Below are 144179 nucleotides of genomic sequence, written 5' to 3' on the forward strand. Positions count from 1 at the left end.
TGCTGTCTTTATTTATTCTATACAAATTCAGCAACTTTTCCAAACCCTCCAAGCGGGACCAAGCAGAAGGCCATCCCTTGAATTCCTGTTTGTGTTATTACCATCTAATGAATTTGGTCCTACAGCAGGTGTCAAATCATATCCGTTGTTTTGCAATCGACTCTGAATAGAAGATGTATGACTCCTGCAAATGAATCTAATATGAATCTAATGAGCAGTAATGAGCAACTGTTTTGTCATTATTGAGGCAACCACTGTGATACTAATAAACTCTCATTTTTGCTCTTTAGAAGAAAGCACTGGCCAGGATTTATAACATGGCCTTAATGTCCCCAAAGCCTGAGGCAAAACAGCAAAGTGAAACCCCTAAACTGAGCATAATTTAGTCATTTTCGATCTGGCAGGCCTCTTATTTTGTCTTATTAAAATGAAGCCAGTTTTATGCCTTTTGAACATCCTTTGGCTTGAAGGGGAAAGATGAAGAATGATTGTCCATTAAAGGAGCATAAAGTTAAAGAGGTGGGCATTCTGCCTTAATTTCATTTAATGTAAATATAATCATTGTCTGCCTCTGTATTCAATGGCCCTTTCAGAGCCATAAAAAGAATAGTGTGAACACACTTAGAAGGGAACATTTGGGGTCCTGTGCTTGCCTGGGCATCTTGATATGTTACTCACTGACGGGACCAGAAGAATCAATGATAGACATCAAAGATGGATATCTGTCTCTCTCTACCACTAAATAACTATGCAGAATAGATTTAGTTGAATTATTCTGAAGAAAGAAATCAGTATGACCAGTAAAATCTTGGTGTCACTGGTCAGAGGTTCAAGGAATCAGCCCATGTAATCCAGGATGGAGTACCAGTACTGCATCACACGATATTATCAACATGAACTTTTCTCATACTTATGTCAGATGAAAGGTTTGTAGACAAATTGCAAAATATTTGGAAGCTAACAATGTACTTGAAGAAAACTTCAATGTTTACTTAATTTTGGCGGGGAGGAGAGGGAATATGTTTAAAAATCCCATAAAGTAGCTTGGTAGCCAAAAATGCTGCATGTCAATGAGGAAGGAAAGAAAGAAAAAAGAATATGGCCATAACGTCCTGCTTGATCTTATTTCAAGGAAGTGTTGAAGGTTTCTGGGGATCATGAATGAAAGCAGTGAGTTAGCTGTGATGTGTGGACACTGCAGTATTTTGTTGCAAATATATATTTTAAATATATGCATTTATATGGTCACCCTATTTGCATAAATATGACTATATATATATATATATATATATATATATATATATATATATATATATATATATATATATATATATATAATAAAATCAAAGAAAAAACAAAATTATTCTTAAACCAACAATATAAACAGGAACCCCAAAATTGACATAACACCATACAGTTAGGGCTCCATCTCCCAAACAACCAGGCTCCTGGCACACTGCCTTAAGGGAAAACTATGTGTTTAGATCTTTTTTGAAGAGTAACAGAGTTTGGAATAAACACATTTCAGTCTGTTCCAGAGAGAGAGCCCATCACAGCAGAAAAGGAAGTGAGAAAAAAGTAGAAAAAAAATTACATAAATAAATAAATCGGAAGTGCTGACCTATCTTTTTGGAAATGAAAATAAGGTAGGGATGGTGGGTACATTTTGAATGTTAACAGTATATAATGGATACTCACAAAAATGTCCAGGCATAATGTACCATTTACCACACTATAAAATAGATGAGATTGTTCTCTGTTTCTAATCAGGATGCTCTCCTCTATCCCGTATATTTGTTGTAGGCATACTTCAATGATAGTACTGAGGTATAGCTATCCACTCTTTTATTTTCTATGAATGAATTTGGACTTTTTAAATCAAACTAATAGGCCTGTACTTTGCTTAGTTTATTACATTTTAAAAAAACCTTCAACAAACAAGCATTTAAGTAAAATATTGCAGATATACAGTAAATGCTTATATAGAATACATATCAGAATCTTTACTGGCTCTTAAATCAGTCTAAAAGAAGGAGGAAGCCTCCAAATTTCATAGAAAAAGAATTTGAGTGGATATTGCCTTGCACTGATAATTTTTCTAATCTGGAAGAACTTTTCCATATTTTTGTGAAAACAAAAATAGAAAGCTGCTTATTGCTAACATCCTATTTTATTTTCAAAGATGAAGAAAACTTTTGTTATAAATTATATTCACCTCAGAAGATATTAAATGCTCAGGAAAATTATATTCTCAGCCAAGTTATTAGAAATTGTAAGTCTCTATTACATTGTATTATATTAATTATATTAATAACAATTATTAAACATATTTAAAAATTGGATGGTCCTCGAAGCACTTAGTATACTTATCCTACCCGAAGAAATGTTTGCATATTTATATGTGCAAAGTAAACCTGTGTGCTCATTTGCAAGGTAAGGCAAAAGCTGTTGGGCATACACATTAACTCTGTGGAGAAAGCTTTCCAGGTTTAGGGCATAAACACGGTCTCTTATGGCCACAACCCTCTTTACTGAAAAGATGGCCAACATCCAGATTCCATTACTTTTCTGCTTATCTTGCTTCCAAGTATAAATTACATACATGATAATACAATAATGCCATGTTTTTAAAAAGAAAAGACAGCTGGGTACCCACCATTATAGCCCACAAGTAATGTCCTCAAAATGCAGTTCCAATGGTTTCCCAAAAGCTAAGTGCTAGCCCTCCATCAAAAAAATAATGCTTGTGGATGGTGCAGAGCATTCTCCCTATGCAATAAAATGAGACTTACTGTAGAGATTTGTTCAGAAGGTTGAATGATTCCACACAGGGTACAGCTGTTTGTTTTACTGCATGATGCACTATATACACATTGAACTACTGAATGCAGAACATATTGCTGGCATTTAAGATATTATTATAGACACAGTGGTGTAATTATATGAGTGGAAGAGCCAAAAGAAGGGGGAACAGGAGGAGGTATTGCAATAACTACTTTCCAATATTGTGAATTAGAGATGTGTGAATACCAAAAGCCTTATTTGTAGCAGACATTCAGAAGTAGTGAAATTCCAGGGTAATTCCGGGGTGTTCTTCATTCTCTAGATGTTAGCTTTTGTAGTCTAGAGTGAGAAAAATTATAGGATAAAGATAAAACATCATGATAAACTTGAGGTGTTGCTTAAACAACAAATGTCTCACATATAAAGAGGCATTTGAGCATTTACAGAATTCACAACCTGAAGCTCCCTGAAATTGGAGAGACTTTTAGAGTTAAGTATCTGGGTAAAACCAATCTACTTACTGCTTTCTCTTCCTTTGCACTCTTTATCCTCTACCCACAATGAAAGGGCATTTTTTACAAAAGGATAATCAAAGCTGACACAAATATATTGCACCAATTGCCCCTTGATGGCAAGGAATCATGGGGTTTGTAGTCCTCTTCAAGGAACATGAAATGAGTCATCTCATTCTCAGCCCTCCTGGAATTAGATGACACCACATTATTTGATTTTTGGGAAAGCCATTACCATGTGGCTATTCCAGAAAACCTTAGAAATAAGTTTGTTCATAAGTGACCTCTCCCCTGATGGATTTCTGTATGCTTTTACCTTTTGAGTGCTGTGATTGTAGCTGTTTCTGAAGTGTTGACTATTTTAATTTCCTTATTGACATATGTAAGCCATTCAGAGTCACCCACTGAAGTGACATATAAATAGTAAACAAACAACAAAGATTTCCAGGAGGGAAAAGAGCACAAACCAAATATTCTTTGTAGGGTTTGCGTGAGGTGATGGTGGTGGTATTTGAATTGCCCACTCTGCTATTTTAATGTGATTTTAACCAACTGTTTTTATGATATTTATGATATAGTTTTACATGAGCTCACCAGAGTCTGTGGAATTGGGATATAAATGTTGAATTTAAAAAACAGTATTGTTTCTAAGAATATTGTTTTTCAGAATTATTTTCAATATGAATAACAGCAATAGCAGACTTATATATCGCTTCACTGTGCTTTACATCACTCTCTGAATGTCAACATATTTTCCCCAACAATCTGGGCCCTCATTTTGCCAACCTCAGAAGGGTGGAAGGCTGAGACAACCTTGAGCTGGGCAGGATTGAACTCCCTGCAATGGGCAGATTTAAGCCTGCAATAAAGCATTCTAACATGTGCATTACCATGATGTTATGCATTTTTAAAACGTTATTAAGGCATTCTTTTAAACAATGCCTTTGAATAAGAACTATATTTTTTCAGAATATAGTGAGCCAAATTAAAACTTTATTTTTATTTTTAAGTGAGACTCTTCTTTCCTTCTGCTTTCCTCCTTCTATGAAAGAGGCCCAACTACACAGGAAACCTCTATTCCCTGTTAGCCCTCTGGGTTCCTCAGAGTGAAGGCTTTATGGAAAAGATGAGGATGGAACATATGAAATGAAGAGACAGAAGCAGTCAAGCTGATGTGTATTGTTAACTACTATAGAAATTGGGGGAATATCCACTAGTACTAGAGCCTTTCTAACGGAACAAGAGTGTTTATCTTTTCCAGCCCTTCTCCTTCAGAGAGGTAGTCCAGAGAAGTAGTTTGTAAGACATTTTACGGAAAGGATGCCAATTGTTGAGAAGAATATCAAGTCTGAGCAAAGCATGATCGGAGCTACCGTCCCTCTATAAATACTGGTGGGGGTGTGTGGAGTGCTGGCTCTGTTGCTGCAAGCAGATTGGTTGGCTGTGTTGTAACATCAACTCCATCAACTAATCAAGATGTTACAACACAGCCAACCAATCTGCTTTCAGCAACAGAGCCAGCACTCCACACACCCTCACCAGTATTTATAGCGGGAAGGAAGCTCTGATCACGCTTTGCTCGCACAGGCACGTGGCCGAAGACACCAGCCTGAAGATGATGAGTGGGACCTCGTCAAAACGTCGCCAAGATACTCTCAATCTTACATGGGAAAAGACCCGAATAAACCAAAACCTGCATATATGTATGTATGTATGTATGTATGTATGTATGCATGCACAGTATTGTGTCACAACCCCTGGTATGCCTATGCCCAAATATGGGAGGGAGCATACCGCTTCCCTTTTCTGTCTATCGGATCACTCTGGGAGCCATCCAGACAGAAAGACATTTTTTTATGTTCCCTTGTTACATTTGTGTTGCAATTGTGCCTTTATTTATTTATTTATCAACATAATTGCAATACATACATACATACATACATACATACATACATACATACATATCTGTAATCAACATTTTCATAGTTTTTCTTTTTTTTAAAAAAATACTAGAGTATGATCAAAAGAGCAGATTCCTATGCAATGCTCTTGTTTCAGAAATGGTGCGATATGGCAATGGCTAGGTTGCTGCATTCTACGTTAATATTCCATATTGGGTTTGCATGGAGGTCTAGGATTTAAATTTGAAATACAAAAGAGAATCAGGAGGCAAATCACTCTCTGGACTACCTAGAACTCCTTAGATATGGCTCCTGTGGGCCTCCTCATTTTTAAAGACATGGTATGTATTTTTAAATAAATGACTGAAGAGACATTCTTTTAATTAGATTTAATTTAGTAACATGTAAATTACAATGAAATGAAATCAAATTTTGTTTTTCCCTGGCATAGGCAGATAGTATTTAGAACAGAGCCCCTGTTATACCAATTATGACCAACCCACCCAGGGGAGTCACTGCCAGTAAGAGGAGAACCTTGACTGAGGAGAACCTTAACTGGATCAAATGGTCTGATCTGGAATACAAAGCAGTTATGTGTTTTCTTCCTAAAGTAGATATACTTTTTCTGAAATGTTACATTGTTATGTGCACATTATTTAGACATACAAAAGGCATGGCTGAACATTTTCACAATTATCTTTTGGGTTGTCTGCAGATTTATTCATAGTTAATTGATCAGCCAGCTAAGGTTTTTTTTTAAAAGAATCAATTGACCAAGTCCTTTCTAGTCTCAATCCCTTTCTTCTGTTTTACATAAATAATCAGAGTCACATACACAATTATATTTAGAATTCTGAATGCATAACACATCAGAGAATCAAAATAATTGTCCATTTAGGATAGGGGAAAAGAATGGTGCAAGGAGGAAAAAGAAACTCTTTATAAGGCATAACATTGGCAAATTACTCCAGTGTGCCATCCATATTTAGTACACATTCTCCAAGACATAGTACATTAATTGACTCATTAGCTATTTCCAACCATATGGACTTCAGTTTAGATGGGTCACTTTCATAATATTCTGAGGTGAAGGTCCTTAATTATTGTAATTGCATGATCTCAATCATGAGACCAGACATATGAAATTCTGCCAGAGCTTTTCAAATGGGTGTCAGTGCATCCCAGACATTGACAGAAAAGCAGGGCATACTCCTTGGACATTAAAGCCCCCTTGGTACTAGGGAAGTAATTACCTGAAAAGTTTTAGAAAACTTGGTGGAAGCAAGTGAAAAACACACCAATCAATGAAACCAAACTGCCAACCAACCAGCATCGTATATGGACAAGGAAAAAAAAATCTCTTGTGATTGCCATTTTGAAGGAACGCACTCCAGGCTTCCCTTGTTGCAATGCTGATGTTCTTTGTACCAAGCAGTGATGTCCCTTGGTGTAATTTTAGCAATGGTATTTTAAGCACTCTGGGGCTAAAGGGAAAAAAGGATGAATAGAGAAAGTGCTGAAATGTCAGTGTTAAATACCACAAGGTGTCACGCTAGGCAACAGTGTGAGAAGTTACACGTCGCTTGCAACTACTGTTCCAAGTGTAGGTGTGAAACGGTAAGGTTTCAAGATAATTGCACCATTCGTTGTTATCCACAGCTCCAGTCTGAAGTGAGTAGCTAAAAAGCAAAACAAGATATAGATATAGATATAGATATAGATATAGATATGTAATGAAAAATATGAAATGAGAAACAGCTTAGGCTTCAATATGCTATGCTTTTAATACTGAATAATAAAATGTGTTAAATCAAAGTAACATCCATGATATTATCTATTACTTACTATCACCGTTTGAAGCATTTTAAAAATAAGTTATATTCTGTCTAAACATCAGTGTTAGCCAAAGTTCATATACCTGCCAATTACAGAAACATCTGGTGAAAAGAAACCTCCCAGCAGCTGTAGTGGTCACCAATCCCTAAGGCAATTACAGGCAGCGCTACCTTGAAGCTCCCTTCTAATCTTCTCTTCAGTATCTGCTTTAGGGAAGGACAGAGCTGCTGTTGCTTACTGACCCTCATGGCAGTTCAGAGTCGACTGGAAATGAACAGAAATTTCTATATTCCCCATAGCAAGATGATATTAGAAGGTTGCTGTGTGACCAATATGCAATGGTAGCTTTCTCTTCGTGCCATATACCATTTTTCTTTCTATAGATTCTGGATTGCCTTGGGACAAAATGCCCATGCATTAAGTCTCCCATGGTTTTTTTATTCTGTTTAATGTTAGCCACTTTGAAAAAAAAATCATTTTCTAAAGATGAAATCTAAATGTACGAAGTGCAACTATTTAAATAAATAAATTTACTTCTAAAATGAGAGCATTTACCCCCAATCTGTAATCCTGAATGCTATGGGAACCAACACATCATGTTAAGAATTATATGGCTTATCATGTAAATAAAATGTGGTTTGTTAATCCAGGTATATGATGGAATATATTGAGCAAATACGAAGAGTACATCATTTATGGAGATTCTCACTCACACAGCTCATGATTGTCTCAAAGGTGCTGTTCAAAAGTCACCTTTTGCTTCTCATCCAAGAAGCTTCTTCAATTCTGGAGAACTAAAGAAACTTCTTGATGAGAAGCGAAATGTTTTCTTTTTTTTTTATTAAACATTTTTGGAAAAAAAACACACACAAACTTTTACAAATGTTTAGTTCCCACACCCCACACTCCCCCCCAAATCCCCCCAACCTCCCCCCCCCCGACTTCCCAGAACCAATACAGGGTATAAATCTTTAACAAAAAGAATCTAAGGTACAATTTAAGGAAAAAAAACAAAAAAGATGGTGAACAACATATTTCCATTGAACTCTAGCTCCTCCTTGCTGGACTAACTCTAGATAATTTATAATTCCTGATCTCTAATCATAAGCTATCTGAAGTTTCTTAGCCCCATATTTGTTTTGAGTATAATCAATCCATCTTTTCCACTCCAGTTTGTATCTCTCGTTTGAATGATCCTTAAGATATGCAGATATTTTGGGCATCTCTGTAGGTTTGTTACTTTCAATGTCCATTCTTGAATAGTAGGCAAATCTTCCTTCTTCCAGTATTGCGCCACCACCAATCTAGCTGCAGTTATTGAATGCAATATCAGATTAGTCTCTACAACTGTACAATCAGTAATTATGCCTAACAAAATAACTAAGGGGTAAACTTTATCCTTTTTTTAAGAACATTTTGCATAATCCACCATATTTTATCCAAAATGCTTTAACCTTATTGCAAATCCACCATATATGAAAATATATAGCGTCCATACAATCACATCTCCGGTTCCACCACAAAACCGCAGTAGACTAAAGCACGCTCGACGAAAGTGCGTACGTGACGTCATTACAGCGCGACGAAAACAGCACGCTGTGAGCGGAAAACTTAAAAATAACACGAAAACCTTACCCTAACCCCCCCAAACCTAACCCTAAACCTAACCCTAAGCCTAACCCTTAACCTAACCCTTAACCTAACCTTATACCTAATGCTAAACCTAATGCTAACCCTTAACCTAACCCTAACCCTAACCCTAATGCTTAACGTAACCCTAAACCTAACCCTAACCCTAACCCTTAACCTAACCCTTACCCTAACCCTAAACCTAACCCTTACCTTTATGTGAATCGGCTTGCTGTAAAAGCGCTTTTTAAAGTGCCCTTTTTTCCCCGCGGTCGTATTTGTCGTGCTGCTGATGACGTCACGTATGCGCTTTAATCGGGCGCGCTTTAGTGGACCGCGGTTTTGATGGGTCACGCAATCTCCAGCATTTAGGTTGTAAGTTCAGATACATAGAAGCCATTTTTTTAGGATCTAAATGCCATCTATAAAACATCTTAGAAGTGAAATGTTTTCAAGGGAAAAAGAAACCCAAGAAAGACCAATTGCCTTTTGAACAGTATCTTTGGACAAAGAATACATTATTAGTTATTAATCCCATTCCTTCTTCAAAGATTGTTACTGGTTCAATCCTAGCCTAACATTCTAAGCCTGCCTTTCAACCTGTCATAACTCAGTTGTCTTGGGTCTCCGGTTTCAACATTTACCTGCTGGAATTTCAGAATTTATAGTTACAAAATAGGGCATATTTTCTGAGAGGAAAAAAGAAACTTCTAGATTTGCAGCAGTTTTTGTTTTCTGTGTTTATCTTTTTACACATATGAATGAATCCCAGGTACATTTATAAAATAGCAGACTCAGAACTGATTTGACTGCTTTTGTTCTTGAGCTTCAGACAGCATATATAGCACTCCTATTTCCAATTGTCTTCACAGGTACAGCATTATGAGATACGTTGAACTAAGAGGCAGTGACTGAAGCTACCCATTCATTTACATCATTGAGAAGAGGAACTTGGACCTCCAGCATCTTAATCATGAGCTAGGGGGGGGAGAAAATAGACACATTCAGAGACAACAGGTTTTTTACCCATAGTCTATATATAACCTTGTCAACTAGAAGCACCGTTATATATTATGTTAGGGTTTTAAAAGAAACACAGGGGGAAAAGAAAGAAAAAATATTTTAGCCTGAGTGGTTAATATCATTTTAGGAAATCAAAATATCTGGATTTATGAAAAACACTGAGGTCTTTTTTTTTTGCCTTCTCTCCTCTGCAGGGAGATAATGTAACTCAGTGTAAGCAGTTGCAGCTCTGCCATCCATTCCGTACAGCCCTGTGAGATCTGCAGCTGACATTAGTGATGACCCAAAAGCCACCATACTTCATTGATGACTATGGATTGTCATAAAGGCATAAGCTGTGCTGGAGGTCAGAGCAATTCTTCAACAGCAAAAAAAAGGGGGCTCTTTAGAGAAGTGAAAGTCTACAATACAAAAATGGCCATGCTGCACATTGGAAACACACTGGGTACTGCGAGTAGCAAAAATAGGAATTTCCCTTTTTTTCAAGTAACTGATCGTGAAAGTGATCTTGCACAAATAAATTATAAAAATGAATTATCTCATACATCATTTAGAAGAAATCCACTGTGGCATTAAGATGGCCTCAAGCTAAGATAGCTTTAGGATTAGACACATTCAAGGGAGATGAACCTAAAGTACTAGATACATTGGCTGCACCAAGTTCAGAAGCTTTATACTTCTGTGTATTTGCTGTTAAGGGAAACAGGGCAGATAACAACAGATTTCTTGATGTTCTTAAAATGAGTGACACTGAACTACAAAGTTCTATCCATGCCTGTGTCAAAGCCAACTGCACTGAATTTGGCAGATTGCAGCAATATTTTCAAGCGATCAACAAACCCCCATCTGACCATCATAATATATTGGCTTTCCCTGATTTCCTCTATTTTCTTCCAAATAATTGTATGCAATACATGGAATTAAAGTATGAAAAGTATCATTTAGTCTCTTACATTCAGCTCCCAATTGGTGAAAAATCCAAATGAAAGTAACCCTGGTAGCTGATTTCCCATTTCTGTTTGAACAAATCCAGTGAAATTCGGTAGCTCTCAATAATTAGTCCCACCGTTGACTTGTTCTTTTTATTAGAGAGCCGAGGTGGCGCAGTGATTAGGGTGCAGTACTGCAGGCCACTTCAGCTGACTGTTATCTGCAGTTCAGCGGTTCTAATCTCACCGGCTCAAGGTTGACTCAGCCTTCCATCCTTCCAAGGTGGGTGAAATGAGGACCCAGACTGTGGGGGCGATATGCTGACTCTGTAAACCGCTTAGAGAGGGCTGAAAGCCCTATGAAGTGGTATATAAGTCTAACTGCTATTGCTATTGCTATTGCTATTAGTTCTTACTTTAATTTTTAACCTGTATCTTTTTTTAACCTATAACTGTAGTCTTAAAATCAAAGTAACAGATCATGGCATGCTCCTCAGTAATAGTCCTCTAGGTTTTTGATTTCCCTTTTCTTGACTAAACATATCCTCAGTTCCTTTAGTCTCTCTTTATAGCATTTAGTTGCTTCCCCCAATTGTAATTTCTTGCAACTTTTTCACATTTTACATTACTTTGAAATGCAATGCCCAGAAATGGGCACAGAACCTGAAAAGGGCATAAAAATAATGGAACCCATAGTTATATGTACCATGATACATAAATAGCACTTCCATTGATGCAGCTTGTCATAGATTCTTTTTTTAAATTGTATCAAATTAGATTGACTCAAGAGAGGCAGTTTTGTCTAGTGGTTAAGGCCTCAGGCTAGAAACTAAGAGACTGTGAGTTCTGGTCTCGCCATAGGCATGAAAATCAGTTGGGTGATTTTAGGCCTCTCTCTCTCTCTGCCCATGAATTCAGGCTCAGGCAACAAGCCAGTCCATCGATTCCTGTTGCAACAATGGATTAACACTCAATTGATTAAAAGAGAGAGTGAGAGAGGCTGCATTTGCAAGAAAATGCTAGGAAGAAAAAAATATTAGACTGATCCAAAATCAAGAGAGACAGAAAAGTGTTGGCAGCTTCTTTATAGATCCCTGTAAAAAAGAGACTTTTGTTTTATAAAAATAAACTTATAAAAGTGTTGCCAGTGCTTTTATTGCCACTTCTATACTAATATTATAGTATAATTGCTCTTACAATATACCAATCATCTTTAGTTACTGATATTATGACAATGTTGGTATTACTCTATACTATTAATATTAATAGTATATTAATATTATATTATTAATATTATATATTACTCTACTGCCTATTAAAATCCCTTATATACTATGCTCTATATTATTACTGGCATGCATCAATATTATTTTTCTTAAATCTGCCTGCCTTAAGTCCCCTGTCTTTGAGATTTATTTCTTTTTCTATTACCAGCCAGTATGTAGAGCTCTTCCACCTTTTTTAACATTGTGCTTTGTCTTGCTGTGTTGCTATACTTTTCCTCTCTTTTGGGCTGCCCACTCCTTCTGAAGGAAAATGCTTTCTTCCTTTGGCTTTTCTTTCTTTCTTTTGCTGGCTGCTGTGGAGCTATGAAACACGTCTCCTTCCATAGCTGTGTCAAAGTTGCAGCTTTATTAGCAACTCTGCTTGTGCTGATGCTGGAAGGCTAAAATGGGAGGGAAATAAGCAGAAGTCCTGGAATTTGGTTAAACAGCCTGCTCTTCCACACAACCTAAATTGCATTTGGCTTTATTGTCGAATATACATGTCACTCTACAACAGCTTGTTTCACTTAAGCTTAGACAAATTAATTTCAACTTATTTCCAATTTTCCTGTTCCTTTTGCTTTACTGTATTTGTGGATATCAATCCTACTTGGGTCTGGCTTCTACAAAGTTATGAGGGTTATAACTTCTCCTGCTGTTCACTTCTTGAAAATTGTCTCTGCACTGGGTTAATTAAAAAAGCTTGCAAGGGGTGATTGTAATATGCACATTTTTTAGCAATAGCAGTAGACTTATATACCGCTTCATAGGGCTTTCAGCCCTCTCTAAGCGGTTTACAGAGAGTCAGCATATTGCCCCCAACAATCTGGGTCCTCATTTTACCCACCTCGGAAGGATGGAAGGCTGAGTCAACCCTGAGCCGGTGAGATTTGAACCACTGAACTGCTGATCTAGCAGTAGCCTGCAATGCTGCATTTAACCACTGCGCCACCTTGGCTCTTACATTTATGGGGGTAGGTAGGGATAAACTTTTCTGCTAGTACTACTCCAAAGTTCAATCCTCCAAACAGGATTCTATATCTATATATGGACTTTCAAAGAAAGAAAAAGTAAGATCATTGCATATTTATCTTTCATAAATTGACCATAATAGTCACATTCAACATTTTAAAATATTTAGCAATGTACAGCATAATATTATGTAAACAAATCCAGGGAGTAAGTATTTCTACTGCCAGCTTGTTCTATGGTAATTGGGCCACAACAGAGAAATCTTGTTCTCTGGAAAGGCCCCATCACTTTATAAAGGGATGGACTCCTGTCAGTCAGACTCATTTAGGATCCTATTTTTGCTGTCATACAACGGTATACACTTTCTGGGTTGCAAAGTCCAAGATGGCCAAAAATATCACCAAGATCACCATGAACGGTATTTTATATCCCATGCGCATAATTCTGCCTTTTTAATCCTCACTCTGTGATGTCAATCTAGCTGAGAGATAGCCATCTCTCTTATGCTACAAAATCTCTGTGAAGCGGGATATACACAGGCAAATGGTTCAATTTAACATGCTGCAGGGATTAAAAAAAATACTAGAAAGAATTTATATGTAGGAATCACATATTAAAATATTTCCATGATAGGCAAAAGGATCAGTAAAACTCTTGAGAAGTACAAAGTTTGATTACAGCAATTCATTCTATCTGGGGCTGCTCATGAAGACCACCTGGAAACTTCAACTGGTCCAGAATGCAGTGTAACCGGCAGTGATGAGTATGCCTTGGCTCCCACCTTTGATTTCTGCGCTGCACTGTTGCCATGTTGCTCCCATGTGCTGGTTGTTACCTTTAAAAGCCTAACTGAATAAGTCCTGGTTATCAGAGGGATCATCCATTTCCTATCTATAGCATCTGCCCCACCAATTCTATCCTTCAGGGTTGGCTTGTTCAAGTCCTGACAATTAAACAATGTCATCTATTGAAATCCTGGAAAAGTGTCTTCTCTATAGCAGTGGGTACTCTCTGAAGTGAAGTTTCCCTCCACCCCAGCTCTAGATAACCACCTGTGTGCGGTTGCTTAGAATTGCTAAGAAGACCTGATTCTTCAACTAGGCTTTTGGCCAGTGATTGTGTGGCCCTTCCACTCGATCTCCATCTTACACTTGCCATCTTTGATTTATTAATTTGACTGTCATTTGATTGTTGTGAGTGGCCCAAAGTCACTGAGAGCCAGGTGGCATACAAGTTTAATAAATTATTAAAGCAATACCCGTAGGTTTGGTTGGTTTCTCTCTTCTGCACTCTCAACCCGCATCTCTTATTTATTTGTAAATTGTTTAAAGGATAATAAGTGTAAGAATAAACATGAGTATGAATGAAATGGGGATGAATAAATGGGGACAGTAGGACAAGGACGGTAGGCACGCTGGTGTGCTTATGCCTACAGACCTGTTAGGAAAGGGGTGAGGTCAATAGTAGACAGTTTAAGGTTAGTTATGGGGATTTGAAGATGTAACAACGGAGTCAGATAGAACATTCCAGGCGTTGACCACTCTCTTGCTGAAGTCGTATATTCTGCAATTAAGTTTGGAGCGGTTTACATTGAGTTTGTATCTGGTGTGTGGTCTGTATTATTCCGGCCAAAACTGAAGTAGCCATTGACCAGTAGGAGGTTGTTCTCTTCCCAACTCCTTTCAATGAAAGAAGACGGATTGTGTTCCGCTTTTTTCCGATTGCCTTGGTCTTGGGCTAGAGGAGAAGCGCAACTAATCGCCTCGCTGACCGGCTTCGCACTTTCACGACGCCGTTCCTTTATTCACGGACTAGTAACTTTCGGTGCTGTGTCACGTGACTGGGCGCCGAACGGCGGTGTACGCTTTTCTTCGGATAGGCTGCCAGCTGCTAAGGATTGCCTTGAGAACGCCCAGCGTCAGAGGAACGGCGGGGAGAAGAGGAAAAAGAGAAGTACCGCCGAGCGCGTGCGGGAGAGGCGGGGGCGTGGCCTTACTTCTCCAGGGGGTAGGTGGCAGTATGGCTCTTCCCCCAAGGGAATTGGGGAGGAGGGCGGGGCGAAGGAGATAAATGGTTTCCTTTGTGCCGTTGTGGGCCCGAAAAGGACTGTTCTTCCCCTTAGGAAGTGTTTATGTGTGGGTTGCCTTTCCTCAACTCCTCCTGTTTCCGAAGGGAAGAGCTTTCCGCGCGTTCTACCCTTGTCTGACTTTTGCAAATTTTGGCCTCCAGAGTAATGGGGTCAGTAAACATCAAGGAAAAGGGCAACGGGCCGCTGTCCTATGGGCAGCTCCATGGTCAACTCTGCTCCATTTGTGGTTTCTTGGTCACCTACTCAGTCATTCTGTCTTGCCTACTCACTGCTTCAGGCTTAATGGGGGTGAGTCATCCGTACTCGCTGAGAGAGAGGGAGGGAAGGAAGGAGAGAAAGATGGGAGGCCATATAAAGTGTCTTAAATGAGTAAACGTTTTTAATGTGTCCCGTCCCATATAGTCCTCCGTCCTGTTTAGAAATCTATAACAAGCGGAGTGATTACAAAGTTCTTGGTACTTTCTTCATATGTGTAGCCCTTCAAGGCTGCTGCTGGGAGTAGCCTATCGTACATGTAGCCTCCACAAAGATAGGTCTTGAGAGGGCACCCACGGAGTTGCTGCATGTGTCATCCTGCTTTTGTTGGAGTTGATAGGAAGGGCACAATGCCTCCCACCCGTTTTTTCCGGATGCTCTGTAGGAATAATGTAGTCTATTCCCTCATGGAGGACAGAGTTGTAAGGAAAGCGTGACTTACATGTTATTTCCAGGGAATCCTTCAAACTCAAAAGCCATGTCTTCTTGCACTGTTAGCATAGAATAGAATAACAGAGTTGGAAGGGACCGTAGAGATCTTCTAGTCCAACCGCCTGCCTAGGCAGGAAACCCTATACCATTTCAGACAAATGGTATGCTTTATCCGGGCTGTTTCCTTTCTTGGTCGATGGGAATGTAGGTGAATATTGAGATATTATTGTATATTGAGAGCTATATGAATACATACAAACATAATATATCTTGTATTTATATTTTATCTGTGGAGGCAAAGCACATTACTTTTTAAATAAAAAGTAATAAAATGCAAGTAATTTATAGCAATATATTGTTTATTTTTAATTTCAAAACTTTATATTCAAACAATATAAATCATATGTGGATATAAAGTACTCTCAGTTCTCACTTATGTAAAATTGCTAGTCCAACTGACCTGGAGTCACAGTTGCCTTTAGATTTATAGGGAAGCTCAGAGTTTTGGAAAAAAACAGTTAACAATTCCTGAAACAATAATCATATTGCCTTGGGACTATAGAAGCTGTGGTCTATTATTCCTGAGAAACGCTATGTTGCAGCACATATTTTTAGTCAATTATTTTTGCTTTTAAATATTGTCTTGTCCTAGTTTGAATGACAGAAGCATAGAGTTGTTTCGCTTTCTAGAATTTTTTGAATTGTCTTTACCTTTTGTGAACTTGGTCTTACGAGTTTATTTTCAATTCCTATCACACAGAAATTAAGCAAATGAGTTTTCTTCTATTTATTTCGGTGCAGGAAAATGCCTCCCCGCTCTTTATAAAAATATGTTATGATATAACTAACAAAAAGACTAAAATATTCACCTTTTTTTTCCCAAGAAAAGAAATTTTTTTCCAAGATAAGTAAAAAACTTGGGTTTGGGATTTTGATAGCAGTCTTGGAAACAGAACCTCATCGTTGCTATAGTGTGGGATTAATGAAAGTAGAAGGAAATGTATCTCCTCACCTTTGTTAACAGATCCCTTTTCTTCCTGTATCTTAAGAAGAGGAGAGAATCCAAGCATACAAAGGTATTAAAGATGCTTTTTTGCTGTGAGCTTATTTTAAGTCTTGACAATGTGCTGCCTAGTCAACATGGGTTTAGAGCACTGAAACTAACCATGTATTGTATCAAAATCATTCCAGGTTTTATCTGACATGCTTTAGTTACAACTAAAGTATAAGCAAGCAGTTGTGTACATAAAGACAGCTAAAAATATAATAAATTGATAAAACTGCCCAAAACATGAGCAATATTGCATGATGCTGAGTTTCAATTATCTTAAGGGGTTTTCAGTCTTTGTCTCAAGAAGAAAAGACTGTTTATTATTCATAAGAAACAAAGTTAGACAAAGATACACTGAAACGGACAGGTACTTGCTACCAAATGTATCTAACAAGTGAAAATCCATCCAAACATCATTGCTAGAATCAAGCCAATGCTTGTAGTTTACAAGGGAAGAGGTGTTATTTACTAAAGACATATTCTTTAGGGCATATTCACTCTGAACAGCTGAAGTGACAAGGCAAATTATCACTCTTATATATTTATTATAATATTCTTTCCTTGTATTTCTGACAACTCAAGGTGATTTTTATTATGGCCATATCTGCCCTTTTCAATTATATTCAGCAAGGACTTCTTATATCATCAACTGAATCACTTTAAGGGTAACAAAGAGGCTAAGCTGCTGATGTATGTATTATAGTGGTTTCAAGAAAACTATTTTAAGAAGTTTGAAGAATAGCATGTGCTGCTTTTCTAAGAATTGTCTTTGATTTCTTATGTTCAGGCATAATGCCTCCCAAAAAAGCATATAAAAAACAGCCTCCCAGATCCTCTTCAAGAAGGAATAATATGGACGGATACCCAAAAAACGTAAATGGAGGTTGGGTCCTATGATTGCTTATGGAGGATTTGGCTTGGTCTATCTAGGTAAGACATGTAGTATGAAATTTTGTATGGGAGAGTTACTACTTGGAATCATCCTTCAATGTAACTAGGAAGTGGATATGCTCTTTGTCCTCCCCCATTTTGGGGGGATGGGGGGGAATCCTAGAAGTCTATTATGACATCTTAGACACTTCAGATGTGAATGTTTATATTTTGTTTGCAAAAGAGATTTAATACTTATAAAAAGGACCCCACTTCATAAAAGGAGGAAAACTATACGTTTCCTGAATAATTAGGATTTAAAGGGCCTGCTTCCCAAAAACTTTGCAGGTGAATCATGAAATTAGACATTTCCCATTTTAAGGGTCTACTTTTGTTTGCAACCTCAAATAGCTGAAAGTTCTTTTTTTTTAAAGTTGCAGTACTTTATCATATCTTGATAAAGGAATTTTGAATCCTTGATTTGAATATGAAATTGAGTCATGTCATTTTTCTGATTCGGTATATGTTAAATTGTGCTATTTTAAAATTGCTATCCAAACCAAATATTGTAATAAATAAAAACCACATAATTTCTGAAATTTCATTCTTATTAATTTATTAATTTAATTCAGTATGAAAACTAGCAAGAACTAATATTTAGAATAAAAGAGAGGAAAAAGAAAAAGAAAGAGCAAAGACAATGATGTAAAAATCAAAGAAAAGAAAAAAATAGTGACTTCTGATTTTCATTTACAACCATTATAAGTATAGATATAAATCTCTAACTCTACTTCTGCCTGCTAGCTGCCTGCAATTTGGTGGTTCAAATCTCACCAGGGTCAAAGTTGACTCAGCTTTCCATCCATCTGATTGTTGTAAATTAGGACCAAATTGTTGGGGGCAATATGCTGACACACTAAGCTGCTTAGAAAGGGGCTGTAAAGCACTGTAAAGTGATATATAGATCTAAGTGCTATTCCTATTATGTAACGTTTTCTCAATATTTTAATTCTAATCTTCAAAATCTTATAACATTTTTTCTGTTTCTTGCAAAGAGTCAATAAGGGGATTTCAATCATCATTAAATTTTGACAATGTCGTATGTATTTCTAATTAAAGGAGTCAATTTGGCCATCTCAGCAAGTTCCAAGATCTTCATTATCCATTTCTTCCATTGTGGGTAGTTTTCAAACACTTCTTTATATAATTGTACTTCATGATGCAAAAGAATCCAGTGTTGGATTTATTCTGTTGTTTCTACTTTCCTCAAAACCCTGCTTTCCAGACTGAGAGTTGTGGAGAATTGATGGGGAATGAATCCAGGATTGGTTTCAACATGGTTACTTCTCTCAGTTGCACTTGAGGAAGAAACCAGGCATGTATCACATAAGAATAAATAACTTTAAACCTTAAAAGCCAGATGTATAGTTTACTAGGATTAGTACCCAGGCAGAAGCTAGCAAATGTTTTACTTTCCTTGCTTAAAATAATTTTATATTATATAAATACTCTTGCCTTCCCTTAGTTTGCAGCACTCAAAATTGTTAAAGTGATGTTTCCTCGGTCTGTAGTTGAGTACTAAATAGTTTCATGCCCATTTAACTTCATTGCTGGTTTGAGTACAAGTGGAAGATTAGGAAATGAGAAATATGTGACTAAGATTTCCTTGACCAGAGGATTTTCAAATTCATTTAGTTTATCTAAATCTTTGCTTATCAGATGGGAAGTTTTTCTAACACATCTGGAGGGCTTCTGGCTAGTGAAGGGTGATACAAAAGATGAAGGAAAACATAAAAATAAATCCTGTCTTCCTAGCTTTTGCAAAGTAGAAAAGAACTTTGAAAAAAAATATCACCAGAATTGGTACTTTCTGATCTTGGAATGTCTAGCGATTGTAGATATTGTGAAGTTAGCATATAAGTAAAACCCATAGGAAATTATTACTCTTCAAATTTTTATAACCACAGCATGCTCGCACACAAACCCCCACTTTCTTGAGGCCATCCATATTTGCAAAATGAGTATTTGTTGCCAGAGCTCCAGCAGTGGCAATGAGATCAGCTGTGGACAGGAGTTGGGAATTCTGTTTAATTGCCAATAGGCACTGCTTCCTCTTCCCTCTGTGTAAACTTGCCTGCAAAACTGACTCCACAAGATGTACTGCAGGCACTTTTTCCATTATTCCAGGAGATGATTGCTGCACAAATAAACTGTTGTACATGGAAATTTGTAGATTCCAGCTGGCAAGCAAAACCAGCAAGTTACTTTGTCGGACTTCTGGGTGCCATGGTGCCAGGTTATCATTGTGTGGGGAGAAAAAAAAAAGCAATATTCTCCAGAAGTGTGCTCTGATGTTACTTTTGCATGTGAAACTAACAAATGCTATGGGGAACAGCCATGGCTTAATGGCAGAACTAATGCTGTGCAGGCAGAGGAGCTTACTTTTTTTTTCTTATCACAGAGAAAGACCATTTTCAGTGGTTAATACTGGTTAGCTGTAAAAGGATGACTTACTCTGTATAAAATGGATGCATTGGCTATCTTTTTATTAAAGGTGTTTGCACAAATTAAGAAAATGTTGTATTTATATTGGTATAGCCAAACTAATATTGGGTTTATTTATAAAGTAAGTACGTGTATAAAATGAAAGAGAAGTATAAACAAAAGATTAAAACTTTTGATTTGAACAGCTAGACATTATTATTACATCCCCTCGTCATATCCTGCAAGTACACCTATCATCTTTTCCAATGAATGTGGTCAAAATGAATGAATAGCATGGTAGGGCAACGATAGCCAATTTCTTCCCCTTTCAATTATTCTGTATTTTGATTTGGATTTCAACTGCTTATATTAATATATTGTTTATTCAAAGTTTACTAAATTACTTGGCCAGAACTTAGAAATTGTGTGAGGTTGTGTACAGGTTAGGAGAAGTTTGTATAGAAAGACAATTGTAACTTGATTAGAAGTAATAGTTGAGTTCCTAAGAGGTGAAACTGAAGAAGATCCACTTGGAATGTGCCTGCCATTAATTATGTCAATTACAATAATGCAATAGCAGAGTTGGAAAGGACCTTGGAGGTCTTCTAGTCCAATCCCCTGCCTAGGCCAGAAACCCTATACTGTTTCAGATAAATGGCTATCCAACATCTTCTTAAAGACTTCCAGTGTTGGGGCATTCACAATTTGTGGAGGCAAGCTGTTCCACTGATTGTTCTAACTGTCAGGAAATTTCTCCTCAGTTCTAAGTTGCTTCTCTCGATTAGTTTCCACCCATTGCTTCTTGTTCTACACTCAGGTGCCTTGGAGAATAGTTTGACTCCCTCTTCTTTGTAGCAACCCCTGAGATATTGGAACCCTGCTATCATGTCTCCCCTAGCCCTTCTTTTCATTAAACTAGACATACCCAGTTCCTGCAACTGTTCTTCATATGTCCCCTAATCATCTTTGTTGATCTTCTCTGCACTCTTTCTAGAGTCTCCACATCTTTCTACATCATGGTGACCAAAACTGAATGCAGTATTCCAAGTGTGGCCTTACAAAGGCATTATAAAGTGGTATTAACTCTTCACATGCTCTTGATTCTACCCCCCCTGTTTATGTAGCCTAGCACTGTGTTGGCTTTTTTGGCAGCTGCTGCAGACTGCTGGCTCATATTTAAATGGTTGTCCACTAGGACTCCAAGATCCCTCTAACAGTTACTACTATTGAGCAAGGTACCACCTATACTGTACCTGTGCATTTCGTTTTTCTTGCATAAATGTAGAACCTTACTCTTTTCACCATTGATTTTCATTTTATTCGATAATGCCCAATGTTCAAGTTTGTCAGGATCCTTCTGTATCTTAAGCCTATCTGAAGATGACTAGTGCTTCTTCATTGGACAATATTTTCATGAAGCATGGGACAGAAGTTATGCAAAAGGACTAATTAGACTTGGGGTGAATTTCAGTGTCCCATTGGAAGTTTCCTATTGTAAGATAAAGAAAGGAAAATATGGATATAGCTAATATGGGGTTGAGAAATACTTACTTCTACTCAGAAGGCTTAACATATAGGAGTTCTGGATTCTAAATCAAGATTCTTAATTTTTTTTTCTAGATCTGTGGTGTTCAACTCCCAGAATTATCCAGCCAGCATAATCTTGGTTGAAAGTGGTGGGAAGTGAACTCCATGTATCTAATCACATCCATCTTAGGAAAAGCTGTCTTAAATTATGTGCGTGGGGAAGTCTGCAGTTCCAAGTTTGTTCTAGTCCATTCACTGAATAAATTGAAGTCAAACTGGTGACTTCCTGGCATGTTACTTTAAATCTTGTAAAAACAAGAATAATATTGATAGAACTTTATCACATATTATGAAGAAAACAATAAAAAATTACATTATTTCATTTATAGTCAAATTCTTGTTAAATAAATTTTTTCCAGTTTTTAATATTTGTGCAGGAATATAATTGCATCATATCTTGTTGAATTGAAATTCAGTTCTAGACAAAGTGGCTCAAGTCTTCCATAACTTTCTCTGCCTTAATTTTATCTTGCAGCTTCCCCTTATCTTGATGTTCCTGTAGAAAACAATGCTGTGTATGTCATTAAAGTGGTAATTATTACAATTTTAAAAATATTGCCTTTTTATTGTTTCTAATCCAATGGAATTGCATGATTTCCTTACATTTTTATTTGTTTATTTGAAATGAGTGTATTCTTTTAGACAAAAGATTCACAGATCATCTTAGGGCAAGACAATCCTTGCTCTATCAATCACAGTCTTAAGAAATGATCAAAGGAAGGAAAAAGAAAATTAGAAAAGTTAGCTTGAGATATTACCCTGATTTGAATTCTTTCCAAACTTGACTAACAGTTATTATAGGAGGTATCAGTATTGTTTTGTTGGTGATCTTGCCTTTTGATGAGGACTTTTGTGTTTTAGCTGTCTTCTTGTGTTACATCTGTATATGTTTTGTGGGTCAGGTGCCAAAAACAAGAAAGACACAGTAATTCTTCCAACAATTTCTTTATTGTTCCTCACCTATAGATAGCATCTTGCCAAACTAAGGCAGACTACTACCTACATGAACATTTACTTTGGGAACTGTTAGGAAAAGGCCATCTTCACCCTTTTCCTCTCACACAAACTATCTGAACTGAGTTGGTCTCTTGTTCCTCTGGAATGCAGACCTTTCCTCCTGGGAATCCATCCTACCACATCTCATCACATGATGTGTGGATTGGAAAGCATACAGTGAGCTTTGTATGCTCTGTTCTGAATCTTGTGACCAGAAAAAAACAACACTTAGAATGGAGTACTCTGTAATATTCCAATCCACTTCCCAACTAGAGATGGAGATAGTTTTTTTAAAATAACTATAGCCTCCAGCTTGTTCCACCCATTTGTGCATTCCGTCTTTCTTTTGCTAGCTTCTACCGAATCTGGCTCTGCCGTGTTTAGGTTTTGGAGTTACTGTGCAATAGATAGACAGGCAGAGTGAGCAACTTTACTTAGTGTCTTTCCAATTTTGTTTGGATTGGGGGAAAAATAATGGTATATTTAATTAAAATAGTCTTTTAAAAATTACATTGGAAGTTTATCTTAATCTCCTTAGTACAATACTGAAATCTTTCCTATTGATTATTAAGAAGTCAGGAATACCTGACTCATTATGCTTTTCTCCATGTCCTGAAAGTTAACACAACAGAAATTACGAATTTCCTAGAAGGACCATTCAGGGCAAAATCACTCTCTCAAAAGATGTTTGTTATCAAAGTCTCCCATACCAGTGATTTCATTCCTTTTTGAAAATTCTGTAATGTATAATTGGAAGGTATTATCTGCACATGGGTTACTCAGAAAACATAGAAAATATATATTTTTTATGATCCAGACAAAAGGTCTGCTTTACAAAATTCTGACAGACTGTTTCAAGCCAAGCATAGTTAAGCAGAATTGGAGCCTGGGATGCCTTGGTGGTTCTGGATTTCAAATCAAACAAAATCTAGATGGGGTGACTAGACAAAGCTGATGTGTGTTGTCCTTTCTTCTCATCATATTTAATCAAGCTCCTCCTCTTAGCATTTTCCCTATTTATGTGTAAGACTCAATTATGTGTGACACATAATTACATTGAAACTTTGTGTTTTTTTACATATATCTGTTTAGGAATATCTTGAAAATGGGCCTTTATTTTCAGAACTGAAATTCTACCAACGTGCTGCAAAAGAAGAACATAGTAAGTCAGGCAACAGAAGTGTCCTATTTCAAGTAATAATATTTTTTCAGGAATAATAGTTTGGGAATAATCACTTATGAAAATTTAATTTTATTTCAGTGTTACTTTTAGAAAATATACCTAATGTGTATATACAATTTCATAACATTGTATTCTGATATTTCCAAAAAAGTTATGTTTTATTTAAAAAAAGAAGAAGCTGGACAGTTTTAAAGAACCTGCTTTCCCCTCATGTTTTGTCAGTCAAAAAATGGATGAAGATGAAACAACTAACATTTTTAGGCATTCCTGTTTTCTTTGGATCAGGCCAAATCAAACATCTTGGTAAAAGGTAAGGAAGACATTACAATACAGCAGAGCTGAACAGGAATTCTAAGGTAGGGAATTTTAATAGTAACACTTCAGGATAATGTGAAAGAAGGATATGCTTTGGGTAACATCTTGGAAACTGCTGCCACATTAGGTGGATTAATATCTAATCCAATAAAATGAATCAGTTTATTTCACTCATTTACATTTGATTTTGTTGTTGACTTTTTATGTAAGGGCAGTATGTTCTCACTGTATTTCTTTGTGGACATCCATAGTTACAGATTTATGGTGATGGAAAGATTAGGAGAAGATCTTCAAACTGTCTTTGAAAGAGAAGGGAGAAAATTTGACAAGGAAACTGTTCTGCAGATTGGGATGCAGGTGGTAGGTATAAAACAGAGTAAACTTTGGATGGGGATCAATGGACTTTTTGAGTCTTGCATATGCATTTTTAAATGTTTAATTTTGCTTGAACGAATGACTACAATGAAGAAGGACTTTCTCCATCCTTCCTCTGGTGTAATAATTTGAAGCTAATTAAAACTTGAGCTGAGTGCCTGCATTTCATATTTAAAATATTTTTTTAGTCTATCATGCCTTACATATTTTTTTATTACTTGAAATCTAAAAATTGGCTATTAGTCTCTACTCGTTCCTTTTAAGTGATTATTCAAAGTATACTACCAAAGTATTATGCATTTTCATAAGCTTGACAATTGACACAGTTATGATCATAGCAGTATCCTGGGGTCATTTGATCTCCTTTTGCAATCTTCTGACAAGCCAAATCAATTGGTAAACCAGATTCACTTAACTGAACTACTAACTTAAAAACTGCAATGATTAACTGTTGCAAGAAAAGTCATAAAATGGGGCAAAATTCACTTAACAAATAATTTAGTTTAGCAACAGAAATTTTGAGCTCAATGGTCAATTGTAAGTTGAAGAATACCTGTAATATTTCCCTTCATGTATTCAATAAAACTTGTTAAGTCTTTAAATAATATTGTGGGGATGATTGTAATATAAATGCAATTACTGGTTTCCTTTGTAATACAGTCTTTTCTTGCCCACTAGCTAGATGTCTTGGAATATATTCATGAAAATGAATATGTGCATGGGGATATTAAAGCAGCAAATTTACTTTTGGACTACAAAAATTCATATGAGGTAAATAAATTGTTAAATGTTCTTCAATTTTTCAAAAAATCAGGATGGTTGCTTAAACTGCATGCATTGTTGCTAAGGAGAAGAAAGCATGAGAGGTTTGTGTTCTTATTCGGATGAAATTGACAGTCGTTTAAAAACTTATTTTGTGTAGTAGCTCATTGAAGTGATTTGTTACCCAAACTTTACAAAACATCTGAATCTTTCATGGCTTTAAGAATTAGATGTTTATATATGTGAAGGAAATTGCTCTATGTGCTCATTTTTTTCCATATACAGGTGAAACTTGAAAAATTAGAATATCGTGCAAAAATTCATTTATTTCAGTAATGCAACTTAAAAAGTGAAACTAATATATAAGATAGACTCATTACATACAAAGCAAGATAGTTCAAGCCATGATTTGTCATAATTGTGATGATTATGACTTACAGCTCATGAAAACCCCAAATCCACAATCTCAGAAAATTAGAATATTGGGAAAAAGTGCAATATTCTAGGCTCAAAAGTGTCTCACTCTAATCAGCTATTTAAGCCATAACATCTGCAAAGGGTTCCTGCACCTTTAAATGGTCTCTCAGTCCGGTTCAGTAGGAATCACAATCATGGGAAAGACTGATGACCTGACAGTTGTGCAGAAAACAATCATTGACACCCTCCATAAGGAGGGAAAGCCTCAAAAGGTAATTGCAAAAGAAGTTGGATGTTCCCAAAGTGCTGTATCAAAGCACATTAATAGAAAGTTATGTGGAAGGGAAAAGTGTAGAAGAAAAAGGTGCACAAGCAGCAGAGATGACCGCAGCCTGGAGAGGATTGTCAGGAAAAGGCAATTCAAAAGTGTTGGGGACTTTCACAAGGAGTGGATTGAGGCTGGAGTCAGTGCATCAAGAGACACCACACACAGACGGATCCTGGACATGGGCTTCAAATGTCGTATTCCTCTTGTCAAGCTGCTCCTGAGCAACAAACAACGTCAGAAGCGTCTTACCTGGGCTAAAGAAAAACAGACCTGGTCTTTGCTTAGTGGTCCAAAGTCCTCTTTTCTGATGAGAGCAACTTTTGCAAGGACCCAGAGTATAGAGGAAGAATGGAAAGGCACACACTGCAAGATGCTTGAAGTCCAGTGTGAAGTTTCCAGTCTGTGTTAATTTAGGGAGCCATGTCATCTGCTGGTGTTGGTGCACTGTGCTTCATTAAGTCCAAGGTCAACACAGTCATCTACCAGGAGATTTTGGAGCACTTCATGCTTCCTTCCACAGACGAGCTTTTTGGGGATGCTTCATTTTCCAGCAAGACTTGGCACCTGCCCACACTGCCAAAAGCACCAAAACCTGGCTCAATGACAGTGAGATTACTGTGCTTGATTGGCATGCAAACTTGCCTAACAAATCCATAGAGAATCTATGGGCCATTGCCAAGAGAAAGATGAGAGACATGAGACTGAACAATGCAGAAGAGCTGAAGGCCGCTATTGAAGCATCCTGGTCTTCCATAACATTTCAGCAGTGCCGCAGGCTGATAGCTTCCATGCCATGCCACATTGAGGCAGCAATTGCTGCAAAAGGGGCCCAAACCAAGTACTGAGTACATATGCATGCTTATACTTTTCAGAGGTCCGATATTTTTCTATGTACAAAACTTGCTTTATTGATTGCATGTGATATTATAATTTTTTGAGTTTGTGGATTTCGGGTTTTCATGAGCTGTAAGCCATATCACAATTATGGCAAATCACATCTTGAATTATCTTGCCTCACATGTAATGAGTCTATCTCATATATTAGTTTCACCTTTTAAGTTGCATTACTGAAATAAATGAACTTTTGCACGATATTCTAATTTTTCGAGTTTCACCTGTAGATGCATTGAAATCAACATGAGACAATGCATGCAGAGGTAATTAGCATGCTGAAAATGCATATTTTACCAGTTAAAAAAGTATTTCACTTCTAATTACCTCTTTCATAGTTGACAAATTGAGAGGCTGCTGCCTGTTGCCAAATCTAGTGTTAAAGGCATCCATGGTTGCAGGGTACTTTGCTTGTGGCAGATTTACTGAATAACTTGACTTGCCAAAGTAAATCACTGTTATAGATTCAGGAAATTCCTGCCTTAAAAGAAAGTATTTTTTTTCATTGGAAACTTTTAAGATCGGAATCTATAAATTCAAAGTTCTCAAACTTCATTAATTTCTGTAGCCTCTAGTGAGCCACGGTGACTGACTCAGATTCAACCATGTTATTCCTAGTTCTGATTGCAGCATAGTGTTTAATGACTATTTTCAAAATGATGGTCTTGACAAACTCTGTGGAACTACTGCCTTTGAGATACTGACATTGGGGGCTTTTTTTGTATTTTAGTCTTATTGGATAAAATTCATTTATACTTTAAAGTAGGAGACAACCTCTTGGGCATTCATATGCACTTTTAAATATAGGATATATAGTGGCTGCTTTTATTTTGCTTTAAGATAATGCAAATTATTTTATAGAACTTCACAGAAAATAGTGACAGAACAAACATAGTTAAATTTTGAAGTCTACAATTAGGCACTTAAGTATGTTTTGCAATGTAAAAAAATTATGCGATACAGCTGTGAGACTTGTGTGCTGAGTAATCCCTGCAACTTCAACAGAGAATGATTTTGTCTCTGCATGGGACAGCTGGATCAGGCTCCCTGCTAACAAATGCCCCAGAAGTCAATCAGAACTCCTTGCCCCCAGGGATAAATGCTTTGGGAAGATCAAGTTTTACATCTTGTGCTGCAGTTGATTGCCGTTTTTACTGCTAATAACACTGTCATTGAGTTCTGTGGCCTAATTAAGTTGGCCTCCTAATACACTGGTGATCCAAATTTATTACTGTGCTAACAAAGCAATATATCTCATCAGGTTTATATGGCAACTCCGTTGACTAAAAAAAAATGGAAGTGAAATACTTCCCATGTTTTTGTTATGTTTTTCTCCAAACTGTGTTCTACTACTCTGTGGATACTTTGCCTTTAAATATGATGAATAAAAAACTTGAACATGGATAATTGAGGCATGTATGTGAATATTTAAAAACACATTTTTGGTTTCCTGGAGATCATTGCAGAGCTTTTATTTAGAACATGTTGTTTGGAATGCTTTTGTATAAACAGGTAAGCAAAAGGATATTTTTTAGTCTTTTGTGTATGAATATTCCCAGTACTGCATTTACCTTCTAATGGATTTGAAGACAGTTGTTCGTATTTATATTTATAAATATAAATTAATAGTAATTTATTGCAATAATACAAAAAAGTTATTATAATTCTCATACTACTTAGTGCTATGCAATAAAACTAAGCATATATTGTTTTATAATAAAGAATTTTTATCTGATAAAGTTGGTGTTTGTGAATTCTAAAGATTTAAGTTGGATTGTCTGGGCATCTGTAAAATTCTCATTCATGAAGAGTCTTCTCCTTTTTTCTTTTTTCTATTGAATATTCAGAATACATAATAGAATAACAGAGTTGGAAGGGATCTTGGAGGTCTTCTAGTCCAACCCCTTGCTCAAGTAGGACATTCTATACCATTTCAGACAAATGGATGTCCAATCTCTTCTTTAAAAACTTTAAAACAGTGATGGAGCATTCACAACTTCTGAAGGCAAGCTTTTCCACAGATTAATTGTTCTCACTGTCAAGAAATTCCTCCTTATTTCTAGGTTGCTTCTCTCCTTGATTAGTTTCTATCCATTGCTTTGAAGAATAGGTTTACCTCCCCCACCCCACCCTGTCATCTTTGTGACAGCCTCTGTGATATTGGAACATTGTTATCATGTCACCCCCAGTCCTTTTTTCCAGAGAATATGTGGAGAGACATCCACTGTTTTCTTGGCTATTAAGCTCAACTCAATTCTTGTGCATTCCACAAAACACAGCAATGCAATATGAGAAGCATTCCTCCCCTTTATGAAAGAAAGTATAATGCAGAGGACTACTAATGAATGAGAACGTTTTGACAATTTCTAGCAATGTTATCCTGTAGCAGAGGGGAATCAACACTGGACAAACTGTTTTCAAAGAAGCTTGTTTTTCATTACTAATTTTCTTGTTAAGGCACTCTTAATATCTGAACCAATTCCAGTTTTTGTTATTAAGCTTGAGTATTATGTAACTGTGTTCTATTGGGGTAAGTTGATGGATAATTGCTTTGTATGCCAAAATTCCAGATTCAATCCCTCATAGGGGCTAAAAAAGAACCTAGACTGAAAACTCAAAGAACTACTGTTTTTACAGCACTTTCAGACAAAGCCTCAAAATGACTATAGTGTGTTGAATTCGTCACAATTGACTGGGTTCACATAATATGCTATATGATCAATAGACAACAATGACTGGATTTACACAATACACTAAACCAAATTAAAATTAGCCACATTATGGCTTAGGATAATACATGAATTCAATATCAAGAATAATGAATTTGTGGGGCCCTTGCTCTAATCTGGTATAGATCTGCATCACTTAACTACTTCCCTTGAACATCAAAATATGTCATTCTGCTGTTTCCCAGACTGCTGATTTGCTTATCTACACAGCTGCAGCAGTGATGTCATCATCATCTTTTATTTAGCCCAAGGGTGTCAAACTCGTGTTGTCAAGGCGGAATCACATGACGTATCGTGACTTTTTTCCACTTCACTAAACTGGGTCTGCGCATGGCCAGCATGTGACGTATCCAGTCCACAGGCCGGGAATTTGACAGCCCTGCTTTAGCCTTAATGCACTGACTTCCTCTCCTATTCTTTGTAGATTAGATTAAATAATTACTCCCTTATACATGATATAATTAAATGGAATCCTTTTGTTCTATGTTTTACATTGCTTGTTATTTAAATAAATTTAAATTATGGGTGGAGTTTGCATGGGCTTGGATGCAATATATAACAAAATCTTCTTTGTGTCAACATTGCACTGAAATTAGGCTACATCTTAAATTGATAGGCTCAGTAGTATAGTTGCTTCAGTCAATTCCACTAAGTTGTACTTTCCATCACATTGATTTGATGCATTATTGTCTTCTGGCTTGGCTAGATTGAATACTAAGGAAAGTGAATCCACCAGAAAATGCAACAGCAAATAGAAGCAGACAATCAGCCTGATAAAGCTTTTTGTCTTTTCTGAGAATTCCAGATGCTGCCTCCAGTCTTCAGTCTTTGTATCATAATCTCTATAGGTCTGTTGGATGAGACAGTACTGGTGAAATCTGAAAAGAATGATCCCATGAAATAAGAGCACTGTGTTCCTAGTGCCACATTCTCAATATGCATAGAAGATGCTGCAACAAGAAATTGTATTTTAAAACATGCTACTTCAGCCCCCCCAGGACTGCAAAACTTGCCTGAAGCCCAGAGAGGAGCTAATCGTTTTAACGGAATTGGTTACAGGATAACTTGCTTATTTCCCTTTGGCTTTAAAAAAAAAGATCAGAGGAAGAGCATCAAGAGCAACATAATTAAGAGCAAGTTCATTTCTTGAGATGGTCATATTTTTTAGGACAGGAGCCTACATCCAAGGAAGAACAAAAATAGTTAAGGAGTGATATAAAAAGTAGTTTCTCTAGCATAGTAGACAGTAAATTAGAACTTTCCCACTTTCCTCTTTCCCAACTCACAGCACTCATATGCTGGCTGGGTTTGAAAACAGTTATTTCCAAACTCTGTTGGGTATGTACAGTATAAGGATAGTCTGTCAAGTTCTGCTACATCAGGGCTTAAAACTCGCAGCCCGTGGGCTAGATGTGCTGGCCCTGCCCCGTCTGGTTTAGCGAAGGGAAAAAAAAGTCCAGATACGTCACGTGACGATGCCATAACAATGTTAGTTTGACACCCCTGTACTAAATAGTTTCTCATTAAGGTGCAAAAGTCATTTAAAAAGTTCTAATAATCATTTTGAATTTTGAATAGTTAAAATATTTCCTTCATCATGTGGATTTGTAAATGTGTTCTTGTTCGGCACCATTTTTGCCCTTCATTAAGAGCCATATAATATTTATTAAATTTATATTTTGCCAGCTTCATTCTTCTACTATCCATTAATGCTTTGAAACACTTCATTGAATGAAGTACAGCAGGGGTGTCAAACTCGATTTCATTGAGGGCTGCATCAGGGTTGTGTTTGATCTTGGGGTGGCAGTGTGGGTGTGGATGGGGTGGGTGTGGCCTGATCAATGTCACTTATGTCGGGGGCACCTGAGATGGCCAAGTGCCAAGGCAGGACTTCCCTTAGACCCTCCCTTACTCTCATTATAATCTTCCTTCCTTCCTTTCCCTTCCCTTCCCTTCTTTTTCCTTCCCTCTTCATTCTCCTTTCTTCTTCCTTCCCCTCTTTCCTTATTTTTCCTTCCTTGCTCTCTTTCCATCTTCCCATGTTTTTCTTTGTCTTTCCCTTTCTCCTTTCATGTCCCTTCTTGCATGCTCAAATGCAAAAGGGGAAACATTTCTCCTTTTTTATTTTTAGTTTCTTTTGCTAGCTCTCTACCAGTGAAACAGAGCTCCATTTTCGCTGGCAGAGGCACCACAGGCCAGTTCTTCATTGTTTCCAGATCAGTCCAGTGGGCCAATATCTAAGCACCCTGTGCTACAGATCCAGTCTATGAGCCTTAAGTTTGACATCCCTGAAGTACAGCAAAAGTGTAAAATTAGAGGGACATATGTAGGCCACAAAAGCTTTAAGTGCAATACTCTGACATTCCCAGAAGTTGCATCTAATTGTTACTTTTACTATGACAGAAATATAAAATTATCAAATACAAGAATATATTTAACAAGACATACCTACATAGACATCATGTTCTTTTTGAGGCAAGTAGAGTTATACAGTAGCATGGAAAAACTGCAAAAATAGTAAACAGAACAAATCAAAAGCAAGAGATAAGAAAGAAAAGAAAATCTTAATAAGGTTCATATTGACACCATTCAGTATATCCCTTATACCTTGCAGCTAAACATACATCAATTACTGAACACTTTTTTTCTTATCTTTCTTTTTTGAGGATCTCAACACTATTCAACCCTGAATTTCTTTATACTTTTCAGCATACTTTTTCATGCTTGGTAACTAACTTTGGTGTTCAATTTTTTTTACTACTACCACTACCACTACCACTACTACTACTACTACTACTACTACTACTACTACAACAACAACAACAACAACAACAACAACAACATATCTCTTAGGTGACATGTTCATACCAGTATGCTTTTCTAAACATACTCAACTCTTTGAGTGTGTCTGTACATTGTATGCATCTGCTAATTGATGGGCTGCAGGCAATAGTGGACTGTCGTCGTTATTGTTTTGATGCTTTTGGGTCAGCATTGACTCCTTGACAAGTCCTGTAGTTTTCTTGGCAAGATTTCAGAAGTGGTTTGCCTTGCCTCCTTCCTAGGGCTGGCCCAAGATCATTTAGCTGACTACAAGCCTAAGGCAGGAATAGAATTCAATTTCTTGAGTTTTAATCATATGCCTTACTCCTTATCTACTGTACCAAAGTCCTCTCAGTGCATTGGTTTGCAAGGTATTATTTAGAGATCCTTGCTTGTATGAAAGAGTGTCAATTCTGGGCTTTGGTTGCACATGCAACAGGCAGCCCAAGTTTTGTCATAACTGATCATACTGTCTATATCAGTCACAAGAAATGATGTATGCTGTGCAGGCAGCTATGACTAAGGTAATCTAATGTACTTTTCTCTTAATTGGTTATATTGTCTTGTATTAATTTAATGTTGAATGAAAGGAAATTAAATTACATTTTTATCCTGGTTCTTCATCTTTGCACTGTTATTTAAAGAATAACCTTTAAAACACCATTATAGCTTAGCCTGGTTAGAGATGCACGTCTGTGATTTAAAGGAGCATACATTTTATTTACGTATTTATGTATGTATTTATTTATTAGTTTGTGAAACATGTACAAAATAGCAGGTATAAGTATGAATATGGACATGGACAAAGGAAATGAATACAAGTAAATGGGGACAGTAGGACACGAATGGTAGCCATGCTGGTGCGCTTATGCATGCCCCCTTTACGGACCTCTTAGAAATGGGGGTGAGGTCCATGGTAGACACTTTAAGGTTGAAGCTGTGGGAGTTTGAGGATGTAACAATGGAGTCAGGTAGAGTATTCTAGGCATTTACCACTCTGTTCCTGAAGTCGTATTTTCTGCAATCGAGTTTGGAGCGGTTTACCTTGAGTTTGTATCACTTGTTTACCCGTTATTATTGTAGTTGAAACTGAAATAGTCATTGACAGGTAGGCTGTTGTAGCAGACAATTGTGTGTACTATGCTTAAGTCGGACCGCAGGCGGCTGTGAAGTTCCCAGAAGATGACCCAATTAATTTATGAGCCTCGAGACAAAGTTCAAAAGAAATCCATTCATTTATTAGGATCAACATTCTGGTGTGTACTCCTGCGGAGCCAAAACTGGCTGCCGCTTAATTGCATTTGAACTTTACCCTTCTATCTCCTTTCTGTCATGCGTCATAGATCATATTCACAAACTAGGTTGTAGAAATATGAGATCCAACTCTGGCCGAAGGTATGCATGGAGTCCTCCCTCAAATGCCAACCTGATAATAGTCCTGGCAATGCTTTACAAGTTGACATCTGGCTTCCCTCACTTCCTAAAGCGACCTGTGTGACACAAAGACAATTTGAGTACAGTATATAATTTAGGGATGTGTTCCTCCCCCAGGCTTGCCTGAATTTTCTGCATGGAATTTTGCTATAAGGTGATCAGCCTGGATATTCCTACTTTTTACCCAAGATAACTCTGATAAGGGGTAGCCCTTCCACTTGATTAAGTATTGGAGTTGTCTCCTGTGCCACCTCGAATCAAGGACTCATTGAACTTCATAATGGGTTTGGCCCCCTATGATCACAGGGCCTGGGGGCTCCCAGGCTAGTGGTCTCAGAGTGGATCCGATCATGGGTTTTAAGAGGCTACTATGAAATGCCGGGTGTACCTTCCCCAGCAATTGAAGCATTTTCAATTGCACTGTGACTGAGTTGATCTTTACTATGGGGAATGGTCCCATAAACTTTGGCTCCAGTTTCTTGCTAGGCAGTTTTAATCTCAGATATTTTGTGGAGAGGTAAATCGTCTCTCCCACCCGGAATGGCCATTGCAGAGTCCGGTGTTTATCTGCCTTTTTTATAGGTTTTATAGGTGCTGCTTTAGCCAGCACCTTTTTGACATTTCCCAGGTGCTGCTTTAGCCAGCACCTTTTTGACATTTTCCCAGGTTGGTTTCAGCATCGACATCCAATCAGTCAAGCTGACTGAGGAGGGGGGGTCCCTTAGATACTCAGGCATTGGGACGAAGTCCATGCTGCTCACTACTTTGAACGGCGTGAGTCCTGTGCTACTGTAAACAGCATTATTGTACGCAATCTCAGCAAACGATAAAAGGTCAGCCCAATTGGACTGCTGATAGTTCACCTAGCACCTCAGATACTGTTCTACCTTGCTGTTCAGTCTCTCTGCTACCCCATTGGTGCTCGGATGAAAAGCTGAACTAAGACCCTGCAATGACCCAATGGATTGCAGGAACTCCCTCCAGAATTTAGCCATGAACTCTGTCTGAAATAATTCTTTGAGGTACTCCATGCAGTCGGTAGATATGCTTCACGAACAGTTTAGCCAGCTTGTGAGCCGAGGGTAGTCCGCTACAGAGTATAAAGTGTGCCTGTTTGGAGAACAGGTCTATTACAGTCCAAATTACCATGTTTTCCCCACTTTTTGGCAACTCTACTATAAATCCACTGAGATCTCCTCCCATGACCTCATTGGCTCTGCTACTGTTTTCAGCAATCCGGGAGGGTTTCCCGGCCGTCTCTTCATTGTGGCACATGATGCAACTTTTCATGTAACTATCCACATCTTTCTTTATGCCAGGCCACCAGAATTGTCTCCGGGCTAAGTGTAAAGTCTTTAGGAATCCAAAGTGGCCTGCCGGTTTGGTGTCGTGGCTCCTCTGGAGAATTAGGATGCATAGGGATTCTGAGACGTAGAGTTTCATCCCCTTCCATGCAAGGTCATGTGTTGGTTGTTTTGGAACCAGGGGTCTGTTAGCAGTTCGGTTTTTAGCCTCATGGTTAGGTAGCTTGCAGGTTGGTTTTTCTGGTCATGGCGTTGCCGCCTGGTGGTCACTTGAGCACCAGTTTGAGTAGAGGGAATGATGGCATTCACTATGTGCTCCCGTTCGCATTTATACTGGGGCATGTGGGATAGGGCGTCAGCTAGAAAGTTCCTCCCCCCCTGGAATGTGCTTTAAAACAAAATCAAAATGGTTGAAGTATTGAGCCCATCTGACTTGTTTGGGTGATAGTTTCCGTGGGGTCCTAAGTGCCTCCAGATTTTTGTGGTCAGTTCAGACTTTGAACAGTTTCCGCCCCCCTTCCAACAGATGTCTCTGGTTAGCAGTGCCCCTCTCACTGCGAGAGCCTCCTTTTTCCACACGGCCTGTCATCTCTCTGTGTCTGTGAGCTTGCAGGAGGTGAGGGCAAAGTTTCCTTGGTTGTTTCTTTGGCGTAGCATCACTCCCACTGCCATAACACTGGCGTTTGCCTGGATCATGAAGGGTTGCTCGGGGTCAGGATGCTTCAGCACTGGCCACTTTGCAAACATTTCTTTTAGTGTTTCGAACACCTCTTGGGAGGTTAGGTCCCCACTTGTCTAGCCAGGAAAGTCACAGTATAGCTGTGTCTGTCACTTTGGGGGCCATTATGAATCAAATTACTTTCCACTGATCCGCTAGCTCTAGCCTTACTGGTTCAGTCAGGTGGGTAGCATAGGCTCCCCCCATTAGGGACCCGTTGACCTGCTAGAACCAAATTGGGTGGGCCAGTCCTTTTGCTCTGATCCCCAGTTTCAGGACTGTGGTTACGTTGACCAAGCACCTCGTGCAGCCTGAGTCTATGAGGTCTTAAAAATCCCCCTGGTTTCCTCTTTTTGGGGCTGTGAGGCGTATTGGAAAAAGGAAAGGTGAATTGGTTCACGTTGGGTCATTTTCTCCCTCATCCTTGCTGTCATATGATTCGGGTGACTGGTTGTCATTGCCTGGGGTTCCACCACTTTCACCTGAGGGGGAAGGGGCCTCTACAGCCTGGAGGGCTTTACCGGACATGTTGATGGTCTGTTTGGGGCCTCGTTCTGGTCCTGCCCTGGGCGGTGGGTCTGACCTTGGTTTTGGGGCTGAGGTTGGACATGCAGCTGCCATGTGGCTTATCTGCCCGCATATGTAGCATTTCAGCAAACTTCAGCAAAGTTCTTGCAGCCTGCCTGCTGCGTGGGAGAGGCACTGATTGCCATTTTGGGCTTCTTCTCCTTCTATCGGGTGGGGGAGGGGGGCTGCGCTCCAGTCTTCATCTTCTCCCTTCAACAGGATCAGATGTCCCTCCCCTCTCTTTTGGGCGACATGATGGCCCCTCATGAAGGGTGGCCCGGTCAAAATCCTCCCTCAGTTGCTCTATTGCACTCCCCAGGGATTCCATCTGGCTTGTTTCCAGTCCCACCTCCAGTCCACCCTTGCCAGCTTGCTTGATGTTAGGAATGTAACCTAACGGTTGGGTTGGCAATATATAAATCATGTAACAATACTGTACCTGTTTCTTTAAATCATGCTGTAAATGTGATTGGTTGCTGTATCCTCAATCGGCCATAAGATGGAGCCAGAATTACTGTTAGATGCTGATCTGATCTGAGTGTTTGGAAGCTGGCTGTTAGAAATGCCGTATAGTGATCAGCGTGAGCTATTGTAAGTTTTGCAACTGCTAGCAAACTGTGTACTGGACTGTTTGTATGAGTTTGAGTTTGAGTTTTATTTCATTTGTATGCCGCCCTTTTCCCTAAGGGGACTCAGGGCAGCTCACAGCTCAAAAAGGGAAGGGGGGATACAAACAGTTTAACAAGAACACAAAACAAGACATAGTTAAAAAGCACAACAATCATACCATTCGGGATAGGGGCAGCGAATCTTTAGCCCCAGGCCTGTCGGAACAGCCAGGTCTTAAGGGCTGTGCGGAAGGCCTGGAGGGTGGTGAGGGTACGAATCTCCACGGGGAGTTCGTTCCAGAGGGTCGGAGCAGCCACAGAGAAGGCTCTCCTCCGGGTAGTCGCCAGTCGACACTGGCCGGCGGATGGAATTCGGAGGAGGCCTAGTCTGTGGGATCTAATTGGTCTAGTGGAAGTAATTGGTATGATTATGAACTATGTTATTTGGATTATCCCTTAACTGAAAGACGTTGATGACTGACTGTATTAACTGTGTATGACTTGGACCGTTTGATGGACTCTGATACCTCTATTTCTATGAAAGTAAAAACCTATTTAAACTGCAGTGTCTCTGTATGCTGGTTTGTGTGTTCTCCAACACCACTCTCACAACGCTTCTCTGAATGCACTCTCCCAACGGGGAGCTTACTTAACACTGGTTATGGGCCCAGGTTATACCAGAGAGAGTTGGTTTTGATACGCAATACCACATACAGACAGCTGTTTTGTTAGTGATTGTTACTATCCTGGAGAAGATGGCGAGTGAACCATCAACAAGCCTATCGATGATAACCCGGTTGGATGGAACAAACAATATTTTCTGGTCTATGAAGTGCAGTCTACTCCTGAGTAGGGAAGATTTATGGAATGCTGTACAGAATCCACTGGATGTAACTGCTTGGAATCCAGGTAACGATGATGATGCCAAGAAGATAGCAGATTTTCAGCGATGCAACGAATGGGCATTGTGTATAATTGGTCTAACACTGAATGACCAACAATTAGTACATATTCGTGGAGGAAATTCTGCTGCAAGATGTTGGGAGAATTTGAAGAGAATTTATGTACGTGACACTGTAGGTGCACACATCTTACACGCAAACTGTTTAGGGCACGTCTTCTGAAAGGTGGAGGTATGTTAGCTCATTTAAACTTTATGAAAGGGGTTTTCCAGGAGCTACATGAAAAAAGAACTAATTTTTTCTGAACTACATCAAGTTTATATCATACTCTCCTCCCTGGATAAGAGTTATGATGTTTTTGTATCTTCTCTTGAAGTCCTAACCCGAAATGAACTAACATTGACTAACTTTACTACATGACTGTTGGAAGAGTCAAGAAGAAGGATGGAAAGAGAACAACTGAGGGAGAAACCACCACAACATGAGGAGTCACTTTCTACTGCCTATACTGTTCGAAAATGTTTTTTTGTGGGGCTAAGGGACATAAAGCTAGATTCTGTAAAAAGGCAAAACAACAGAATGCCGGAAGAGCTAGAAAAATGCTAATGTCAACTTAGCTATGTCTACTTTGGCTATGTCTAGCAATGCACCTGTAAACCATGATTTGTGGGTTGTTGATAGTGGAGCATCACAGTGCATTGCTAGAGATAGAAAAAGGTTTGTAAAAATGACCATGAGCAAGGAATATGTATTTTTGGCTAATGAATGGAAGGTGAGGGAGAAGTAGGTGAAGAATATGCCAAAACAGAACTTTTCTCTTTCCACACTTGGCCATCTTTTCCTTCTTTCAAAATTGCTCAAGAAAGAAAATGTTTAAAATAGAGGTCTTGCATTATGTGATCGTTTATAGGTTTAAATTGTTTTAATTTTGTAATTCCATGTTTATATGTTAACATTAACAGGTTTTTCTATTAAATATGAAAAGTTAAACTAATTAAGAAAGAAAATTCCCCCGGCATCTCAGTACCAGCCGAGATGCCGGGGGAAGGTCTTGATTGGATTTTGTGGAGCGAGTTTCAACTTGTCGCTCCTGAGGAAGTGGACAAGGCCATCGGAGCGGTGAGTGCCTCCAGCTGTTTACTGGACCCATGTCCCTCCTGGCTGGTCTCGACCAGCAGGGAGGTGACACGTGGCTGGCTCCAGAGGATTGTTAACACTTCTCTTCAGGACGGATCCTTCCCGCACCCTCTAAAGGATGCGGTGGTGAGACCCCTCCTTAAGAAACCTTCCCTGGATCCAGCCATCTTAAACAACTATCGCCCAGTCTCCAACCTCCCATTCGTAGGGAAGGTTGTTGAGAAGGTGGTGGCCTTTCAACTCCGACGGACCTTGGATGAAGCAGATTATTTGGATCCCTTTCAGTCGGGTTTCAGGCCTGGTTACGGCACCGAAACTGCTTTGGTCATGCTGATCGATGATCTCTGGCGGGCCAAGGATAGAGGATATTCCTCTATCCTAGTGCTTCTTGACCTCTCAGCGGCATTCGATACCATCGGCCATGATATCCTTCTGTGACGGTTATGGGAGGTGGGAGTGGGAGGCACTGTCTTAAGGTGGTTCTCCTCCTACCTCTCGGACAAGTCGCAATCGGTGTTGGTTGGAGGACAGAGATCGACCCCTAGGCCCCTCAAATATGGGGTGCCACAGGGTTTGGTCCTGTCCCCCCTCCTATTTAATATCTACATGAAGCCGCCGGGTGAGATCATATGCCGGCAAGGGATTAAATATCATCAATATGCGGACGATACTCAATTGTATCTGTCTGCCCCGTGCCAACTCAGCGAAGCGGTGGAAGTGATATGCCAGTGCCTGGAGGCTGTGAGGGTCTGGATGGGAGCGAACAAGCTTGCACTCAACCCAGACAAGACCGAGTGGCTATTGATGCTGCCTCCCAAGGATAGTCCAGACATTCCACCTCTTAGCCTGGAGGGTGAAATTATACACCCCTCAGAGAGGGCCCGCAATTTGGGTGTCCTCCTGGACCCGCAGCTGACGTTAGAACACCACTTGTCAGCTGTGACCAGGGGGCCTTTGCCCAGGTTTGCCTGGTGCACCAGTTGCGACCCTACCTGGACTGGGAGGCACTTCGAATGGTCACTCATGCCCTCGTCACCTCAAGACTGGATTACTGTAACGCGCTCTACATGGGGCTGCCCCTGAAGAGTGTTCGAAGACTGCAGTTGGTCCAGAATGCAGCTGCACGAGCGATATTGGGTGTACCTAGATACACCCATGTTACACCCATCCTCCGCGAGCTGCACTGGATCTCCATTGGTCTCCGGACGTGCTTCAAGGTCCTAGTCGTTACTTTTAAAGCCCTACATGGTTTAGGACCTGGCTACCTGAGAGACCGCCTCCTGCCACTTACCTCCCAATGACCAATAAGATTGCACAGGTTGGACAATGCCGGCTGGTGGCTCCCCGGGGGAGGGCCTTCTCTGTAGCTGCGCCGGTCCTGTGGAACGATCTACCCGTAGAGATCCGGACCCTTACCACTCTCCCGGTCTTCCCTAAAGCCACCAAGACCTGGCTGTTCCGGCAGGCCTGGGGCTGTTGATCAATATCCAGCCCCACTTAGACAGAATGAATGATGTGTAATTTTAATAATTATATCTTTTATCTTAAATTTTAAATATTTTTTTATCTTGCCTGTAAGCCGCCCAGAGTCCCAAGGGAGTGGGCGGCATACAAATTTTATTAAATTTAAATTGAAATTGAAAATCCTATCATAAATGTATGAAGTTGATTTTTCTCATTGTATGTAAGTGGCATAAGATACAAATAAGATATTAAGAGGTCAGTTGGTATAGCTTAAGTTTTTGTCCTTGGACTACTGTTTTGCTGTAATTTTGCTTCCCCCCCCCCCCCTCCGTTTAATTATGTCCAATAGTTGGAGAATTTACCTGGACAAGTTCCTGTGGTTTTCTTGGCAAGGTTTTTCAGAAGTGGTTTGCATTGCCTTCTTCCTAGGGCTGAGAGAAAGTGACTTGGTCAAGGTCACCTAGTTGGCTTTGTGCCCAAGGCAGGACTAGAACTCACTTTGTCCTGATTTTTAATGTTGGAAATTAAAACCCTAGAGAACCCTAGATTTCTCCTAGAGAAATGAAATATTTTGTGAAATATTAAAAAGGCAGAATATATCCCCTAAAAAGAGAAGTAGAAACTCAAGAGAGGCAGAAACTCAGCTGCCCCCATCTTTGTGAATGAGCCATTAAGTCCTGAGTCAGTCTATTCTACATAACAAAGATCTACCCCCTTCAGCTCCAGAGTGATGGGATGAAGGCATGGGCCTCAGAACATGATAGTATTAGCCATTTACCCATCTCACCACAAGCCTGAGAGACAGCCAACAAAGTTGTCCCTGCACCTCCCCCTGGGAATCTGACCACCAATCAGAATGCATTTCTTACACAGGAACAGGAAGCTCTGGGGTAGGGCCCAGAGATGGCATAAAACCAGGGACTTTCAGCATCTCTTCCATTTTCTGCTCAGGATCTCAAGCCATGTGATCCTATCCACCATTAAACCATCTTTCCAAACAACCTCCATTTTTCCAGTGTCTTTTTCCCCACTTGGAACTGAATCCAGATGGACATTTCTTCCAACACTATCCTGATGCCAAACTGGCACTCTGTTTTGTTAATCTCTGCCAAACTTAGGTATTGCAGAATCCATCTTTTCTGGAATGATACTGTTCACTTTATGATGATAAGTGTTCACTTAGGGGGATGGTAGTGCCTTAGAAAAGTTCTGAAAAATCAGCTGTTCAAATGTAAAGAGATGCATTCCTTTAGAATGCTTTCTGGGGAGGAAATTGGTATGTTAACGCAATGGGTATTTATGAAACTTTTCCTTGTGTTCTTGCCTGTAACGGAACCTATTTTGAACTTGTTGCAGGGCTGGTTGTTGAAAGGTGGGATATGTATGTGAGTGTGTTTTGTGACAAGGAAGGCTGCCATAAGCAGCATGAAGAAAGATAAAAGTCATATTGCATTTTATGATGTCTGGATGCCCACCTGGAGAGAAGGGAGCCTAAGAACAAAATGTGATTTTATTCTGTATTGCTTGGAAATAAGGCAGCGCGTAGAAGGCACACAACTTAGAAGGGGAAAGTAGCTGTTAATAGCCCCCAGATGTACATATTTTATCCTGAGGTGCAATTTGGCTTAATAAAATGCAGATCTAACAGTGTCCTTAAGCCACCATTTTCTTCTGGCTTAATTAGAAAGGTTATACTTTTTCAGAGGACAAAAGCATCATTCATGTCTCTGCTCATGTCTTCCAGGTTTATCTTGCTGATTATGGACTCGCCTACAGATATTGTCCCAGTGGGAACCACAAAGAATATCAGGAAAATCCTAAAAGGGGCCATAATGGTACAATGGAATTTACCAGCATAGATGCACACAAGGGAGTAGGTTAGTGTCTTTCATCTCTTTTCCTCCACTCCCCCTTCCTCCTCCCCACTTTCAAACACTTCAGAAATTACTCACTGAATTTGTGAAACGTGGGAGCAATGGTGACCAAAACTAAAGTGGCTTTTGTATGTGATAACTTTCTGTCCTATTAAGATGAATGTAACTATTTGTGGTATTGTGAAAAGTGAACTTTTTTTTTTTTTTTGCAAGCATAGGTCCTGAGAATATTTCTGGAACCTTTCACTATGGAGTTTGTACTATATGCTTCTTAGGCTAGAAGCCAGATCCATGCTTCGCCTGGGCTGCTGATTTGTAAAAAGAACAATTAGTGAGAAGTACTGAACCATACAACTACACGTAGTCCTTGACTTACGACCATGATTGAGCCTAGAATTTATGTTGCTAAATGAGAAATTTCTTAAAGGAGATTTGCCCCATTTTATGACTTTTTTGCCACATTTATTAAGTGAATCACTGCAATTGTTAAATTAGTAACATGGTTGTTAAGTGAATCTGGCTTCCTCATTGAATTTGCTTGTCAGAAGGTCTCAAAAGGGGATCACTTGACTCCAGGACATTGCAACTGTGATAAATATGAACCGGTTGTCAAGTATCCAAATCATATGACCATGGGGATGTGCAAAGCTCATAAGTGTGAAAAGTGGTCATAGGTCACTTTTTTCAGTGGCATTGTAACTTTGAATGGTCACTAAATGAATTGTTGTAAGTCAAGGGCTGCTTGTAGAAGTCTCTAATATTCTTTTTTTATTCAATATATTTGCCTCCCATTTTTTCTCCAGAAGCTCAAGGCAGTAGTAAATACTCTCTCCAATCTTTATCCCATAGCTACATCCCCTAGATTAGTCTGAGAGAGAGTGATTTGCTGTCAGGTATTAATAACTATACCCAGATATATAGAGATCAAACTAGCTACTTTTTTGTGCTATGCCTATTTCACAGGAATCTGCCCAAACTGGCAGTTTCTGCCTGGGAAGCCTACCTAAGACTCAAAGGCATTGATCTCTTTATGTTTATGTAATGAGTCCAGAATAATTCCCCACTTGAATCCTCATCCCAATTCAGGTGGTTTCTTTCCAACATTGGCCTGAAGTTCTCTGATATCTTCAACTTGGGTCTTCCCACTTCAGCAAAAGAGATTTTATGTGGTGCCAATTATTGTGGCCATGCTGATTGGGGACTGTGAGATTTTAGTCAACTACAATTGACCCTTACATACATGAAAGCCCAGATTAAGTTGATCCTTAGGTCTCCTGTCTCTTATTTTTCAAGTACTCAGTGACTAAATTCCTATCTTTCTGAAATCTCTTGGTACAGTAAGTCTCATGCCTAGCTATGAGAAGAAAGAAGAAATATGTTTCTTACATATTTAAAACAAATTAATTAAAAATTGGAAACTGACGTATTGAAAAGCAATACTCTCTCATAACATTTTTTCACACTTGGAGGACTGCTAAACTTCCTTAGAAAACCAAATGGGCTACTAGAACATATAAATAAGGATGGCTGCATCCTACTGATTTATTGGTTATTTATTTACAAGACTTATGCACCACTTATCTCATACAGTGACTTTAGTCAGCTCGTGACAATCCCCAAAAATATGTTTATAAACAAAAGTACTCTTTTCTGCCAGATCAAACATCCTTGTAGCTCAATCCCCATCCTATCCCAATGATTAGGGGAAGAGCCAACTCTTTAAAGCCCCCCCCCCCACTTTTCGAGGGCTAATTAAGGGTAAGGATCCCTCTGATCTCTGGTGGGAGGCTGTTCCAATGAGTTGGGGCTGTCATGTAGCAGGCATGCCCCCAAAGTTGCATCAGGTGGGAACATTTAGGGAAGAGGACCTGGAGTTGAAAATCCACCCATTTACCCTGGAAAACAAAAATAGATAAGGAAGGGGTAGGAAGGAATGCTAGACAGAAGTGTCTGATAGCATGCTGTACTTGGTCATGGCAACCTCTTTTGAATGAATAATCTCTCCTCCCCCAGAGCCATTTTGTGCAAGAATCCGCAATATGCTTTCAAAAATTTAAAAGTATTTTATGAGATCAAAAATGTGGGGGATTCCAAGTATGGTTTGATTGATTGCATTTGTTTCAATTCACATAATATACTACATTGTTGTTGTCAATGAACTCTTGTCAAGTACATAATGGATTGATATTATCTGTGAACCTAGACATTGTCTCATCAGCAGTTGTGGAGGAGGACTGGTTTCCTGATATCCATACTGTTTCGGTTGCTCTTGTCAATGGATTTGAATTCTAAGGCAACCAACAATATAATAAATTTAAAACTTTAAATACAGTTCAGCCTCATTTAACGATGGTATTTGCAAACAGAATTTCTGTTGCTGAGTAAAGCAATCGTAAAATGTAATATCACATGACTGTGTCATTTAGCAATGGAAGTTGCAGCATTTCCAGTTGCTGTCATTAAGCGAATCTTGCAATGTTATTAAATGTGATGTCACTACTTGTGACCGCCTACTGGCTTCCCCACTGACTTTGCTTGTAGGAAGTTGGCAAACAAAATCACCAATGGGACCAGGTGACCTTGCAATGTCATGATTATGCATTGTTCACCAAACACCCAGATTGTGATCACCTGGTTGTGGGTTGTGGGATGCATTTTAAGTATGAGGAGCAGTTGTAGTTGCCACTTGTTTAGCATCATCTTAAGTTCAAATGTTCACTGAGTGAACAGTCATTAAGCAAAGACTATCTGTATATGTATGTGGACTAGCTGAAAATGCACAATATCACTTCTGAAATATATCTTAAAAGACCACAAATCTTCCAGAAAGTTAGAATTTAGTCATGCTTCAAGAGAAACACACTGGAGAAATAAGCTTCCCTACTGGAGATTATTTGGATACTTAGAGCCTAAAAATAAGGCTGTTCCCAAACCAAAGGTAACTGGTTTGATATAAAGCTTCTCAGTGTGTCGTGATAGCGAATCTATGACACGCATGCGAGAGGTGACACACAGAGCCCTCTCTGTGGGCACACGGGCCGTTGCCAGCTGCTTTTCTGGTTCCCATCGCGCACATGAGCCTTGGAGTAGCTGCTCTTTGTGGGCACCAGAGAGCCAGAAAACAGCCAAAAAATAAACCATTTTTGGGCCAAACATGGCCTGAAACAGCCCGAAAAGCACCTCCCCTAAGGGCATATTTCAGGCTTTTTTCAGGCTGTTTATCAGCCACTTTTGGTCTGAAAAACAGCCTGAAAATGTTCCGAAACCAGTCCAGAAAATGGTCCAAAAACAGCCTGAAAATGGTCCAAAAATGGCCTGAAAAATGGCCAAAAACAGGCATGCAGCTGGCCAGCTGGTCTTTGGGTTTCTGTCGCTCCGGCAAGTGCACATGCACACACGTTCCAGTTTGGGCACATGGTGCTGAAAAGGTTCGCCATCACTGCAATAGAAGAATGCATTACTTTCAGATGCTCTCTCTTCTCTGACTAGTTTACTACCTCCTCATACCAAACATTCAACCACAAAGCTTCCTAATCTTGCAGTCCATCATTTTGCTGTTATTAGACTTCGTGATTGTTTCATTTACTTCTCTTGAACTGAGTCTGTGGGCAAGATTGGTCTTCTTTCATATTAAACTAGTTCTATTACTCTCATTGTTCTATAAGCTATGTGAAGTGTTAACTTTAAAAAAAACTTTTTTTCTGGTAGACTTTCATATATCTTACTTATTTAAACTCACTTTGATGATATTGGAAACACATTTGCAGGTAAATTACATACATAGTCCTTTTATTGGGTATTGATTGTACTGCCTTGCATTCCAAGGCAGACTTAATTCAACAATTCCCTAATTAGTTAAAGTCATAACCTGTGTCTTGTATTCATTTACCATTAATTAAACCTCAGCTGTTTATTACACTGCAGTCCAAATTCAATAGCCAGCCCAAAGAGCCATACAAAAGGAATGGAAGGTCAATATTGAAAATATATGGTATGGCGTAGGTGTCCCCCTCCCCCCCAGCTTGCATTGCTTGCAATCAATAATGGTCAATGCAACACGACTTTCTTAGTTGCTATGTCAGCAAGACACAAAGTCAATTCTCATGTTATGCTAGTATGAAAAAATAAAAGTGATTTATGGCAAAGTTGACTTTTGTTTGAGATCTTGGTCTCTTTCAATTCTACTAGAAATACTTCCTGCTGGGCTATATGACATTATCTGTTTCTTTCTTCATTGTCAACCTCTGTATGATTTCCTTTAACCGTCTTATAGTCCATATTTCAGCTTACGACAGCGTAACTCAGTATTCTTCAAATTTATTGAACTTTAACAACACATTTCCAGCTAACAAGTCACTTATGGTATAAAATGCAGCCTTTTTTATTTCATCTCCCTTATCTTCAGCAGCTCATTTGAAGGGAGGAGGGAGGAGGAGTGGTTTCTGCAAACATTTGTAGCTGTTAATCCCTCCTGAACTGTTATTCTTTAAACTAATACTTTTAAAGAGTTTTGCTTGGTGCAAACAACTATATATTATTGCTTTTTCTATTAAAAAGGACCATTGACCATGTAATGTAGAAGGCCTTGATAATTTGCCAGCACTGTTAAGCCCTGTAGTCATTTAAGCTGGTTAATTAGGAAAATGAAATGGGACTCTTGTGCCACCTCTGATGCTGGAATACAATTGTACTGTTTGACCTACCAAAAGCATTTTGGACTAAAGAAGCTATAATGGCTAAGCAGTTCCTGACCCGGACAATGGGGATAAGGAGAATGAGAATCTGTTATGTCTACTGATGCTGTGCCTTTTTTTTTTTACTGTTTGTTTTTTTTAGAGCTGGGGAATCCTTATTTGCTGAAAAGGAACTCTAATATTTTATGCAGAATTATTGGATGAAAAATAGGGATTTGTAGCACTGATTGGGTGCCTATCCCTGTGGTACTCTATTGCTTAGTAGTTCTCGGACCAAGTTACATGCATTTGCATTATAGCTTTTTAGTTCTCGCTGGTCTGTTCATGTTTACGGGATTGTGTTAGTTTTGCACACAAATAGTAAATGTATCATTCCAGGGTCTATAAATTTTGAGAGCCTAAAAATTGTTTGGGCAAGTAGATTTTCATTTTGCAAAACAATAGCATTCTCAAAATATCACAAAATGGTGTGATACTTAACATTTTGAAATTTCATGGAAGGGTGTTTTGTGAGTTGTTTGTTCCCAAATTTTTCTATTGAAAATGCTTTAAGTGAGAAACCATTCTTTTGTACGTGGAATTGGGTTTCTGCAGAATAAAATAGGATGACAAAAGGGTTAAACGGCCTTGTAGAATCACAACCGGCATATTTATTTTGTTATAGTTTAAGTCCCTACAGAAAAGTTGTTCTATATTTTAAGGAAAATTGTGTATGTATTCTGACAAGAGAACATTCCCACGGTGAATGGGAATGTTACTTCTTTAGTGCAGAAGTCATTTTCTTTCTGCTTCTGTAGTTGTAAGCAGTTGAAGCTATAGGGAAGATGATGTATTTTAAACACCAGCAATTTGGAGATAGTTTCTAATTTTAGCTTCTCAGGGGATAAAACTGTTTCTCCATACATTTTTTCTCTGTGGCAGTAGATATTAATATAAATATTGACTACTTCCAGATTCTATCTAATTTTTGGATAACTGGGGGGGAGGGGAGATGGCTCAGCAATTAAGACACATATCAGCTGGAAATCGGACAGCCCAGGCTCAAGAACTGAGCACCATGCAATGGGGTGAGCTCCCATTCCTACCCCAGCTCCTGCCCACCTGGCAGTTCAAAGCATGCAAATGCAAGTAGATAAATAGGTACCACTTCAGTGGGAAGGTAACAGTGTTCCATGGCCTTTGGCATATAATCATGCTGGTCACATGACCATGGACACAACACTGGCTCCCTTAGCTAAGAAACAGAGATGAGCACTGCCCTTTAAACTCGGGACCCGACTCGACAGGGAAAACCTTTACCTTTACTTAGGATAACTAAAGTAGTTAAAAAAAGTAGTAAAAGTAGTCTGTGTGTACATGTGTACATGTATACACTATAACCATCCACATGCCATGAAAGAAATCCTATAACATGAAGTTTCTTGATCAGTTAATTTAGAGCCAACTTTCTGGCTTTTCTCCTTCCACCCAATCTTTTCCTATACTGAATCAAACATACAAAGCACAGGAACTCTTGTGGCCTGTTGGCCGCTTCACCCTCTGGCAGCCGAATCAGATGAAGAGGGAGCAGGCATCAAGGCAATCTGAGAGCTCCGAGAGGGAAGAGGAAATGGAGCTGTCAGAGATAGAGAGGCAGAGCCTGGACCATCCATGGCCCCCAGATGGAAAGTCAACAGTTCCTCAGGTCCAGAAGTGGCTGATGAGGAAGAGAAGGAACAGTTGGGGCCCGTGTCTGATGCGCGGATTGCACAGAAGATAGAGGAGAGGAGAGCAGTGAGACTCTCTGGGCCAGTCCTTGGGACGGAAGAGCCACTGCTGCTTGCTAAGCCCACTCTAGTTCTGGGGATAAAGTCAGGGGGTGGAGATGAATAGGTTGTGGCAGGCAACTATTTCTCTTCCTGTTGGTCAGCCATCGATAATCCGAACTTCTGAATCCTGTCTGGAACTTTATTGGAATTCTTTCTTGGAATCTGCAGCGCTGAGACTTGGGCATGCTTTCAGAGCATATGTGTGTGTGTCCACTGCTGGAAAAAGGGTAAGCGCACCTTCCAGAACTTCCATTACAAGTGTGGTGAGAGAGAGAGACCTGGTAAGTTGGGAATCATTTCAGGGGAAAAAGGAATGAGCTTCGTTTGCCAACTGCATTTAGATCTTGCTGTGCCAGAGAGCGAGACTCTTTGCCGAGGTTGCTGGTGCTCCTAAATAAGGGAACATTTAGTTAAAAACAGGCTGCTTGTTGTGTTTTAGGAGATGGGTCAGAACAGGAACTCTCATTCCTGACTGTACAATTCAAGAATCCCATGTTTCAGAAGAGGAGCCATAACCAGTCCTACCATAGCCACAAATAACAACCACTTTGGGAGGTGAATGAAGTCTCAAATACAATCTCCTTAGTCTGAAGTAGTGCCTGGTTCCTACTGGTTGAGATGGGTTTGGCCGATTAGGTAGTAACTTGGCCTGCCCCAAACTGGTTCTCTTGTTTTTTTTAGTACTGTGCATGCACCCTAGCACGTCCCTGAGCAAAACCGGCAGTAGTAGCAGCTGGAACCCATCCCTGGCCTGCAGCAGTAACTTCCTGGAGCTCTACTTCCCCCAGTTCTCAGGAAGGTTTCTGCCATTTCAGTTGGCTACTCTGTAGGAATCTCTCTGGAGGGGTGGGAATAGCAGGAAAAGAAAGGCTGTGGAGGGAATGGCAGGTGTTATTTAGACTGTTCCTCTACAGTGCAAACAGAACACAGGCTTTTTATACAAAGAATCCCAGTCCAATCACTGGTTTACCTAAGTAACAGTCCTGTATGAATAATGCTGGGCTGTATGCATTAGCAGATCAGCTTATTATATGATACCCGCCTGTGTTCCTAAAATGAGAATAAAGAAATATTTCGGTTCTGCATGCATAACTAAGGGTTTGTTTGGCCTTTAAAGCAGAATTATGACTACCTTGCGACAAATACAGTAAAAACAGCTGAAAACTCATAAAAATGCTGTTTAAGTAATAAACATTTAGCATTTCTTGCTCCTGTTCCTCCAGATTAAATTTCTTGTCCTTAAGACCATAGCTCTAAGCAACTATACAATTGCCTTATTTTTATCATGGAACCTGACTGCATTTTATTGAGCATTCATTTTTTGAAATGTTGCTCTGTGAAAATAGTGTTGCTTTTTCCTGCTTGTTTCTTGATAATTAAAGAGAATTATCCCTGTATCAAGCATGCCTCTTAAAATTTGTTACATAGTTAGTAGTGTTAAAAAGTAATATTTGGGTCAATACTGTGTATGGATTTTTGTAGATTTTCTACTCAGTGAGGCATACAGTCAATACCTAATTTCTCAGGAGATATACTGCACTCAACGTATCGAGCTTCTTTTAAATACTCTAGGCTCTGCGTACCAAGTGCATAAGACTGGTTTTAATTTGCCATCATTGATGGACATCAGAGGAGTATGAACTGTCTGAATTAAATTTGTTCCAGCATGTGTATATCAGGGCAGAATGGAAGGTGAGACAATTCAGGTGCCGTCTGTCCTAGTCTGTTAACAAATGAATTACAGAACTGATGTTAGCAGCTTTACTCTTTCTCTAAAAGAGCTGCAAATCAACATCTCATTATGCTTTATTAATTTGGGAAAACAGCACCGAAGCAGGCTCGTTCGTAGCTTAAAATACGAGTATGGCAGTTCCATATATGGAGTTTAATATGAAATTCAGACTTGTATTCAAAACCACATTCGGTCGTGAAACAGCCAAGATGGAGATGCCTTTGGTACAGTCTCATGTAGTTTGAGATAAATTTATTATGAGAATTTTTTTTCTTTGTATTATTTCTTTTATGAAAAATGTACAGCGCAGCTTACAAAATTAAGACAATAAATAAAATGCAGATTATACACAGGTTTTGGAATGCAGAACAAAAGCAAAAAGCAGATTAGAACTGGCACAGCTGTTTTTTTTAAAGCATATTGACTAGATTACTACATTGACTATACTAGTAAATCAAAGTAGAAGCACACTGAATAAATAGCTTTGTTAAAATATTTAAATGCTGCTTTTTCTGGGGCAAGGACTGAAAAGCAGTATACATACAAACTATAAAATAACTAATATAATATCAAGATGACAAAAGCTACATAAGGTACTATTAAAATTAGTATCATAAGTAAAAAAAATGTATGAAATTTGAAGAGAAAAAGAATGTGGATTTATCCATGCAAATTGAACTCATACTGAGAGTTCAAATGTCATGAAACCATTCCTTAGATGGCCATAGCCAAAATTTATGGATCTATCTGGTTACTTTTATGTTGTTATCTTGAGGTTAAAAGATTAAAATTTATTTATAGAAGAAGCTGTGAAAGAAATTTGCTTAGCTAAATTAACTAACCATTGCATTTATTGCCTAGTAATATGGTTGGTTAAAAATATATATTTAATTTAATTGGTCTTTTTATTTATTACTAAATTTATTTGACCTCAATGCCAGGAAAGATTCTAGAAAAGATAATCAAGCAGCGAGTTAGCGAACACCTAGAAACAAACAAAGTAATAGACAAAAGCCAACATGGGTTTGTCAAAAACAGATCATGCCAGACTAATCTTATTGCATTCTTTGACAAAGTGACAAAATTAGTGGACCAGAGGAATGCCGTAGATATAATTTACTTGGACTTCAGTAACACATTTGATAAGGTAGACCATAACCTACTACTAGATAAAGTAGAAGAATGTGGGTTAGACAGCATCACCACCAGATGGATTTGTAACTGGCTGACCAACTGCACTCAACGTGTAGTCCTCAATGGAACTGCATCTTAATGGAGGGAAGTATGCAGTGGAGTACCCAAGGCTCTGTTTTGGGCCCAGTACTCTTCAACATCTTCATCAATGATTTGGATAAGGGAATAAATGGGGAACTCATCAAACTTGCAGATGACACCAAGCTGGCAGGAATAGCCAATACTCCAGAAGACAGGCTTAAGATACAGAAGGATCTTGACAAACTTGAACATTGGCCACTATCTAATAAAATGAAATTCAATGGTGAAAAGAGTAAGATTCTACATTTATGCAAGAAAAATGAAATGCACAGGTACAGTATAGGTAGTACCTTGCTCAACAGTAGTAACTGTGAAAGGGATCTTGGAGTGCTAGTGGACAACCATTTAAATATGAGCCAGCAGTGTGCAGCAGCTGCCAAAAAAGCCAACACAGTTCTAGGCTGCATAAACAGATGGTTAGAATCAAAATCATGTGAAGTGTTAATACCACTTTATAATGCCTTGGTAAGGCCACACTTGGAATACTGCATTCAGTTTTGGTCACCACGATGTAGAAAAGATGTGGAGAGTCTAGAAAGAGTGCAGAGAAGAACAACAAAGATGATTAGGGATCTGGAGACTAAAACATATGAAGAATGGTTGCAGGAACTGGGTATGTCTCTAGTTTAATAGAAAGAGGGACTAGGGGAGACATGATAACAGTGTTCCAATATCTCAGGGGTTGCCACAAAGAAGAGGGAGTCAAACTATTTTCCAAGGCACCTGAGGGTAGAACAAGAAGCAATGGGTGGAAACTAATCAAGGAGAGAAGCAATTTAGAACGGAGGAGAAATTTCCTGACAGTTAGAACAATTAATCAGTGGAACAGCTTGCCTCCAGAAGTTGTGAATGTCCCAACACTGGAAGTCTTTAAGAAGATGTTGGATAGCCATTTGTCTGGAACGGTATAGGGTTTCCTTCCTAGGCAAGGGGTTGGACTAGAAGGCCTCCAAGGTCCTTTCCAACTCTGCTATTGTATTGTATTGTATTGTATTGTATTGTATTGTATTGTATTGTATTGTATTGTATCTTGCCTTTTTGTTATTTTAAGGCCAATATTTCTCTATCTCAGCAATTAGTATCTTGGTGTATTTGAAGTACACAGATCTTAATGTTGCTGTGGTTGAGAAACACTGCTTTTGGAGGACTTGAGCAATTAAAAAATACTGAGAATAAAACACAATAAGGTTAACAATGAAAAACAAAGTCAAAAAATTTGTGAAAGATGTATTTTAACATATTCCTAAGCAGCGAGAGAATGAAGGCCAAGCAGTGAATGTACTGTGTGATTTAGTGGTGAGATGAAAAACTTCTTTTCTAAAGTACTTAATGAGGTTCTGGTAGGAGAAGGGTCTTAAGAAGATCCTCTTCTACTGATTTGAGTAACAGGGCAAGTTCATAGTAAAAAAGATGGTGCCAGCACCTTAAAATAATGACCAGTAGTACAGATCTTCTAATACAGGCATCATAGTTTCTCTTCCACCAATATGTAGCCTGGCCTATTGCTCCAGTTTGCAATTTTCCAATGTATTTCAATGACAGGTTCACAGAAAGTACACTGAAGTACTCCAATGGTAATATACCTTTATTGATTAGTCAATTGACCATATCAAAAATATTGAAGTAGTGTGTGTGTCTGTGTCTGTGTCTGTGTGTGTCTTTTTGTATTCATAAAGTAACAAAAGTTGTTATTGGGGATAGTGAGGTAAGAGTGAGAAAACATTTTCAGAACAGTCAATCGCTTGAGATGTAATATTTGCTCTGCCATTCACCAACAGAGAACCTGTTTTGTCCAGCCTCCCTGATTTTAAAGTAAACGGATCCTTGACAGCAAGAGACATCCAGTATGATTAAAAAATGTTTTTTAATTGAAAGTTGGGAGGGCACATTTTTCTCTTGACTTAATTGTACACTGAAGCTATGATTTAAGTGAATTTATGATTCTGTGAACACAATGCAGTGAACATAATGCAGAGATAGGGAGATCATTTAGGTGATTTTCATAGTGATGATGCAACATATTTTTGGAGAAGATATCACCAGTCTACTCACAGACTGCATTAATATCTCATCCAGAGGTGGTATTCAGCAGCTTCTGACCAGTTCTGAAGAACCCGTAGCGGAAATGTTGAATAGTTCGGAGAACTGGTAAATACCACCTCTGACTGGCCCCGCCACATCTATTCTCTGCCTCCCAAGTACCCGCTCATTGGGACGGAATGGGGATTTTGCAGTAACCTTCCCCTGGAGTGCGGAGGGAATGGAGATTTTACAGTATCCTTCTCCTGCAATGCCCACCAAGCCATGCCCATCAAACCACGCCCACAGAACCGGTAGTAAAAAAAAAAATGAATCCCACCACTGTTCTGTTGTTGCAATAGAGAAACTGGCTGTGAGGGAATAGCATCTGCCAGCATTGCACTGTAAATTGGGTATGGAAGAGGGTTTCTTTGGGGGGAGGGGCTTATTGTGGAGAGTTGCTGAACCTCTTACAAGGACCCAATCTTGTACATGAGCAGCCTGATGAGTGAATCTTCCTTGGAATTCACTTCCTTTTTTTGCATCTCTATGCAAGTGTGGACATGATTTTCTAGCTGTGATATCAGAAGTTTGATGTGCTTTCAATGCCAAGGAAATATTAAAATAAGCATACCTTTCTTTTTGTATTAAGCTTGTTTGCTTAGGTTTTTTCTATAGTTTTAAATTATTTATTTTTCTTTAATTTGCTCTTTTGCTCAAGTAAGCAAAATGAACTTTAAAATATATATATAGTCTGTTTTTTTTTAATATAATCTTTAGAGAACTGATTTCTACTGACTATAAAGATAATTCTGTCTCATCGAGAAATATATTGTAAAATATTTCATATTTTATGCCCCTTGCAGATAAGGAAACTTCATACTTAATAGCAGCGACTAATCACAGTTGTATCTGCTTAGTCACAGACCAAAACCAAGGCAGAATTATAAGAAGTAGAATACCCTTCCTCTTTCTTGGCCAAATTTTGATCCATGTAAATAAAAATGCTTACGAACTGATGTCATCAGAAGGATTGCTGGGCATTTTATAACTATTGCCAAGTTCATTTTCTTCATTCCTATGCAAGGTTGCACCATATTCCATGCCAGGATTACACTATTTCTGAAACTGTTGCCAACAATAGATTGTTGGAGATTGGAACTCCCAGCTCTATACCTGACACCTAAGTTGAAAGCAAAATGGGACTGAAGTGTCATCTGTTGAATGCATTGTAGGGTTGTTGTTACTAGTAGATTAAATGAAGTGGTGGTCTGGAGGCTTCCACCCTTCTTTTTTTTCTTTTCTTCCCACCTTGTGATCTAGGATAGTTCATGGGGTGAGTGGTAAAAATCCCACCTCTTGAGCGGTGTGTATTTCATGTTTCTGAATGGGTAGAATAAATTGAATGCGATTTTTATCCATAAAGCATTTTAAGCATATTTCCTTTTAGAAACTTGTAGAAAATCATTATGAAGAAGCAACTAATGTCCGTGCATGGTACTGAAGCTTTACTTTCTTTCTATTTTCTTAATTTAACCCTTCCTACAAAGTGAGCATGTTAGCCATACTACCTCTGAGACATAGTCAGTAAACAGAAACAACAACATTCCTGACCGATTTTTCTCTCTATCACCAATCAGGTCAATGTTTTCATAAGGGCAGTTTACAAATTAACACCTAATTGAGGTGGAGGCATCTAGCAGACTTGGTAGTGATTGCAGTCCACATAAGTATGAGGAGTGGATACTTCTTATCACTATACACCTTCCCAAGCATCATTCCAAAGCCAAATGTTGACTTCCATAATTTAATCAAATACCCTACAGATTGGACAAGCCTGTACACACTAAACACTGGACAATCATTTGTCCAAAATGTTATAGTGATGGTATAGTAATGAAATACTCATTCAGGGATTGGAGTAGGTCCTTTCCAACTGTATTATTCTATGTTCTATTCTACATTTGAAGCAGAAGTTCTCAATTTGCTGAATTAATTGCCACTTTTTGGGATAAGGTAAAAGTGGATTGTAACACATAGAAATTGTAGAAAAGTGTTAAATGGCTACCACACAACAATATTTATTTGGCTTAGAATTATTTAGGAAAACACTCCCCAAAGGAAAAGTTAAACAGTCAAAAATAGACATTCTACACTTTTAATTTCACCCATTTTAAAAATAAATTATTTGGGGAAAACTATTGATCTATATAGAAAATACAGTATCTATTTTTCATAGTTCCAGTTGAAAAAGCCTATTTGCTTACAGAAAATGACCATAACCTGATTCTAAATGAAAGTTGGCTTTTTGTTAGCAAAATATAGGCTTGCAAAAGTGTTAGATTATAGAGGGACATTTTTCAGACATGAAATTATTCAAATTGTCACTTTGTTTATGACATCTTAAAATGATGTAACATGTTATTTTCTCCTCTTACATACATAGATTTATCTTTTCTTAAGAATAAAAATTGGGAACTCCACAATTCTGTTTCTGTTCCTTATCTTTGACAGTAATATTTAGTATGTATATTTTATGTACTAAAATATCTTTAGAGTTATATTGAATATAAGAAATACAAACCTTTTTCTTTTTCCAAAAGATTGAAGAATTTAGAAACCATGCTAATTTCCAAAATATTGTGACTCTATAGGTTAACCTGAATTTAAAATAACAAAGAAAAATGGACTTGTAGATCTAAAATTTTGAAAATCAATAATACTTTTTGCATTGTTGCCTACTTACAAAATTGGGCAAATTGAAATTATTTAATGTTTCACTTTTGAAGCTACAGACCACTAAGTGACTGAATATTTACTATGAATTAATTATAATATGACACTTTCCTTACGTAATAGATAAGAAGTACAATTTCTATAACTGTGACAACTCTTGTATAAGAAATTAGCTATGATTTCTCCACATTGTGATATGTTTTTATTAATATTTTGAGAATTGTGAAGTGATTGTGTTAGAACAGCACATAGACATAGATGGGAATACAGTAATTTGTTAAATTTTTATTATTGGAATTCACCTAAAATGCTACAATGGCATTGTATATGTGGAAGATCGATTTTGTTTATTTTAATATCACAAGCAATGCTTTTGGGTTTGGACAGAATGAAAGCTAATTTAGAATAAAAGAGACCCTCAAGACAATAGGATAGTGCCCTGCTAGATTGAAGGGACTTTCATAGTCCAGGAGTTGAACAGCAGTTAATATAGACAGAACACGTAAGAATTTATGTGTTTTCATCATAAAAGTTGTGCATATGCACAGGAATGGATTTAGTTCTATTGGACTAGGCTTCCATATTTTATAATCAAGTGTTGTGTTCCGTAGTCACCTGAAAATGTTGGTAATGAAATACAGAACTTGTGATGGGAACATCCTCGCTGGGACATCAGGTTTTTTATTTTTGCAGCTTCTTGCATTCCATCCTGGATCTAAATGCTCAGTTTCCTAGTACAGAACTACGAATTTGGAAAAAAAAACAGGCTTTCCTGATACAGAGACTTTCAGATATCTTGGATTATAAATATTATCATCTCTACCAGGCATGAATTTTCTGATTTCTGTAGTGTTATCCTTTCCCCATTTGTTATTGCAAAGTTGAAAACAATGTTTTGAATATATGACAATGCATATATTCATGCAAGTACAGCATTCTGTCTTTTGTTTAGAAAAAAATTAGAAAAAAAATTGTTACCTGTTGGTGTGTGTGTGTTGCTTCTCTTGCAACCTAGCTAACTAGTCTAACTAATGTCTCCTTAATTCTTACTTTATCTTTAGTAAAGTGTTTAGATGCATGTTGCTAGAAAGAGCCATTGAGAAACTTACATATCGTTTAAGGCGGCTTGTGGCTTATAGTAGCTCTGCTATTAAATTCTACCTACCATAAATGGTTTGATTTTAATAATTTGGAAATAAAGCTAGATTTAAATTGAATGAACACTTCAGTCAAAAATAGCCAAGGGATTTATGTTTTCAAGATATGCGAAAACATTCCTGTCTCTTTGTGCAAATATTTTTGCTGCTCAAGTTGTAAGCCCACTAGAGGGCAATGTTGTCATGCTGTCGCCATCAAGCATCTCTGGTTTAGTGGAGCAGGAAAGGCCATCACTGTTTAGTCTGCTCTCGAAGGGTCTCGGCATGACCAATGTGGACCCCATGGACTTCCTGGAACATGTGTTAGCAATTTAGGAGCAGACATTTATTTCTTTGTTTTACTGCCTGGCTCTTGGAAAAAAGTGTTGGTGCCGGGTTATGGGCTGTCTGGATCATGTCAGAGGCCATGGGGATCAAGTTCATGTGACAGGGCAAGCAAAGGGATGGAGGAGGTGAGGAAGCTGCCCCTCCCCAGGAGCAACAAATCGCTGCCTGTCTGTGGACTGCAGCCAAAAGACAGGCCTTGCGGAGTTCCTGGGACAGCTGAAAAAACACGGCATAATTCTGCCCGATTCCCTCTTTTGCTTAACTAGTGCATTAAATTACTATAGTTTTCATTTTTTTAAAGAGGTGGTGGTGGTGATGATGGGGAAGCTAGCTCAGTAATAATTTCTCTTTCCTCCTTCAAATTTCCATTTTAGCACCATCCCGAAGAGGGGACCTTGAAACCTTGGGCTACTGTATGTTGCAGTGGATCTGTGGAAGTCTACCCTGGGAGCAGAATTTGAAGCATCCTGAGGCTGTGCAAGCTGCAAAAACAAAGTAAAAAAAGTGTTGTTTATTTAATTACATGTTCTGCTCTGACTCTGCAAAGCAGGACAGGTTGAAAGGGTGGGGTATGTGTATATATATGTGTGCAGGGATCACCCTTTGTGAAGAATCATTTCCTCCTCTTCCCCCCCCCCAAAAAAAAGAAAAACCTCCTTCAGCAAATCAAAGCAAACCTAAATATAGCTGTATGAAATAAAATACATTTTTGGATGGAAAGCATAGGTCCCTAAGTTACATTTCTGAAAGAATTGCAAGAATACAGTCAACATTAACGGTGCTTATTGCTCTTATTTTAATTAATATTTGATCCCCTTTTGTAAAAATCCATTGGAAAGCAAGATCCTTATTGCTGAGGGAGTTGAATGGCTTCCCTCTCCTCTTTTGTATTATCTGTGCTAAAGAACAGCAGCTGGCAACTTTAATGAAGATGACAGGAGAAGGTTCTGCTAAGCTGCCAGGAGGTTCACAGATGAGGCCTTTTCTTGACAAAAAGCACAAGGTTTTTTGTTTTGTTTTTTGCAGTTGTTCCTCTACCTACAAGCGAGTGTGGGTCAGATTGTGACCAGATAACAGTAATGAATTCCCAGTCACTGGAAGGGAAGCCATGTGTGCTTGTGTTAGGCTCCAGGATTAATCCCCAATGAATGAATTTTTCTTAAACAATCACAGCCTAGAGTACTCTTCTGAGAAACCTCATAAAGTTGACATTCTGACTAATTTTGCTGCAAATGTGCTATATGGATTCACCTACATTCGGATCCCATTTGTTGTGTAAGGAATATACTATTATGAAACTTATCTTCAAAGGATAGGGGGTTACCTGCTATCACAAGAATATTGTGAGATGGCCAGTTGTCAGCACCCCATTGCTTAAGTCTATCCATCCTAACTCCCATCCGTTTTCCGCTAGTCTGTAGTGCATATCTCTTTAAACAGATGAAACCAGTCTGTACAGGAGTGTTTCTTGATAGCCTTGGATAGCTAAGACAGCTGACCTCTCTTAGTGTCTTGAATCATAGTTTTTTGAATTTTTAAAATACAAACTAACCTATGAAATACAATCCTGCAGCAAAGCCTCATTGAATACAATTGGACAATTATTAGTTGCAACTACAATATTCTATTTATTTGAGAGATTTTGTATAATTACCTTTAACTTGAATGGAACACATGTTTGCATGTGGCATTGATTAACTATTGGATAACAAAAAAGGTTGTTAATCAGTTGTTGTAAGTTTTATTTTTAAGGTCTTGGTACCTTGCTTTTGAATGTAATTTTATTTTCCCCATTTATTCCCTTCTTTTTAAAGGGTATTTTCAGAAAGGCCATTCATAAATGTGAAAAACAAAAGGAAGCTGGAATTTCACCTGCTTCCTAAAGCATGTAATTAGCCCCACCAAAATGGAACTTGTGTGGCAGCCTCTCTGCCCTTACTGTGAGACCTAAGTAAGTGAATTATTGGGCCCCACACAGCCAGTTTCTTGGCTCATAATATACCAGCTATGCTGCAGTGGAGGGTTACAAGTGGCAAAGGCAGCAAAGTTTTAAATAGGGCAAGTCACAACAGAGGTACACAATAGGGATGGCTTGTTCTGAAGAAATCAATCTGCACATTCAGTTTGGCAGTGGCTCTCTGCAGAGAGAGGGAGGGAGGTTAGCCTGCAGGCTGCAGATAATACAGATTGTATCTGTAAATGTTGACTTTGTACAGTATTGTTTAATATTTCCTCCTTTAAAACTCCTGATCACTACAATTCCCCACTACCTGCCTCTTCAAGCAATTCAGTATTCAGGCAATGCAATCTTTAAAAAATATTAATTCTACACTCAACAGTTAACCCCATGAAAGGATGGTACATCTCTTTCCTAAAGTCCCTTTTCTATATACACACACATATATGCTCTTCAAGATTCTTGATATTTTACTAAAAAAAATTAAACATTTCCAATGTTTATCTTGCTAATATGGATTGAAGAACAAATTATAGACCCATGTTTTGAATGCCTAGATTTGGTTATTCTCAAATTAAATACTTGGGTAGTTATGAGTTTTCCATTAAGTTGTGTTATCTGCTTAACTAGCACATTTGGTATGCAGCAACAGTATATAAATTAAGTAGCTTAATGCAGAGAAAGGGTTTTGTAAATCTACATATGTCTTTTGCCCCTTTCAATTCTTACATGAAACGTCTTCATATTTATTAGAAGGAGTAAATTTTATGTCAGATAAGATGCAGTAATAAGCCAAATGACTATATTGGGTATTTGACAAGTCAATTAATTGGATTTTGGGCAAAAGGAATGAAGAAAGCATCTGCTGGAGAATTTGTGAAGCTAAAGTTGTCTGGTGTTAAGCCAGATTTTTGCCAAAGATGGCTTTGGATTCTAGTATGCATTACCTTTTATGGAATGAAAGGAATTATTAGCTTATCAACAGGAGGACCCCAGATTTGGTACAGACAGAGTAGCCTATTTCACTTAAATTATTAGCACTGCAGATAGTTCTCTGTAACAATGACAGTTGTGACTGAACTGGAATTGCAGTAAGCAACATAATTATATAGTGTGATGTCATGTGACTATACCGTGTAGCAACAGAAGTTGCTGTTGCTAAGCAAACACTGTGCAATTTGTTAAGTGAGGACCTCATATACCACTTCCTGCTGACTCCCCGTTGACTGCTTGTTGGAAGCTTGGAAGGAACACCGGGAATTGATACCATGTGATTGCAGCCTGTTGTGATGTTGAAATTTTGAGTCAGACACTGAGTGTCCAGTTCACTGTCATGTGACCGCAGGGATATTGCGAGGACCAGAACCGATGATCAATCATAAGTACCGCCTGTTTAGCATTGTCACAAGTTCCACGGATAGTGGTTAAACACCTGTACTTGGAAAGAAGCAGCTCCTCATAATTTGGCACAACATAGACCACACAATGGGGCCAAAGCATAATGTGGTACTTAGACTTTTAAAACAATTAAACAAGGCTAGACTGAATGTCTGTACAGGTAGTCCTCAACTTACGACCACAATTGAGCCCAAAATTTCTGTTGCCAGGTGAGACATTGGTTAAGTGAATTTTGTCCCATTTTACCACCTTTCCTGCCACAGTTGTTAAATGAATCACTGCAGTTGTTAAGCTAGTAACACGGTTGTTAAATCAACCTGGCTTCCTCAGCATAGCATTTTGTTCCTTATATTCGCCAAAATCTTGACATTGTATGGGTGTATAAAAATCTTGACCTCATATGGGTGTGTATTGTAGTGACTGGTGCAATGTCTAGCCTTGTTATTTGGGATTAGTGTTCTCACGTGAACTTTGATGAAATGGATTGTGGTCTTGATCCTTGCTCTATTGGCATTTTAGGGAACCCAGCAATTAAACGTAATCAAGTGTAATATATTATGTGAAAATAACTGATAGATGTTTAAATGGCCTGGTGAAGCCTATTGTGTGGAGGGGATAGAGTGTGCTGGATAGAAGAAAGTGGAAAATCAAGAATCATATCTGATTCTTGATATTCTAAGATCTCTGCCCATGGCAGCTCTCATACTGGACAGTACAATAGTGGAGTCAGAAAAAAATGAGAAATGGGTGAAGAGGAAAACTTAAGCATCCATCCATTGCTAATTTTTTCCAAATACCTTTCTTGCTATTTTCCCAGGGTCTGCCATGCATGTCTAATCTAAAGCTGCATAAAAGCTGAAGTAAAAGTAAAATATTTTCTTGTTATCCCTGGAGTATGATTACGGGCTAGAACCCAGAAGACCCTGAGTCCCACCTTAGGCACAAAATCAGCTGAGTGACCATTGGCCAGCCTCTCTCTTTCAGCCTTAGGAAGGAGGTGATGGTAAACTTCTTTCAAAAAACCTTGCAGAAGAAAACCGCAGGAAGAAAATCCAGGAAGTTGCCAGGAGTCAGAACTGACTTAAAGACAGATAGATAGATAGACAGATAGCAGTAAGGAAGAGAAGTTAACAAATCAATTGCCTTGCCCCACCTAAATGGAAATGCTTCGTACTAACAAAGATATTGTTGGGATAGCTATATCTAATTGTTTGCCTCTGTTTTAACCAATTGCAAATAATTATTTGAGCACTCTTAGTATCTGTTTTCAGATCTGACCAATATTCAGCATGCATGGGCCTTTTTTAAGAGAGCAGATCCTTACATTTAGAGACCTGCTTGCACATGGGCTATTCTTTTTATTATTTTGGCTAGTATGCTTTCTCCTCCTCATAGGTCCATCCCTAGAGCAGTAGGAGGCATTCGGTTCCTTTTGCCTCTTTCCCAGTAAATTTCATGATATTGGGTTTTTTTTAAACTGTAGGACAAAACTTCCTATCAAAGCTATACTTAATTACTGGTCAGTCTTGCTTTGAAAGAAAGCAGATGCTATAAACAATAGTTCTGCTGCTGAATCTTCCTCATATTAAAGAAATGATCACTTAAAATTGTTGAATTACAAAAGGGTTTATTCATTTCCAAAGCTAACAAGAAACAAAAATTCATACAAGCATTTAAACTGTGAAACTGATTACTATGAGAGGTTGGGCTCTCTCTCTCTCTTTTGCTTGCTGTGATCTGGACCAGTGATCAGTACAGTACATTCCAGTATTAAAGGCTATAGTGTGTGTGCATGTGTGCGTTTGTGCACGTGCATTTGTTTTAGCACAGAAATATGTCGGCGCTGGGGTGGATTAAGCCTGTATAAGCAAGCAATTGACAAACATGTTGACTTCAGACCAGCTTCTGAATAATATGAAATCTGCCAATGATGTCAGGATAAGAGGTGAAAGCCACTGGAGACTTCCTAGTGAAAAAAGCTAAAATATTGGGAGCTTCAAGGTCCATTTTTGGTTTGTCTCTTTTTAAGTATTTTAATTTTTCCTCTCTTAAAAGTAACCTTTTAGAGAATATTTGAAGGCTGCGATAAGCACAAATCCCAACGTTTTCTCAGTCATTCCTTACCTTGTAGAAATAATTTTAAAGGTAAAAGAGGCACATTGGTTGATTCATAGGTAGGGATAATCTTTGCTATAGCATTCTCTGCTATAGAAAAGAATGTACAGTTTAACTTAGAAATTTATTAAGCAAGAAACTCTTTCATGATTTGGTGCAATTTTGGAATTACTTTAGATTGGTATTCCATATACTTACTTGAGAATAAGCCTCACTGAACTGAATAGATATAAATAGGAATAGCAAATTTATCAAATACTATCAGTGTATAAAATCCATTAGTGAGCAACAAGGAGGAATCAGGTGAACTCTTTAAAATGTGGCTATTAATCTATACTCTAATAGAAAAGAAAGCAAACTAGGAGGAATTTCTTCTCTTTGGCAGGAACTCTTGTGAATGTATTTTCTTGGCCATAATTCTGTGTAATCTAATATCTGTCTGTAAAGAGTTAATATAGAAGAGAGGGAGATTTGCTAACTATTCTTGGTTCCCAAAGAATTTGTTAGCTTCCAAAGGGAGGATTACCATTTTGCCCTCAATCTCACAAGTGGCTCATTCTTATGGTTCTAGGCTTCTTGATGAACTGCCTGATTCAGTAACAAGGTGGGCTGCTGCAGGAGAAAACTGTGGTAAGTGTAAACACATGTGAGCATTATTATATTTCTCCCTTGAGGATGGCCACTCAATTTGCCTAGTTTATGACTCCAAATGGCCAATATTTCTATTTCAAACTTGGCTTGAAAATGCTGAAAGGTGCACCTTCACAGTGGTAGAGGGGAAAAGGATATGCTTCTGTTTCCTCCAAGCTTATAAAGCTATGGACCTGGTCAAAATCTTTTCCCCTTAATTTCCTGCTTCTGCCTTCAGCTGGGCACAGCATATTGCAATGTCTTCTAGAGCAGGGGTGTCATACTCAATTCCATTGATGGGTTGTGTTTGGGTTGTGTTTGACCTCGGGGGACGGGGTGGTTGTGGCCAGGATGGGCGTGGCCCCTTCGACATCACTCTAGTCAGGGGAACCTGTGGTGGCCCGAGTGCTCTGCCAGCGAAAACAGATCTCAGGAGGGCCACATGTGAATTTGACACCCCCTTTCTAGAGCTACCGTGAATGAAAATAGTGTCTTACACCTTTCATAAAAGTGAACTATCCTTGATAAAATGGTCACCTCAATTCAAGTTGTTTTGGTGTTTTTCTAAACGAAAAGAGTGATATGTGCTTTATAGACATGCCACAGAGATGTTTTTTTCAGTGAGAGATAAAGGAATAGATAGCTAATAGGTGTTTTTTTTTTTTTTTTTTGTAAAATAACCAAACCCCACAATAGGTAAGCTGATTATGGTTTTGAAAGGAAGTTAGAAACAAGTGGATACTGAATACCATATTTTTGTCTTATTAAAGAACGGTGTTGCTGCTAGGTTGCTATCCTGCTTCTGTTTGTTCAATTTAACTTGCTCTATGATTCTGAGACAAAATGTTCACACAAGATGTTAAAATGTAGTAATTATATATATTATGTTCAGTTTGGCAAAACCTAAATTATTTTGTTAAAGACATTTAAAGCTTATTTGGAAAGAATGATTCTGCAAAATATATATGTTATTTAAGAGCATTTTTATATTTCCTAATTGTTGCCAACATGGAATTTGCCTTTCTTCGTAGGAGATAAAAACTCGTTCAGTATTGATACTGAGCCTTCATCACAATCACAAAGTCAGCTTCAAATCACCTGGCTAAAATCCTATTAACCTACATGTGATAATGGGTGGGGGGTTGTTGTTTTTTTGTCCCCATCATTGTATAGTGAATAACATTTACCAAGACATTTCTACTTCCTTTCAGTTATTTATTAGGAAAACTTTATTTAATGCAGTTTTAAAATGTTAAATAAATCACTATGAGTACATATGCTATTTTAATGCCAATTTCCCTTGCTGGAAACCCTTGAGAAATCTGTTTTAAGTAGCTTGAATTATTTGGTGTAATCAGCAAAATTAACCACCTCCAGCTTATGAACAGCAGTGGCATCAGTACTTGGTAATTCAAGTAAACAATGTCCATTGCAGTCTCCTTTAGAAGAGACTTGTTGACACTTTTAGAAGAACTGGAGCCTAATGGAATTGTTTCTATAAAAACAATTATTCTTCAGCAGGGTTTGTCCTATTGGCTTGAAAAGTTTTGCTAATGTTTCTAATAGTTCACTTGAAACAACTATTAAACTAAGCAGCCTATCACTTCTTACATTGGTCCCTAAAACCATTAACTATGATACTTTCCCCAGATTAAAGATGAATTTTTCTCCAGGACTTTTTCTAATAGAGGTTGATTTAAGGACATGTAATACTGTTAAGAGATCAGCGTTCATACATTTTGACTTCTCTGTGACTGAATACCACCTGGTCCTGCCAACTGAATTTCAAGGAACTATTTATGTCACTATTTCAGAGTTTCTATGTGTATTAATTCAAATATGAATATTGTCATACATTTCCAGGATAATGCATTTAATTTCTCTGCAGTGTCTTGATAATTTTTTCATGTCCTTGTCTCCTTTACTACCCAACCGTTTATAACTTCATTAGAGGGTATTTCTATAATTGTAATCATTAATGCTTTTAGCCCAAATTGGCCCATAATTATGATGTTGTGTTGTTTGTTGTAACCCATATTACTTCCTTGCATGCTTTCTGAGTTTATACTCCATTCTCTTGTTTTTATAAAGGATTTTTTAAAACTAGTAGCTTGTTTGATGCATCACAGTTTTGGGCTTAATAATATTATCTAAGTTATGGTACACATTATAACAAGGTTTCTGCTTATAAACCTTACATTTTTAAAAAATTTTGACAAGTTTCTTACACTGGAGTTCCCTGTTTTTATTTCCTTCTAAGTTACTTTTGCTGACAAACCCATTTCCATTTGATTTGCTAACACATCTTATGAAATAAAAGGATTAAGATGTCTTCAGATTGAGCCCAGTTTTGATTACTAGGCAGGGTTTTTTGACAAAAGTATTGATGAAATTTCTCATTACCTTCTTTTAGAATTTTTTAAAAAACTTCCAATAAGCCTAAAATTCTCTGGTAGTCTTCTCTCCGAGCAGTAAGTAGGACCGAGTCGAAATAACCTTTTTAGCCCAGGAAGATTGGTTGGGTGATGCCGTTGGCTGAGACCTTATTTCTGCTTTTGGGTCTCATTAGGCTTTATATTTAGCTTCTCTTTGTTCAATGAATAACTGTATGAAGACAATTGTTCTGGATATCCCCTTTATTAGATGTGGAATGCACATTTTGCCATTTTATGGGAAGATTACTGCTTCCACTCTACATAAAATATCTCTTTTTTAATGTAATATTCAAATAAACCTAATATTTTTGTGAGTTGTTTGAAAAGACTTGATATATAATCTGAGTGGCTCACAAGAACATAATAGTTTATTTATAATCCACTTTTGGAACTTGTTCTTAAGCTGGGAAAGAACATACTACAGATGTAATAGCAGCCACATCAATTGCATTTTTGAATGTTAATACTAAAAAATGCAGGGAAGTCAAGAGATCATAAGGCAAGTTATAAGAAGACAGAAATAGCATGACTTGTACCTTGGATCAAATATTGACTGCAAATTGTGAATGTTTATTTTCTTTTATTTTGATGAACAATGAGATTCTGTCCAATTCTTCTCAACTAGGTTGATACTAAGTAAAGGGTTTGCTCATACATACTCATTTTTACTTTAAAGTTATGCATTTGAGTTTTCTATATCTACCTCATCTTTTTTCTTTTCAGATGTATTCTTCTAGAATAAAATCTGGAATTCAGTATTACTAGCCTTATGCTCCGAGTTTGTACTTCATCCATATTTCAATATCTTCATGTTACATGTCATGAAATAAACTGGTGTTTGTATTTATTTGTAGTCTTGTAGAAACATCAACTTTTTCAGCTACTCATTCCAAACTGTCAAGTACTACATTAAGCTAATGCAAATCTGTTTAATTGGTCAGTAGAATGAACCTAAGTGGGCCATGATGTAACCAGTGGTCATAGTGACATGAAAAGCAATATAAACTTTGCATTATTTCTTTGAATTCTGTGAAAATGCCTGATAAAATATGTGCATTTGATAACAGTGGAAAAATCTATAGTTGTCACCAAGGCACTTGATTAGACAATGTTGAAAGTAGAATGAGAGACTAGAGAGGTACATACCTTAATCTAGTAAACATTTGTGATTAAAATTAGATTACTTGTGTGCATTAACTGGTCTGTTGTGTTTTTTCCAGGTGAAATAGCCAGATTTTTAAAAAATGTATCCAATTTAACATATGATGAAAAACCCCAATATGAAATATTGAGGAAAATCCTTTTGAATGGCCTGGAACAAAAAGGAATTTGTTACATGGAGACACTGGATTTACCCTCTGTTCAAACCTCTCTAAATGAATGCACAATTCACCACAGGAAAGTAAGTAATGAAACAATAAAGGTCAATAAAGTCTAAATAAATAAGAGTTAATAATACATCTTGTAAGGATTAGTTAACTTTAAATCAAATTTAATATTTGGGGAAATTAAACTTGTAGGAGTATATGAGATGTCTTTTTCAAATTATTCCTTTTAATTGCTGAATTGAAAATGTGATAACTTTTGAGGGAAATGGAAGAAAGAAAAAAACAATAGAGGGGAGTATCAAGGAGATCCGATATGTCCTTAGCAGCTAATAGAACCTGACTGAAAAGCTACAGAGTTGGACCAGGTTAGTACATAGATTGAAGATCTCCTTGAAATATCAATAGACTAGACTGTGGGGAGGAGGGAGAGAACGATTCCAGAAGGCGGGAGTAAGCAATCCTGTTTTCAGAGGGACTGCATCAATATTTCCATGAAGCTGTTCAGTATTAAGCTTGCTTTACAGGAGTTTCACCTTGGAAGAGCTTCATATTATTACTAGGGACAGATTAGGATGGTCAATCCAGTCACTTGGGAGTAAAAAAAGGACTCTCTGGCATCTAAGTAAACTGTAAAGTAGATTATGCTACATTTTTGAGCATAAGTTTCTGATTTAAGGTGTGGAACAAGCAATGTTCAGTGTTAAAGTGCTAAACCTTCAGATTAGATAATCTAGTACATTATTAAACTTCGACATTTTCTTGGATAGGTTTCAAACAGAATATCACACTCAAGTTGGAGGATAGTCTTCCTTGGAGCAGATATGTTTAATTTCATTTTCTTTCTGCCTAATATAGTTTGTGTTCTGTGATATTTGTGAATCATCATGAATGCCCGCAACATTCCACAGACCATATTTAAAGCAGTTACTTTTTATTGCTCCAGCTATTTCATTTTCTCTATCATTAGCACCAACCTTGAGATTTTATTTTTTGGCCATATTTTCATTCTTGCCTTCCAAAAGCTTTATACTTAGATTACGATATGTGTCTCAATATAAATGAACTGTGATACCATAGTGCTCCTTATTTGTGGGTTATTGGAAACTTGCAGTAATAGTAGCAGCAGTAGTAGTAACAGTAATAACAAATCTTTATTATTAATCTTGGATTAATATGATTAACAGAATTTCCCAACCCCAATTAAAAACATGACAAGGTTGTCTCTTGCCATATGGATAAGTCTGAAATCTTTGTTGATGAGTATTCATTAAGGCAAGGTCAAGACGTCATTCAGTTTTAATATCCCTAGTGAACTTTGGACTGTCACAATAATATATTAATCAAAAATGTGGGATGCAAACTAAAGTGACTGATCGGCTGTAAGATAAATGGTGATCCAGATCTTAATGCACAGATGGTTTTGATTTGCTGAATTTTGTAGCTGTTGCAACTGAAGACATAAAATAGCAGCCTAGTCATAAATTAGCTCTTTGGAAGCCAAACCTTGGCACCAAAGCTTTACAACCTTCAATTACTAGCAAAAGAAGTATTTGAATAACTCTGGTATTGACATTGGTAGGTCTGCATAGTAATCATTCCTAATAGAAGAGAATCTCTGTTTGAGGGGCTTTTGCATGGCTAATTAACTACCACTGAGAATATGTAATTTTTTCATGATCTTCCGATTGTCACCTTTCTCTCATGATACAATTACATTTTATTGTAGCAAGTGCGTTTGGAAACCCAATTGTCAACACTATTTACGTTGTGCAGAAAAGCAGAACAAAAGTTCATGTTTAATAAAAAGCCACTGGATTTTGATCTTGGTAATTGCCAAGACTTTTTTCCCCAGAGTTTTATAGACTTTGGTATTTTTTTTCATCACTTTTTCCACAAAGCAAAAAGCTATTTCCTTGCTGCTATGGTTGCCATTTAATCTAAATTAATTGGAGCAGCTTCTTTTTGTATCTGTGATTGGTGCAATTTTCTAAAGTTAATTGAAATATGCACATTTTTAATTAAGAAATCTGCTTTTTGATAAGTTTACTTCTTCTTTCATCTGTAAACACAGATCTAAGTTACAATCACTGATTCTATTAAAGCTATAGCAATATCCTTACTATTCTTAATAATTCTACTTTAAAAGCTCCTCTTGGATCATAATCCTCTGAAACAATGTCTAAAGATTTATAGGAGCTCCTTGTAAAATGAAGCTGACTTGCATTCTCAGATTCAGCCTCTTGCCTCCTCATTCTTCTTCAAGCTTTTCAAGCTTTTGAAATCTAAAAGTTATAAAATGCCAGAACAAGACGTCCAAAGATTCACAAGACTTATCAGTTTTCTCATGTCTAGGACTTGGGAGAAAATGTAGACTAAATTGCTTATACTTATTTTAAATATCAGAAGATAGTTTAACACCATTAAGTGATCTTCATTGTTTTACAATAGCTTCTTACAATAAGAGGACACAGCCTGCAAATATTGTCTTGTGATATAGATTGTAGTGGGAATGTGTATGTATGTATGTATGTATGTATGTATGTATGCATGCATGCATGCATGCATGCATGTACATGTGTGTGTGTTTATATACACACATACAGACAAAGTACAGGAAAAATCTATCAATTCCTAAGAGAAATAGTGAAATTGGCATTGTAGAAACTTGATTAATGAATAATAAAAATAAATTAGTGGTGGACTTGGCTGGGAACAAGGAGTGGAATTCTAGCCAGAGACTGTGGTCTGCAGACATCTTGGGCATGTGACACATTTTTTTTCCTTTGAGCTGCTTGTTTGTATGTCACAATACACCTGCTTTTAAAGCTGTATTTTGCTTCAATTGTGCTTTTGCCATGCAAGATTGCAGTGGTGTGGGAAAGGGGTTTCAGAGAAACAAACTTAACCTCATCTGTTGCAATTATTTGCAACAACAATTATATTAATAAAATATTATAGTGGTGTGTGAGGTGCAATATATATTCTGTGCTGGTATAAGGAAGGCAGTAAAACTAAAGGTAAGGAAGGGGATGTAGAAAAGAAATTAACAGCACCACTTATCCCAGTTGTAATTCCTATGATTTCAATATAGGAATGGGTTACAGAATTGTGTTAAGCAATGATTAATCTAAAAGTGGGAAATTTTCTGTGGGATAGATTAAAGCCTGTCTTAGGTTACAGTATTGGCATCAAGCAAATCTTGATATTAAAATGGGACATTGGGTTTGCTGTTAGCAAGTACATATAAACCTCATGACAAAAAAATGTCAGTTGTCACAGCTTGTTACTATGTATTGCTAAAAACAAGTCTATTTTTAAAGAAAGCTTCCACTAATTCCAAATTTGATAGTGGGATCTATTCTTAGTCAGTTTTTACCAATGCAATTGCTTCAGATCTGTTCAAATAGAAAAAATGAGATCTGCAATTCAGATTTGGGATAGAAGTAGGACACATAAACTTCCATATTAAAGTATTGTAGCATTGAATAACTTATATAAGACAAAAATTTTGTACCAGGTGTATTTTACTTTATTTTAATACTTTCATATGTGCAGCTTGGTATGTCATATATGGTAGCAAATACGATATAATTCATTTTGTCCTGTTCATAACGTACAAAAAAAGATGGAAGAAAGCAGAAGCAGAGATTTAATAATATTGGCAAGAGTTTATAAAAAGTGATTATTCCTTTAGTTTGTTATATATGTCTGGTGTTTGTCATAATACAGTAAATCTTTAATTAAACAAATAAGACATAGGGTTGCTTCAAAGCTGAATGTTTGCTAAATGAGGAATGGGATTTTTCTAGCCTAGAAACACTTATATGAAAGAAAAACATCTTTACCGATAGCAGTGAATTATTGTCTTAAGTCGTTCAATTTTGGCAAAACTCAGATTCTGGATATCCACCAAACAGTTACATTAAAATTAGGTTTGTATCTGTGTGCTGATAAATATGGGAATTGATACCTACTTAGATAATTTTAAGATCTGTGGCTTAGAATATCTTTTCGTTAAAAAGATTAGCATAAAAAAGATACATACTCATTGCCCAATTAAAACATTTCCCCCGGTATTTGGAACAAAAAAATTAAATTTATTTTGTAAAAATAGATTTAAAGAATTGGAGATGACAAATTTTTGCCCATTCTCTGCAAATAATTCACAACTCTTGCCTCTTGAGTGGAATACTGGAATTGGAGATACACATTTAAGTGTGTGCTTCATCCAGTGCATTTTATTTGATGGTCTTAGTGCATTGCCAATAAATCCTACTTTATAATTCTTACTCCATCTAAACATTGGTATAATTTGCTAACCTTTCTAATTCTTTTTGCTGTTACTGCTCTTTTCTAGGTTGCACAGCACAAATGCATTTTGCAGCTGTTCGGATTTCAATTTAAACAGTCTCCTGATACATGTAAACCAACAGCTTTAATATAATAGGGAATTTTAAAGGAAGAGGCATAAGGAAACCAAGCCTATCAACATATTATAGATATATAGATTACATTTAAAAGCTTAGAAAAATCTTTTAGTTAGTATTTTTTCATTTGTGACACTGACATTAAAATACAGTATGTTATTTATCGACAAACTTGGTTTCACTAAACCTTTCTTCTAAAGGTTACTAACAGTCATCTCAAATTCTCTAAAAAAATACTGAAAGTATTTCAAGTAATGCTGCCTTAGGAAAGCAAATTGCAATAATCTTAAATAGCTGCTAATTTCATAAAATGTGTCTATTCCTTGCATGGTTGCATTAATGTTAGCAATGTTTTTTCTAGTATTGTGCATGATCTATTTCATGTTAGGTCTCACTCAAGTTTTTTTTAACATAAAACTAATTTGGTGGATGAAGGCTGCAGCAGTACTGTATCATTTCATGGATTGCACTCAGGATGGCTTAATCTGTACATTTAATAGGCTCATTTGCTGATGCCGACACTGAAGCAAGTTAAAGGACAAGAAAGCCAACTAGAGAACAAGGAATTTTTTAATCTTAAAAAAGCCACTGCACAAATGAAAAGTAGCCAAATACAAGATAAGCCAGTTCTCGTTAGATTGAATAAGTTTACTCAAGCTTCAGTGGTGAGTTTGTTATGTTGCATTAAATTGTTTGTTAAAACCTTGTTTTTTTCCATTTTTTACTTTTTTCTTGAAGAACATGAAGTACAGATGATAAATGGAAATAATGTATTTGTCCTGAAATACATACTTTCAATAAATATGAAAGTATTGCTAGAAATTACTATCAAACAAATAATATGCCTAATGCTCCAAATAGATGTTACCAGGGCTAACAAGCCACTAAGAACAAATATTCTCCACACTTTATAAAAGTTGACATGTTAGTTTTCTAGTATATGATTATTCACAAACTGCTTGCTTCAGACAAATTTCAGTCTTGTTGAAGTGGAATATCTGTAACCCCTAGCCACAGTTGGCAGCAAAACATACTTAAAAAAAGACTCTTCACATACATCTTTTTGATCATTCCACTTTATTTTTTTTTAAAGAAAATCAATGATGTAGTTACTATTTTTAGTTAGCTTTGGTAATATAAGGGAAGAACAAAGGGTAAAATACAACCTCTCTAGCAACAAAGTACTGAAAATTTGCTCTTGGACAAATTGCCACTAGTAATGTTTTTGCCTTCTTTTTCAGGACTATGTAAAATCATTGCCCTGGACAGATTCCTGCAGTTCTTTCCAGAATTTTGAAGAAAATTGTAGAGAAAATGGAATCACATATTCAGCAGTCCATCGACCAGAACATGTTCAAAGTCTAACTAGCTCTTACACATGCTGGTCCCCTCAGATTGGATTGCATGGAAAACTGTTTCAGTATATTGTGGCCATTGTTGTCCTTGTCTTCTTAATAATGCTATCTCTCTATTTCCTTTGATGCTTTCTCCAGTAAGTGCTCAGGAAATGCAGTTATCCATTTGTATTCAGATTTTCTTAGTAGATATTTTCAGTGTGATTTGCTGGAATAAATTTGTTTCAAAAGCAAAGTTATCTTATGTACAGATTAAGATATAAAGCTGCTTACAATATTTTCCAGTATTTTACAAACACCATCAGATTTTAAACATTTGAAATATATACCATTCCCCAAACTTCCAAGTTTAGTGCTTTGTACACTGAGATGCACTACAAGCCTATAATGAAGTTTCCCATGAATTACAATTGTATTATTTTCAATTTTATTTGGAAGCAGTTTTATTCATCTTTGCTTACCTTACTACAATATGGACATTCACCAAATATGACATTGAAACTTTGTCGACTTGAAGGGAGCCCACGTAACCACTGGAGAGTAAAATAAGGTGTTATTTGCTGCATTTGAAGATAGATGATAGCTATGAAAATGTTGCAAACAAGATAAGCATCTCTCCTGTTCAAGGCTTTAACTCAAGAGTACATTTTGATCCATATGTGTCTGTGTCTCTCACATACACACGCGCGCGCACACACACATCTTTGGGAGTGAAGTTGATTTGTTTAAGAGACAATTATGTTAGTATGGTTATACTTAGAATTATTTTTAAAACAAATGTAACCGTAAGACTCATCTAAAAGTAGAATTTGCAATAATTATTACTTAAAATTAATAAAATTAATTAATAGCAAACAATGATGCATAACAGTAAGCAGTAATATTCTATATCAGTATATATTATTGTTGTAAAAATCTACTTATTCTCTACTAAGCAATTAGATTCCCATTAGTTTTAAATTAGTACAGCTACTGCATTGAGTTAAATGCCTAGAACACAAGACAATATTGAATGATTTTGATAATCATACCTCATATAAACAAACTTGATGAAAAGTTTGACCACAATGAGAGTCATCACAGACCTGGTCTGGAATAGCCCCATCTAGACGATAAGCATAGCAAATACCACAATCCATAGAGAAGTCCTTAAAAATATAATAGAACTGTATTAGTGAGGTGGCTGGGTTTAGTATATGCACTGCACCCGAAGCAAAGTTCATCCAGGATTTATGAAAAACACAAAGAGCAGAAGTTATACAACACACTAAAACAACCCAAATTACATGATGGCTCAACAGCATTTCTAAAGTTCATCAATTATGTCAAGTTGCAATAAATATTAATATTTTCTTTAAAAATCATGTACTTTGACATTAATTTTATTAATTTTGTATAATATTGTACAATATAACTTTAAGTTATATGAGATTTTATGAGGCAAACTGGTTACTTATAATACAAACTTTTTGCGCGTGCACAAAACACCCTCTCTCAGCGAACCAGTAGTAAACCAGTTAGGAACCCACCACTGGTCTGCAAGTATGCAGGAATGTTGTAGGTTAATTAAGAGACTTTTTATTGTGTTTGGAGGCCACAGGGGAGGGTATTTCTAAGCAGTTGAGTAACTTACTGAGCAATTTTCCTAATGCTTATTATTGGCAATTCCTATAGCAGTGTATTGGGAATACCAGCAAAGAAAGGGATCTTAAACTTGATTGTGACTAAGCTTTAGGGACCTTTCTGGGAAAGGCTCAAAAGCTAGGAAAGATAGAAGAAAAGAAAAAAGGTTGTCCAGCAGCAAGGCAGATAGTTACAGAGGCAATGAATGCACCATTGGACGATCTGAATAACTAGGTTGGAGACAAATTATTAGGGAGAAAATCTATAAGGTCATTAAGAGTTGACAAAGATTGAAGGTACATATTCAAAAGAGAAATTTCTGAAACATGGTAAGGAATTTGTTCCCTAAAATGGATTATATATGAGATAAACTATTGTGCCATTTTGTGCTATATCTCATCTGATTCCAAAAGGATGCTTCAGAGTTTAGGGATGTGAACAAGAGCTGTCTGCAATTTTTAAAGCAGTTACCCCTTTTCCCAGAATCAAAGGGGTAGGCTGCCATAGTGAACAAATAACCCTAAAAACACAGATCCTTTAAGGAGCTGCAGCCTCATATAATGTGAAAAAAGTAGTGCACCAGAGGAATAATTTACGATATAATTTACTTGGACTTCAGTAAGGCATTTGATACCTACTACTAGATAAAATAGAAGAATGTGGGTTAAACAGCATTACCACCAGATGGATTCGTAACTAGCTGACCAATCACACTCAACGTGTAGTCCTCAATGGAACTGCATCTACATGGAGGGAAGTATGCAGTGGAGTACCCCAACGCTCTGTTTTAGGCCCAGTACTCTTCAACATCTTCATCAATGATTTGGATGAGAGAATAAATGGGGAACTCATCAAATTTGCAGATGGCACCAAGACTCCAGAAGATAGACTAAAGATACAGAAGGACCTTGACAAACTTGAACATTGGGCACTAATAAAATGAAATTCAATGGTGAAAAGAGTAAAGTTCTACATTTAGTCAAGAAAAACGAAATGCACAGGTACAGCATAGATGGTACCTTGCTCAATAGTAGTAAAGAGAGGGATCTTGGAGTCCTAGTGGACAACCATTTAAATATGAGCCAGCCAGCCAATATGAGCAGTGTGCAGCAGCTGCCAAAAAAGCCAACACAGTTCTAGGCCACATAAACGGATAGAATCAAGATCACATGAAGTGTTAATGCCACTTTATAATGCCTTGGTAAGGCCATACTTGGAATACTGCATTCAGTTTTGGTCGCCACCATGTAGAAAAGATGTGAAGACTCTAGAAAGAGTGCAGAGAAGAGCAACAAAGATGATTATGGGACTGGAGACTAAAATATGAAGAACAGTTGCAGGAACTGGGTATGTCTAGTTTAATGAAAAGACATGATAGCAGTGTTCCAATATCTCAGGGGTTGCCACAAAGAAGAGCGAGTCAAACTATTCTCCAAGGCACCTGAGTGTAGAACAGGAAGCAATGGATGGAAACTAATCGAGAGAAGCAATTTAGAACTGAGGAGAAATTTCCTGAGTGTTAGAACAATCAGTGGAAAAGCTTGCCTCCACAAGTTGTGAATGCCCCAACATTGGAAGTCTTTAAGATGATGTTGGATAGCCATTTGTCTGAAATGGTATAGGGTTTCCTGCCTAGGCAGGGAGTTGGACTAGAAGACCTCCAAGGTCCCTTCCAACTCTGCTATTGTATTGTATTGTATATTTTTTCTACATGTATTCCAAATCCATTTTTTAATCTGATCTGAACCACCACAGAGTTCATTTTGTAAATACCTGGCAGTGCTTGCAAGAGTCTAGGTTGTATCCATTGGGGGAACATTTGTATAAAATGGAACCTTCAAGGTCATATCTGAATGGACCTATATCCCACAATCCCTCACACATGAAATAAAGATATATAATTGTTTTGAAATAGAACAAAGTGAAAGAAGGAAAATTTCTAAAAGAATCAATAATTATTTCTAAAAGTGAATGCGCTATTACTATGTTGGTGGAAAATAAAACTAAAGGGATTAAAGAAAGCATGCCTTATTGTGCATGTCTCACATGGGATGGAGCTCCTACCAGGAAATCCTATTAAGTTCTAGATTGTTCTGATTGGGCTCTTGTCTTATCCCATGAGAAATAATCACAGAGCTACAATGAAGAACTAGTCTTAAACTTAATTGGTTAAAATACACATTACTGTTTCTAATTAATTGTGTCTTTTAAAGCAAGTTTAAATGTTTTAATCAGTATTTATAAAACTTGTATGTGGTAGCCACCATTTTAGATGAGACAGTGTTTTTTTCTAAGATAGTAGATATATATGCATCACCAGAGGCCATCTTTTTTCCCATCCAGTGTTTTATTTGCATGCAAATTTAACTTTTTGTATTCTTCTTTAATTAACTAAGATCTTTCAATCAGCTTATAGTTTTACGTTTTATCACTCACAGAATAAAAACAATAAGACCCAAGGCAGGATACATGGACAAATATTGCCTTTATGATATTCTACTACAGATTTTCTATTAGTAGACTGAAGATAGGAAATCATAGCATATAAAGATTCAAATGGAGCTTTGATTAAACTCAAGCAATTCCTTTCTCAACTGATCTTGATGTATACATCTTTTTATAGGAAAGGGCATTAGGTGATATGAAAGCTCTCAAATTACGGTGACCTACCAATGTGTTATTGCAGAGTGTCACATATAATATGTGCAAGATATTACAAATTCTTCATGAATAAACAACATCATAAAATGATACTGAGATATTCAAAAATTATACCTAGTCAGAGCATTTACAAACCCGACATTCTACGGGCAAGGAAGAAACCATATCTTGCCCGATTTTTTATTATTATTGTCATTCACTATAAGCAAATACAAAAAATAAATCTGAATAGGAGATCTCCAATAATTAAGATGCACTTTACTGTTAGAGGTTTATGGATTTTTAGAGTCCAAAGGCCTTCCTGCACAGCTAGCCAACATAAATAGACCATATTTATTTAACTTATTCTCAGAATTTTCCAAAATAGGAAAGAATAAAATGGACAGGTACATGGATGGAAGAATGTGAACTTCTTTCTCTGAGTTTAGTGTACATTCTCACTTGAAACAGATTTTTTTTGTATTAAATGTATTACATTCAACATTAATTCTGATACCAAACACCATAGATAGATAGATAGATAGATAGATAGATAGATAGATAGATAGATAGGTATCAGAATTAATGTTAAATGTAATACATTTAATGCAAAAAATATAAAAAACACCACACATATACACAAAATCTCCTTTAAGGAATAGAGGGAGAACAGTCCCCCATGTATAAGTAGATATTTTTAAATAATCTACAGTCTCTTTGAAAAATAGTTGTTTTATTTCCAAATATGTAGTATTCAAGCATGATGAGCATCCAAAGTATGAGATGACTTACAGTTTTTTCTAGAGCTTCTCGAGATGGAAAATCAATTTCTAAAATCTCTTTTAAATTTTTTAATAAACTATTTTCCGGGTTCCTAAAAAAGGAGGAAATAGTATTATATTTATGTTAATTAAATTACGAACCAAACATATTTACAAGCAGATATACTTACCACATATGTACATTGCTATTCAGCTTGATTTTCAACGGATTTACCACTGAAAACAAATTATGCGTAAGTTTACATTTTTCACAAGAAAACATTATTTTTCAGAATATCTAATCCATGAAGGAATGGTGGTTCTATAGTTCATAGTTGGCTGCTTAATTTTGCAGATCATGGATTCATGGTCAAGAATGTCTTTTTTTCATTCCTACACAACTTTTCTCATATTGAGTCACAAAGCAGCTGACTTTATAAGAGAAGTTATAAATTAAATAATTAAGATAATAATGACATTTGCAGTGGAAGGAATGTCCGGCATGTGTTCTCAAATTCAAACCAAAAAACTGCACCACTATGTAATTTTAATGCATATGCATCATGTATGTAACGTATCTTCAATATTCCATTTTTTCAGTATATCTACACAATGTTGTACATGTGAGTATGAGAGTTGGTTTGAATAAATTGTCTTCATTTTCAGGGGTTTGCTGCTGCTTACATTAGATATGATATTTTTCAGAATTATTTGGAGCTGAACTCATCAACAAAAATAATGAAAATTTATATAAAGAGATATGCATATTTGACATACTTGATAATGTAGCTCTAGAATTTCTCAATTTACATATTTGACTAAAAATAATTTGAGCAAATTTCTAAAGGAATGCTTCCAACTTTATTTATAATATCATTATGAATTTTATCTCCGTCTCAAAGAAAATTAGATAGCTTCAGAACATTTCTGCATGAATTTAAGTGGCTTTTTCCAAATTAATTTGGAAACTCCCAAATTCGTACAACTTGTCCCAGAGTTTCACTAAACCAATCAGATTTGAATGGCTATTTTGCTTGAAGCCAAGTGACTTCTCCAAATGAACTGGAAATTGTCACCTTTTTCAAGGGTATATTTTAGAGGAATTATTTGATCAAATCATCCCACTGAAGTTTGCACAATCCCACTAAAGAAGCACCTCTGATCTTGATAAAACATCTAGGTAATTTAGCCTTCTCAATTCTGTGCACTTATTGCTGCCTTCACACAAGAACTGAATAATCAATTTGCTTTTGATCTGTCTAATGATAATAGACAGGAAAAGACAAATATCCCTGCATTAAAACAGAGCTCAAGTCTACAATGGGAGCAAGGGGCAAAAAGGAAAAATGGCCCTATTAGAATCATAAGAACTGTCCCTTGAGAAAAACAATTTTGTGGATAAAGATTGAGAGAACTGTTTTGTATAGCTTACTTTTATTCCTATACATGTGTGTGCTTTAAAAAATTAAGATTCTTGTGGTTCACTAATGTGCTAATTTAGAAATCAAGAATGCATTCACAGACCTCTCAACATTTATGACATAATTAATCTGCATTAAATGATGCCAAGAATCACTTCTTGCTTAAAAATATGTTACGTGCCTTCCTGGGTCATATAAATCATTTAATGATCTAAACAAGTAGCAGATCCTGAGTGGCCTATATTCTGCCCATTTTTGATGCAGGCCCTAGTAACATATTTAGAAGTAGGAGAAAAAAGTAGTTCAGAATATTTGGAAGGATTATGGCTTTGACTTGAACACACACTTTAATAAGGATTTTGAAAATTACGTATCATATATTCCTTACAATGTCTTTAAAAAAATATAAAAAAAAGGTGAGAGCCAGATCAATTTAATGATAAGCCCTGTAGGAAGCCTTTGAAAAAAAAAAAGCTTTCCAACTTACAAGCTCTACTTGAAAACTTGGAAAAAAGGTTTGATAAATCAACAACACTTTTAATTCAACCCAATGGCACTCAGATAGAAGCAATATCAGTTAAACCCGACTTACAATCAGATGGATTAGAATCTCATTTGTTGCTGGTAGATTTGAAGGGAAAGGAGCCTGGTTTGAAAATTGCAGGCTGGTTAGAGAAAGGCATGAACTCAAAAGACCTAGAGATGGCAGAATTGATGAGTGATGGATTGGACTTTCTTAAGAAGATTAATGGAGTTTGAGGAATAAACTTATTATATTCAATTAGAAAACAATTGAAGAGATTTCAGCTTGTAGGAAGGGTCTTTGAACAATAAATGCTATGGAGTATCTGTGGAGATTCTCAATTATCCAGGTCATAATTGTCTCAAAGGTGCTTTTTTCTTCAAAAGGCAACTGGACTGTTTTTTTTCCTTGAGGAAGAAGACAATTCTCTTGGATAAGAAGTGAAATGTTTTCTTCTTCCTCATGGAAAAAACAGTCCGGTTGCCTTTTGAAAAAAAAAAGTACCCCTGACACAAATGCTGTGGAAATATTTAAAACAGAGATTTATGACTTTGGGGAATGAGATGCAATTGTTGGGAAAGATGCTAATTAAAACTTTTAAGGAAAAGCTTTATCATTAAGAATTAATCAAGGATATTTGATGCTAGATGGATCAGAGATGATTGTAGGGTAAACAGAGGTGTTGAAGTTCGTAACATTGTGGGACTGCTTTGCCAGGGAGGGAGGAAGAGATTATTATTGCTGAAATATATTTATCACTATTCAACTGGGGGGATGACGACAATATATGTTTGTGTTTTTTATGCACATTTTTCCTTGTCTTCTATAGTTTTGCTTTGTTCTTGCATATTTTTTCCTTTTGCTTGGATTTTGTATTGTAACTTTGTGAATAAAATTTTAAAAAATCATCAAAGGACTTGGACATAGAAATTAAGCATAGTGATAGGGAGCCATCCACCTCCCTCCAGTCATAATTATATTCCCAATGTTATCCTGTAGTTCCGCTATTACTGTGGCATAGGAAATGATATATAACACTTTATACAACATGTTCTGCACATGACATGTCTGCTATTTTGCAGTTAAATGCATACAAAAATATAAATTGCTTTATATATTGAATGTTTAATGATTTTTTTGAAAAATATATAGTTTTATAAAAAATGTGTTGTTATTCTGTATTGCTTGCCTGAAACAAATATATTCAGTTTACCATACGTGAAGATTTATTTATACTAGCATAAAATATTATAGAAAAAGAAATACAAATAGAAAAAAAAGAGAAACAGAAAGCATCCTACCATGGTCAGCTCCAAGAAAGTAACACTCAGGAAGCATGGTGGGGTGTCTGGGATCTACCTCTATATTAAGGGAAATGTTGCTTCCTGAAATAGATAGATACATATTGAAGAATATAGCTACTCACTCTATTTTTTAAAGGCATTATGCTTAATTGTACAATTGTTGTGCAGTTTTCCAAAACTACAAGAATTAAAATTCAACCTTTGAATTCAAAATACTTATCTACTTCTAAATCTGTATGTGAAAGTGACTAGATTTTAGTATCTTAGTATGTAACAAGTCCAGAATGACTTGACTTTTCTACCTACTTCCTCCTTATTTCTTAATATTGATTATTTGAAGTCATTTATCAATTAGATCAACTAGACATATTTCAGTACATTTGAAATGCATGTATTTCTATAAAAATACAGTAATTAAATATAGTTAGTTCAAGTATTCACAAAAATTACATGTGCTGGTATTATATTATAAAACCTTTCCTTCTGTGCTTTAAAAGGTGATATAAAAAGTAGCAAGTATGGTGTATGTGTGTGTGTTTGTGTCTGTCTGTCTTCCAAAATGAAAAGTTTGCTGAAAAAAGTAGTCATAGCTTAGTTTCAGTGGACTAGAGGATAAAACATGTCCAAACAATGCAGGAGTGGGCAGTAGTTTAATAGGATGACTACTTTTCTTCTATAACCTTTTCTTTTTAAAGAATATATATATACACACACCCAAAAAGTGGGATATAAACCAGCTGGAAGTTATGACCTACAGTTTGAGAAGCTCTGTAAAAAGTTGTTATTACTATTACTGTTATAACTAAACACAAAACATAATACCAGGGACAATGAGAGGTTTCTTCCTTAGTAAAGTCACAATCTAAATTTTGAAATGTTATGTGTAACAGAAGAAAAAAGCTCCTTTTGTAGAAACATGATTTTTTAAAAAGTTTTGTTTATCTCTCCTAACCACTAAAGTTCCTATGCAGTTATCATTTTTATTTTTACCAATTGCAATCCTTCGCCTTGTGGAGCTCCTTGTGGGTTTCTCTGGCTCAAGGACCCAGGTCTTCTCATCAATTTCATCTAGAATATCCCAAAACTCCTTCAGTGATTCTAATGTTGCCAAGAACTGACTGTGAATGCTCAGTAAGGAACTCTAGTATAGAAGGAAATTGTAAGAAATATTATAAGTGGCCTTTAACAAAGCAATACAGAACTACTGTTTATTAACTGTTTCAACTTTTCAAAATCTAGCACACAATTATAAAACACATGTATTACAATTATACATAATGCATACATGTATAATCATATATGTATACTACAATTAATCTTTCAATCCTTTTTTAAAACATTTACTTTTTAAACCTCTTTTAAAGTATTTCTACTTTTTTACATTCAAACTTAAAAACTATTCAGAGTGCAATCATGTAACAAGTAAGGTTCTTTTGTATTTGATGAAAAATCCTTGTGAATTAATAAGGAAGTAACTTGCAGCTTTATTTTTGCAAAGCATCTGAAAATTATTCACGTGCAAAATTCCAAGTAATTCGAAATGCTAAAACAACTAAAAATGTACTGCAAATGCAGTATGTCTCTATATAAAACTGTCTTCTAACAATAATTGGGGCCTATTTTTTCTAATTTTTCCTCATTAAATCTAACATTTCTAAATGAACAGATTCTGAAATCCAGGATTAACAAGGGACATTGTATAGCATGCACATCTCCGAAACAGAGAACACCAAACTACTCCCCTCACCTCTCCCCACAGTTACAGCAAAAAGAAGCCCAGTGTTTTACCAGTGGAATGTGTTTAATAAGCAAAGTAAAAATTATACTTTTATGAGGAATATACAAACATGGATCTTTTCATCCATTTTCTTTAAAATGTCAAAAAATAAGTTGTGGATGGTTTAAAAATTGCTCAGGTGAGTTTTTAGGATTTTACACACTTGAAAAATATTTTTAAAAGGAAGGACAGAGCTTCAGAAAGAACATGTTGGATTTATTCTCCCTGCTGTTATTAAATTATATTAAAGTGAGGAAGCACTTAAGCAGAAAAGTGTGAATACTGCCAATCTCAGAATGTAACGCTTATTATCTTTAAAAGCATTTTGTTACTTTTATAATACCTGAAGTGATATAATAGTGTCAGTCACTTAACCAGATCTTACAGCATAATATCTTCATCTTAAGTACTATTATTTCCAGTATTTTAATAATTTTCACACTGTCTTGGAATGTGATCTTTTGTGCTCTGATGACACTTAAATTAATAGCATAATTTTCTGGTACTTGCAACAGTTGCTTTCCATTTTGATTTTTTACATTTTCCTACCTCATATACAGACAAATCCTTTTAATAGTCATTTTTATCTTTTTCTTTAGGGAATTCAAAGGAATTTTAGTAAAAATAAAGAGACACCAAGGGATTAGAATTTTGAAATCCAATTAATTTTAATACTAATTGCAATTTTTCAGTGATGTTCCTTGAAAGGTAGCAAAATCTTAGAGTGATCTGCTCATCTGATCTTATTTGCATGTTTCATTGATGTTGTAGTTGCCTTTCCATATGCATATCTGAATCTCTATGTTAAAAACATTTGCACTACTTTGTCATGCAAATTATAAAGAATTTATTCCTAATTTTACACTTCAATTAGATCATTTCTGTACATATTCCCTTTAAATAATTTACAAGTGTTCCATAGCAAGAGATTCAATAATGAAATAGCCAATCTGCTGCCTCATGATTTTTAAGATAGTGTTATTTACTTAGCATATTTATAGTTGCCCCCTAACTTTATCTCAAGGCAGTGAATAAGCTTTGATATACAATGCCCCTCCCACTCAAACTAATATGAAAATAACTATATGCTTTCTCTAAAACAGTAGCGCAAGTGAAACTCTATTGAACACATTGTATTTTAAAATAAGACACAGCAAGAGGAAAATCCACAAAATTTGGAGGTTAATTCTAGAAAAGGTATAGACATTTCATGAATTCTTCGAAAAATGGAGTAGATTGCTAGAGTAGGATAACAAACTTTTCTGTTCTTTTTCTACTTCAGGATGTTCTGCTCCATTTAGTGTATCTGCATGCAGTCCAAAAAAAATTTCTCCAATAATTTCAAAGCATGCAGGATCCTATATTCACCTTTTAAAATTTCCCCCCAAAGTGCTATGGGCATATTGGTAACAGGAATAGAATGTTCACCTGTATATTAAACTCAGTGATAAGCAAATTTGAGAAACAGGTGGTTAAGGCATCAGGCTAGAAACTGGGAAAGGTGAGCTCTAATCCTGCCTTGGGCAAAAGCATACTGGGTGACCTTGGGCCAGTGACTATCTCTTAGCCTTACGAAAAAAAGCAAAGGCAAACCACTTCTGAAAAACTTTGTGAAGAAAACATGTGGTGGCTTGTCCAGGCAGTCTCTGAGAATCAGACATGAATATACAGGACAAAAAAAAAAGCAAAATGTAATCCAAGAGCAGAAATCTGAAGCAACCTTAACTGTTTTCTCAACATCCAATTCTTATTTTATGGAACGTGGGACCTGGCAATCTTTAAAGAATGCTGCAAAAAAACCAAAAAAATCCAATTGGATTACAAGTGGAACATTACAAGAATTCAAAAGGTAAATTTGGCAGGAAGATTTTTTTTTCTATAAATGCAAAGATGATTAGAATAAGAGCAAGAGCTTCTGGAAAACAAACTATCTTTAAATCTTAAAAAATAGTTTGAAGTTGCCATTTTTGAAATTTAGTTTTTATGAATGGTAAAGGACTTTGGTTCCTAAAAACCTGAAAAAAATATGAAAAGCTGAAATCGATGTCCTGCTGGTCACTTAAAAAAAAAAAAACAACTTCATTTCCTCTTCTCCCTCACCATTATCTCTCAAGAGAAATAACTGGCATTAAATTATAACTGGCATTAAACAAAGCTACAGCAGCCACCACAGGATAGGAGTTGTTGCTCGTAAGGATCCCACACTAACATTAATATCCTCTATTATGGGGGTTGAGGGAAGAAACACAGTAAAATTTTGCCATCAAAGTTCAATATTGGCATTATTCCAGTATGAGAGCAAAACATCAAACATGTCACTAGAAGGCAAAATCATGAAATTGCATCTTACTTACAGTGGCCCTGTCATGCATGGGAATTCAGTGGAGAGAGCAATTATATTTGGGAGAGTTAGCTGTAAAAGTAAACCAGGCCATCAAAAAACATGATGCCTGGACACATCAAAGCTGACACTATCCAGAACATAGAGAATCTCAATGAAGTTGTACAAGAGCAGAAGATGTGGAGAGACGTGGCCCATAGAATTGCCAAGAATCGGGCAAGATTCGATGAATAATAATTATCACTTCAATATGCTGAGGATGGCATATGTGGCTCAGGAGACATGTTGCACATCACTGATTTATCTTATTGCAGATTTAATACATCAATATTGCTTATTCTTTCTTTATACTAAAAAAACTAGAAAATCATGTCATAAAATTTTAGCACTTTGAATCTGGTAAAAATTCACATATAATTTGCCAACATGGATGTATGAATAGATGAAGTTTTAACATCATGTATATCGCTGCTTACTTGAATCACATGTTGGGCACACATTTAGGGCTCCAGGGTTGAGCATGGAGTCAAGTCTGTAAGGCCTTCTGGAAACCAGACATCACCAATCTAATCTCCAGAAGAATGATACAGTGCAGATACCCCTGCTGAAAAGAGCCTGGACATTGTCAGCTGATACCCCATAACAGATGGAAGTTGGACCATGCCCCTCCTCTGTCAGAATGGATGGGGTAAGTAACCAAAAAACAGGTAGGAGATGGTCAATCAATTTACTTGGACTTTTAAAATTTCTTCAACGTGTGCTCACATTTCAAAAGTTATAATGGAGCTGTAAAATGCACCCAAAGGGCCATCAAAATAATTAGGATTTATAGCAATTTCTGTCTGAGACAAGACAAGACAAACTAACAAATTCACACTCTTGCATGATTTCTATTTGTTCAGCTCTTGTCCACCACCACTATCTTTCAAATTTGGTGCCCTTCAGAGATGCTGCAATTGCAGTTCCCAGCATGGTCAAAGGTTTATTGCCTCAGTTTCCATCAGCATTTTATAAGCAAACAATTTCCTTTATGATAATTTTGTGGGTTTTTAAAAAAACTCTTTATTTAAAATTTATACCAGGAAAATCTCCAACTATGTAGAAACCAGTCTATCACATCTTGCTTCCAAACTGATTAGCATATTACTAGATAAATGACTGTTTTAAAAAAGTATAATATTGAAAAGTCTACCTTTAAAAAAACAGCTTTTTCATCTAAGCTTACATTAAAAATCAATGTTGGGAGATATACTTGCTATCACCAACATATTCATTATTCATATTCATTAGAACATCTTAAATAGCATTTGTGCTTCACAATCCATTAATCGGTAAATGCTTCCATGATTTGCAATGCTTCTTTTGGATACCAAGCCACATAACTGAAGCTAAAAGTCCACGGGCAGGAGCTTATGTGGAAATATTCTTTTAAACTAAATAATGGTGCAAAAGACTTTCTAGATAGGGATTATTTACTACATTGGTTGGAACACTAAATAAAAAAAAAAGAAAAAGACATACTGTACTAAACAGGTCCGGCACAGCAAGAATATGGATTAGATAACCCTCAAGATTGCTATTAATTTATTCTTTTTTCACATTTGCTTGGGAAAGTATTTCTTTTTGTCATTTACTTAAGCTGGAACACTTTCTCCAGTATTCCTCCTGGTTTAGACACTGACCAAAAAATTAGTATCAGATTTCAATTAAACCTCTCCAGCTGTCAGACATGTTGTACATATTATTGATTTAATATTCAATAATTTTACTGAAGACTTAGTCATCAAAGGTAGAAATCCTCCATACTTCTTTAGAAAATCCAGTATTATGTATTTTAGTAGAACTAATTTGACTAAAAATTCAAAGGAAAAAGCAGTGCCTTAACCCATGAATAAATACCTGCAGTAATTGGACATTTTAAAAAATGAAATAGACAGCAAATGAATTTTGCTAATTAGACAAAAGAAAGTCAGTAACTGAAGTAAGTAGTTGTGCTGGGACTTGTCACTGGAAAGCTCTGTATATATGGCAACTGGAACAATGGCATCAACCTTGCCCTTGGTACCGATTTCTGACTATTTTAAAATGTCTCTTCTGCACCAGAATTCTCTGGCTGCTGCTGATCCTGCTGTGAGACACCTGCACTGGCTACTAGGCTTGACACGATGCACAAAACCCTACCATCTTCAGCTTGACATTGTGCACGTTATAATTATTCATCCAAATGAATATGTCAGAGCAGCAGCAGCAGACCTCTCATCAGAGCACAAGAAAAATACATCAAAACATTATCAACCCAGCAGGAAGACAGGGACCATAAGGAAAATTACCCATTTTTAATACAGACGCCATAAAGCCATGTCTATTATTATATAAAAAGCAAGAGGGGGGGAAACCACCATCAAGCTTTGAGTCCAAAAGTACTGGTGGAACAGAAAATGAGAAACAGATGTTAGGGGGAAATCAATTATTGTATCTGAAATCTATTTATTCTCTCTTAAAATAAGTTCTGTGCTAGTATTCTAATTTTGACATTTGTCCTCTTTTGAGTTAAGGATCATGTCAACATTTCCATTAAGATGACCTACAATTGTTAGAATTAAATATCCATCATATGTTAGAACATATATTGTGAATACACAAAATACTAAGAACAAATAAGAATATGCCCATAAATAGCTCACTGCACATGTACAAATCTTTTAATTTTGGGAAAAAAAACTTAAGCTGAATATCAGTAATACATACATCCCTTTGGGCATAAGCAATGCTGTGTAAAGTGCAAAAAAAGAGTAAGGAATAACAAACCAAAAATAAACACAACTCACTTGTTTTCCCCTATTTGATACTTCATTCATTCCTTGCAACAGACCACATTTTATCTATTATCTTTTTACTAACATTTGTCTAACTTAAAAGTCTTGATTTTCCCATCTTTGCCAATTTCTACTAAGATAGACAAATCTACTTGCTGTGTTTTTTGCTGTTTACCTATAACTTGCAATTGTTCAGTCACTTTTCTTTGTCAAATATGACTACCTTGGTATTTGATATATTAGTTTTAAGATTCCTTCTCACTGTATCCTACAATCTATCCACTGACAATCATTCCAGTTCTTTAACTAATAATGTGGAATCATTTATATATGAATTGAAGTTTCCCTTACTGTAAAATACTAATCTCATCTACAAAATTTAAGTGAAACCACTACTGCAAATGGACAATATGCTCTTGATAATGCACCCAGCCCTTTGCATAAACTGAGACAATTGTTTTCCAAACACATTCTTTCCAGTTCTTGTGAGGTGTAGGCCATTCCTTGCCAAAGCCCTTCCTGTAAGTAATGTAAACCATGGTCTAGGAATCCAGAGTTCTCTGTACAGCACTATCTCTTGGGCCAACAGTTTACTTCTAAAATCCTCTGCTCCCCCATTGGGTGATGACCTTCCATAGGAAGTACAGATGAGAACTTTGCATGTCCTGTTTGGCTTCCTGCCTAGCTGTTCATAAGTCCTTCATATTGTTTTCAGGCTCTTTGTTGTGTAATTTTTCCCAACATGAAAGAGTAGAAAGGGGTAATGAATTGGTGAGCTTGATTATTTTGGTAAGCCTCTCTGCTACATCTTTGTACCTAGGAGACAACACACCTTCCTTGTTGGATTGGTCTGGTCTACAAATTGCTGATTCTGTTCCTTTAAAAAGTAAGTCATCTATCACCAACACATGCCATTATTTCTGTGGGAAAATCTTGGCTACTTTCCTTCTTGCTACTGGAATACTTGATAAAGTTCCTTCTTTATATGCCTGCATGTTTTCTTCCAGGGAGAGAATGTGAAATTGATTACTCAACTCCAGTAGGGCTGAACTGGACTGGACTAGACAAGAGTTTTCTCAATTTTTTTGACCTCTGAGTGACATGTTACTTTCTATCTCCCAACTTCCTTTTTCTGGGTAGATTTTATTGGTGGCAGAGAACCAGAATTAGCTACATACCTCTCAATCACAATTTGGCATAAGATTGAAACAGCATCAGTCACTCTAGCAGATAACTTCTGTTGGGACTTGGAATGTAGGAATCTTGTCTCCTAGTACTGTTAAAATTCACAATTGTTTCTAATACTACTACTAATGCTATTTTGCTGGATTATCTTTAGGTAATATAGGATCTGAAAGCAGCATTCTGACTCAACTTGTACCCCCGTTAACGGTAGTGCAAAAACAATATGGGTGCCACAGAGTTTGGCTCTTTTCCTACTACTATTTAAGAGCTAATAAGAGAAGATCATGTCTTGTTATGCGATCAATATCATTAATTTGGTAAAGTTACCCCATTATATTTCACCAACCAGGAAATGTTTAAGTATATATCTGCTTTTTGCAGACTATAAGTATGGACAGGCATGCTTAGCTACATTCCAGTAAGACAATCTACAGTTTTGTCGAAAAATATCTTAGCTCAGGATGACTCTTGTGATAGCTCTAGGTAGGGATGCCATACTAATAAAGCTTCACGTCATTTATTTGGGGGTAATTCATAACTCATGGATCCTGTTGGAACAGCAGGGAAAAGCTATAGCTTTTATACAAAATGCATAACCAGGATGTTAAAAAGTTGGAACTTTAGTGTAACACCAATACTCTGTCACTATTCTGGTTAACAAGACTAATTAAGGCTGGTTTTGAGCTACATGCTATATAGCTTGGCTCACAACATTTTCATCTTCTCTAGATGAAATGTGTCAGGCTGATTTGACTATGAGAGGAGGAAGCATAAAGGGTCTTGTAGCATTTCCCAAGAAATAATGTATACTCATATTATTTTTTGCAGGCTAAGATCTTTAAACTACAGACTATCTTGCAAGTCAATATATTGTTGCCAACATCCCACCAGTTAGGAAGTACCTGCAATACACTGATACACACCAATTTTTTATTTGTTGAACATGGTAACAAACTATACATAATGAATACTTTTACACAGAATTAGGACATAGTTCTTTAAAAATGTTCTAATGTAATAATTAAATCATTTCAATATGAATGTTATTCATATTGCTTGATGTTATTTGAGATGATATGCTTATTTTACATAGGCATGCACATTCACACAAAAATACCTCAGTAAATTACAGATTATGCTTTGAAAGCTTTATACTAAAATTCCTTTCGCAGAAATATATTTACTGTATTAATATGTTAGTACTTATGTCATCCCATATTTACAACATTTGGCCATTATTTTATTTATTGTTCTTAAAATATTTATATATCACTTTTTTGAAAAGCTAAAGCAGTTTAAACATTGGTACAATAAATAAAAACTAGATTAAAAACAAGATAATAAAAATAATTTGTTAAATACAAAATGCAATATTAGGGAATTATGATGGGGTAACAAAAATATAAAAAAGTGAATTTTAAAACATTTAAGATATTAGTATTGAGCCTGAATGAAATGTTCATTTTTAAAATGTTATATTTGAAAATGCTGCTATATTTACCAATTACTAGTCAAAATTAAACAGCTTGTTTTTTGTTAGGGTATATTTGTTCAGCTTATAATATTAATAAGAAAATCTTAATGAAGATATTGAGGCTTTTAAGAAAATGAATGAGACTATCAGAGGTTTTAATAGGTCCTGACATAAATATTCACAAAATTGATCTGTATAAAGAATTTTTTTTTCAAATTTACATTAATATAGTAGACAGTCTAAAAGCTTAATATATTCTAATTTGCTTAGAAAGAGATTCTATTGAATTAGAAGGCTGGTAACATCAGGAAAAAGAAAGAAAGATTACCCAGCTTTGAATCTACAACCAGAAGGAAACCATAGGTTAGAAATTTAAAGCTACCGTATATACTCGAGTATAGGCCGACCCGAATATAAGCCGAGGCACCTAATTTTACCACAAAAAACTGGAAAAGTTATTGGCTCCAGTATAAGCCTAGGGTGGGAAATGCAGCAGCTACCGGTAAATTTCAAAAATAAAAATAGATACCAATAATGTTTTTGAATATTTATTTCAAAGAAAAACAGTAAACTAGCTCTGTAAGTGGAAAAGAGGGTCAATAAAAACATTATTGACCCTTCCCCCGGAATGGGGAGGAATTGGGGATTTCATAGTATCCTTCCCCTGGAGTGGGGAGGAATTGGGGATTTCATAGTATCCTTCCCCTGGAATGGGGAGGAATTGGGGATTTCATAGTATCCTTGCCCTGGAATGGGGAGGAATTGGGGATTTTATAGTATCCTTCCCCTGGAGTGGGGAGGGAATGGGGATTTTGCAGTATCCTACCCCTGGAGTGGGGAGGAAATGTGGATTTCATAGTATCCTTCCCCTGGAGTGGGGAGGGAATGGGGATTTTGCAGTATCCTACCCCTGGAGTGGGGAGGGAATGGGGATTTCAAAGCATTTTAAACTATACCTTATAACCTTCCAAATGGAATAATAATAATATAAGAATGGCAAAGAAAAAGAATAATTATGCTTTATATTTTTACTGTCATTTATTATCTTACAGGCAGGCAGGCTAGGAAACGGAATGAACGAGTGGCCAGGCAGGCTAGGAAACGGAATGAACGAGCGTGCAGGCAGGGGGGGAGACGGAATGAACGAGTGGCCAGGCAGGCTAGGAAACGGAATGAACAAGCGTGCAGGCAGGGGGGGAAACGGAATGAATGAGTGGCCAGGCAGGGGGGGAAACAGAATGAACAAGCGTGCAGGCAGGGGGGGAAACGGAATGAACGAGTGGCCAGGCAGGGGGGGAAACGGAATGAATGAGTGGCCAGGCAGGCTAGGAAACGGGATGAACGAGCGTGCAGGCAGGGGGGGAAACGGAATGAACGAGTGGCCAGGCAGGGGGGGGGGAAACGGAATGAACAAGTGGCCAGGCAGGCTAGGAAACGGAATGAACAAGCGTGCAGGCAGGGGGGGAAACGGAATGAACGAGTGGCTAGGCAGGGGGGGAAACGGAATGAACGAGTGGCCAGGCAGGCTAGGAAACGGAATGAACAAGCGTGCAGGCAGGGGGGTAAACGGAATGAACGAGTGGCCAGGCAGGCGGGGAAACGGAATGAACGAGTGGCCAGGCAGGGGGGGAAACGGAATGAACGAGTGGCCAGGCAGGCTAGGAAACGGAATGAACGAGCGTGCAGGCAGGCTAGGAAACGGAATGAATGAGTGGCCAGGCAGGCTAGGAAACGAGATGAACGAGCGGGCAGGCAGGCTAGGAAACGGGATGAATGAGCGGGCAGGCAGGGGAGGAAACGGAATGAACGAGCGGGCAGGCAGGGGAGGAAATGGAATGAATGAGCGGGCAGGCTGGCAAGGAAACCGAATGAGGGAGCGGGCGGGCGGGCGGGCATGCGAGGAAACGGGGACGGGCACTGACTCGAGTTTAAGCCGAGGTGACTTTTTTCAGCCCAAAAAGTGGGCTGAAAAACTCGGCTTATACTTGAGTATATACGGTATGTTGGCCAGTGGCATAGACTTAATACCATAAGAGATTGTGAACTAGAAAGCAAATAAGGTGAGCAAATTATATTTTGCTTTTTCTAAGGAAAAGGAAACTATACTGCCAATTGTCTATTGATTATACATAGAACCCGATACATGGTTTGGGAAACTTAGGTGAGACACTGAGCATGAGGCATGTAGTATAATTTTAACATTCAGTATCTTGAAATTTCATATAACACAGCCACGTTTCAGCCTTTATTTAAAAAGTGTGCATTAGGGCTGAAAATAGCTAGGCTTTCTTTTGCTGCTCTCTTTATACCTGTTGGCATAAGAACAATACCAAAACTATTCATTATACAGTATATGAAAAGGATGGGAAAATTAAGCATTGTGCATTCTTGCCAGAGGGGGGCATCCCATCAGCAGCAGAGATTTTTAATTGTGTGAAAATAAAGTATGGTTTGCAAGAATCTATCTTTAGCAACATTTTCTACCAGGATAAGATATAGTATTCACTATGTCATAAGTAATTTCTGATTAGCTGTATCTTATAACTATTTCTGCCTGTCTCAGGTGTATCTTATTAAAGGTTTCAAGTCATATTTATATATTTGCAGAATATTTCTAAAGCCACCGCAATGCTTGCTGAGGATTTAGAAACTGTGATATGCTTGCATTCAAGTCATCAGACCTATTAAGAAACAATGAGAATTTCCAGTAAACTCTGCAATTAACATGAACAAGAAACTGCAGAATCTGAATTACCATAACCTTAGAAGCAGAAATTATATATTGCTAAATTGCTTTCTGAATGTTGAACATCTAACTGGTAGGTTGTCAACAGCCAACATACACTTTAATCTGTTTTGCCCCAGAAGTACATCTTGCACGATCAGTTTTTATTGCAGCTTTCAGATTCTATGTACAGGCTCCTTTATTTTTGTACAACTCAAAGCAGCATACCTCCACTCCCAACCCCCTGCCTTCCCAAACACACAATAACCACCCTGTGAAATAAATTGGTCAGGGAGAATGAGTAGCCCAAAGACACCCAGCTGGTTTGCACGCCTAATGGAGAGCCAGAATTTACATCTCCTGGAATTCTGGTCTAGCACTTTAGCCACTACACCAAACTAGCTCTGGGTCTCAGATTATACCATGTTTATTTTTAGAAATATTAATATCTGAGATTAGAGATAATTTTGCCACCACAGAATAGGATTTAGAAGCAATGTTACGCTAATGAAGCAAAAGTTCAGTAACCACTTGGCTTATTAATAATTCATATTGAACACTATTGGATATAGATCAATAAGATTCACTGGAAGAAAACTTTTTTTCTTTCAATATTATTTTATTCAAAATGGTGAATAATTGACATATAAACATACTCTTAAGCCAAGAACTCATTTTATGGTTCATTGAATAGTATAACATTTATATTACATTCAAGATTAATTTAATTGAATTATTAATTCATACAGTAGAAATTGTTTAAACTGTATATTAGATATGAGCCTAACATCTTCTAAGATACATACATACTTCACAAGGGAACAAATGGATGGTTGCTTACCTGTGGAGTCCAGGAGAAAGAAAACTGAACTGGTAAATCAGTAAGACAGTCTGGTTGCTCTCTGGGATACTGACACATAAAAAAAGAACACCCACAATGTTTATTCCTTATGACAATTTTTTGCAGAACAGCAAACATATAAACAGATTGCCTCTTTTTCATAAACAAAAAACCCATTCTAATAATAATTAATTAAATTTATATGCCATCTGATTCCCAGCAACTTCTAAAATATTGTATAAAGAACATAAGGATTTTTCCAAATATTTTCCTAAATGTAGGAACATATTATTTAAAACTATTTTGTCAGGAAACCGTCATTCAAATTTTAGATTCAACTGTAAATAATTTCCTTATAATTGTTATTCAGAATTCATCCAATTCTAATAAAACATGGTATTTTAAAATTGCTATTTATCAGTAAGAATGAAAAATGTTTCCAATGTAATTTTTTTAAAAAAACTGAGTTGTCTAGCTTCACAGAAGCTGTCATTCACATCCTACTACTGATTTCATTGTGTACATGTCTGTGTATATGTATACGTGTGTGCATACATGTGTGTATGTATTCACAAACACACTCACATTTTGTCTCCCAAAAATTCGTTCCAACTGATGTCCAACTGTTCCAACTGATGTACATTGAAATGAGTACAACAGCAGCAATAAAACAAATGACCAATACTAAAATAGATGCATTGATTAAAATATCAATACTCTTCCATAAGTCACCTTAATAAAACTAATTATTAAAATTCAGAACATCTGATGTTTAGAGAAACCAAAGTTAAATATAAATACAATTTAAATCTTCCGAAATAAATCTACCCAAATCTTGGATACTTGCCACCTACTACTTTGAATAATATACTATTCTGTTTTGTTTTTAGTCTCGCTAACTTAATTCAATAGTAGACCACATCCAATTGACTGTTATGGTAATGAACTTCAGTTTCTCTGTAACTTTATATCTGCCTTTGGTAATCTCCCACTGATTCTTCACACCTGCTCCTCATCTAGGTTACACTCAAATTTATTTTCATTTCTCTGGCTACTTGGTATTCAAATTTGCACTTATATTTTATTATGTATACTATGTTTTATGTTCCCTGCTGTACTTTCCATTTTAAAAACAAAAGTTTTATGGCTTGCAAAAGCTCTTATGCTTTGTTGTTATGATATTTTCAGTCAGTTACATTAATAACTTTTGAACAAGCGACAAAATAGGAAAGGGGTGATTAAGGGAATTCATCTGAATCACAGATGAGAAGCCATATACTATTTTTTTCCTCTGCAAACTACTTTTTGGATTTGGAAAAATAAATTAAGTTACCTTAAATATCTAAATCTTGAAGAAAACAATACTGTATTTAAATAAGGAGATTGAATTTTCAGCCTTTCATATATTAGAAAAAAACTCAACTAAAAAAATGACAATAAATTAGTGCGAAAACCTATAGAAAATATGAATTTGGTAGCAGATAATTCAGCAATATAAAGGATTTGTTCAATTGGAAGAATAACAGGACATTCAATGGAATTTACTGTTTATTAAAAATCCAATAATTATAGTTTGAAACTACAGATCTTAAGTTATTGGTTACTAACTAATATAAATATCTTACATTTCTCCTGAATATATTATTAACTTATTTATGAAATATAATTATGCACATTCACGCACACACATAGAATACATATGGCTCATGTGTACACCTATACATTTTTACAAGTTAATTCAATTTCTTATTGTACTTGTAAAATTTTGCATAAAAATAACTCTTAATGGTAAAAATGTTGTAAGAAAATTGGTAGTTCCATGACTGTAGAAGTTCTACTTTTAATTTAAGCATTACAATATTAACCACCATTATCAAATATGTATCCAAATATGTATCCAAATATGTATCCAACTTGTATATCATTCAGAAATTCCAAAAATTAAAAATTAATCATTTCATTTAGTATCATTTTATTCTGATGTAGAATTCTATAGTACCTATTTCTTTAAAGGAAATAAAATATACAATATTTTTAATGATCTCTCCACAATATTTCAAACAAAATATCATTTAAAGTACTGCTTGATTAATCTGAAATGTTATTTTGTCTCATTTTACTAGTATCATGCATGTCTGAAAATGTTTATTCTAAATATTTTGATATTTAGTTTCCCAATCTGAAAAATATGAACTTCCTCTTGAACACAAAATATTTCTTAATGCATATTCAAATTGCATTGGCTATAAATGCTAAAATATTTTTTGCTTTCTTCTGAAATAGTGTATTCCATACATAAGGTTAGCTTCTCAGTGAAATCTGCAATAACTAATACTAGAAAGAAATAGGTAAACATTAAAAACTTAAATGAGGTTTTAGTATTAAATAAAAGGGTTTCAAATATAATGCTCCAATTCTAATCAGTGAACTCCTACTTCTGAGAAATATGGCATAAACACAATTCCCTCATCTACCCTTAGAGCAGCATAATGTAAATTATTTGTTACATTAAAAAGTAGTTTCTTTCATTTTTCTTCCCATACAGGCAATCAATGCCACAGGTGAATTTATCAAATATCACTATGGGAAGAGGGAAACAAAATTCTATGTACTCTCTTCACATTATGCATGATTTTATAAATCTCCACTAGATTAGTGCCTGTGTGGAAGCAGGGGAAAATCAGCATAAGTTAATGGTGGAGGAAGAAGCAAACGGCCGAAATGTATCAATTTCCTTTGTAAATCCACATAAAGTTATTTGTTCCATTGAAAAAACATAAAATAAATAAGCGATTCCCTGAACTGACATTGTATAATTTTAGAATACTTTAAGACAAGAGGGTATTTTAAGTTTATTGATTTCAATGAGAATTCAGTTTAACATATGCTTAAATTTCTTTGTTTGAAATCAATAGCTCTTGAATGTATTTCACTTTGGCAGAATTGTCCACAAAATTATATTGCTTTTGTTTCTTTAAAGAAATGTAACATATGAATGAACTGCTCACAACATTTATTACATAAATTACTACAAATCAAATTCCCATGTCATAAAGCACACGTTTCATATATTAATTTTCTCCAGTGGCAAGTTTAAATGCCAGACACATTTTTAAAAAGGACAAACACAATTGATCCTTTCATCACTATAATCTTGTGAAACAGAGTTGATTGATGATCATGAGTTTCAACTAGATACTTGCATAATCTGTTCTTTGCAAGCTGCAACTAAAATAACTTTCCAGCCAATATTTTCATCTTGGATAACATAAAACAGAGTATAAAAAGAAACTGAATTTGAATGTTCTTGGTTTAAGTACTGTTTTGTAAGTACTGCCTCAAAAGGCACAGACAGCATTTTAAAACTTTATTACATAATATTTAATTAAATATACATAAACACATTGAATTGACTTAAAAGATTTCATTAAAGATTTCATTCAAGTGTTTGCTCTTCATATTAGTGATTAGAAAAAATATATATGACAACTTAAGAAGACAGCTATTGCATTTGAAAAGCACTATAATGTGCTCTCTGCAGCTGATCTAGACTACAATCCTACCCACTTATCAACAGTTATCTAAAACCAAGCCTCTGCTTTGTGAGCATGCTTAGTTAATTAGGCTAGCATAACGCTAGTAAAAAGTAGAAGGCAAGGTAAGTGTGCTTGATAGTGAATGATGGGAAATTGAATGTTGTCATGCTGACTAATTTTATGGTCCCACCAGTTCTTGCTTGTAGGCAAATGGTATCTTTTGCAGATATTCTAATGCGCCATTGTTGCTACTTTGTCATGTCGTTGTTTGTAGTCAGTGTGTACAATCTTCTTACAGAAGTTAACCAGGTGGTCCACTGTTAGCTTCCTTGCAGAAGTGCACTTATGATCTAATATTATTGTTATTAAATGTATTTGCTGTCCATCTCGCAATCTATGGTTGTGTGATCAACAGTGGCTATCACTACATTGTTAACACTGTTCCCCCCACCACACCCACACCCCAGTTACATTTGTGGGAAGAACTACCAAGAACTGGCTGTCATCTCCATCATTATCCAGCAATGTCTTGGCTGGAAACAAATTCCTGTGGTGTCTAGACTTTTGCCACTCCTTTTAAATCTCTTTTCCATAATTTCTTTTTCCAACATGAATGTACCCATTTGTCACATCCTAATATCTCTCCCTGCAATACATCCTCTGATGCCCCAAACCTTTTAAACCCTTACTCAAAATCCAATTTTGTAACTCTCTTTTTTGCTCTCTTAAGTAAAATAATTGAACCTCTGATAAATATTTGAAATCCAGCTGAATAGAAATTCTCATATCAATTTAGAACACTGCCTAGATGGGATCATTAATTCCTCAAACTAAATCCAAAATTCCTCTTGTACCATTAGCTCCTTTATATTAGAAACCTCTATGTTTCAATTTTGCTGCATAATTTAAATTGAAAACAAAAAAATTCTTAAGATACAAATGATTATATATGATTATTCAGCTAATCAATAGCCATAAAAATCTTGTATGTGGCAGTTTCATCAAGTTATAATTTTCTCCAAACATTTTAAAAACTCTTACTTTTGAATTTATTTTCAGAGTGATTTGATGATCGCGACTAGAAGAATCTTCAGCTTTTAACCTGATAGTACTAAAAGCAGGATCAATGAACAGAACCCTACAAAAAAGAAAACAAGTTCTGAAGTAACTCTATTAATAATTCATTCCTATTAATTTTTATAAATATATTAATTGGAAATCATCTATATAACAGTCCTTTTTGCTGTTATAAATTTACTGTTGTTAACATGTAAGTAAACTAATTCACTTCATATACTTTTTGAGTTATTTATACTATATATCAGAACTCATGCTATGGAAATGAACACCATGTTTCAGTTTTCTATCATTGGAACCTTTGGCATATAAAATATGTTTCTGTCAGCCTTTATTTCTCTACATATTAAACTTCCTGGCAAAATTTTTATTTTCATCCTTTTTTGCCGTTACTTTTTGTATACTGATCCAGGAAAAAAAAGTTACCCCGCACTTGCAGGAAAATACTACGAAGTGGATATTTAAATATATGTATATAAATATAAACACACTCTCTCTCTCTTTCCTGGTTTATACTCTTAAACATATTTCTCACAACACTGTTTTGTCTGGAGCTATAAAACCAACTTTAACATGATATTTATATATCACAGAAAATGTTTTTTCAAACAAGTGCAATAGTCCAGAGATAGAATTATTTTTAAAATTCATTCTAGAGGTAGATATTCAAAATGGTAATAGGTAAAGTTATGAGGCAGATAAAAGTTTTAATTGTAACCCATTAAGTTACAATTAAATGTAATACATGTAATAATATTTCTTTTTCCTTGTGAATTTTGGTCTGCACTTACCATATTAGTCCAGGCAGTCATTACTGAAAGTTACTAAGGTAAGATAGGTAGAAATATAAAGGCTGGTAGATGACATCACGGCATATTGTGCCTGCTTTTCCAAAACAGAATGATTGCTGCTACGAAACAATATAGTGTAAACTATTTTTGTATTTACCCTATCAGGTAGGGTATCAGAATATAAATGAAGTGACCCTCTAACAATATTCTTCCTTAAAAACATTATTTCTGACAGAAATCAGGCTGAATTGGAAAGGAGTCAGACTCAGTTCTTACAAGCCAAAAGTTAAGCTAGATAGTTCCCCTAAGTACAGAGCAAGAAGCCCAAAATACTAATATCCTAAAGTAAAGTGAAAGTTTTGCTCTAAATAATCAAATTCAGAAGAAGAGTTAAGTATAAATGACATTAGCTTTTAACTATAACTATTTAAAAAGCAAAATTGTAAGTACTGAAATAATTAGAGCAAAATCCAGTAAACTGTATATGAATATTTTAAAAGCTGGCAGGTTAACTTTTTGGTACTTGAAGAAGATAATAAACATGAATACTTATTCCATCCCAAATTTTCTATATCTCCGATGAGGCCAGAATAATATTGTGGAGGTGGTTGAGCACACAATTCTTCTGTGTTTTTCAAAGCAAGTTCCTGTTTTTATTTTTTAAAAAGAGTTTATTTAGTTCATTTTTGTAACTTGGTTCCTGTCTGTTTGTCTGTCTGTCTGTCTGTCTGTCTATCTATCTATCTATCTATCTATCTATCTATCTATATATCTAATCATCTACCAAATGTATCTATGAATCTTAAAATTAAAACCATAAATATTTCTGCTTATATTCCTGTTCAATATGATGAACACTACAACTATTCACATTACTCAGAAATAAACTTGAAAATAATCAAAGTGATAAGGGGCAGGTAATTGTTCATAAGTTCATAAATATACAACTACCTGAACGTAAACTCAATTCAATTGGGTTCATTTCTCGTAGATGTCAATTGACTGCAATTCTAATCATGATAATTTTAGATGGATAGCCGAGGTCTCTTGGCTACAAGAGAAAAACCTTAATCCATTAAACTGCTTTTAAACACTTAGCTAGCAACCCCATCACATTTTAAATAGGTATTATTCTATGCATATGTGCATATATATGAAGTATGTATCAGAGTTTAAAAGATGGTAATAGTCAACACCGGCTAAAAGCACCCTTTAAAAAGAAAGGGATCCATTAAATGAATGGCTGTCTTAATAGGAAGATACATATAAAAATTCTCAACGTCAGCACAATCCCTCTAGGAGTATAGTGCAGCTTTTTAATTGTACTTAGTTAAAAAAAATGAAGCTGAGAAGGAATTTTTGGTGACTATATTTGAGAATAAAAAATAATCTAAATAAATTAAAAGTGATCTGATGACAATCTCATAACATGTGATTCTTTTCCTCTTATTATTATTTTTCCTTTATCACCACCCAGGTGCTCAAGATGGCTAAAAAAGAGAAGACTACAAAATCCAATTTCAATTCAGTTTCTAAAAGTTCAATTTTTAAAGATTATCTGGAATAAATGCAGTGTTTTCTCTAGGTAATGTACTCATGCAAACCACAAATTATGCAGCATTGCGATACTGAATTTACACTTAATTTTTTACATTCAATAGCCGTGTGTGGGACAAAATTGGCTTCTTTGCTTTAATCTTTTTATAAAATCGAGGTACAAAGATGTGGATTTCATAGCACAGGGAGGGAAGGGCATATCCTTAGAAAACAATTAACATACAAAATAATAATTAAAAGATAGGCTTTTTCATGGGAGTTAAGGGAGTAGTTAACATGAGCCTTACTCATGCTCTTTATAGTCTTCTTTTAAAGGCTATATGAGTGCTACAATAAGGGAGTAATCAATCTTTAAAAGAATTAATAATTTTGAAAAGTCATAAAATAATGGAAGGTATGAAAAAGTCTATGATAAAAATGTCAAAAGAACTATCTAAAAGATACATTTATACCACATTATATGCTGCATTTATTACAAAGGGTACTTTCTTGAGTGGCATTCTTTGAGCAGAAAAATATTGTTATGCTTTAAAGAGAAAAGTCAAATCCTCTGTAGTAATAATTGCACTCTAAACATTTAAGCAAAGTACTATTTACAGACTCAGAAAAGGGAATTAAAAGGGGAAAGCACACTGAAGCACACTACAAATGAAATATTCATATTTTATTTATGATATGAATGAAAATAGTTCATGTGGAACCTGTCATCAGACTTAATTTTACTAGTTATTATTTCTACTTACCACTATAAAATTAGAATTTATTATTTATCATTATTTATTTATTAAACTTATAGGCCACTATCTTACCTCAAAATAACAACAAAAGATATACCCCTATATCAGAATCATGCACTATACATGGTAGTGCTCAAGAATGTAAATATATATATAAGCTTCTAGATTCATATAGCTTACTCTTAATAAGCACACAACAAGGAAGAAAAATGGACATTCAATACAGGTACTCCTTGTTCTGTCTTATCAATATTGAGCTTACCCATGAAAAACTGAACACTATTTATTATTAACAACAAAACAACTATCTAGTTTGCATATTGACTATTCATCATCACAAAAATGATTTTATAACAACTAGTTTTGCAGGAGTAGATTTATAACTATTGACTTGAAAAGTGAAATTTACAAGCAATAACATTATCCTGTACAGATAACTATTTCTTTACTTTAAAATGTAGGTTTTAAAATTATTAATGAAAAGGATCACTTGTTAATTATAGCATTATTGATAATCAACAAATTGGTATCAGTAGTCCTTCACAAAATTGTAACTCACCAAAATAGTCTTCAACTCTACCATGAAACTGATTAGATCTGAAGAATGTTTCAACCTCTGCAACAACAATTTTTTGTCAATGACTTTATGCAATTTCTTTTTATATTATGCTAGATCTGTACTATTTTTTGGCAACTAATACTCTTAAAGATAGGTTGAAGACTCACATGAAATTAGCACTGGGGTATAGTTCAGAAAAAGGCAGATAGTTAAAAGTGTCTACCTCTTTCTCAAGGCTCCCTTATCTCTTGGCGGGAACATTGATTATGTTACCACATTTTGACCACCAATCAGTAGAATGGACATTACCAATTGAGTGGATTTCCACTATTACTCTAAAAAATCTCAAGGGTCCCCATACCCAGTCTGTGGACCAATACCAGTCTACGGCCAGTTAGGAACCAGATCACAGAGCTGGAGGTGAGCTGAAAGCATGTCTTTCACCTCAGCTATGCAGTGAGTCTACCACTCCTGGGCTCTGTGTTCCTCTTCTTTCTTTCTCTCTCTCTTCCCCTTGGAGAGAGAAGAATGCTGCATCACCCCCACCTTCTGCCCTGATGTGACCTCTGCAGCACCTGCTCCCCATGTCTCCCCTGGAAGCAGTTGTCATTTTCAGTGTTCTAACAATTCCTTGCAGAAAATGGTACCGGCTTTCTGTCCTGATCAGTTGCCCAACAGGAGATTGAAAAGCTCTCCTGGCTCTTGGTTTGGGAAACCAGATCCTGCATGCTAAGGTGGCAGCTTCAGGATGAGTTTCCCAAAACCCTATCCTTGCTGTAAATTCTTCATTCAAGTATTTTTTGACATTTTATTTCCTTGTTCAATAATAGATCTTATAACAGTTATAGACATATGACTCCAGAACTGACTTTCCTCCTTCAAAGAAGCCTTCACTGTTGGGTTCTCTTTGTCCCTTAGAATTAAGGTAATAATTAGTTGTGCTTTTAATAAAACCCATAATCCATGTATTATGAAATATTTCAATAAAAATCAATATAGCAGTCATGTATATTCTATCATTAAAATTTTTTTGAACAGATACCTGCTTTAAAATCAGATGATATCCATGAAGCAACTTTTTCATATGCCAGCTACATTGAATCCTAGAGAAATAAAATGTTTTTTATGATCAATTAAACCTAACATTCAAATGAAAAATATTTATCAATCATACATGGAAAGAGATAAAATACAGTAGCTGATAATTATTTTTAGTACTTTGCATCTTATATGTTAACATCAACTAGAAATTTCCTATTATATACGTTTATAAATGGAGAAACACATGTCTATGAAGTGTTATCATATAGCATTTGTAAAACTTCTGTAAAGCTTAAAGTTAGTTCTCAATTTACGACCACAAATGGGATCAGAATTTTGGTCATAAGTCAAGGCACCCACATGATCAGACACATGATTTTTCAAGTTGCTGAATTGTTGAATCATGCAATTGTTATGGAATCTTGTCATGTACGGTTCTGTGACAGTGGGGGAGGAGGCTGTGACATTTTATGACAACTAAAAATGTTTTACAAGCCATAAAGTTCCCTTTCTGAGGCCATCATGACTTTAATGACTGGTTTTAATATGTTATATTTAATAAATTTATGCTTTGTAAATTAGGGCTGTGCAGTGTGATGGATCTAAAGCTGAAAAGGTACTTCAGAAAGATCATTGGCATGGTAATTGTGCAATTTCAGGGAAAACTTGCAATAGTGATACTGGAGCTTCATAGTGGACATGGACAAGCTGTCAGTGTCTTATCTCAAAGGCTTATTTTTCTGCAACAGGTACAGTATGAGGCCCATGCCTACTCCAAAGCACTTTTTTGGCTTGGAACTAAAGTACTATAAATCTATAGAAGCAATGCAAACTTTATAAGTTTTTGAAAACCCAACTATTTTGTTGTAATTTATTTCAATAACTTTTATTTTCACACATTTGCAAGACTTTGCAAGAACAAATACTGTTAAAAAGCAATATATTGCACCAAGGGCTTTTATGAAAAACACTTATGAAGCCCTGCTCCTCCTATTTGTTCAATTGAAATATCTGGTATACGAATTGTTGCAGGTAAGTGCTATATTCAGGGCAGATTATTTTATTTGCTTATATTTCACATTTTTAACTCCCTCGGAGAGGTGGGCAGTGTATAATATAATCAATAAAATTAATTAAAACTGGTGTATATTCTTAAGCACTTTTTGCCTGTGAATCCAAAATATTAATTTTATTTCACAAAGGATTTAAATCTTTCACATGAATAATCTATTACACAATGTTATAAGAATTCCAGAGATTGATTGAAGAAGTCTAAAGCAGACAGAGATACTATTTTCCAAGTTTTAATGGAGAAGACTGATATGAATGTGGATTTAAAAATAACATGCTAAAATAATATGGAAAAGAATGCTACACTGGACATAAAAAGTAATGTCTTCATAATTAAAAAGGATTTTATAAACAATAAACTAAGAGAGTGATGTGGAATCCTTTTTTTAATTGGATTGCAAAAGAGGCTTGTTAAAGCTTTGAAGAAGTTTGTGAAAATGGACAAAGGAAAAATGAAAAAAGACAACATTTGAAGGGGTAAAGATCAATACTGTTAATAAGGAATATAAAGTTAGTTTATTTTCTGAACTTTATATTTTTTATCCTTATTTTTTATCTTTTATCTTTGCAATTGTAGTTTTAATAAAATTACTTTTTAAAAACAGCCACGTCAGAAATTGATTTTTGGCTTTGCATCGGTACAATTTTGTAGAGATCAATGGCTCCCAGATCTATTTTATGTAGCATTCCTTACTTCATTGATATTTCTCAGGGGCCTTAGATTTTATTCAGTAAACAAATTCTAAACACAAGATTTTCCGAAGGAAGTTGGCATCAAATCACAAGTAGGAACAGACACAAGTAGGTAAGTCTGTGCAAATAGAAAGAGATCACTTGTGCAAATGAAAAGAAAAAGGAGGCCAAAGTTTGCTCCATGTATAAAAAGATAGATTGAGATCAATGAAAAAGATAAAGAGACCTAAATTTAAAAAGGACAAACACTTTTTTCTCCCACCATCTAACCTTACGGAACAAAATAGCACCCTAAAGCCTGCTTTCCCCAATATCTTTTCTTCACCTCACCCTGAATCTGAAATATCAATGTCAGAATGTGATAACAATGTCAGAATTTAGAAGACACTCTACCTTTGAAACTTCTTCAGACATTTCCTCATGTCCTATTTTCCAATTGTTCACATTTCTTTTCCTTAAATAAGGAGGCTGAGTTTTGTTATAACTTAATGAAATTTTAGATGCTCAATTTTGTGCATATTTATAAAACTTTAAATTTAAAAAGCCCTAGAAAGCCAACTTGGGCTGATCCTTAAAACTTCTTGCACAATCAATATCAATATAAATCGTAAGGATACAAGCAACAAAGTTACAGTCCTGCAGTCATAAGTTGGAGGAGATGGGTGATAGAAATGATGAGAAGACTAATGGTACTAGTAACGCAGCCTTAGTGAATGGTTTGACAGTGGTGAGGAAATTATTTGTTTAGTAGAGTGGTGGTGTTCGGGGGAAAACTGTTCTTGTGTCTAATTGTCTTGGTGTGCAGTGCTCTATAGTGTGGTTTTGAGGGTAGGAGTTGAAACAATTTATGTCAGGATGTGAAAGGTCTGTAAATATTTTCACTGCCCTCTTTTTGACTCCTGCAGTGTACAGGTCCTCAATTGAAGGCAGGTTGGCAGTAATTGTTTCATGAGTCAATCTGGCAAGAGTAATGATGCAGTAATGTGGGGCTTGACTTGGTAGGAATATCCATACGTTAATGCAAAACTTACTAAGTTAGATCTGAGAGAGATTATCTGACAAATGAGTGCATCTTGATGTAATAGATACAACATACAAATATGTGCTATGAAACAAAACATCGTAGTGCATATCTTACTGTCAAGTTGGGAAAGGAAGATGTTGATTTCTTGGGAGCATTGAAAATATTTTAGCTTTCTAACAGTGAGATATTACCTGAGTATAACTTCAGTTTGATTGATTCTAAGACCAAATACATCTTTCTAGTTATATTTCTGTAGTTCTAGCCCCCAGAATTAGAAAATACTTTCTCATTTCCATAAATTGCATTAAGTGCTCTTAAATGATGACTTGACTAACTACATTTGAGTTAACTAGTATCAAGATCAACTAGTAACAACAATTCAGTCACTAAAATTGCTGACATATTGGAAATGTCTTCAAGTTAAATGATCATTCCTTTCCTTGTAGGAAAATGAAATGATGTTGAAATGAAAATAGTATGTAAAGCAATTATGCTCCTCACCTAGCATTTTTCAACTGACCATCTGTTGGTAACAATATCCTTATGTGAAAGTCTCTCCCCTGGAAATACAAAATCACATTAGGCATAATATTTTCAGTTACATGTATTTAGCAAAACCTACATGCTTGAGCATATCAAGGATTTTTAAAGATATGTTCTAATATTAATTTTTTTACATTTTTATTTTAATTTGAATTTAAATTCATCTATTTAAAATCTACACAGTATATACAATAATAAAATTATGGCACTAAATTGTCAATATAAAACAATAAAGATTATTCGTTCAACAAGAGACAAATACAGCAACACATGGACCAACAGTCAGACTTTGTATAGATTTTCTACATATGATTTGATAAAGGAAAGACGTGATTGAAAAGAAAAAAGAAACTAGGAGCAAAACCAAGATTTTTAAAATAGTCAATACTGAGGGAATATAAAAACTCTTTTGGGAATCTTTCATAATTTTTATTAGTGGGAATGGGGTCCTGAGAGAGAATAAGAAACAGTGATCTATTCTAGACCTGGGCATTTTACAGCCCATGGGCTACATCCAGGCCTTTTGACTGTCCCTATCTGGCCCACAGTGGGAATGGGGAAGGCAAGGGGCAGTGGCAGGGCAGTGGCTGTCCATCATAATCCCAGTTTCTCTTTAAAACTACAGGTAGTTTTCGATTTACAACCATGCTTTTAGTGACCATTTGAAGTTACGACACTGAAAAAAGTGACATAACCAGCTTTCACACTTACAACTGTTGCAGCATTCCTATGGTTACATGATCAAAATTTGGATACTTGCAACTGGCATGTTATTATGACAGTTGCACTGTTCCAGGGTCATGTGATTTGTACCTTTCCAGCTGGCTTCTGGCAAGCAGAGTCAATGGAAAAAGCGAGATTTGCTTTAGAAGACTAATTCGTATCTCAAAAAATATAGTTGACAACTTAAAATTACATTATGTGTTCAATAACACTTGAATCTACTATTTAAACTGTCATCTACTAATGCTACAGGTTATGGAACTTGAAAACAAATACAGAAAATGAATAAAGAGCCGAGGTGGCGCAGTGGTTAGGGTGCAGTACTGCAGGCCACGTCAGCTGACTGTTATCTGCAGTTCAGCGGTTCTAATCTCACCGGCTCAAGGTTGACTCAGCCTTCCATCCTTCCGAGGTGGGTGAAATGAGGACCCAGACTGTGGGGGCGATATGCTGACTCTGTAAACCGCTTAGAGAGGGCTGAAAGCCCTATGAAGCGGTATATAAGTCTAACTGCTATTGCTATTGCTATAAAATCCTGCCATTTCAACTGTGTGTACTCTCATAAAATCACTAAAATGTTAGTTTTCAAGTATAGTTCGTAAATCTCTAATTTGAAAAGCTATTAATGCCAAGTTTAATGATTAGATATTATTTTTTTTCAAGATTTCTACAAATCACTAGAATTTCAAGAAACTTGTCATAATGCAATAGGAAGTAGAGAAGCATAATTTGTATCCTATAGCCTTAGTTTCCTAGTATATTGGAACGCTGTGTTACAATAAGCAGATGTAATTGCAAAGGTAAAATAACTATAATTTGGCATATCAATACTTTTTAAAAAACCTACAAACCCCTTTACTGGAAAAAATAAATGTAGTGTAGACATAAATTATAAATGGGCAAATAAATAAACCTTAGAAATGTTAAATGAGGAGAGGAGAATATTTCTTCTCTTTTCCCCAATTGTTTTTTTTTTTTTTTTTTGCAAACAAGTGTATTTTTCCAAGTGCATTTTATTTTGTAAGCTACAAATAGATGGATTGTTTAGAAAATGAGTGATGCAAATTATTTTGAAAAGTAGAAAGAAAAAACAATAAAAGTAATATATGCTTAAATAATACTCTTTTCTCCTATGACAGGACATTCTCCCAATGATACGAAGTTATTTTTCCCCTGATACTAGTGCTCTTAGTAGCTGTTTCCCTAGGGATTGTATTTCTCAACTTCAACCACTTTAACTTCAACTCGGAGAACACTGCTGTAGGATACAGGTAGTCCTTGACTTACAAGTTTTAGTCACTGTTAAAGTTATAACAACACTGAAAAGTGACTTATGACCATTTCTCCACACTTACGACTGTTGTCGCATCCCCACAGTCAGTGATCAAAATTCAGATGCTTGGAAATTGATTCATATTTATGACAGCTGCAATGTCCTGGGGGGATCATGTGATCACCTTTTCTAACCTTCTGACGAGTAAATGGGGAAGCCAGATTCACTTAACAATCGTGTTATTAAGTTAACAGCTGCAATGGTTCACTGTAGGGAAGCCTCCACAGGGAGAAAAATAGCCCAAAGGCCAAACCGAAAGTCAGAAAACCATCCATTTCTGGCCTCCGGAGGGCCTTGGGGGAGAGACATTTTTCCTCCCCCAGGCTCCTAGAAAGCCTCTGGAGTTTGGGGAGGGCAAAAAACAGGTCCACCTGCCATCACGCACCAAAAGCAGGGGGAGGGCAGGAGGGGGTTCACGTGCATGCACAGGGCGGGCATAGAATTCTGGGTGCGGGCACGCACATGCACCATCACCACCCACGCTCCCCCCACTTTTGGCACACAAAAAGTCATCACTGAAATAGGCTTTACTTATCCTGGCAGAAAATAAAGAGATTGCAGTGTACCTAATGTGGAGGACAGAACTGGAAGGCTAACTTAAGACTGGGAATCCTACTGTAGATGGGTTTTCTAGCCCTTTAAAAAGCCCAAAAGCTTCAGGTTACTTACTATACTATGTCTCAAAAGTACTTTTTCAGGAGGCAACTGGACTTCGTTTTATCTTTGAAAATGTTTTGCTTCTCATCTAAGAAGCTTTTTCATCTCTGACAGGATAGTGGGGAATGGAAGGATTTATATCCTTGGAGACAGCTGGTCATTTACATTCTTTTAGAACAGGGGTGTCAAACTTGCGATGCCATGTGATATATCTGGACTTCCCTGCCCCCTTCACTAAACCGGGAGTTGGCATGGCCAGCGAGTTATACATCCGGCGCACAACCCGCAGGTTTGACAGCCCTGTTTCAGAGGATCGTTGAAGCACTTGGACCCTGTGTCCTCAGGGTCACCTGAGTAGTGCTCCCGATTCCTGTGGCCTGTAGTTTTTCCTCTGGAAATCCATTCCTATTCCCACACAATTCAAAGGATGTTCATCCCAAATTGTATAGCTAAAAGTCTGTAGAGAGTTTCAGTCATCCAGGTCATGGTTGTCCCAAAGGTGGTTTTTCAGGAGGTAACTGGACTTCCTTGCTTTTTTCTGCAAAGATCTTTCACTTCTCATCCAAGAAGCTTCTTCAGCTCTGACAGGATAGTATAAATCCTTCCATTCACCACTATCCTGCCAGAGCTGAAGAAGCTTCTTGGATGAGAAGTGAAACATCCTCAAAGAAAAAAAAACAAGAAAGTCCAATTGCCTCCTGAAAAACCACCTTTGGAACAACCATGACCTGAGAATCTCTACAGACAACCATGACTGAGAATCTCTACAGACTTTTTACTATATTATGTCTTAGAATAAAATTGGTAAGTCTTAAAAGGCTACAGGACTTCTCTTCTGGTACCAGAGGTTTATACGACTCTCCTTCTACAATATCTCAATTTTGTGTATATGCCATTTGAGATGCTAGAGAGAAAAAACAGGGTAGAGTTAGTCTACTCAAAGTATTGCAAACGATACAACCTTCCTGTTACTATGAGCTTAATCTCATTATTTTTGCATTTACGAGTTATCTCTTCCATAGGAGGAAGGGCACTTTCTGAAAAGAACCAATGCAATACTTCCGAAGAAAACACAGGATCACAATTCTTAACGAACACATAAATCATCATCATCAGGGTGGTTTTCGGGGACCATCCTATCCCATACCTGCTACACTACATTCTTGGAAAAGAAAGAGAAAAAACATGGATGAACCGGAATTGAGATACTCCAACTGCCACCGCCACCCCTCCTCGCTCGCCCCGAGTGTTTCGGTACCTGGGCGGTGACGAAGCCCTCATAGACACTCTTTTCCCGGTTCTGGGGCAAGAGGAGCGGGCACTCGCGCAGCAATGACCCGAATCCAGTAGCCATTTCTCGGCTGTTCCTTCTCCCTTCGCCCCGCAAACGGCCCGCCAAAACAAGCGCATGCGCTTCTTTCTCCTCCCTCGCCAGGAAAACACACTATTTTTATCAGGAGAAAATACTGTATTTTCTGGTTAATCTCGGTTTAGCCGGGGAGAAAACCTTGGAGGAGAACCAGGCAAAACCACGAAAAGTAGAGCACGCCAGTAGCCAATAGGACACCAATCCCGCGCTCTATCTGGAAGCGGCAAGTTGCTGCTTACTCCTGATTGGACAGGACGGCCACAATACCGCGCGGGAAAAAAACGGCCGCTCCTCCGGGCGAGGGGCGGGGCTTCGTGAGATGTCACGTCTCGCTTTTGGGCGGCTAGTTTGTCTTTCGTCAGAAGGGGCTTGCCCTTCTTTCTAATCTGCAGGGATCTCTCGAATGCTGTAACTATTGGGATTTTATTAATATATTTTTTATTATTTATCTTCGTATTTTCTCCGTTTGGTATCGGTCCTAAAAATGTTAAAGCCAGCAACAATGTTATACAATGCCACATTCTTTTGGCCTTCTAGTCATTTTAACAACAAAATGTTATTGTGTTGTTTGATTTTATTTATTGGCTAATTGCTATCCAAAGAACACAATTCACAAAAATAAAATTATAAAACATAACTAAGCCACTCACAAACTACAATAATTCTGATAGCAATAGGCAAATTAGAATATGCAATGATAAGTCATTTTGCTTTCAACTACATCACAGTTTAAGAACAATATAAATTGCATCACATTCAGCAGAGAATAACAAAGATGATGAAGAGGGTTTCATGTTGAACATTAAGAACCAGTTCCCATTTCCCTATCAGCATAAAAAGATGGACTGAACAGCAGCTTGCTCTCTATTACAAATGTTGGTACCTGTTTTTTCTAAAACGTACAGCCTTGAGATTTATTTATCTGCATATACAAAGCTTGATCTTGATTCCCCAGAATTATTTCTTCCTGGCAAAAGTCCAATGGCAACCATATAAATCAGCTGCCCTCCACACATAAAGTAGTAGGTTCTCTCCTTGAATTTTATAAAAAAAAAATCCCTTACAGACATAGCGAACAATGTAAGACCAGACCAGACCAATCCATATGCTGTACTGATTTTGAAAGGAGGTTCTTAATCTCTTCCAAACCTTGATAATACTTGGAACTTTTCCAGACTGTCCAATAAAGCCTTTCTCTTCCGAAATAGCAGGTAGAAATCCTGAAACTATCAAATAAGATCTTTATGAAGTTTTGCAGTAACATTCTTTTTAAAAAAAATCGTTTCTGTGAATCCTTTTTCAAAGCCTAATTTTTAGTATAACCTTTTTAACCATCAAAGCTACAATTTCTATAGCTTTCCCTACCTATAACATTTTCTCATTAAAGTATAAATAGATAGTATTAGTAAATTTACATGTAAACATGTCTAAAGATAAACAATCCTGAGAAATCCATCACTGGGTATCAAATTTTAGAGAAAAATAAGAGGCCGCAAACTGACATAGTATATTATATAACCAAATAAATGAAGAAAAACGTAAGAGAGGGAGAAAAGGAAAGCAGGTTAGAAAACAATTGAGAAAATCCAAATTCATATTTGAGTAGAAACATTTTAGGAAATGAAATAAAATAATTTTGAATTGTAAGGCTCTAATGAACAAACTAACATCTTTGAATACTAAGATGATTAAAAATACAGTATCAGTAGGAGAAAGATACAAGTTTAGTTTCTTTCATTTTGACTATAATTTTAATTAGGCACAGGCAGGGGGAGAATATAAAAACATGTTTTTCCTTTTTAAATTACATTTTTGCCTTAATTTTGCCTTGATTTTATGCTTTTCTTAGTTTTTTTTTCTCTTTCTCACTTTGTTTTTTGTTCTGTGTAATCAGTTGATCAGAGTAAAGTGATTTTCTTTCAACCAAGTTTAAAATTCAGCATTCCGGCAATTTTCTCTTTTTTATTCTCTGATTCAATCTACAGATAACTTTTCAAACCTTTTGTCTACTTCCAGTGTTTTCTGGATAATCAATATAGTTTATAATATGTCTGCTTCCATATCCTGATCAACAAAGTTACATTCCAGGACCTAAGCAAAGAAAGTGTAGAATATATTTATTTTTCTTATTTATTTACTTATTTAGAAAATGTTTGGCCTGTTTTTCTTTATTAGAAATATTTCCGAAGCAATTGTACAAAATCAAGACCAATGCAATTGTATTAATCCCACATGGATTACAGTAATGTATTGTAACGTTCTTTCATCTCCCATCAGAGTCAATTTGTTCTCTGTCTGGTAATGTCCATGCCTATAGGGTTCATTTTAGTTAAGGAATGTGTTAGCAATGAAAGAATCACTGGGCTGGCAGAAAGTGTTAAGTCATTATTCTGCTTCATTTCTGTTTTCTAGGCTACACAGTCAATTATATTTTCCTACTTACTGTTTCCAATGTTGGCACTCCAGTCTCCAACTACAAGCAGCACATCTTGTTTGCATGGTATGTTGAACTTGATCCTAAAGCACACCATCTCTTCCACATTGTTAATGTTGAATTATAAACTACAACTAGTGGGTTGTCAATAAAGTTATATTATTTGGTTATTGAATGCATTGTATCTAAGGATTGCCATTCTTATATCTTTCTTCTCTATGAAAGCAGCACCATTGCTTAATTATTGTTGTTTGCATCCTGAGTAGCAAATAGCATAATCTCCTAACTGACAGTGTTCAATTTTAGACCATTTCAATTTGCTAATGCCTGTGATGTCAATATGTAATAGATTCATTTTATCTTTCATTACATTAAGCTTTCACATGTTCATGGTTTATATGTTCTATGTTCCCATCGTAATTCTGACCTTGCAGCTTTGGTTGCGCTCTTTTTGTATGGCAACATCAGCAAGTAGATGTCTGAAAGTTTTGATTCTAGCTGTGTTATAAACCCACTAGTACTCCAAAAGATCCTCAGCTTTTCCTCAGTAGGATATTAAGTGCCATCTAACTATAGAAATCCATTATACAGCATTATTCCACCAGTCACTTTATCTTATGTGGTTTTCTTCATAAAGTATTAGAGTGGTTTATCATTGCTTTCTTTCACACAATATGAAGTGTATCTTTGCTATTGTCATTAAACTGATCATTTGCCTCCAGCTGCCCAATATATGTGTCTTTTTGCTTTAGCTTGGCAGCTGGAATGACCTTCATGGTTTAGTGACTCTGCTGGAAATACACACTTTTGCCATACACATCCAATGCCTTTTGCTCCTTCCTCCCAGGATCACACATGCTGACATGATGACATAGTATAACATGATTTGGGGGGAACCTACTCACAAAACAATATGGTATTAAGTTCTGTACACAATACATTTCTACTAAATCAGAAGGTGGTATTCAGCAGGTTCTGACCAGTTCAAGAGAACTGGTAGCAGAAATTTTGATTAGTTCAGAGAACCGGTAAATCCCACCTCTGACTGGCCCCATCCCCATCTATTATCTGTCTCCTGAGTCCCAACTGATCGGGAGGAAATGCGTGTGCCCCTTATTTTAATTATCTACTGTATCCTTGTACTTTTAACTGTCTATAGTGGGGATTGTTTGAGTGGGTGACTGTGGTATGCATGAGAGGACTGGGAGTGCAGCCTGGTGCCTCCTCCGCTGAGTGCTGTAGCAGAAGTGGTAGGGGGCCCAGGCCTACCTCTCATCCTAGAATGATTGATAAGAATGGCCTGCCGGGGAGAACGGAGGCTACAGGGGGGGGGGGAATGGGGCCTACGGCTGCGGGGATGGGCCAGGGCATTCCGGTCATCATTGGGAGAGGCAGGTTTGACGGGAGCTACAGGGCTAGCCATTACCGGGGAAGGAGGGTTTGCTACGTCACAGAGATCCCTCCGTTAGCTCCACTTCAGGACCAGATGGCAGGAGTTGTCAGGGCCCTGGTCTCAGGCTGCTGTTGCTAAATGCCAGGTCTGTTGTTCACAAAGCTCCCCTCGTCCGGGACCTAATATTAGACGAGGGGGCAGACCTGGCATGTATTACTGAAACCTGGCTGGGCCAGGAGGGAGGAGTCTCCCTCACTGAAATGTGCCCAGAAGGGTTTCAGGTGCTCCATCAGCCGCGACACCAGAAAGGGGTCGGGAGTGGCAGCCATCATCCGAAGGTCATTAGTTCCTTGTAGGATCCCTGCTCTGGAGCTTATCGGGTGTGAGTCCCTATTGGTGAAGTTGGACCTTGGGGGTCAAGTGGGCTTGTTGCTAATGTACCTACCTCCCAACAGCGTTACAACAGCCCTCCCTGTGCTCCTCGAGTCAGTAGCTGAGCTGGCGGTAGAGTTCCCCAGGCTTGTGGTGCGGATACGCTTCAAGGTGCTAGTTATCACTTATAAAGCCCTTCATGGTATTGGACCTGGGTACTTGAGAGACCGCCTGCTGCCAATTACCTCCCAAAGACCCATTAGATCGCACAGGGTCGTCCTCCTCCGGGTCCCGTCTACCAGCCAATGCCATCTGGCTACGACCCAGGGGAGGGCCTTCTCTGTTGCAGCTCCGGTCCTTTGGAACGAACTCCCCAGGGAGATTCTGACCCTCACCTCTCTCCCGGCCTTCCGAAAAGCCGTAAAAACCTGGCTGTGTCAGCAGGCCTGGGGTTGATGAGTCCTCCTCCCCTCTCGACAGGTATGGTTGTTGGTTATTTTAAATGCGTGTCTTGTACTGTATGTTCCCTTCCCCGTTTGAGTTGTTCGCCGCCCTGAGTCCCTGCAAAGGGAATAGGGTGGCATATAAATAAAACAAAACTTCAAACTTCAAACTTATGGTGCTGGGGAATTTCAACCTGCCTTCGCTCGGCGAACACTCTGATGGGGTGCAGGAGTTCATGGCTTCCATGACAGCCATGGACTTGACCCAAGTAATTCGGGGTCCGACTCACTCAGCGGGTCACACGCTTGACCTCGTATTCCTCTCGGAGCAGTGGAGACATGATCTAGATTTGAAGGGCATTAAGTAATTGTTCTTGTCATGTCTGATCACTTCCTACTGAGGCTTGACTTTCGGAAACCAATCCCCCACTGTAGGGTGGGGGAACCGATTAGGTGGTTCCGCCCCAGGCGCCTGATGGACCCTATGGCATTTCAGACGGCGCTCGGTGAAATACCTGACGCTCTCGTCCACAGTCCGGCAGAGTCCTTAGTCGCTGCTTGGAATACAGCGGCGGCGGGAGCTCTAAACCGGAATGCGCCTTTATGGCCTCTCCGAGGTAGTGGATCCAGGAGGGCTCCTTGGTTCACCAAGGAACTCTGGGAGATGAAGCGCCAAAAGAGACGCCTAGAGCACCGCTGGACGGCCAGTAACTCTGAATCCAACTGAACACAATTAAGAGCCTTCATTAGGACTTATCTAGTGGCGATACAGGCGGCAAAATGTGCGCATTTTTCCGCTATTATTTCATCCGCAGAATCGCGTCCAGCCGCTCTGTTTAGAATAGCCCGCTCCCTTTTGAAAGGGAGGGATGCGGATGACCACAGGGTAGAGCTGAGGAATTTGTCCAGTTTCTGTCGGATAAAATCGCTCGGATTCGGACGGACCTGGACTCCAATTGCACGGTACCAGCTGAGGTACCAGGGGAAAGTCTTGAGCGGATTTTATGGAGCGAGTTTCAACTTGTCGCTCCTGAGGAAGTGGACAAGGCCATGGGAGCGGTGAGTGCCTCCACCTGTATACTGGACCCGTGTCCATCCTGGCTGGTCTCCACCAGCAGGGAGGTGACACATGGTTGGCTCCAGATGATTGCTAACACCTCTCTTCGGGAGGGATCCTTCCCGCACCCCCTAAAGGATGCGGTGGTGAGACCCCTCCTGAAGAAACCTTCTCTGGACCCAGCCATTTTGAACAACTATTGTCCAGTCTCCAATCTCCCTTTTGTAGGGAAGGTTGTTGAGAAGGTGGTGGCCTTTCAACTCCAATGGATCTAATATGTATACTAATATGAAACTGATTACCTGGATCCCTTTCAGTCGGGTTTCAGGCCTGGTTACGGCACGGAAACTGCTTTGGTCGCGCTGATCGATGATCTCTAGCGAGCCAGGGATAGGGGTCATTCCTCTATCCTAGTGCTTCTTGACTTCTCAGCAGCCTTCGATACCATCGACCATGGTATCCTTCTGCGACGGTTGCGAGAGGTGGGAGTGGGAGACACCGTCCTACGGTGGTTCTCCTACCTCTCGGACAGGTCGCAGTCGGTGTTGGTTGGAGGGCAGAGATCGACCCCTAGACTCCTCAATTATGGGGTGCCGCAGGGTTCGGTCCTGTCCCCCCTCCTATTCAACATCTACATGAAGCCGCTGGGTGAGATCATTCACCGGCACGGGATTAAACACCACCAATACGCGGACGATACTCAATTGTATCTGTCTGCCCCGTGCCAGCTCAGCGAAGCAGTAGAAGTGATGTGCCAGTGCCTGGAGGCTGTCAGGATCTGGATAGGAGCAAACAAGCTTGTACTCAATCCCGACAAGACTGAGTGGCTATTGATGCTCCCTCCCAAGGATGGTCCAGTTATTCCATCTCTTAGCCTGGGGGGTGAAGTTATACGCCCCTCAGAGAGGGCTCGCAATTTGGGAGTCCTCCTGGACCCAGCTGACGTTAGAACATCATTTGTTGGCTGTGACCAGGGGAGCCTTTGCCCAGGTTCGCCTGGTGCACCAGTTGCGACCCTATCTGGACTGGGAGGCCCTTCGGATTGTCACTCACACCCTTGTCCCTCAAGACTGGATTACTGTAACGCGCTCTACATGGGGCTACCCCTGAAGAGTACTCGAAGACTGCAGTTGGTCCAAAATGCAGCCGCACGAGCGATAATGGGTGTACCTAGATACACCCATGTTACACCTATCCTCCGTGAGCTGCACTGGCTTTCCATTGGTCTCCAGATATGCTTCAAGGTGCTAATCGTTACTTTTAAAGCCCATGGTTTAGGACCTGGCTACCTGAGAGACTGCCTCCTGCCATTTACCTCCCAAAGATTAGATCACACAGATTAGGCCTCCTCCGTGTACCATCGGCGGGTCAATGTCAGCTGGCGACCCCCCGGGGGAGGGCCTTATCTGTTGCTGCCCCGGCCCTATGGAACGATCTCCCCGTAGAGATCTGGACCCTCACTACTCTTCCGGCCTTCCGTAAAGCCACTAAGACCTGGCTGTTCCGGCAGGCCTGGGGCTGTTGATCAGCATCCAGCCCCATTTTAAGTGTATGTATGTTGCGTACTTTTAAAATTTCTATTTTTAATTTTTAATTCTCTTGTTTCTTTAAGCCGCCCAGATCCTCTGGGAGTGGGCAGCATACAAATACCAATGGAGTGAGGCGGGATATTTACAGTATCCTTCCCCTGCCATGCCCACCAAGCTCCGCCCACAGAACCGGCAGTAAAAAAAATTGAATCCCACCACTGGTTTAACTTATTCATTCAACATTATCTAGCTATTAAACATCTCCAGATTCAAATAGAATATTTGGCCAATATTTGTCCTTTATATTTCACTCACTTTTCTTTTGACTAACTAGTACTCTTGACATTTTTCTCAGAGCTAGGAGCATCTAAGAATACTTAGCAGTGTCTTCCTGATGCAGTGGCACAAACCTTCAACGACAGTCTGTCATCAGTGAAGGTTTTCTTTTTCCAATCCAAAAAAGGAAATCCCTGTATATTTTAAATTTTTATGTAGAATTATGATGAAAGATCCTGATATGTAGTACTAAAAGTCCTTTTCCTTAATGAGCAAATCAAGAAATTATATATATATATATATATATATATATATATATATATATATATATATATATATATATATATACATACATACATACATACATACATACATACATACATACATACATACATACACACACATAAAAATTTACATTAAATGGTGATATTCACTCACGTTTGCACTGAGAAATGTTTTTACTTACAAAACTGAATTGAAAACACTACATACATAACTAAACATCTAATTCCACACAACTGCCTAATCACTATCTCTTCTCTACAGTGATTATGATTAGTCTTATGATCCTTTATTCCACTGGAAACTGTTAGTAAAAAAAACCAAAAATGAAATAGAACTTGCTGAAAACCAAGGCTGATTACACTCCTATTTATTCTTGCTCTATCAACCATAAAAGGATACAACTCCCAATTGTCTGAGCAGCCTTTTCCACTGAATTTTTTCCAATGAACCACTATACTAGCATTATAGCACTATAGTGGTTCCCTGTAAACAGTACAGTATACTAATATAAACCAGAAAATGGAAATTTGTGTAACATCACACAATATATTCCCTGGTACTAAACATTCTTGGCAGTGGTCGTAAAGGCTCAGCTAGAACTCTGTAATACAATGTTTCATTTTCCATCCAGAGAGATATAATGATCAATGATGTTGAATGTCATTGTGGCATCTCTGAGAACTGAGCTGAAACTCATGAAAGTTTATGCCTTTTTATAAGAAAGATTATCAGGAAAGGTGGATTGAGTCTTGTGCTGGTTCACTTCCTTCCTCTGGGACTGGTCTTAATCAGTATTGATAGTGACTCAGCTGCGGTGGTCTACTTTGTTGGGGGCAGCAGGGCTCAGGGCTCTCTCTCTCTAACATCTACATGAAACCGCTGGGTTGGATCATGTATCACTACGGAATAAAGTATCTTCAGTATATAGATGATACCCAGGTGTACATCTCCATCCTGGACAAAGTTAGTGAAGTTGCAGATCTTGCAATGTTTGGAGGCTGTGGAGGCCTGGGACAGGAACAACAAGTTTCAACTGAACCCTGGCAAGTGCAGTGGCTGTGGGTAGGAGACTCCTCTGTATCTGGGGGTTTACTGTCTTTGGTCTTGGGCTTCCACTGCCCTAGACAGATCCAGTGTAATCTGGAGCTCCTCTTGGATTCATGACTCCTACACAAGGAACAGGTGGAAGATGTGGCTAAGAGGGCCTTTGCTCAACTTTGGGTTATGTGCCAGTTACAACCCTTCCTGGATCAAGATGCTCTTTTTTCACTCATTCATGCCTTAGTCATCTCACAGATGGATTACTGTGATGCATTCTACATGAGGCTGCTCTTGAAGAGTATCCAAAAGCTGGTGCAAAATACAGCAGCACAAATACTTCTGGACATGCTAGGGTTATGCATGTAACGTCTCTGCTATTTGAGCTGCACTGGAGTCCTATTCTAGGTGTTGGTTATCACCATTTTGTCTCAATTACAGCAACCCTTCCCATTTGGTCAGACACTGAGGCCATAATGTGTATCTTATTGGTTAAAGAAATTTGACTGGCAAGATCTAGGAAGAAGTTCTTTCCACTGTTATATCTGTCTTTACCCCAAGAAGAGAGAGGAGCTTCTGGCTTTGCAGAAAAGTTTTAAGTTCTGGCTTTGCCAGTTAGCTGGTTGAAGAGTGCTTTGTAATCCTAGGGATGGCTGGTGGCTTGAGGGTGCACACTCATTAACCTTTTAGCCGTATTAACTTTATAACTCATTTTTAAAAAAATTTTAGCTTTGTTTTTTTTTTTTTAAAGGTATTGTTTGCAAATTGTTCAGAGTCACTTGCCCAGGTGAGATGAGTGGTGTGGAAATCCAATAAGTAAATGAATAATGGAGACTAAAATAACAAAAAAAAAAAAAATACGTGGAGAAAAGAAAAGAAAATAGAAAGGAAAAATAATACAGTAAAGAAAAAAGAAATGCATAAAATTATTCTGTCTTCATCATAACAAATAGAAACAATTTTAGTTATATTTTCATCTTGAACAAATAAACTTTAGTCCTTTCAATTATTGTTCTAAAACTTGATTTATTTTTATTTGTTCTTTGTCTTTTCTCATAAAAATTTTCAAAGCTTTAACAAGCCTCTTTTGTAAAACCAATACAGAAAAATTATTCACATTATCCAAATTATCCTGTTGTTTATATAATCCTTTTTAATTATGAAGACATCCATGTCTTCTGTAGCATCTTTTTTCCATATTCTTTTAGCTTGTTATTTTTAAATCATTTTAAATCCAATTCTAAATTGAGATCAGTCTCGGTCTTGCCTAATAAAACTTGCTCCTCGTCCATAGCGTCTTTTAGACCAGTGCTGTCAAACTCGTAGCCCATGGGCCAGATGCATCATGCACTGGCCACACCACACCTTGTTTAGCAAAGAGGGGGAAAGTTGATATATGTTATGTGACAATACCATGATGATGCAAGTTTGACATCCGTATTTTAGACATAATCCATCAATAGAGACCAACATTCTTAAAATTAAGTTCTGGGTCCATTGTACAAAAATATCCTTCAATATTTCAAATGTTAAAATATTTTGTTCCATTCAGTTTTAGTAAGTTTGTAATTGTATAAAATCAAAATTTTAATCATCAATTTGCTGTTAGTTTAATAAAAAGAAGGACTAGGGGCAATTTGATAGCAGTGTTCCATATCTAAAGGGCTGAGACAAAGAAGAAGGTCAACCTATTCTCCAAAGCACCTGAAGGCAGAAAAAGAAGCAATGGATGGAAAGTAATCAATGGGAGAACCAACCTAGCAGTAAGGAGAAATTTCCTGACAATTAGAACAATTAATCAGTGGAACAATTAATGCCTTTAGAATTTGTATATGCTCCAACACTGGAGGTTTTTAAGAAGAGATTGGACAACCAGTTGTCTGAAATGGTGTGCTCTCTCTCCTGCTTGAGCAGAGGGTTAGACTAGAAGACCTCCAATATACCTTCTAAATCTGTTATTCTGTTAATTCCTGAAAAAAATAATTTCTTACATTGTAATTAAAACTGCAGCACTAAGGATTAAGGGGAAGTTATGCAATTCTTTAAAACATGTCAATCCAAAGGTTGCTAATAGCTGAAAAGCAGTTAACAGGCAATTTCCAAATATAATTACAAAAATAAGTATGCAAACCCAGGGTCCTTAAGGGTGTTGACAGTGGGTTGAACAAGATAGCTATTTTCTCATCTCCCAGAGCTCTAAACCTGCTGGAGACCACTGTCTTGCAGTTTCCTCATGAGGGGCAACAGTATGGAGTACTTGTGAATGAACTCAATCCTCTCCTTGTCCAGAGACAAATTACAGAAAGCCAGTCTATCACTGATTCTTCATACTACAATCTCCAGTTTGCCATTTTCTCCCCAGAAGTCCCCTATTTTGACATATGGGGTGGGACTATAACTCCCAGAAATCATAGTCAGCATGTATAAAGGACATATGGACTGGGAATTCTGAATGTGCTAGTCCCACCACATCTGGAAAGCAGGTTGTGAAAAGATGGCTTAACATATGCCCAGTATACAACACTTAGGTTGGATCTCCTATGGTATCAAGATTCATCTTGCATTTTGGCACACATCATCATGGAAATCTGAGCCAGCTGCATTGTACTGGGTTTGAATACACTGAATTCTCAGTAGTATTACTGAACAAGACAGGAAAAGTCTCAAAGTCTTGCTATAATCCTTCAGTTTACTTTGTTATCCTTGGATTTAAATACTGGCCTAGCTTTGAATTACTCTTTGCTTTCTTTAACTATGTCAAGGCAACCTTGGGCTATAATCATTTGTATATTAGATTTTAGCTCTGGATTTGGGATATCTGAGATCCAAAATGATCAATCAGCTAGGCAAAAATAGGTAGCTATAGTTCTTCAGACAAAGACTAGCCAATATGTAGTCTATACTGCTTACTATATGGTAATGTAACATAACTTCTAAACTATAAAACTGCTCAGATGTCTGTCTCTTGACTATATATGTTTCTTGCAAAGATTCTAGATGTTTTTGTACCATGCCAGTTCTGGAAAAAATTTATACCCCTCAATACATCAGTTTCAGAATGATGAAATGAATGTAGTTTGGTTTACAGTGTGTTCGTGTTTGATGAAAAAATAGGTTTCTAACAAAGACACCTAATTCTGATGCTAATCTGCTAAACCTACATTCAGATACAATTTATCTGAATATATCCCTCACACATACATTGCATTTTGCTATTATTTTATCTCTGGGGATCACACTTCACTTTCTCAAACAGCTGTTGCAAGGAAGCCCAGAATTCTATATATTTACTATAAAGATTAGCCTCCTCAAACTCTTGGTCTGCATCCAAAAATGAGGAAAAGGCTTTTCATATTTGGAGTCTACACATGAACCCCTCAAACACATTCTTGAGCTGCAAGTAGTTTCCTTTCATGCACCATTTCTGTCCTTGTGCTTTTGAACTTTAAAAACATTTGGCTTTCTTGGTTTTATAATAAAGACCAGTTGACCATCGGATTTCATTTGATAACATCCAATTTTTCCATCTGTTCAAACTTAACTTTTGCTTTCTCTCTCATCAGCTGTGGAACTTTACATGGCACATATACTTTTGTGAAAACGTTGGAACCTATAAAGCTGCTATATTTTTCTTTGCCCTACATAGTTTGCCAGTAAAAGCTATCATCCTAATATTTCTGGTAGGATACTTTTCATTGCAACTATTTTAGTAAAGACTGTGTGTCAACTTTTAACACATTTATTTGTCATCCATGAATATATTTCATATTTTAAAATAGTTTTATATAAGCATGCCAGTTGAATATTTATCAAAGACATTCATGGGGTCAGATCTAAACTTACTCCTCCATAAATAGAACTGTTTCTTCTCTACTGGGAAGAACCAAGTTGCAATGGAAGCTTTCTAATGAAGGAAGGAAGACTTCGGGTTTTTGCAGATCGAGTTACCTATGTCCTCTTTTCTGCAGCATGTTTCTGCCTAAGCTGCACCAAAGAGTCCCAACCAGCTAGATACAAGACTAACAGAGAGGGCAATGATGATTATTGCCACTCCATCTGTTCAGAGTAATCAGAGCTGCAGAATGTGTCTGAGCATTTAGTTCTTTGTTTTTATACCAGTTATTTTCAAAATGAGTTTTCTAGTACTATGGAATTCTGTGGATGAATTCTATGCATTTGTTTTTTTACAAGTCAGATCTTTACTATATTTATTTCAATACTGACTGCTAGATGGAGTGCAGATGCTTTTTACTTTCAAGCAATTGTTTACCCAGGTAACTACAAACCTGGAAATTTTGGGATAGATTTGCATAACTCAGATGAGGTAGTTTGTGTCTCAGCATGTTTGTGATAATTCAGCCATTGTCTTAGCCATATTATGTGAGCCAGACCACAATACTTTTTTTATTTATTTGGAGAAACAATTGTTTTATAAACATATCTGTAGATCAAATAATTTATGTGAATTACCTTCAACTACAGTACATACTTTCTCCAAACTGAGCTAAATAATATATAATAATAAATAAAGTCATTTGTCTTATGACACAAGTAGTTCCATAAATTTGAAAAATACATAAATACCATGTGACAAAACATTATTTCATTAGGAGCTGTATTGGGAGCAGATGATCAGAGTCTTCTGGCTCAAAAACAAATACTTTTCAGGAAAGCTCTGCAGTAGTGAAAACATTTATAGAATCAGATGAAGCAATCATTTGTAAGGTTTTCATGATATATTTATGTATAAAACAAATTAAATATGTGCAAAAGATCTATACAGAAACATATACAGTAGAGCTGGGGTGGTGCAGTGGTTAGAATGCAGTATTGCTACTTCTGCTGACTGCCGGCTGCTTAGAAAGGGCTGTAAAGCACTATGAAGCGGTATGTAAGTGCTATTGTTATATTCATGGAGTAGCTAGTTTCGGGTGGTCTGTCCAGGCACTGATCAGAAAACTGTTCCAAGCTGAAGGGTTTTTTTTGCAGGGGGGGGGGGAGATGGAAAAACATAATATTGGTAAGTTTCTCTAAGGGAGTTAGAAAGGGACTGATAAGTTTGGCAGGATACCACTTGGTTATGTGTTTCTTGAAGCCAAAATCATTGGTGATGGTTAAGGGAATGTACAAATGGGATGTTATTTGGGATGATTGGGGGTTTAGTATACATGTCATGTAGGAGGGCAAAGAGACACAAGGGACATTAGCATTGCCTTCTAACCCCCCAAAATACCTCCACGTTTTTATAAACCCAGGTTCTGCCATCTGAAGCCCACCTCCAGAACTTCATGAAATATAAGATGTTTATTTTGTATTTGGAAATAAACACATGTTCAATGTTGTGTATACCTCTGTAACAAATGTATATATAACCTTTCCAGTGACATGCGGTGAGGTTTATGGCTGGTGAGGCAGCAATTTTTTTAGACTTGTGGACTTCAACTCCCAGAATTCCACAGCCAGGCATGCTCAGTTCTGATTTAAAGCGACAGCATTTGTTTTTCTCCTTTGCTAAATAAGTTTCCTTCTTTCTTTTTCTTTTTCTTCTCCCTTCTCCTCCTTCCTCCCTCTCTCCCTCCCTCCTCTCTCAAACACATACACACAAAGTTGCACCAGGATTCAGAAAATTTAGGTTTTCCTCCTCAGCCCATGTTAGCAATACCAGTAGCAACATTTTGGCTGGCAGGTGTAAGTAGAAGTGGAAATTCATTCTACTGAAAACATTGTTTTTGCTTATGATTGGATAATTAAAATTTCAGAAAACCCAAAGGCATAGTATTAGAGTGTTACATAGTGCATAAACTAAAGAACTGTCTCAATATGCTCCACCCCCTCTCTCAAACACACACACACACACACACACACACACACACAAAGTTGCACCAGGAGGATGAAGTTTGAATTCCTCCCCCTTCCTCCGACCCACACGTACCTTTTCCAGCTGTTTCAGAGAGGATTTCAACTCTGCTCTTGCCTGCCATCATGAAAAGAAAAAAAATGTAAAAGGAAAAAGGCAAGAACTGAGGTCAGGCTGAGCTAGTTGCTGCCTCACCGTGGATGACTCTGCTTAACTGTTTAAAAAAGCCTCTAAAAAAGCACCCTCTACAGGAGGAGGCAAGAGAACAACGTGCCTCATCTAAGTCAGGAATTTTTAGGCTTTTAACCCTTGCTTAACTCTGCTCGAGTGATCATAAAACACCAGACTAGATGAGGCACCTCGTTCTCCTGCTGCCTCCTGTAGAGGGCACTTTTTAGAGGCTTTTTTAAACAGTTAAGCATTAAGCAGAGTCATCCACTGTGACTCTGGCAGCAACTAGCTCAGCCTGACCTCAGCTCTCTCCTTTTTCCTTTTACATTTTCTTTTCATGGCTCTGCCTTCCCTGATTGCACGTCCCTGAACCTCTCATCAGAAGTATTGCAAATACACAAATCAGTTGAAAACAATAGCCCAAAGAACAATAGTTATAAGCTATTCTAAGTCATAATCTGATACTTGATCCTTTTAATCAGAGATGATAATAGAATTTTAGTCTTGGATCTTCTGGATTGGATTTTAATCTTGCATTGGCCACACGCATCATCTCTTAGATAAATATTTTTTAGAAAAATACATAATGAATTTCAGAAGAATATCAGCATTGTTTTGGATCATGGTTTGAAAAACATAAGATTTTCAAATATTCCTACTGCAACATGAGAGACCTAAAGTCAGAAGAGGTTAGGGTGGGTTCCTTTGTTTTTAACCATCCTTTGGAATAATTATGTCTCCATCCTAAAAGGAAAATAGAAAGGAAATGTGTTCAACATACGGCATTCAAGACCATTTGATATTTTAAATCTATAGTAAATGTCATGAACAATTTTACTACCTTCTCTGCATTATATGCTTGGATCATTTGTCTTTCAAAGGACTAGTAAACCTTAATTTGCTTTAGCAGCTCTCAGTGGATTTTTATTGTTTCTTACTGCTGCCTCTCAACTCATGTAATTTGTAAAACTAAATATGAACTGCTCAACTCCATCAATCCAGTAGTATTCTTTTAATACCAATTTTTACATAATTAGCCTCCAAACTCTGTTCAATTACTGACAATTAATCTCATATATTGGGAAAGACAAGTTAATTTCATAGTGAAGAGAACCTAAACAAGGAATCCTACCTTTCTGTTAGAAAAAAAATGTGTTACACTGGAAAAAACCAGTGTGTCTAAAGGGCAATAACCAAAGTATTGCAGTGCAGAGACCACAAACGCAAACCTGATGAAAGACTGAAGATGTTTGATTTGCAAATCTATTCCACAAAAAAAAAATATAGTTTTGTAATATTGTAAGAAAATTGAAAAAAAAAAAAAAAAAACCCTGCAAGGATATGTCCTTGAAGTCACAAGGGTTTTTTTTTGCGGGGGGGGGCAAACTCAACTCAAAAGAGGTGACATACTAGTCTGAGTTCAGGGTTATGTATGTGGAAGAGGATTGTATCTAAAATCAACAGGATAATCATGATTATTCGAGGTGTTTTTCTCTAACAAAAGCAACTGTCTAAAATAATGATGTATACCACATTAATATAGAATCCATTTGTATACTATTATAGTTCCCTATATATCATTCTGATAAATTCTATATATCCCTTCCTGAAATACTGCTAAGTGCCAAAATCTGGGTACCTTTAAAAGTAATTCACTATCAGGGTTTAAATCTTATAGGAGAACTTGATCTAGCTATGTATATCTGCTGATTTCCAATAAGGATAAAACCTAACTTCTCATAGTTAATATGGTTGGTACTAATCTTAGGTGAATTTACACTAAGCCACACACTACCTACTTCCAATGGAGGGAGATGGTCTTGTGACCAATCTAGGCAACAGATGCCCAATCCATTCTTTGCCTCTCAAATTTATTCCTTAAGTATATTTGTAAACCATTGTACTTCAGTTACTCAGTCATGTAGGAAGTGACCATCCATATTCATTTATGAATCTAATGAATAATAGGGTGCCAATTTGATTACAGGGTGCCAATTCTGGGATGGGAAAAAATCCCTACATTATAAGCCTCTTTGCATTAGGAGATTTCCCTTAATATTTATACCCTGGCATAGATCTACTTTTGAGCAAATGAACTCCACACAATTGAAGATTAGATAAAATGTACCTGAAGTCTACTTTAAGAATTCACACTTCCCCTTCAATTCTTGGTCTGTAACATTTTGCATAAACTTGCACAGACATTGACTGGTTTTTGTTGGTTTTTGTCAGGCAATCAGACCAGGGGTGAAATGCTCTGAAGTCTGCTACCGGTTCGCTTCACTACCGGTTCGCTTTGCTATTGGTTCACTTCGCGGGCGCATGCACATCATTCGCCTGAACCAGTAGTAAAAAAAATGCTACTGGTTTGGGCAAACTGGTAATTCTGATGATCAGCTGTGTGACAATCAGCTGTAATCGTGTCGCACAGCTGATTGTCACACAGCTGATCGTTGAAACTACTGGTTTGCCCAAACCGGTAGCATTTTTTTACTACCGATTCAGGTGAATGGGTAGCATTTCATCCCTGGATCACACCATTGAAAACCCTCTGCTTCAGGCAGTGCATCTCCCCTTGCCATACTTTGGCTGAAATTAGGTCAGCTATTGGCCTTTGTATATAAGATTATTTGTCTTTACTGAGAGTAGGCTATTCAAACTCAAGTAGAAATATGCTTGTTTCTTGCATAATAATATTAAGTCTCCAGTGAGCAGTATATTTTTTTCCATACTCCTCAAACACCTAGTAGAAGACAACAATAAGGAAATGTATAGGCAAATGTGCCTACGATGTATATATCCTACGTATGCACATAAAACTGGAGGAGTTCAAAGGAATATGATAAAAAAAAAACCTGTCATGTACTTTAAATACTAAATGAGTGAAATATAACATTGCTCTATCATTGACCTGTGATCAGATGTTTCATAAGGAACCTTAAAGCAACTATCCTCATAAGTTTTGCTCTCTTACACCTGTGCAGGTGCACATAACTATAAGGTGCATTGCTGAGATATAAAAAGATGCAGAAACAAAAGGAATTTCTTATGTAAAATAGATTCATTAAATTGGGGGGGAGGGGCTTCTGCCTCTTTTTAAAGTTCTACTAAAGATTTTTGAGCTCATACCAAAGGCCATTTAACCTGGAATCCAGTCATATGCAAGATATATGCTAACTCCAAAAATGTTTTCTGTTAAGAAATGAACCAAATGGTACCAACTTTCTGCTTCTCTTGGAAGACTCAATGGCTATATTTGTTGACTGATAGGACCTAAAATCCACACCATCTTTAGGCAATCATTTGGAAGGGCTGGTCTTCATCAAAATTTTAATTTTTTTATACATAGTGAATAATAAACAAGTCACTATCAAAACCTAAAAAGATATACTTTAAGCTTCGGATGATATACTGATTTGGATGGAGTTGCAATTTCCTTTAAGCATGAAACGTGCATCCTCCTGAATAGTACTTATGCTGGACAGTTATATTCCAGCATTGCAAAGGAAGCTTTGACTTGAAAACAAGCTGTGTCCATCCTTGGAGGTGAGATACCTGACACTTCAGTATAATGCAGCTGGCTGTAATTCTTTTCTTAGCACCCGTAGCAAGGATTTGCCTTGTTACATTGAGATTTCTGCTTGCAATGTTTGATCAGAAACAGGAAATGTTTTCAGTTGATGCTAGTCAGTGTCAGTTAGAAAATTAGATGCTGTTTGTCAGAAGGACACAATATTCCTCCCCTGTAGGTGGTCTATGTTTCATTAGGCTTCAGATTGATGGCACCAAACAGTAATCCAAAAATGTGCAGTGGGTACATCCACCTCATTTTTCATTAACAGTGTTTCCCAAACACACTAGAAGCAAAACTATAGATTTTGTCCAGCTTATTTTTATCCTTGAAGACTCTATTGATTATCCAACATCACTGTTGGATGCTTGCTGTTTCTGTTAAAGGATGTCTGGTACATAACTAGTGGAGACTAGCTTTTTGCACAGTCTAGCCATTTGAGTGTATTGTGCAAAAGAGGGGAAAGTAGTAAAACTGATTTTAAATACTTCTGTTTTTTTCTAAAAATAAATAAATAAATGAGCTAGGAAAGGGACTAGTATTATTACTTCAAATTAGGGAATTCACCCCAGTTGAATGTATCAACAGTATGCAGGACAGATTATTTTATTAAAAGTTTCATTGAAAATCACACAAATATGGCATGTTCTCTTTACATGTGTGCTTATGTATGGAATAGATTGACATAATATAGCATTAGCAATAGCACTTGTACCCATATACTGTTTCATAGTACTTTACAGGCCTCTCTAAGTGGTTTACAGAGTCAGCATATTGCCCCCAACAATCTGGGTCCTCATCTTACTGACCTCAGAAGGATGGAAGGCTGAGTCACCCTTGAGCCAGTCAGGATCAAATTGCTGGCAGTTGGCAGAATTAGCCTGCAATACTGTATTCTTACTACTGCACCATCATGCCTCTCTCTTATGGCTATATTACCCATAATATGAAGCGTCCAAGCTTTCTAGGCACTATAAGGCAACACCAAGGCAGGGGAGGAAGAGGAGGGACAGATTGTTAAAAAAAATCTGCTTTAGCATACTTAAAGAACTCCTGAATATTTCACCCTATGATGTCAGGCACAAGATTTCTTGGACCTTGTGAATAAATCTCAATAGTTCACAAAGATAAAAATACCCAATTAAATACACAATTAACATCCAAAATCCCATTAAAAATAAAGGATAAAATGCAAAATATATAATAAAAACACTCTATAAATCAAACCTATGTATCACGGCCCAAATATTGTTGAAATGATCATAGCTTTGCTCAACCTCCAGAAAGCAGTCCAAGTGGGAACAACTGGGAGGCCATTTCAGAGGAGACCATTTGTCCTTGAAAACCAGTCCTTCTAAGGCTACAGTTCCCTAAAGCAGGAAACTACTCGCAGCTTCTCCTAAATAAATCAAATTGGCTGCACTGATTTCAATGGGAAAATGTTCAGATAATTTGACACTATAGTTTATTGGGCTTAATAGGTCAACACCAGTACTTTAAATTGCACCCAGAAGCTTACTGATGACCAATGCAAACCCCACAGCCCTGGTGTAATGTACTTCCACTGGCTAACACACAAGTCATTGGACTTAGAACCAACTGCAGTTTCCAAGTGGTCTCCAAAGGCAGAAGCATCTATAACAGGAGTCAGCAAGCAACCCCCGGCTTTGGAGCTGCATCTGGCTCTTTCATCCCTCTGCTGCGGCTCCCTCTCGCTGATCAGGTTCACAATTGATAGGGCCTTTGGTTAGCACAGGTAGAGGAAAAAGGACGCCGTGCTGGGAGGCGGCTTTATGGTGGGGGAACCAACTTTTGGTTGGTTCCAGAATTAAATGTGGGATTTCTGGTTAGGACCTTTGTGGCTCTTTGAGTGTTTAAGGTTGCCGATCCCTGATCTAGAGTGTGTTGCAGCAAAGTAAATTGCAGCAGACTATTATAAGGATGTAGGTTATTGTAGCAAGGTCATTTCATTCCAGGTAGAGTTGAAACTGAGTCACTACCATAGCTGTGCAAAGATCCTCCTGCTACTACTTTAGAGTTGCTAGAATCCCCGATGTTCGAGTTTTGTTTTTTTAGGGGTAGTACCACCACATCGAGATACCAATGGAGCAGACAAGAGAACCACAACAATTAGTAATAGTAACTCTGTATTATTAAGATTCCTTTTAAACCTGTTGTGTGGCATCCAAATCCTTTCTGTCTCTAGACAGCATAACAGGACTTCAGGGGCATCAGCAGCTGCCCTGTAGCAGTGGTACATTAGCAGCAGAGTGTAATGGAGATTTTCATCCTCAGTAATCTCCCTTTTTGTGTTAGAACTACTTCCAACAATAGCTTTGACTCAAAAATTTCTCTCCTTCTTCTAAAGCCACCTGAATTTCAAATATTCCTAACACCATCCTGATAAAAACCAGATATTTGTTTTTTGTTTTTTAATTCCATGATTTTCAAAGAATCATGCTTGATATTATTAACTAACTGAGGATTCAGCTAGGGATTATTTTGAATATCAGGCTAGCAATGTTTTCTTTGCAGTGTTCTAGAAAATGATATATTTGCTTTACAAAGGATGACAGCTCTCATTTTACCCCCAAAAATGGAAACCTAAGCTTCTGATTGTATAATTTCCCAACTGGTATTAAGAAAAGCATCCTTTAATTTGCTGTACCTAGAATCTGAATGTGTTAATACACAAGGATTCCAAGGAATTTTTTCCGGTTTTGTACTATTAGCAACATAAGTTATCATCATGAACACCAGAGCCCCAAATATGATTTTACATTACCTTGTCAGAGTGGCCCATGATAACCAAGAGTCATTTATTTCCACAGAAACAATGGTAACCATGTATGACATCCGGGGATAGCTGCCGGAATGCAACAATGTTATTTTCTGATAACATAGAATACAGTTGTAAATCACAATTTTGTTGTAGGCAGCAACAGGAAGAGTTGTGGGGCAGGCGATGAAGAGATACAAGTTCTCATGAGCACAAATCCAAAAAGGCTTTTTGTTTCCTCAGATCAAAGGCTCCTGCCCTTTGATTTAAATGTGTGCTAAAATGAAGAAATCTCCCACTTAAGAACTAACTATGCTTTCATAAGCAATGTTGTGAATATCTACCTATTTGTGAATTCAGATTCCATTCCTTATTGTCTGCAAGTTCAACAGAGTAGTAAAATAACACATAAATAGTAATAATAGTTATGTGTTTTGCTCCCTCCTTCTCTGAATCGTATTCCAAATTGTCCCTCAGTCCTTTGCATTGCTGATTGCTGAATCTTGGTGAAAACAAATATAACTGTGCAAAAAATTGGTAAGAATGAGGTCAGAGCCCCAAGTGCATCCTGGCCCATTTGTTTTGTCAATCACATCAGGAGACATAAGCTTGTCAAGTGACTCATACACTTCCAATTCTACCTTTTATCTCTTTTGAATTTTTTCTGGATTTATTAATCACATCAACCATTTGTTTATCCCACATTCTTTTGAGATGGGATTTACCTAGAATAGTAATCCTTTCCCCTCAGGCCTCAGTCTCTAATAAGTGAAAAGGAAACCCCATCTCTCTACCTTGAATTGCTCAAGACTTCTTTGTCCATCTCCTTTTATAACTGATGTAATTCAGGATAATTGCAGAGAAAGATATCCATTCCAGCTTTCCCCCATACTTCCCAGCTTTTCATTTTATTTCAGAGAGAAACTGTTTTGAGTAGCCTGAAGTCAGACCACACCTTCTCTAGGCCTGGATATGAGCCTCAATGTGTCACTCATATGCAGACACTCACTGGTCAAGTTCCTCCTGCAAGTAAGACTTCCAGTATAATCTCAAAGAGACTGATGGGCCTTACAGAAGCTGAATCAAACTACCAAAGTATGCTGCCTTCTCAAACTTTGGAAACACAGGTCTTCTGAGTCCCTGAAGCAATCCTATACAAGATGGATCAGGTGGATCTAGAATGGAATGGAATACTAACATTGGCCTTTTCAACTAGTCTGTTCCCACCTCTAGAAAAGAACATAGTTTCAGGAAGCCAATGAGCATAGTGAGCAAGCCCATTAACTGGGTTTGCTCACCACTAATAGGGATTCCTTATGAATCAGTTATTGATAGGGAATTTCCTTCCAGCAGTTGAAAAATCCATCAAATGCTGATTTTTGAGGAGCAGGAGGCATGCATTTTCTGCCATAGCTCCTGCCCTCTAGAACAAACTCCCAGCTGAGATTAGGATGATGTTGGTGCTGCCTAGTCTTGAAGACCGCTTAATTAAGAAACTTATATTTAAAAACAATTTATTCCCAGATTAAATTCCAGTTATCAAACATGATGCATCGATATGCAAAGTAAGTCATTGAAGACTGATGGTTTATCAATCCAGGAATAGCATGTCATTTTTTTCTAGATGGAATTTTTTTTTAAAAAAACCTCTGCTATTTTTACAATTTAGCCTTTTAATTGCCCATGTTGGTTAGGCTCAGAGTAGAAGCTTTTAGATATATGAAGGCAAATGAATTGGAGATGGCTGGCCTAGAATAAATTAAAAATTGTCTAAAATTCCTCTTGGGTTATGCAATTAGAATATAGTTCTGCTGCTTTTTTGAGATGGGTAAGGGATCAAGTCTTGAATAATTGTTTGTCTTTTAAAAAAGAGGTAAATTTAAACAAACTAATGTACCAAGCATACACACCTCTTCTGAACTGGATTGATGACATTTATTTGATCCCTGTTAAAACAAGATAAGTATTCCTTTATATTGTAGTCATCATATTGTTTTTCTTTCTTGGCATGTGTGTTTGTGTTTTTTCCAGAGATAAATGGTAGCAAGTGTACATAACAATTGAAACAGTTTTTCATCAGGCTTAGTTTTCAGATTTTAGTCTTTTATTTTTAGATGCCGCAGGAGGTTAAAGCAGAAGAAGTCTCAATCGATAAAAGTTGGAACAAACAGTTTTAGTTTATAATATGCAGTTATAAAATCTATTTTCATCTCCTGTATTTCAGGAATAATTTTGAAACCATTTCAGCCTCGAATGCTAGGTACCAAAATTACTCATTGGAAATTTGATCTACACATTAGATAAAATGAGGTGATTGAGGTTCTAGAATTCTGGCCCATTACCACTTGGAGCTATAGCAAGGTCATCTTCTGAACTTATAGGAGCATTTAAAAACAAACTATCTTCACATGTAGAAAACTAGTTCATTTTTTGAGAAAATTGCAGCATGCAGTACTTCTCTGCTTGATGTTAAATTTAAAACGTGTGAGTATTTGTATGGCGAGAACATTGGATATACAATTATACATGAGACTTACAGAGAGATACCCAATATTCTGGGTAATTTGGGGATCTGTAGTGATATAGTACTGAAAACTGCTGGCTTTGAGTGAGGGAATGACAAACCACAAACCACAACATGGTTGGGAAGGGGAAATTGCCTGTTTGCAACACTTTGAATGGCATGATTATGCATATTTGAACCAGTAGTGAAATCTATTTTTTTTCCTACTGTTTTGGATGGGGGGTGGGATCATGTGACTGGGTGGGTGTGGCTATGTAGTCATGTGACTTGAGGTGTCAAAAGACAGAAATTCACTTTAGCAATGTTCTGCTGGAGCAGGGGGTTGGACTAGATGACCTCCAGGACCCTTGCAGCCCTGGATTGCTGTGTTCTTTCAAGGTATCCTCTGAAGCTGCGTCTAGTGCCAGGTTTGTGGTTCTTCCTCCCTCTCCCTTTTCCCTCCTCCCTCCCTCTCTCTATTTCACAGTACCCCCTACCACTGCTTTTTAAAGCATTTTTCCCTGACTATTCGCTTGATCTGGCAGAGAAAAATGCTTTAAAAATTGGGGGAGGGGGGGGAAGCAAGATTACATAACATGCTGCTACTTTGATCCATAGAGTTATAAATGTTGAGGTAAAATCATAATATGTCACCACTGTCTTTTCAGCATGAGCGATCTTGACACTGAAAGCTGGAATTAAATATCCCAGCTTTTACATCAAGGAAGGGCCAGCCGATGGTCCTCCAGAAATCAAAAGAATGCAGCTCTTGCTACCTGTTACAACTCTAGCCAGTATTTCAAAATGTTTCCTCAATATTTTTTTAAGAAAACAATTTACATCACTGACAGTTACTTTAAGAACATAACAACTCAGATTCAGAGGAAAGATTCCACTTGCACTGGAAGGTTTTTTGGAGTCACAAAGAAAGCTCTAATAAAAATTATTTCAAAAGCACTCTGACTGCAAAAATATCTAACAGCTCAGGACATTTTGGGCCAACATGTTTCAAAATACTGTTGACATTGAAGAAGGGTAACTGGACATAGTTGGTCTGATTTCCAAATCAAGAGATTACTGCTGCTGAATATCAATAGGATAAATTCACCACAAAAATATAGCATTTTTTAACAAATTGAAAAAAGAACCACCAAAATGCTGATATTGTCTACCAAAAGAAACTCATGTAACAATAGGACTTGTTCACTGATAAAACAAAGAAAATTAGGACAAAGGTATATAGAAAAAACAAATAGTGGAATATAATTTACATCACGATACTTACTTGATAAGTATTGGGTCAATGTAAAGACAAAGCTGGAAGCATTGTAAGTTTGAAATAATGGAAAGATGGGCTAAAAAACTTTCTGATGCTCCAAATAAAGATTTCCCCAAATGTTAATGGATGTGGAACAAGATAAAATATTTGTCAATGGAGACATGAATAGATTATTAGATTTCAATTTTGACAGATTGTTTCACAGGAAGAAAGGTGGAAAGCTCTGCAAAATGTTTTCCAATATATGGATGAATCGGCACTGATAAATGCATGTAGATTACAAAATCCAAATGAGAGAAAATAAACTTTCTACTCTGCAATCAGTCATGCTCTAGAATAGATATCTGCTGGGTTTCCAAGGTTCTAAAATCATCCATTAAAGAAGAACAGATGCTACCAATGATACATGTAGACCACAATGCAATGCTAATAGTATGGCATTCCAGAGAAAGAAATAACCTTCAGATGGAAGATGGAAGATTGCTACTCCATGAAACCATCTATACAATTACAAAGAGACACTGAATAATTTCTTCCAAATAAATAAAACACAAATCTATGATACTACCATTGGGGAAATGAGCAAAGTATATATGAGATGTCTTTTAATCAAACTCATAGCAAAACAAAAAAGACAACCAACAGATTGAAAGAAGCTCTAGATGTCATGAGAATTAACACAAATATATAGAATTAACCCAAAATTTGACTGATGAAAGACTCATATTGCTTTAAACAACAATTAAATTATTAGAAATGGAAGATTTAAAAAATTGCTAAACAATTTTTTTAACTATGTAAACAAACCAGGGAAATGTTTAGCACACCATATTATTAAAAGTAAAGAAGCACAGACAATGACAGCAATGAAGGAAGGAATTAAACTATTACATTCAAGTTCACAAATTATAGATGAACTGGCAGGTTTTTTTCAAGGAACTCTATTCTATGGCAAATACTGATAAAGCAGCCATGAAAAAAAATTAAAGAATTTAATTATTAACATATAGAAATATTAAGTAAATCTATAACTATCCAAGCAACAAAAGAGGAAATAAAACAAACCAAACATAAAGGCACCAAGTCCAGATGGTCTGATGGCTCAATATTACAAAGAACATGAGGAGGAATTGTTGGAAACAAAAATAAACACAAAAATGAAAATTTTAAAAACAATTATGGAACCTATATCTTTGGTGAATGCAGATTATATATATATTTTTACAAGCCATTTCACTCTATCCAGTTTTGTGTTCATTTTATTACTGACAATTCTATGCTCAGTTATATGATGCAAGCACAGCTCTTATGAACCAGTATTGCTGGGAAAGCTTGGGTTGCCACTGATGGTCCTTTAAAAAAATGTCTTCTGCAAAACCTGTGAAGGCTTCATCTCTCTCTTACAATTTGGATTTTCTCCCCCCCCCCCTCTCCATTTAAGTTGAGTTTCTCTATAGTCATTTAAAAACAGCCTCATTTTTTCAGAATTATCTGCATACATTTGTTGTAGTGTAGGACCAACATTTATATATGTATTAAGGGGACCACCCCAAAAGAAAACAAATAGAAAATCCGGACTCTTTACTGATGGCCATAAAACCTTAATGCTACTTCAGTCTACCAAAAAACAGACTTTTCACATATGTGCATATTCATACATTCTACTTCCTATTTTTTTAAAAATGAGTGTTCCATGCTCTGCAATGGGCAAAATTTAAATTAAAACACTGCTTTGAAGTTTTAATGGGTATTCTGCTTTAGTAATAGTAAGTTCTGTCCATACTTGTAATACGTTTATGAAAGCCTAGAGCAAGAACACTTATCTAGAACTAGTTTCACAAACGGATAAACTCAAAGGAAACTGCAAACTTCAAAGGATCATTCTTAAGATTCTAGAGCAGCTCTTGCCTTATGTTACATAGAGGCAGGAATTTAAAACAATCACCTGGAATTTCAAAGATAACTTTTTAACACAACATCTAGCAATAATAATACATAATAAATTTACCTGGTCTTGTCCAATACTCATATATAGGCTACCCTCCACCCCTTTCAAACTAGCACATAGAAAAAACCAAAACAAACCAAAACAAAAAAGAATAAGAAAACAGCAGCAATGCAAATAAAGGCAATCATATATCAAAGCTCTTCAAAGGAGTTACTGGTCCAGTGAAGCCTTAATCTCTTTACAGAAGTATAATGGAATTTGGATGACCTTGGGGATGAGAGAGATGCTGCCTAGGAAACAATCAAACAAAAGAGGCAGGAGCCCCCACAGGATTAAAAAAGAGCCGTGGTTAGAATGCAGTATTGCAGTCTGACTCTGCCCACTGCCAGGAGTTCGATCTTGACCGGATCAAGGTTGACTCAGTTTTCCATCTTTCTGAGGTTAGTAAAATGAGGACAGGTTATTGGGGGCAATATGCTGACTCTAAACCACTTAGAGAGGGCTGTAAAGCACTATGAATGTAAATCGAAGTGCTATGTATATAAATGACTATGTATGTAAATCTAAGTGCTATTGCAATGCTATTAATGGTCAGAGGAAGAAATTTAGGAAGGACTCTCCCTAAATTGTTCAAATGTTTAAAAATGGTAGCAGGAAGTTTGTATCTTTAGATATATAAAATTCTGTTAATATAATCTTATAATGAATTAGGTCATCTAGTTGTGTTTCTGGTTTATCCAGGACAGATGACAGGATAGGGTATCCACATAAGCATCCTTCTTTAGATATAAGAGAATATATGTAGCTCAGGATTGAACTGTGTAGTCCTTAGTGCTCAGTGAATTCAGTTGTTTGCTTGCAGATTATATGATTAGGTAACATCATCAGTGTGGGTGAGTATGGGGCTTGCTGCCTGTAGTTTGTCCTGCCAATCCTGGTGAGTATATTGTATTCTCCTTAGTAGTTCCTAGATTAGGATATTGTTTGATTGTTTGATGTTAATCCCTGCTTATCTGGGCGTTGGTTATTGAAGGAGATGTGTTTTTGTTTTGTTTTCGTCTTTTTGTTCCCTACTTAGCTTTTTTGTTCTCTTTTGAATGGCTTGGGACAGTGGTGAAATTCATTTTTTTTACTATAGGTTCTGCGGGCATGGCAGGAGAAGGATACTGCAAAATCTCCATTCCCCACCCACTCCAAGGGAAAGTACTGCAAAATCCCTATTCCCTCCCCATTCCTGGGGGAAGGATATTGCAAAATCTCCATTCCCACCCCACTCTGGGGCCAGGCAGAGGTTCTCTGAACTACTAAAATTTCCACTACCGGTTCTCTAGAACCTGTCAGAATTTCACCCTTGGCTTGGGAATTCCCTAGCATTTTTTGATTTAGCTTGGTCTAGAATGCTCAAAGTATCCCAGTTGAAACTACAGTTGTCTTTCCATGTGTTGTCAGATTAAGGAGTTTTCACTGTGTCTTTTGACTGCTAGTTAGTGTTCATGGATGCACCCTGCTAGTCTTCTGCCTGTTTGTCCTATATAGTCACAATTAGAGCCAATAATTGGATGTTGTAGATCAGTGGTGGGTTCTGGATGCCTGCTGGGAGAACCAGTACTGTTCCAGTACAGTGCTCTGGAGCCCCCACCCCCACCCTCCTTACCTGTATTTGAGCCGATCACGGCTTACGAGTGTCCATGCGTACTTACCACCCACGACACTCCAGCTGCTTGGTGGAACATTGCGCAGACGCCATACGGTGAATGTGCGTAAGCCTCAATCAGCTCAAGTACAGGTAAGGAGGGCGGGCGGGCCCTCTGGAGCACCATACTGGAATGGTACCTGGTGCTCCCAGCAGCCACCGGTACACCCTTACCGGGGCGTACCAGTTGTATCCCACCACTGTTGTAAATGACTCCTGTTTTTTTTCTTATTATTACAGTTACTGGGTCTTATGGATTACTAAATATATTATTGAAGACTTTAGTTTGTGTCCTACAGTGATGCTGTGTAATTGTAATGGTCTGTTGATTGTCTGTTGATTGTATCTGAGATATTTTTTTATGTATGGCACTGATATCTTTCTGATAACTTGTGTTAGTTGTGCTGAGATGAGGCAAGCAATCAGGCACTTTTGATAAAAATTCCTGGGTGTTGTGGCTCAGCAGGAGCCATTGGAGCTGCCACCAGACTCTGACAGCGAGGGGCCCTATGAGTCGGCTCTGGAGAATGTGGAGGACCCTGGACAAGATTCTGACTCCGAGCAGGGCTCAGAGAGACTGGTTGGCCTGAGCCTTGGACCAGTGGGGAGGAGACAGGAGAGTGATCCGGACGCCAGTAGTGAGTTGTTCCTGGATGCCCGGCATCGAAGAGCTAATAGGCATCAGGAACAGTTGCGCAAGTACAGAGGTAATTGCACTTAGCTGGTGGTCATTAGGCTCCTCTCCAGACTATAAAAAGATTGCTTGTGCACACGCCCCTCTTGCAGAAGTCAACGCATTGACTAAAAGTTGGAGATCTTTGGTAATTAGTTTGTCAGGCTGGATTGCTGCCAAGGTTTGTCTGAGTTGCTGCCAAGGTCCTTATCTGTTTGTTATGCTTGGCTTTCAGCCACGGAGGTTTTGGTTTCTTGCTATTAAAGTACATTCTAGTTAAGCTTGTCTCGGCATTTGTTACTGGATGGAGGAGGGGGTCAGAACACCTGGGTATCCATTTTGTTGGAAAATATTGTATAGGGAAATGAGCAGTTCAGAAATGTGAAAAAATAAATGAATAAAAGAAATAAAATAAGTGGTCTGCTTCCATTTTCCGCTGTTCTGTGTTACTGAAGTACATGTGTACCCATCTGAATAATGTTCTTACACAACTCCTTTTTTTGTGGGGAGGTTGTTACTTTAATAGTAGAGTACTTCTCAGAGTGCTTAATGTTTTTGACATAACATGACACACCTCAAATAGAATCAGACTGAAAGGACTTTCAAAGTTTGTAGATGTAAGGATACATGAGAGGATTGTGGTATATATGAGGACTTTCAATAAGCCATTACAACAGTTTGGACAAATTGCAGACAGGTTGAAATGAGAAGACGATGCTATTTAAACTCCAGAAAAAGGAATGCATAGACTTAAGAGGCAGGCTCCTTTAATCTTAAGCCTTCCTTGTTTAAAAGAAGAATTTCTAATGGTGCAACTCCCTTTTATCTAAAATAACAAGCTTTAACTAGCAACACAGGAGTAACCTATGGCCTAGTGGAACAAAGATGGCCTTCTGGACTCAATCTAAAAGCAAAATAAAAGAGCACCTCCAGTGGCAGATTTTTCCTTTATTTTTTGAGGGTTTTAAGCTGTAATTTCATTTGACTATATTAAAAAAAAATCTGAAATTTTTACTCATCCACTTAATTTCCCAGGCTTTTAATAGCAGGATGAAAGTGACCATGTCTTTGCCAGGTTTAAGGAACCCATTTTGCCCTGATACCTCTCAATCCCCTGCCTTACAATCTGAACAATCTTGGCCACATTCCCTGCCAGCCTCAGGAAGAATAACAAATCATGTCATGGATCCTAGGCAGAAAAAGTTGCTCACTTTTGAGACACAGCCTCCTTATATGCAATTAACCTTAAATCCTTCCCATAAAGGGACTGTCATTTTGTGCAGGCTATAATTATGAGAAATCCACAAGATGGTAGTTTTATGGGGGATTCCTTGGAAAGTATATAGATATCATCTTAAAGGTTGAAGAACCCTGCCCTCATTTGCCCTAAGAAAACATCACAGAGTGGCTATCATTCCATTTATCAGTTCCAAACATAGTTTTTTGACATCAAAGAAAACCAGCAGGGCAATCCAGATAAAGACAAGAATTTTCAACCATAAAAGCGAGATGGAGAAATATGGGTCACTCTCAATTTTGGGACTTCCATGTCACAACATTTCACAAATATCTATAATGATCCATTTGATTGGACTTTCCAAGGATATGGTGTGTTGTTGCACTCAGTAAGGGAAGTTTATTGGGGTTGGTTTATACCACCTTGGCTACTGAATGACATAATACATCACATCCTTCTCTTTCTGTGAAGTGCCAAACTGACATTTCTTGATCTAAGGTTTTCTTTCCCATGTGTCAAACTAACTTTGAAATATTTTTACAGTATGCTCTGGTAAAAGAATGTCAAGTTGTTCAATCATCCCTTTAGTTCTTATGTTGTCAAACTCTTGCAGCTGTAAAGCAGGAGTTAAACTTTAAAATAAAACAGACTACTAGGTTTAAATTAAACTCAGAAACTGCAAATTTCCCTCATCTTGAATTAGCAGTTGTTTCATCGAACCCACCATTTTCTTTACTGTGGAGTTATTGGAAGTCTCAAGTAGAGGTAATCTTCAACATTGCTAACTATCTTTATTTAAAGCAGGACTGTTAAACTCCAGCCCGCTGGCCAAATGTGTCATGTGCTGGCTCCACCCATGCCAATTTAGCAATGGGGGGGAAAGTCTCGATACGATGCTGCGAGTTTGACACCCCTGATTTAGAGATATTGAAGACGGGGGATTCTTTTATATATAAAGCATACTGTATGTTCTATCTCCATGCCTCTTTTATTACAGAAAGCAAAATAATTACTAAGTTTGCATCTTACATTATTCACCTGGCTTATTCTGCCTTAGCATACTTAAATCTACTTCTTTTCCAACCACTGCTATTGAACCACATGCTTAATCTGTCTCATGTCTTCCAACATTAATGAATCATGAGGAAACAGCTGTTCATTACAACATGAGTCAGCCCAAGTAGCTAAAAAGGGGGTAAGGAAATTAAAGAGGTAAGCAGAGCTTTCAAACTGTTGACTTAATGGCCCAAGCGGACTCTTGTTTGCTCAGCCAAAGTTAATCCTAATTTTTGGAATTATGCCCTTAAACTAAGTGTTCTGAAAAGACTGACTGACCTACTACCCCAGGGTAATTGAAAGAATGATTACTGAGAATTTATGAAGAGGACATGGTGAAATAGACTGGCTGCAGGATGGCAAAGGAGTGAGACAAGGTTTATACTTACTCTTATATATTCAACCAATAGGGAGCATCAGTTATTAAAGACACTGAGCTTGTCAGATGGAGACCTGACAGCCCAAGTTTGACCCCCAACAAGGTGAGCTCCCGTTATTTGTCCCAGCTCCAGCCCACCTAGCAGTTTGAAGGCATGCAAATGCAAGTAGATAGGTACCACTTCAGTGGGAAGGTAACAACATTCCATCTGCCTTTGATGTATAG

The 144179-nt window shown here is 37.2% G+C and overlaps 2 protein-coding genes across 4 annotated transcripts; one reads left to right on the forward strand and one right to left on the reverse strand.

Moving 5' to 3' along the window:
* Positions 1 to 14742: 14742 nt before the first annotated feature.
* On the forward strand, positions 14743 to 73982 carry VRK2 (VRK serine/threonine kinase 2). 3 transcript variants are annotated; one of them, XM_032216881.1, is made up of 14 exons: positions 14743 to 14858; positions 16652 to 16703; positions 17466 to 17608; positions 22095 to 22150; positions 23708 to 23777; positions 24021 to 24108; positions 24365 to 24473; positions 25167 to 25259; positions 42317 to 42449; positions 58569 to 58689; positions 64236 to 64294; positions 67950 to 68131; positions 72985 to 73149; positions 73726 to 73982. In XM_032216881.1, the coding sequence occupies exons 3-14, from the start codon at positions 17572 to 17574 to the stop codon at positions 73963 to 73965; spliced, it is 1353 nt and encodes a 450-aa protein (XP_032072772.1). In that variant the 5' UTR covers positions 14743 to 14858; positions 16652 to 16703; positions 17466 to 17571; the 3' UTR covers positions 73966 to 73982. The 3 variants fall into 3 exon arrangements, with proteins under 3 accessions (XP_032072772.1, XP_032072774.1, XP_032072773.1); XM_032216883.1 differs by lacking the exon at positions 72985 to 73149; XM_032216882.1 differs by lacking the exon at positions 16652 to 16703.
* Positions 73957 to 112209, reverse strand: FANCL (FA complementation group L). Its single transcript, XM_032216884.1, has 14 exons — positions 111871 to 112209; positions 107858 to 107916; positions 104570 to 104630; positions 103528 to 103584; positions 101224 to 101321; positions 99848 to 99944; positions 95271 to 95339; positions 83102 to 83252; positions 82109 to 82192; positions 79055 to 79100; positions 78895 to 78976; positions 74871 to 74987; positions 74301 to 74372; positions 73957 to 74047 (listed from the first exon to the last, which is right to left on the reverse strand). Exons 1-14 carry the CDS (start codon positions 111964 to 111966, stop codon positions 74012 to 74014), a joined length of 1125 nt encoding a protein of 374 aa, XP_032072775.1. The 5' UTR covers positions 111967 to 112209; the 3' UTR covers positions 73957 to 74011.
* Between the last annotated feature and the right edge of the window lie 31970 nt (positions 112210 to 144179).

The sequence above is a fragment of the Thamnophis elegans genome, chromosome 4, assembly GCF_009769535.1.
Source record: "Thamnophis elegans isolate rThaEle1 chromosome 4, rThaEle1.pri, whole genome shotgun sequence".
In the NCBI taxonomy this organism is placed as follows: Eukaryota; Metazoa; Chordata; class Lepidosauria; order Squamata; family Colubridae; genus Thamnophis; species Thamnophis elegans.

Coding starts and splice junctions, on each gene's coding strand:
- VRK2 (XM_032216881.1), top strand. CDS start 17,572: ATGATTGCTTATGGAGGATTTGGCTTGGTCTATCTAG. Junction 17,609..22,094: donor ATTTGGCTTGGTCTATCTAG/GTAAGACATGTA, acceptor TTTATCTTGCAG/CTTCCCCTTATCTTGATGTT. Junction 64,295..67,949: donor TGCTGCAGGAGAAAACTGTG/GTAAGTGTAAAC, acceptor TGTTTTTTCCAG/GTGAAATAGCCAGATTTTTA.
- FANCL (XM_032216884.1), bottom strand. CDS start 111,966: ATGGCTACTGGATTCGGGTCATTGCTGCGCGAGTGCCCGCTCCTCTTG. Junction 79,101..82,108: donor CTTTCTTGGAGCTGACCATG/GTAGGATGCTTT, acceptor ATTTGTTTTCAG/TGGTAAATCCGTTGAAAATC. Junction 78,977..79,054: donor AATAGCAATGTACATATGTG/GTAAGTATATCT, acceptor CTCCTTTTTTAG/GAACCCGGAAAATAGTTTAT.